Source organism: Chenopodium quinoa, unplaced genomic scaffold (genome assembly GCF_001683475.1).
Source record: "Chenopodium quinoa cultivar QQ74 unplaced genomic scaffold, ASM168347v1, whole genome shotgun sequence".
Classification (NCBI taxonomy): Eukaryota; Viridiplantae; Streptophyta; class Magnoliopsida; order Caryophyllales; family Amaranthaceae; genus Chenopodium; species Chenopodium quinoa.
In genome coordinates this window covers 843,491-972,417 of record NW_018742903.1, presented here as the reverse complement: position 1 = coordinate 972,417, position 128,927 = coordinate 843,491, and the positions used below count along the sequence as shown (strand labels likewise).

Below are 128,927 nucleotides of genomic sequence, written 5' to 3'. Positions count from 1 at the left end.
ATAGTGCGACTGGTGCTGCTATGTGCGAGGCACTAGCATGCTAGCACGTCTAGCGTGCCAGCAATGCTGGCTATGCCGCACCAGCTAGCTAGCCAGCGCTGCTAGCTTGCGATGCTAGCACGCATGCGCTGCTAGCTAGCTCGACATGGTGCGGTTGCCTTGGCTAGCTATATTTCCCATGGCTCTCGGATTTCTCGGGGCATTCCGAGTCTAGGGATATATTTGTAATTTTTTGTTTTCTTGATTCCTCGTCTCGTCGAATTCTAAATTTTACTCGACTTACGACGCTCGGTTTCGACGCTCTAAGCTCGATATCCGACGTCTTTGTTCCTAATACTCTAATGACTCATCTAATCCTTCGGATTGATTTGTCGCCTCGGATCGCTTACTTGATTGGGGTGTGACACGAAGGGTTCAGTCAAGATTAAGCTGTAATATTAATTATACATTAATATTACTGATCGAAAGCGGCCTCCACCTAGACATTCCGATCACTTGACCTCACTAAATAATTAGCTTTTTAATAATCCCAAACCCTCTATCGGAATAATACACTTGTTGGAAGGACACCCTTCCTTTCAAGAGGAATTAGTCCTCCTTCCTTGTGGTCCTTACCTACTTCTTCCTTGGTTTTGTGCCAAGTGTCGTTTAATTGTTTGCTCATTGTATTTATTATATTTTAGAATTAAATTAAATACCACTTTTCTCACTTTACCACTTCTCCTTCATGGAAATATTATTATGGGAATTGAGATGCTTTGCCTATATATACCAACCTTAGGAGTTGTGAATTTATACTTTGAGTAGAACTCAAAAAAGCATCTCTCAGAAGCGTGAGAAAACCTTAGAGTTCTTAAATCTCCAAAGTTTGTTTCGATCTCGTTTAAGCTACGAGATAGGAACCTTTTTCGGGCACGTAGGTTTGCGACGTAGGAGGATCTCGTGCTTGCGGATCTAAAGCTTTTTGAAATTCGTGTTCATGTTCGGGTGAAGGACGCTTTAAGGGTAATACGGTATTTTCCTCTCTCTCTCTCTCTCCTATGTATTTATTGCTTTATAAATTGCATGTTTAGTAGTTGTATTAATTATGCATGTGGTTCGAGCGGGTTTTGGTTCTGCACGGTGCTCGGGCACCGTAAAACCCAACAATGGTATCAGAGCTAGGTTGCATTTAATTTTTACAACTAATAATTAATTAAGGTGATTAAAATAGATTTAAAAATCTGGATTAGCAACCTAATTAGATTAGGATCTCGGTTTTATTAGATAAAATCTGTTTATTGCTATATTATGACTACGAACCCAGATTTTGACTCAAAATAGTGTTTTTTGGGTGGAATCGATGTTTTAAATCGTTGCCTAGAGATGTGATTTTTTAGGGTTTTTTTGTTTCGAGCGAAAAATTTTAAATCTTTAAACCTTGATTAATTATGAAATGTAATTATTGGATCAGGTGATTTATTATGGCATTGATCTACTGCAATTATATTCCTTATTAAGCATGTTTTGGATATCATTTGGTTGCTTAATTTGGAATGCTCTAATGTTCACATAAACTTGGAAACTGTTCATTTTTGCAATTAGATTGCTTGAAATGTATGAGTTTATGTTAAATGTGATTTATGAACCCTTAAAATAGTCAAATATTGAATCTTTAATGGTTTATTGAATGAATCTTGACTTGCTAAAATCCAAAAGTGAACTTTTTTTGAGTTTTAATGATTTTAGAAAGTGTTTAAAATCATAAATGTTCACATTTATGCTTGAATATTACTCTTCTTTTAATGGTTGATATATTAAAACATGTATGAGTATTGGTTGAATAAATTATTTTTCAATTGGATGGTTAATTAATTTATTCAATTAGTTTTGTCAAATTCATAATTAATTTTAATCATTAGATGAGTTAATTTAATTATGTTGCATGCCCTTAATTTTGATAGCATCAAAGTGGCCTAAATTATTAAAGAATGGTTCTTGAAAATAATTTTTGGTAATTGCGCTAAAATGGGATTAAGTTAGTTGGACTTAAATTTAATTCAAAATTGGATTAGAATTAAAAATGGACGCAAAATTTTTTGGGATTGAAAATTCCGAATATTTCACCAAAATCGAGGCTTGGAAGCCTCGAAGAAATGCCCTCGGCTAGCAGGGTCTGCTTGCGTAGCCCACATTAATGCTGTTGTCAAGAGTAGCTCCGTTTTGTGCGGCTGTGTGCGAGTGTATGGGCGAGCAAATGTGCGGAGGGCTACTATATTGCCTGTGTGCGTGCCGCAAGGGCAGGGGCTTGCAAGGCAAGGCTGCCTAGTAGCACCTGCTGATAGCACTAGCGCGCGCAAGCACTTTGCCAGCCTAACACCACGCAAGCATGCTAGGCATGTTGTGCGGTTGTCGAGTGCTTGCTGCGCTGCTAAGCTTGTGCAACCAGCACGCAAGCCCAATGGGGCTGCTAGGCAGCACCCAGCCCAAGCGCCAGAAGGCTCTCAGCTAGGCAGCCTAGCAGCACCAAGCCTTTTTGCTTGGGAGCTTGGCCTCAGGTTAGGCTTGCGTTTTACTTTTTTGGCATAATTATGTATTTTTTAACAAAATTTCTTGACTCGATGTTCTTAATTAAGTTTAATTGGATTAATCTAATTAAGATGGATGTGGGTTTCAGTGGGAGCTTCGTTAATCGGTTTTGAGCTCATTAAGCTTTAATTATGCTTATTATTGACTAGTTTTAATTAGGCATGTTAATAGGATTAACAACCTAAGTTAGTAACTAGTGCATACTTGTTTGATACAAATTTTGTATTATTGCTCGTATTATTTGTAAAAATTGCACGGGCCATTCACTTTAGAAGTGAATGGGTGAATGGAATATTATAAATGTTCTTATGCAGGTTTTTACAAAAAGTGACTAGTATGGCCCGACTAGGATAGAAAATATGGACTGCGTTCTGTTACTTATTTTTGTAAATCTAAATACGGACTGCGTGCCGTTAAGTATTTTTGTACTTAGTTAATTTAGATTACTCCTAGTTTCTAGTTCTTGCATGCTTAATGGTGCAGTCAAGAAGACGACGTTTCTTTGAATATGAAGCCATGGACATGATTTGTGTTCTGACTATCTTTAGCAATGTCACATCGACAAGAACATACTCCATGCTCTATTAGATAGACTCTTAAAAGTTGATCGAATCATAATCGTTCTAAGACAAGGAAGTCTTACTTATTGAAACCGACAAAGAAAGGAACTATCGGGCTTGGTATAGACAATTGAATCTGAAAGCTAAAGAGGATTCCATTACTTCAACGTTTTCACAAGGATTTGAAAGAATTTGGCTATATTCATCAAATGTGAAACAAACTGGATCTTGAGTAGCTCAAAAGTTCAATAAAGTATAGAATCGACTAGGCAAGATATCACAACGTCTAGATTAGATCGAGCGATGTTTGCTTGAGCAAAGAGTGATCATCTCAAGATTATGAAATTGAAATTTCGTAATCAGCTCCATAAAAAATAGGACTTTTTCAAATTTGCTACCACTAATAGCCATGCACCTCAGTTTTGCTACCCCTTAAATTTTTTTTTTATTTTACTACCACCTAAATTAGAGTTGTCAGAATTCAGTACCATTTGACAGAAGCTGTTAAGTTTGGTGGGCCCCACTTTAATGGGACTTTTGTCAGTTTCCTGAATATAAGTAACTGCTGCTACCCCATCTTCTCCAAAGTTGTTCTCTTACAAAAAATGTAAGTTGTTAAAATCAATCTATTTTGTTGGAGAATTTGTCAAATTGGATCAATTGGGAAGAGCTGAGAAGGTGAAATTGGTTTCGCAATTTAGTGGTATTTAAGGTGAGCACTTTTTTTTTCAATTGTGTTAATTTGGTAGTTAATTTCATTCAATCGAATTAGGGTTCATAACCTAATTGAAATTGGGGGTTTTTAGCTGGGATATGCGTGGGTGAAATTGATGTTGATGTTTGTTAAACAATGATTGTATGAATGTAATTGTTGATTAATGTGGTTGAATTTCAGGCTATTATGTCGTTCATTAGGCCTTCTCCCTTCAAACAGAGGAAGTGTGACTGTGGGATTCCTATGGCTAGGCTGACTTCATGGACAAGAGAGAACCCTGGAAGGATTCAAAGCCTGCAAATTCTATGATCCTAAAACAGAAAGTAGGGGTTGTAAGTGCTTTGAGTGGGTGGATGAGGAAGAAGGCACTGACTGGCAAAGGGATGTCATCAATCAACTTCTATTGGATAAAAAATTGATGAAGGGAGAAATGAACTCACTGCAAAGAGAAATTGAAGATTTAAGTGGGAAAAGAAGGTGTTTGCTAACTGAAAATGACAACCTGCTAGTTAAGTGCAAAGCTCTAAGTTCTAAGATGAAGAAATACAACAAGAAAGGGCAGCACAGTAGTGTTGGTGGAATGATTTGTGTGTTAGCAAGTGTAATGTGTTGTGTATTTTTGATTGTTGGTGTTTTAATTGTTATGAAATGAGATTAGGGTACTGTTATTGCTTCTGTACTTAATTAGATGAAGTAGTTTTAGGAGTACAAATTGCAAATGTAAGACTTTGAAGTACTTTCAAGTAGTTTGAATAAAATGGTTCAAATAGTTTGAATAAAAATGAGCAAAAATCAATTCAACATATAAATATTTGCAATGCATATCAAGTAAGTTGGTAGAGGCAACTTGAAGTGGCAATTAACATATAAGTTCACCTAAATCATTAACATACTGCACAGCACCAAAGTGCATAGTGCCAAAGTATATAGCACCAAAGTGCATGGAAAAAATAACAGTTAAATTCAACTTCTAGTTAGTTGTTACAGACAATTTGTTCCAAAACAAATTTCACTTAAAAACACTAGTAGCATAGTTGCAGGGTACATGAAGTAGGTGGATAAAATACTAGGTACTTAAAAACCAGTACAACCTAATTCTTCTTCTTCCCTTTCCTTCTCCCCTGATTTGTTGGCTTCTGTGTTGCTGCTGTAGTTGTTGTTGATGCCTGGGATGCTTGGGTACAGGCCACATGTTGTTAGGATGGTCTCTCCTAAGGAAATTCTTGTTAGCTATGCTCCTTGGGCCAGGAGTTCCACCAGTCTGTTTTAAAAAACATAGAAAAATAAGTAGACAATCTACAGTATGTCTAAAAAGGACAATTTGTGCAGGATAAATTACACCACCTTCCAAGCAACCCTTGTCTCCTTCTTCCTTCCTTGATCCTTCACCCAGTCATTGTGCAAAACTGGCTTGCATGCTTTGGTGGCCACTGGTGGAGGTGCTGGAACTTGCACTGGTGCATTTCCACAAGTCTTGGCATAATGACCAAGCTGTCCACAGTTGCCACACCTCTTCTGTCTTTTCTATGGGTTTGGATGTCTGTTACTGCTTTCAGGTGCTCCCTCACCTCTCTCCAGCTTTCTTTTCTTTGACTTTGGCCTCCCAGGCATTACTCTGATTACTGGAGGCAGGGGCTCTATAGAATGATGCTTCTCCCAATGCTTAGGTCCAGGCATAGGCTTCACAACTTCCTCATATGCATACAAATATTTCTGCTTGGTGTAATACTCATCCACAAAGTCTTCTGGGTCCACCCTCTTATCCAATATGCATGTAAACCCATGTACACATGGAATACCAATTAACTGCCAATGGTAACATGTGCAAGTCCTATTACCTATGTCAACTAACACTGTATCCCCATTTAGCTTAACCTCATAGGAGTCTCCTCTTGAAACCTGCACTATGTAGTGCCTTTCAGCCCTCTCAATCCTCTCAAAAAGCTTAGTCACATAGGGTGTCAGCTTCCCTTCCATTTTCTTGCCAGCCTCCCATTTCTCATTATGCCTCTTCATCATATACCTTCTCAGCCACTCCATCTGAGTGAGTATTGGCTTGTCCCTTGCTTCTCTTATAACAACATTGAATGTCTCACATACATTGTTCAACAACATATTTGATTTGCAATGAGATGAAAATGCATGCCTAGACCAATGCTTAGCAAGAATGTCATCAAGAAAAACAAATGCATCTTCAGACATAAATTTTATTGATTCCATTGCCACCTCAAAGTCAGCCTACCACATCATACAAAAAAACAAAAAAATAATTTAAGCAACATAACATCTCAATTTAAGCAATCAATCAATGCCACTTAAAGCAATCAATCAAATTAAAGTTGAAGCATCTTCCAATAAATTGAATCAATCAATCAAACATAGAAGTAAGATTCACTAACTCACCAATGTTGTAGCCCTAGCAGCATCCCAGAACAGCTCTTTGAAGGTTGATCCACTGAATTAAAGCTTGAAGTTGGCCCAAATATTCCTTACACAGAACCTCTTCTCAGCAAATGGGACTTGCAATTCCAAGGCTTCAAGGAGACCCTGTATTCACAATCAACACATTAATGCATAACTTATCAAAACAATGTAGTTACTGTAAATAGTTTAAGTAGGGCAGCTCACCTTCTGTCTGTCAGACATGAATGTCCAACCACCACCTTCACACACATCACCAAGATCCTTTTTTAAACACTCCAAAAACCAGCACCAAGTGTCCTTGTTCTCCACTTCTACTGTAGCCCAGGCAAGTGGATATATGTTGTTGTTTCCATCTTTTCCAACAACCACAAGTATTTATCCTGGGTAGGCTCTCTTTAGATGACAACCATCCACACCTATCAGAGGTCTGCACCCTTTTATCATACCACTTCTCAATGGTTGAAGACATATGTACATCCTCATAAAGAGTGGTGGTTGAGGGCTACTATGCTCCCCATCTACCATTATGCACACCCCAGATCTAAGATTGTACTTGATTACAGCTTTCCCATAATAAAAAACCCTGGCATATTGCTCTATAGTTGACCCATAAATCATCAGCTTTGCCCTAGCTCTAGCAAGCCAAGCTTTGGAATAGCCTACTATAATGCCCAAGTCACTCAACACCCTAGCTCTAAAACTTTTTATATCCCAACTAGGGTTGTGCCTCCATTCCTCAACATACATCTCAGCAAGATACTCAGCATTCACCATTGAATTCTTTTTACTCCTCATACACATATGCTTTGGCCTGGAATCTATGATTTTCCATGCTTGACTATTGTACATTCTTCTAGCAGCCACCTTATATTTGCACTTTCTAACCCTTGCACTGCAGTTACAGCTCCCATTGACTTTGCTTCTTTTGAAGTTCCACTCACACAAACACCTTCTCTTACAGAATGTGGTTATCTTGTTACCACCATTGTGCAGATAGTAATACTCATATCTATTCTCTATAGAATGTGTCCTCAATGCTTTCCTTAGAATGGTGCTTTTGCAGAACTGCAATTCTTCACTAGCACCACTGGTTTTTTGAAATCAGTTTCCTCATGAATCCATGGACTGTCATCCTCTTCCTCATCTGACCCTTGCAAACTTCTAAGCTCATCTGACTCAGAACTCTCAGCATGCACATCCACTTCCTTCCAACCAATGTCCTTGCTCAGTTGTTTTAATTTCCCTTCCCTTTCAACACCAACACCCTATGAAGTTTCACCCTTATGTGGCATAACCTCCAAGCTACTGTGTACTGCAGTTAGGATGCCTTCTCCAGTCTACCTACGCCACTCATCATCATCATCAATGTTTGCTTCTTCTTCACAAGGCTCCCAATCAATGTCTATATCAGTTGTAACTAAGCTTGATGACCTACCTACATCAGTTGCATCTGAGTTTGCTGACTTATAACCTGATTCCTCCTCTTCACCCAATTTCAGAACTCTCTTTGCTTTTTCTTTCCTACTTCTCTTCCCTCTACCCTTATGTAGACTCACACCACTATCACCAATTTCTCCTGAAACCTTACCCTTCCCCTTATCAAAAAATCTAGAAAACCTAGGGCTTCTCCTCACTGTGTTCTCAACAGGTTCTGTTTCACGAACTGTATAAAGTCTAGGGCTCCTTCTCAACACAAGTTCAATGGGTTTTTGTGTTTTGTTTTTTGTTTCAAGTGGGATAGGGCTTTTCTGTGTTTGGGATGGCTGTGTTTGGGTTGGGTTGGATCTAGCAAGACTATGGGCAGACACTTGGGTTTGAAGTGGGATACAACATTGTTGTGTTTCAGAATGATGTGGTTGGGTTAGGTTGGATCCAGTAACACTTTGGGCAGACACATGGGCAACCCAGTTGGATGCACTTTCATTGAGGTTGGAATTTTCTGGGATTGTGGTGGGGTTGTTATCTTCACCTTCAATGCTTTGTGGGTTCTCACTAGGGGTGGGGTCCTCACAAGCTGTACAATACAACTCTAAATACCCATCCCTGTGCTTGGCTTCTAACAACCCTGCTACATCCTCATCAGTTTCTATCTTTCTTTTACCGGTCATCCAAGACTTACCCTTTTCTTTGAACCATAGAATGTACAGGTCAGGTACATCCCACCCCATGTCCCTAATCCCTTCAGTACATAAATACCTTAAGTATCCTACAGTCAAGTAAGTGAGAGAGACATTCATTTTCCAATAAGTGAACCCAGCTTCATACACTTGGTACTGCCCTCCTCCCTTACGGTTTTTAATCACAAAACCCCCATATATTCTTAGCTTAATGTCAACCTCATTATCAACCACAACCATTTGTTTTTATCTACAATTAAATAGCAATAAACAAATACATCAAACACTATTTTATTCTTAAACTTAACTAAATCAATGCAATACATTAACAAAAAAGGCATCTCATTATACCCCCATACCCTACCACATGACTGTGCAAGCATCAATTTTTAATCAGTCAAACCACATTGCTTAAAATAATCAAAGCTCACTAATCTAGGGTTTACTGCATATTCTTCCTAAAATACCCCAACTTCAATGAATTATTGCGAAATTAGCACCATTGTTGGACCACTATAAATAGATAGGGTTTCATACCTTCCAATGCGTTGTTGTTAGGCGAATCTTCAACTTACAACAATGGAGATGACGCTTCCTCGCAGGTGTTTGTCTTCCTCTGCTTCGTTGTTCCACTTATTGCCTTCCACGCACTAAATTATAAACTCCAATTTACAGAAAAGTAGAGATGAGAGATGCAGATGGTGACAGAGGAGAGAGAATTGTTAATAGAAAAAAAAATTAACTCAGCCTTCAATGGAGTTAAATTTGGGGGTTGTAGTATTCAATGGGTAGGCAGATGATTAGATTCTAGGAGAAAGAAGAAGTTAAGGAAGGTTAGTTAACTGACGTGGGGCCCACCAAACGGCAAACTTAACAGCTTCTGTCAAATGGTACCGAATTCTGACAACTCTGATTTAGGTGGTAGTAAAATAAAATAAAAATTTTAAGGGGTAGCAAAACTGAGGCGCATGACTTTTAGTGGTAGCAAAATTGAAAAAGTCTTAAAAAATATTGTATGTCTTGACGAAGACATCAAAGCCATTTGGAAATGACTCGAACGATGATGGATTACATCCCTTCCTATAACGTTCTTAAAGATATACACCAATGACTAATGTTACACTAAACAATATTGTCAAAGCTAAGAAAAGACACCATATTCAGTTATGGATAGAAATAGTTTCTAGCGTCTTTTCAAGTATATATATAGGGCTCTTATCCTAAGTGGGAGCTAAGTGGCTCAATAAGGGCTAAGGTAGCTCAAGTAAGAGCTAATTGTTTGTTTCGCAATGAACTTTTACCAAAATACAATATACATGTCTCTTTGTAAGCATTCAAGTGAGACTAGGGGCATTACTTCCACAATCAAATTGAGAACATAACACTTGTTGCTCTAAGTGGTGTCTTTCTGGAAAGTAACACATTTCCAAAACGACAAGTAGGAGGAAAATGAACTCGATGACCATCGAGACAAGCAACAAATGTAAACTCAATCTCGAAAGACTTTAGAAGGGCTTCATGAGAATGATTGATCAAGAATACTCAAAGGACTTTATAAGTGCCTTAAGAGAATTCATAATTCACAAAACTTCAAAAGTATTGGAGTAAGATCAAAATAATCAAAGGGCTTTAGAAGTGCCTTGAAACTCAGTGTTTGATGCAATTCCCACGTATATGTATATAATTCACCAAAAGCTTGAATTGAATCCTATAAAGTTTCTATTGAGTTAGAAATGAACCTAAAACTTGCAAGCATATTATTCACTATTGGATAGTAAGGGGAATAGTGTCTTATAAGACAGCTGCAACAAATCCAAATTCCAAAAAATGGTTAAAGGCCATAAAATCCAAAATAGACTCCATGTTTGTCAATCAGGTTTTGTACTTAATTAATTTGAATGAAGGGTAAAGACCCATTGATTACAAATAAGTTTTCATGGAGAAAACTAACTAACAAATATGGAAATGTACATACATAGCAAGATTGGTTGAAAAGGATACAATTAAATTCACGGCGTTGATTTTAATGAAACCTATTCAATAATCTTAAAGCTTAAGTCTTTTTCGTGATTATTCTAGCAATTTGCGAATATGGAATATGGAAAAATAGATATCAAAACCACCTTCCTAAATTGGGATTTTGGAAGAGACTATGGATATAGTCTAAGGGTTTTGTTAAATCTAAATAAAGCTAGATTTGAAGCTTTAGAAATCCATTGGTGGATTGAGAGAAGCATTGCATGAAGGAATTGGAAAATGTTTTCTCATAAAGTTAATAAAAGGTTGGCTTATGGAGAAACATAGAAATTCTTTTAGATAAGAAGTTTAGTGGGAGCAAAAGTTAATTTAATAAGGTCCAATCAGAAGTTTACGAACTCTACTGTAAAATGGCTATCAAATTCTAAATGCTTGGATTTGAAAGTATTTTTCAATAATGGACCGGAGCTAAAAGCAATATTTAGTACATAGTGGGAATTAAGATCTATTCGATAGACTTAATAAAATGTTTGAATGAGTAAAGGAATTTACCGTGTTAAACATGAAAGACTTTCGATCCATATGTATAAAACTAAGTAAATGTTTGAACTAAGTATAAGCTAGGCAAATACTAATTCAAACATAAAAGATTCTGATAGAGACTTTCAAATGTATCATATAGCAAACAAGTTTAGCGAGACTTAGTGAACTGGATGAGCTAAAAGTCACATGAGTGGGATCAAATTGGGAATAGTTCTGCAATTGAATCTATCATGTATGATACGATATGAGATCATCATATGACTTGCATGCTTAGAGAATGAAAAGTATAAATTACCAATCGACTTGAATCTAAGTAATGATCGCTAGATTATGATCAAGAACATCCAAAGTACTTGGTTAAGTAAGAGGATGAGATTTTGATGCATGGAAACAAGTATAATTAAGTATTAATGTTACGAGCACAACCTTAACAAGGATTAGAACCTTAATGAGGAAGTCATTTATAAGTACGAGCTTAGATGTGTCGTGGCTTGAGAATGGCAACATGGACTCATGTCCATGTGTATTGTGCGGAAATTTAAGGTAAATTTTCATGGTCACAAATGACTAGGGTATCCCAAATCATTGTGAACTGATTGGAGTAAAATCCAAGCAAAACATCATTAGAAAATCTACTAAAGTATATGTTGAGAGCATTGTTGCCTTAAAGGCAATAAAAGGGAAGTTGTTCAATGGATAGTTCGTTGTTGAACTTTGATGATTGTAGGTTGACAATGCAAGTTGAAGGTCTCAAATCATGAAAATGAGTGGGAGCAATCATTTGGGCAATAAATCCTAAATCACATGTAATCCATAGCACACTCGAATTTTATCATCTTATTATGAAAGTGTTCGATAATAAAGATGCTAAGATTTGCAAAGTAATCATAACTAAACCTACGCAATAAGTGAACCACAACATTCACAATTATATAAAAGAAATCAAGCATATTAGATATGGGTGTGATTTCTATAAATGTTTTGTAAAGAGTATTATTCTTAAAACATTTGGGAAAACCATTCGTCATAAGAAGAAACATTGAAAAGTTTCATAGTGGAATAAATTTGATTATTATTATTATTTCATGTCTATTTAATTGTGGTTTAGAATTAAATAATGAGTCTATTCGATTTGATGATATTCAAAATAGGGTATCAAGACAATGTTTTGGATAAAGAAACACCTATTAAGTGAACGTTGAATGTCATATCGAAATTGTCCCTAATCGAGGTCATTTAAAAGTGGGGCGAATAATGATCGTGTGAGATTAGTGTGTAGTATGATTTATAGCCCCGTTTCTTGTGCTATAAGGACATGAATGTCATAAATCATTTGTACGGGTATTGGTTTGGAACTATACCAGATTGACTTATGAGAATACTTTAAGAGATTTAAAAATCGTCATAAATATATTACTCATTATGGCTGTCGTTACCTCTTTCCTCAACCATGAGTATTGTAACTTGTTTGAGTATTAGTCTGTTTGATGTTGTCAAACGTCTGCCGTAAAAGGGGATTATAAACACAACACTCATGCGACTAGGCCTCTTTGTAAGGGAAGCTTAATAATGCAAGACTGGGAATGTCCTCCTATTAATGACAGGAAATATGTCTTTGTTTTTTTACAAGGCCTCTCAAAGAGCGAGACTGTGAAAATGCTTGGTCGTGCTAAGATGGATTTAAGAAATCATCTGTACTTGACAGTCGAACTCAAAATTTTGAGAAATACTTCTGGATGTAATAAGGATGACGGTGAATCTTACCTTATGGTTCATGAAGAGGCATTAAATGACATAGGAAAAGGGCAATACACATACAGCACACTTGTCCGGAGATCGAAAGGAATGATGTCCTTCGAACAAGTGTATTACTCCGATAGAGGGTTCGAAATTAATTAGGAAAGCTAATTATTCAGTGAAGTCAAGTGATCAGAATGCCTAGCTGGAGGCTGCTTCCGAACAGTAAGATTAATATAATTAATCTTACATCATGCTCTTGATTGAACCACGCGGGTCACACCTAATCGTGTAACTGAACTAAAGGCGTCGAATTAATCCAAAGGATTAAATATGTCAATAAGGATTTTATGAATTCAGTCGTCGGATTCCGAGCTTAGAGCGTCGAAGCCGAGCGTCAAGCGTCGAGTCGATTCTAGGAATCGATGAAGACAAGAAAATAAACGACACGAAGGTCTTGGCAATAGCCCCGCATCGGCCTAGCATGGTGTTATCCATGCGGGGGCTAGGCCGAGGATAGCAAGTCAATGCTACAAGCATGGCAGCTAGGCCGGCTGGTCGTGCGCGCAGCATAGCAGCCAGCCCAGCACACCATGCTGGGCATGGCTAGCAGTGCCAGGCTGGGTGTGCGTGCCAGCCCGCACGCTAGTAGCTAGCTAGCAGGTCGGTACGTACACCATCCCACCAGCCAACTATGCACGCTGGGCTAGCGATAGCTAGCCGCCCTAGCTAAGGGGCCAGGCCGCCAGCGTGGCCTGCCTTGGAGCACAAGGTTGGTGGGCTGCTAGCTGGCCGATGCTCATTAAGGGGCGGGTGGCCTTGTTAAGCAAGGGAGAGGAAGTGGTCCTCCTCCCTTGTGGTCCTTACGTACTCCCTCCTTGGTTTTATGCCAAGTGTCGTTTATTTTAGAATTAAATTAAATACCACTTTTCTCACTTTATCACTTCTACCATATGGAAATATTATTGTGGGAATTGGGATGCTTTGCCTATAAATACCAACCTTAGGAGTTGGAAATTTATACTTTGAGTAAAACTCAAAAAGGCATCTCCCATAAGCGTGAGAAAACCTTAGAGTTCTTAAAACTCCAAAGTTTGGTTCAGTCTCGTCTAAGCTACGAGATAGGAACCTTGTTCGGGCACGTGTGTGTGCGACGAGGAGGATCTCGCTCTTGCGGATCTAAATATTTTTTAGGGTCGTGCTCGTGTTCCGATGAAGCACGCTTCAAGGGTAATAAGGTCTTTTCCCTTCTCTCTCTCTCTCTCTCTCTCTCTCTCTCTCTCTCTCTCTCTCTCTCTTATGTGTTTATTGCTTTATTAATTGCATGTTTATTAGTTGTATTAATTATGTATGTGATCCGGGCGTGTTTTGGTTCCGCACGCTAAGGTCTTGCAGATTAGGGGGTGGGGGGAGTGTATTTTAATGTCTAGTACAAATTATCTCTATTGGGGTTTAATCCCACAACCTCATACCTGTGAGATGCTAACTTATTCACTATGACAAGCATTGCTTGCAGTAAATAAATTCACTATTGCTCAAATAAGAAATTGTTTTAGATTTTTTATGAGACTAATATCATGATTCATGACACTACAGAAGTATATACTTATTCTATTTCCCTAATATAGCAACAATTTATTATTTTTGGAAGTTTCACAAATATTGCAATATTTCCTATTTGCACATATTTTGTCTCTTTCTTTTTCCTCATCACACGGGTCCTTATATTTATTCCTCTTTATTTCTCACCTCTATTTAAAATTTGTGTCCTCCTCCTATGTTGCAATATTAGGTGAACGGAAGAAGTATTAAAGTAAATCTAAAGATATCATACTAAGATTGTACTAACACTTGTTTTCATATATCAACTAGTATTTGGGTTTAAGCAATGCCTTGATGCATTTTATGGAGTATACATTTGACTCGCGACTCAATATTTTTAATATTAAATTAATTATCCGAATTGCCATTCACAAGATCTTTTGTTTTAAAAAACGGACATGAAACATAACATACCTTGGTGATAAGTTCATAATGCATCTAGTGTTAAAATTGAAAACAACACGTGTCAAATCTTGCATAGACAATTTTCTCTGGCTTATTAAATGTTTAACCAAACACTTATGAATAGTGTTATGTCAATTATATCCCTTAAAATATCTATCAATATATGTACTCCTACTTATACATGCAAATCACATGTGTGACATTTTCTATCCCTTTTGTTTTTACCATTTTTTTTTTTTTTTTTTTTTTTTTTTTTTTTTTTTTTGCCTTTCCTTCCCTATCTCTTAAAAAGTTTTGAGATAACTCATGTAAATAGTGTTTGAACAATTATACCTTTTAAAACTAAAGTTATGACATAAAATCAAATTGAAAGATATTACAGAACATGACTGGGTATGTGCATGCATCGCGCGCATTAACAACCCTAGTTTTAATATAAGCTGATGACATAAATTAAGAAAGAAATGGTAAAGAATACAACCTGACACGTAAACTTTCTTTATAAAGGATAATGTAGTAATATGTAATCATTTAATGTCAATGTAATATGTCAAGAAGCTAATTACATAATCCATGTGATAAATAATTGAACTAACTATTCATGGGAGTTTTCATATACATAGAAGGGAGAAATATTATTTGTTGACTTGCTCTGATTATTATTACGAAAAATGCTATGCATAGCATATAGGGTCACATATTATGAGCTAAAAATGGGGAATATATATATATATATATATATATATATATATATATATATATATATAGCATTAATTATTTGGATTTGACGTGATTTTGTTATGCATTCCTAAATCAAACCAAATTAGAAAATATATTAAACGTTTATTTTTAGCCCTAAGTGCTACATATAACATTAAATAACCATGTCTAATATAAAAAAAATTTGAATTGTTACTTGTGATGCCTACCTTTTACGAAAGATAGCATTAAATAATCATGTCTAATATTAAAAAAGAAAAAAATAAATAAATAAAAAATAAATAAAATTCAATTTCTTTACTTATAATTAGATTTTGAGGTCAAAGGCCATTGGAGCAAAAAGATTCTATTAAGCTTCTTCATTAAAGCTTATTAAATAATGTTTTTTAAAATGTAAATAAGCATTTTTTGTTGAATTCCCTATGATTGCAAGTTAAAAGTTGGAAAATACCTACAATTAGGCCAAAACATACTTATAATTTTTTAATCTTAGTCATCAATTTTTCCAAAGTTGCCTACCTAGATTGCATATATAATTCAAGAGGTCAGTTATCACTCTACTTTGTGACTTATAAGCATATACATGGTTTCCTATCAATAAAAGGAGAAAAAATGCCGCAAGTTGAATAAATTTACTAAAAAATGACATGTTTTGGGCATAAGTTGAATAATCCGCAAACAAAATCAACTAGACATGACAATCATACTATTCCCTACCTTATTAAAAGAATAATCAAACACTTATTAATAGTTTTATGCCACTTATATCCCTAAAAATGTCTATTTACATATATAAATCCTCATTTATGTAGCGAATCACATGTGTGACATTTTTTCCTTTTTATTTTTCTTATTTTTTTACCACAACACTTATGATAGTGTTATGTCACCTATATCCCTAAACATATCTATTACATATACATCCTCATTTATGCATGCGAATCACATGTGTCATATTTTTTCCTTTTTATTTTTCTTATTTTTTACCACGTGTGGCGTAGCTTTTACACTTTTTTTTTGCCTTTTCTTCCCTACCTTTTAAAAAGTTTGATATAATTCTTATGAACCGTATTTGAACAATTATACAGTTAAAAATGTTTATCTATTTATTTGTCATTATTAGTATTAGTGACTCTTTTACTGAATTCTTAAAATAGTTAAGTTGTGTCATAAAACCAAACTGAAAAGAATTCTCGAAGATGGCTAACTATGCGCGCACATTAGCCACCAAGTATCTGACAAAGTTAAGAGCCATCTTCCACCCCCTATATAAAATTAACTATACATCAAAACCTCTAATCCCTAGACCGACCTAGAAGAAACTCTTACAACGAACAATAGTTATACGGTATCTGAGGATGTATTGGCCTTGCGAGATCTCTTCCTCTTTCGAGGCCTGCTTCTCTTTGTATCACTATCAGTCTTGTCAGCCTGTATCCAACATTCATGTATCAGTGAGAGATAATAGCTTCAATAGCCATGCTAGCAGATTAGTTTGGTCCATGAGTAGCACAAAGGCCAATGGAGGAATTTGAACCTAAGACCTCAGTCTATATCATTAAGCTAAAAAACCTCATTGGCAGGCATGCTAGACAATTTATTGTGCAGTGGTGTTTAATGCTCTCTAGAACATGAGCCTGATTAAACGACTAACACATCCTACTGCTTTAAAAAGAAGCTAAACCATAATAAACGAAGTCTGCTTCCACATGCTAATTGATGCAAAGAGCATAGAACAAAATTGTGGACAAAAAATAAAAACCCTGAGATTTCTTCATTAGGTTCAGCATCTAATGCCTATTTTAAGGTAGCAAGGAGTCTAAGAAATATGGTATAAACAAATGAATAATGAAAGAAAGTTGGGGAAGGAGAACCGCAGGTCAACCCCAGTAATCCTAGAAGACTGCTTACGAGTTCGGTAACTAGTCTGTCACTCTTTTTTTACCTTAAAATCTAGCCACTACCCAGAAAGGTCATACTTACACATATTTGCCACAATTGCCAGACTTGTACCTAAAATGACTTAACTTCAGATTATCAATGGCACCCCATTGGGAAGATAGGTGATGCTAGATCTTGAAATATAGGACTATGAAACATAAACATAAACAAGATCCTTAAAGCACTTGCTAACTGTTTCTGTTCGAATAACAGTGCAAGCAAAACCGTCAGCAGCTTTTCTTCTGTAAGACTTAACTCAGCTTAAATCAATAGCTTTATAAATGTTTGACAAAATGCAAAACTTTAATTAAAACTTCAAAAGAACTCGACAACTCCCAACCCATCCAAAGTCTTCTCTTGACCCTTCTCCCCTCGTTCACAATCCACACCCTGCTAGGAATTAGCATGAACTCAGGCAAGGAAATTTGTAATGGTAGCAATTCGAGTAAGGTTGAGGATAGTTCGTATTGAATTGATCAGGGCAATCACTCAATACACCTTTCTTTAGAGAGGAAAGGAGCTCTCCCACTAAGCAAATGCTTAACAATATTCTTTTCTTCATGCCTTCCCCTTGACCCCAAACTCCTATTAATACCCAAAAATGAAGCAAGCTAACAAACTCTAGAAGCAGCTAGCAAAAGGAATCAAAAATAACAAACTCAGTAACTAACTTATTCATGAATTACTACTTTACCCTCTCCCCAAAACTGATTTCTTAACAACTTTCCTGTCATCAATTGTTAGTATTCTTGGGCCTTCTTGCATAAGTGAAACGGATACTAGGCTTGGGCTGATCCCTTGCACACCCCTAAAACCAGGTAAAAGAGAAAATAACATAACCATCTCCATAACTATACCATTACCAGAATTTCATAGCATTCATTAGTAATTTATAGATAGCAAATGCAGAATCTGAACTGCATTGCTGCACTAAGATGTTCGAAATTTCACAATGTAATAGATAAAAGATAGCTTGAAAGGCTTACATTCCCAGCACTAGGACCCGAACTGCTAATAGTTTTCTTGTTTTTACACGACAGCGGGTTTGGACCCTGCAAGGTTGGGCGGAACAATGGAAGCTTATGAGTTAGATGACCACATAAAACAAAATGATAAAAATACAAATGATGAAACAGGAAGAAATACATCATTATCAAGTGCTTAGAAACTTTAGAATAGCCTTAATCATGAGGGGAAAAAGAAAACAGATATTAGGTATATTCCATTACTCATTAGTCCAAACATCAGTGATGGATACAGGTACATTCAGATTATGTTCTCGACTGACAGAGAAAGAGCTCTTGTTATACAAACCCTAGATCTGAAATAATTTCACTGCAGCACCTTCATAACCACTAAATACGGGTAGAAGGCCATGCTGAAGGTAAGTGTTAGTAAGTTTCCCTCTCTCCTTCCTCTCTCTACTCTATCAATCTCCATCCTGATAATACAAGTCATATTTATCTAAGATGTGTATCCCAGGAATGTCCTGCATCATGCCATATTGTGCCAACAGCCAATATCTAGGAACAAAGTATGAATCAGAGCAATTAAACTCTCAACCTTCGGAAAGGCTACAAAATGACTCAATAGTTTCCATAAATGAGACATGGTATAGCATCGACAAGTGTAATGCTTTGATAACAGTTTTAATACAAGTATATCTAACATGCCCAACACCAATATGTATCATGTGAATTACAAAAAACATGATTCCATATACCACTGTACTTAACAGTTGACGTAACTGTCAAAGTAACATAGCTGCCATTAGGTTCCTAAGTTCCATAGTTCCAGTATATAATTAGGAAGGATAAATCTTTGGTAACCTATACCATAGGACTAATAGACTAATCTTCTATTTGATTTTGGAAACAGGTTCCAGTTGTGCAGATATACTACTCAAAGCTTCGGAACTACATTAAAAACTGTCTACAAACCTTTTCATACATCAATTATACTTTAAGTGTCAATGTTCCTAAAGTAGATCTAGTCTTCATATACGATCAAAGCTAATGAGAAATGGCTCCTTTTACCAACATGTTCGACTACGAGAGAGACTAGGAAGAGGACAGGGAGAGTGGCGCGCACACACACACACACGCACACGCACACACGCACACACACTCACCCACGCACACACACATGCACACGAACACATGCAGTGAGATTAATCAAAAAAAAATACACGTATGTGTTTTCATCAGGTATAACGGACTATAACCTTTGCTCTTTTCTTCTTAAATTGAGCCTTGTCTCTTGCATGAATTGCATCTGTCTTACTAGGCACTCGACTTACTACAGGCTGACCCAGTAAATCCTCATCGTCAGTTCCTTCCTCTGCCGGGTCCTTTAATTCCTTGGTATTTAATATGCCCTTTATTCTCTTTTGTAACAACTTATATTCTGAATCGGTCATATGTAGCCTTTCTTCTTCAGCAGCCTTCACAAATTCACGCTGATATGATGAAAGTTGCTCAAGAAATATAGCATTTCGCAAACCAAACATCACTGGGAGTCCAGGTACCTGTGAAGAATTTAGAACAATGAATTAGTGATATGGCTCCAGTCAGGAACATCTTCATAAACTTAAGATTGTGTTTGGATAACAGTCACAAAAGAAAAAGGGAAGATGGGAAAAGGTAAGCTTACACTTTCCTCTGAACCTATCCAGCATTATAAAGATTTGAATAATTATTGTACTGGTTAAGGACTAAGGCTATGTTCTAACATTCAGCATTGAGCAGTTCGTAACAATAAATTTCGTTTGAATAAATATTGAATTCTCAAGTACCACTATAGAAGGATTAAAAATAATAGATACAAATGCAATAACCAAAGTTACCTTTCGGCATTTATTTCGTAACTCAATGTCTTGTGTAGCGACAAAGAAGTGTTCAGGATTATTTTCTCCAATAACTTCTACTATGCAATTTAAGGCACTTTCCTGTTCACCATGCTCACATCTGCCTAAAAGTCAGGTGTTAAAATATATCAAGGAAAGTCATTGTTTTGATCAAAGTAAATCTGCAAACAAAATTCTTTATGGTAGTATCATAAAAAAAAGTCCATGCAATCATTCAAATTTTTAACAGCCAAAAGACCCCAGCAAAATCTTTAAATATACCAAGCATAAGCCTCTTCAAGCACACAGTGACACACACAGATGACACTAAACATATTTAGCCGTACCCAATCCATCAAAGAGCCTTTTCAAAATATATCAATGTATCTCTGACTGCCTAGTCAGACAGAAACTGCAATAATGTATCATGAAACATCTTACAAGAAAAGTCGGTATACAAAGAATATGGATGCTCTCAGTTTACAATGTATCTCTAACTGCCTAAGTCAGACAGAAACTGCTACTAAGAGCAACAATAAATCATGAAGCAACTTACAAGTAAAATCAGTCTAAAATGAGAGTGTTTGGTTCAAGTAATATAGGTATAAGGTATGAATTTAAAATAGGGAAAACCTTTACCTTGTTTTTGTTTAACAAAATATCAATTTCCAAACACATACCTTAAACACACAAGGTATAGAGTTTAGAAACACAAGGGGGGAAGAGGTGGGGTATATACCTTCAGGTATTAAATAAAAAGAAAATTGTTCATTCCTGAACAAAGACAAACACATAGTATTGCGTATCAGATTTCGATCCATACCACTCTGATCTCATTTCTGATTCCAAACCCAAACCATTTTGTGAAACGAAGGCCCCCTAAAAATGGATGCTCTCACTGCCTAGTTAGACACACTGCTACTAAGAGCAATGTTATATCATAAAACATTTTACGAGAAAAATCAGTCTAAACTGAATATAGGAGGCTTGATCAGTTTATGGGGGTGTTTAATTAGGAGCTTTTTGGATAAAAAAGAGCTGTATGACCATTTCAAAAAGCTATTTGAGGTATTTGGTAAAGGACTGTTTAAAATAGCTTTTTGGATCCAAAAAACCCTTTTTCAAAAAGCTCCTCAAATGCTCCTCATATGAAGAGCTTTTAGCTTTTTGGTCATTGATACATTAAAACAACATATAACTAACAGCTATTTAACAAACACTTACACAAATAATTAATTACAGCTAGTCAAAACAGCTAGTGCAAACAACTAAACCTCTTCGCCTCACCCTTTAGTATTTCGATAATTGTTTAGATAAGTTCAAAACAAGTTCAGATTTCCAGTTTTCAATCAAGGTAATGACAAAACGAGGTGCAAAAAAGAACTAAAAAAGGGTTTCTAAATTAGAGTGAATTCACGTAAGCAACGAAGCCAAGCATGAAGCCTTGATATATTTGAATAACGTAGATCAAAAGGCCTTTCAAAGAAAAAAAAAAATACTGAGCAATTAAAATAGCCGGTGCATGAGACATCAAAGAAGGAAATCACAGAACAAGATGTTCGAGACAATCAAATCACTTAGAAATAGAAGATTTCAACGGATGCAGCTCCACTATCACCTTCCTTCCAAAACTCCCCAAATTTTTTTTTATTATTTTTTTTTTTATTTTTGCATATCGTTTTGGATTTTTTTTACTTTTACCAACAAAAAAATCACGAAATTATTTTTTACCATCAAAACTTTTTAGAGTTATATTTTACTCTTTCCGTTTCATATTAAATGCAACACTTTTCATTTTTGCCCATTTTATAGTAATTGCAACACTACTATCTTTGGCAAGGACCCTCCATTATTTTATAATTTCTCTCTTCCACTAACCCCACTTTTCACAAATATTTTATAATTTCTCTTTCCTACCAACCCTACTTATTCTACTTCTTTATTATTTCTTACTCTTACCAACAATACTTTGTATTATAAAAAAATCCTCTTTTGAGCCCCACCCTATAAATTTTCTTAAACTTTGTAAACACCCTAGTATTGCATTTAATACGAGATGGAGGGAGTACCACCAAAAAAAATTTAAAATTTGTTTTTCACCACCTGCCATCAAGAAAACCGTTAAATCTAACGGTTTAAAAAAAAATTCGATTTTCGTGTCAAAAACATGCTCTTTAGATGTTTTGGGGTCATTTTAGTTCTTTGGATCCGATTTGAGATCAGAATTAACAAAAAAATTATCGTAAATGCCTCGTTTTGCGTGTTTCACGCAAATCAAAGTTTTTTTAGTCGGCAAAATGATGCATTTACAATAATTTTTTGCCAATTCTGACCTCAAATCGGAATAAAGGGCCAAAATGACCTCAAAACCATTAAACAACAAGTCTTTGGCACAATAATCGAAATTTTTTTTAAAATTCCGTTAGATTTTATGATTATTTTTTTTACGGCATGTGGTGAAAAACAATTTTTAGAATTTTTTTTGTTGGTAAAATAAAACTTTAAATTTTGAAAAGTTTTGATGGTATAAAACAATTTCGTGATTTTCTTTTGTGGTAAAATTCAAAATTTCCTATCGTTTTGTACACACGCGATGTTAGCAGCAGATAAAGGAAACACCTCGGTAGAAACCCAAGAAATGCCCGGAAAACAAACAAGAAGTATTCTAGTTGAATTACATATCCTTACATTATAACTACACTACAAATTACATACTCCATACATGATTTCAACATTCTAGGAAGCCACATTACAAAGTAACACAACCCATTTCACAAAATGGAACATTAATTCATACTTCATATGCAAAACCCATCAAAATAGCAAAGTTATGCAAACATTAAAACAAATTCCAACCTAAATAAATCAAAAACTGCTAAAAAAAAAGGAAAAATGAAAAGCAAACCTAGCAAGCTTGTAATCTCTCCGAGCAACACGATATGATTCAACATGTGATTTTCCAAGAGACTTCAACTCTTCAATAACACATTTAATATAAAAAAACAAAAACATACCCATCAAAATTAATGCAAGAAGTTAATAAAAACACTGAAAAACAGAATAATACTAACAATATTGAAGTAGAATTTACTTGGTAGTGAAGAGCTGAACAGAAGCGGCAAGAGTGTTAGAGACGGTAGTTTCAGGAGAAAGATGATTAGAAACAAGGTGATGAACAAAGGTACCGTGGCATAGAACTTTGAATGGTTCTCGAAAACCAAAGCAAGCAGTGTAGAATCTGACGGTTTTTCTGTGACGCTTTTGCTTTTTGAATCTCATTGTATAGGAGTTACAATTGGAGGAGAAAGAGTTTAACAGAGGGTGGCTGGCGCTTGCCGATGCTTGTCGGGGAGAGGAGGATGAGACGAGTTGAGGTTTGTTTTTCAACGAGGTTTTTCGACTTTTCGGAAATCTAAACGTCGCCCTCGAATATCTAACTAATCCCGGCAAAATAAAATATATTTTACAATTTACCTTTATATTAAAAAAAAAAAATAATTACCCCCTCATACATGATTTAACCCCTTCAAACATAATTTACCCACCCTCACTCCCTCTTCTCTCTCTAAACCACCACCACCACCTCCTTTTACCACCCACCACTACCACCACCACCACCTCCTTTAACCTCGAGTTTCTCGATCTACACAGCCGCGGATATAACGAGGAAGGACAAGAAGAAGGCGGTCGTTGGAGACAAGGTTTGTTTTTTTTTTTTCCTGAAATCGAGTTCAAACATTCTGTTTTTTCGAACATCCTAGGCTCAAAAGCCTAGTTCGTTCGAACAGCCGTATGGTTGTACGAAACATCTGGGTGATTGGGATGAAACGCCTAGAAAGTTCGAACAATCGTGCGGTTGTTCGAACGAACTAGACGTTCCTGGGTTTTGAATTTTTTTTTTAATTCGTTTTTCTTAAAAAAAAATTGTTTTTTTTAAATGATTTTTACTGTTGTTGTTGTTTATTATTATTGTTATAATTATTCTTGTAGTTATTATTTAGAGTTTATTATTGTTTTATATTTGTTTGGAAAGAAACAAATTTAAGCATATTAGGTTTGTTTTGATCTAACTGTTTTTGTGAATTTGGGTGCAAAGTTTTGTTTAGAATTATGGTTTGCATTCTTGCAAATGCTGTGATTACTGTATGTTGTGGCAATACAATGTAGGATTATTTAAGTATAAAAGTTAGTCAAGAATGGGTCGTAGCTTGTTAGTTTTATATCAATGCCATTTTAAACTCATTAGATTAAAAAGCACATGTTATTATTATATCTCATTAGTTTTTATTATATCTCATTAGTTTTTATTATTAATGTTAGTTTTATATCTTTTGTTTTCAATTATTTGCATCACCTATTTTGTTTTTATTATTAATATTAAAATTTATTCTAAATTTAGAAGGTAGACGAGGGTTTTGGTCCACGACATGCTAGATCACGCGGTATTAACGCGTTGATTAGGAGAGAAAGGGGGATTAGTATACGGGACGGTAGTTCGGTACCGGAGCGCGACAGGGTAGTGGATGATTCTGGTACTCATTTGGATAAGCGAGAGGGAGCCGGTGGTTGGCCTAATGCTTTATTGAGGACTCCTGATTCGGGTTCGGGTTCGGGTTCGAGGTACGAGGATGATGGACCTGAGGACGATGAAGATGAGGGTGAGGCTGATGCTTAGGAGCAGCCGACTGTCGTGACGAGAGGTCATGATGGGAGATTTACGAGTTCATGACCACCTCGATCTGCAACGTCTTGGCTTGTTCAGGGGCCGATGGATGGTGGGCCCGTGGATCGGAGCATTATTCCTAGTTTCGGGGCTCATGTTGCTCGATATATTTGGGATGGGGAAGATCGACGATTTTTGCGGTGTCAGACTAAAGTTGGTGTGTGTAGAGAGTTGAGTGAATGGCTAGAGCGATTTACGGCTGCCACTACTACGCAGATACGGCAGACTGGGTTGTCGCACCCGCCGAGCATTACGCACGACCACCTTGATTTTCCGTTGATTTCTGCTTTTGTTGAGAGATGGTAGCCAGACACGAACACGTTCCACCTACCTTTTGGTGAGATGACCATTATGTTGCACGACGTACACCACATACTTGGTATTCGGGTTGATGGGGATATGGTTGTTGGTGATCTCCCAAGTGACCAATATTGGACATTGGTAGTTGGGTTGTTATAGTTGACTACGGAGGAGCTACAGGTCAAGACTCAGAACGCCATCTACATGAACGGTGGCGTCCACACTGACTAGATTATTGCTAGGTGTCGTAACGAGGAGTAGCTGGAGGCGGTTCAGGTCATTGGTTACATGTGGGTCCTTTTGGGTAACACGCTCTTTACTGACAAGAGCAGTACCCGTGCTCACCCTTCTATTCTTAGTGAGTTGTGTATGGAGGATAACCTGGAGAGGTTGACAAGATACTCTTGGGGTTCAGCCAAACTAGCGTACTTGTATCGTCAGCTCGGGCATGCCACCCGAAATGGATGTGATTCTATCGCGGGTTGTTTGGCTCTTCTACAGGCTTGGATATACGAGTACTTTCCATGTTTTTTGCCTCACCAAGGTATTTTGACACGAGACTTCCCTCATGCTCATGCAGGGTTATGGGATGTTGGTATGACGCGGAAGCATCAACAGCATCTCGTGTCCTTTCGTACTCGACTTGACCAGCTGGGTGACCATGAGGTATAAATAAATACTTAATTACTATTTGTTTTATATCGCTTTTATTTACAGTTGATTTACACTTGTACTAATTTGTAGGTATGCTGGTTGCCGTACGGAGCTTTTCCTGCACAACAGGTGCCTAGGACTATGTTTACGGGATGTATTCGCTATCGGGGCATCATAGATCCATATATGCTCGATCGAGTTGTTCGACAATTGGGGTTTATACAAGAGATTCCCGGTGACATGATTAGGCCTGATGATGCTCAAAGACCACTTAGTGTGAAGTCTTATAGGGTCAGTTTTTTAGCTCAGATGACCACTCTCATGTGGGATAGATTTGTCCACGATGCTGCTCTACTTGGTGGATATACTAGAATTCCACGTGGCGGACATACTTGTGCACCTAACTACCCAACATGGTTTAGGAGAGTTAGCCATCCTATCACCACTCCTAATGTTGAGGATGATCATGGTCTTCCTCAGAGGACCAACGTTGATTACGTAAGTTTTTTGTTAGTTTTTTTATTTAATTATTTTTTTCCTATTATTACTATTAATACACAGTTATAATGGTTTATGCAGTGGGTAGGGCGATTCATGGTTACGGCACAACGATCACTTAGTGAGTACCCTACGCTATCTAGGGATACCAGAGCAATGTTGGGGCAGGTGATTGCTGTTTGGGATGCAATAAATGGACTTAGAGATTAATTGTAATAATATGTATTTTAGCTTTGACTTTGTTGTTTTATTAGACTATTTTTGGATGTTGTTAGTGGACATTTATGTTTTACACATTTGTTGGGAACTATCAAGTTGACATTTATGTATTAGTTTTTTTATTTTCTAATTACGTAGTACTTCCTTAGTAGATTTTAAAAAGAATTGCTTACAAAAATTAAAAAAAAAAATTAATCATGTTTATTAATAAAGTTATATAAAATTTAATAAAAAACCTTAACAATACTCAATGGTACTCAAGAGATAACAACTAATGTATGCCACAATTTAGGCCTTCTCTCATACCTTTCCTCCCATCCGTCTACACTTACCTGACGAGCGTTAAACCACAATGGTGAAATTGGAGGAAGTGGGGTGGTCACGATCCATATGCAAACGAATGAAATGTGATCCACCAACAGTTCCAATCATGAACTCTGCACTAGGCCTGTCTTAGCGTCCACGATTATTCAACGGTAAAATAGTGGTAGATGGATAGTAGCACGATGGTCTATGTCCTACTCCATAACAAATCACTACCACATTCCATATTATGGCAATAGCAAAAAAAACCTCATATGCTACCATCCAGTGCTCTTGTCAACACGCATCACCATTCTATCTTATCCGGTCTACCTTCCTTTGCAGTCCTGAACCAACCTGTTACCCCATAGGTCGTAGTAAATCATGCTGTATAGCCAAGGTTGAGAACCAACCTTATTTGCGATTTGATGTCGAACCAATCGGCACTCCTCCTGATCTCTGTAACATAAATCTGCTAAGCAACGAAATCCGCAGTTCCCATCTCCAATTACGTCCTTAACACCTACGATGTAAGGCTAAATGATGTTGGGAATTGCGTCTGCATTGTCGTATGTGGAACCCGGTACCTACAAAAAAAAACATAATATGACATATAATTAAGTTATTACACAAAATAAATTAAAATATACGATGTATAAAAACATTATTTAATTATATCGATAATCACCTGTATCAGATGGAGGTGGTCTACTTCTAGATCGATTATCTCGCCCATTACGTTGAACATGCTCGAAAAACAAAGGATCTCGCCTGTTCCTTCTCTCGGGAGGTCGTCCCCTTACTCGGGGGTTAACTCGAGGCTCCTGAAGGTCATCGTAGCTAGGATCCATCTCACCCTCAATCACTCGAGACACATGCCTAAGCATCACAGGGTCGCTCGCAATAACTTGATCAACAAGGGTGTGGAAATGAGCTCGATCCTTATCATTTTCATCAACTATATCAGGAATGTCGACACCCGCTCCAATGACAAGGGTCCTCCAATATGGATGAATGTTCTTCGTATATAACCCCTTCCCTCGAGTCATATATTTGGCACGCACAAGGTAACCCGTGGGTAGTACGTAGAGTACACCCACAACATCGATGGACATCCGTACTCAACCCTCGCATCCTGTTCGTCTCACCGAGAAGAATAGACAGACAATGGTGGGATACCTTTCCGTTCAGCTGATGCAAAGGCTTCTGCTTGTACTTGTGACCATGAGTTGTTCTACATGCCTCCAACCCATTACGAATGGCTATGATCTGGTTCTCAATCGAGCAGTGCACCTGAGCCTAAATTGTGTCTAAAGAACCTGTTGAACTATCAATCCAACATTTCAGTGCCGAATGCTGGCTCTCAACCCTACAATTGTTAACATTGCCGAGGTGCAGCACATGGTTCGTCCAAAACATCACAAACTTCTCCTTGTGTATGAGCCTAGTGTCCACAACATAGTCAATCACTTTCGGCCATCGACCTCACTTGGTTTTCAGCTCTACAAGTTCTCTTTTATACGCCTCTTTAGATGTAGCATTAATCACATGCCTCCACCTCCCATTTTTGAACTTAGCACTAATCTACTTCTTTTTTTCAAACATGGAAGTAACCTTCGCCTCAACATCTTTGTTAATATGTGCCACACACAGCATGTGTCTTGTGTTTGGAAACACGCTCTTCAACGCTACACAAAGGCCAAGCTCCCTATCTGTCAGTAGTACCGACGGCTCTCTATGATGACCGATCAACAACCTCAAGCACTGAAGCACCCACCGATAACTTTCTTCAGACTCCGACCTCATGAATGCGTATCCAACAAGAAAGTGCTGATTAGTCGGTGTAACCCCAACAATCTCAAAGATTGGAATGCCATATCGGTTCGTCTTGTAAGTGGAATCCATACCTATCACGTACGGGTATGTGCATAGCAAATTTGTCATGATCGGGTGTGCCATGAAAGCATGTTGCAACACATTGTTGGTATCAGTCATAACCCAAGTGAGGTATTTGCTCTGTTTGGCCAAATGAAGCACCTGGTGAACCACCTCTCTTCCCTTGAATCGCTCCATTATGATGTTACTTCTGCAGTTGTAGACATGCCTAATGTTTGGATGGTCTCCGGGAAACTTTTCTACAAGAGTTCTCATGATATGCCGAGGCGGCACCTTTGCCTGAGTCATGTCACGCATTACCTGCTTAGAAGTAGGACTAAGGCCGCTGATTTGTCGATCTCCCTCGGGATACACAACCAATGAATGATTGTGAGTGTCGTTCAAGCAACTGAGCTTCCAGCCACTTACTACTCTGACATACTCAACCTTGACTTTGAAGGGACAATTGTTTTCCTTGCTTTTTGTGTCTTTGCGTATCGTGTTCATCATGTCTCTTATTATGCTCTTTTTTCCACGATCACAACTCACATATCGATACGGCCGACCACTCCGATCGGTCTTGTAAGAAGTCTTCACTAACATATATCCGAGCAGGCGACAAACATTTTGTGCCCATAAAACAGCATCCTTAAAACTCGAAAACACAGTGTCTATCAAAAAATGTCCCCTATAGTCCACACCATCACCATCCTCGGACTCAGACTCCTATATAAATATTAATAAAAGTTTAGAACCAACAAACACAGCTTATAATAATAATAATGATAATGATAATAATAATAATAATAATAATAATAATAACAACAACAACAACAACAACAACAACAACAACAACAACAACAACAACAACAACAACACCTAACTAATAATGTTAAAAATTCTAACAACACAACTAATTATAAACAATTTAATTATCTTCAACAATACCCAAAACTTTTTAACCCTATAATAATTCTAATAACAATATTCTAATATTATAATATAATTCTAATAACAACAATAATTTCGAATGCGTGAAATCCATAACAATTAAAGTATGCGTGAAATCCAAAACAATAAAAAAAAAATCAAAACCTTGGCAAACGCCTATTTTTTTCAAAACTTCCTAGCATGTTCAAAAAAACTAGGCGTTTTAGCCTAGGGTTTTTGAAAATCCTAGGCATTTGCCTGGGTTTCGAATTTAAAAAAAATTATCAGCACACATCGAGTCCATGCGGTCCGACGAGCCTTCGGCGAGCAGCATAAGTTGTGTTTCCGGTATTTCGTCGTCGTCCATAAGATCCAATAAATTTGATTTTGCAAAATTTAAAAAATTTGTTTGATTTTGAATATCACGGTGGTTGGTCCGATGATCGTTGGTGGCCGTTGACCACTGGAGAGAACGGTTAAAATTTTTGTGTACGGTAAAAGTGTGAAAATGAAGTAAAGTTAATTATTTAAATAATCGTTATTATAAGGATAAGTACGTAATTTTATGTTAATTTGCTGGTGTTAGCTAGATATTCAAGGGCAATATTTAACAACCCCTTGTTAAATCCTCCCCCCCCCCTCCTTTTTTTCCTTTCTTTTTATTGGCACAAAACTAATTTTTTATAGGTCATTTATGCGAATAATTATTTCTAAAAGTATTTGTTACAAGTTACAAGTAGCTCAAAACACACAAAATGTTCGGGTAACTTTCTACGTTTTATGTCATCCATGGATCTCACATATTTGTTTTCCCTTAACTACCTAGCTTGATTTGACTTGACATAATTGGTGCCGCTTGAAATCTAGGCTCCACCAGGAAGCACCAAGAAAATCAAGCAGTGACCACCTAGTGAAGCCACTTGATTATCTCGACTCCACTAGGGAGCACTGAGAAAATCATGCCGTGCCACTAGTACTACTTTTCTTTTCTTGTTTTTTTTTTCCCCTTTTTATGTTAATTTTTATTGTTTATTTTGAATTTTGCTTAATTGTTTAATTAATTTTTAACATTTAATGTATAATGGTTATTAAATTTAATATTGGTTCATTGCTTGTAAATATTTCAATTTTGTTTTATACTCCGTGAGTAGTTTAATTTCGCTCAAATATCACTAGTAGAAAATGACACAAAGGCACTGGTTCAAAATGACACAAAGGACCGATTTTGAACCGGTGTAGTTGTACTTGATGTTGTTACCATGTGTTAAAGGCAACGGTTCAAAGGCCAAACCGGCCGGTGCCTTTTATATCACTTTAGGGCACTGGTTTGGCCTTTGAACTAGTGCCTTGTATATTTTTTTCATTTTTTTTTGTCTAGCTTATTTTGACAGTCTTGAACTTGTAATTAACTTGCATTAAGCGTTATTATATATGGCAAGGGAACGTGTGTAAGATGGAGGGGCACAAGAGTCCTTTAATTACTAAATGCGAGCATTAGTAAGTTAAGTGAAGACGTTGTTTAGCTCTCCACAAAATTAGGATTCTAAGTAATATAATATGAGAGTATTAAGCGAAAAAGATTTCGTTAGTTTAATAATAAGGCTTTACAAGAAGTACTTATAGCCCAAGGCTTAAAGAAATCAAAAAGTAGAAAATTGACTCCGCAAAAATTTGCACGATTGGGTGCAAGAAGAAATTTGGAACTTGCTCCTTTTGTGAAGACGAATGAGCTAAAAAAACCTTGTTCGCCCGGTCAGTCCAAACAACTCCGCATGGTTGGGTGGGAAAAGGACGTGGGTTATATCCATTTTGCAGTGCATATCAATGCCTCAGCTTGCTCACACTAGGAAATCCCGCTCGGTCGGGCGATTGGGGGGGGGAGGGGGTATGAAAGTAATACTCCTTTGTGCTACTTTGTTGACCTTGCATAATCTAACTGAGCAACTTTACCTAGTCGGGCGACCAAGGAAGCTTGCTCACGAACTTTAATCTCCTGTGGCTTCTTGTAGGCGTCAATCTTAGCATACGTAAATATGCGTGACTAATCATAGGATGGAAGTCTTCACCCAAAAAAAAAAAAAAAAAAATCATAGGATGGAAGTGGTGAATGAATTTGACATTATAACGATAGGGACAAGAGATAAATTAGTAGGGAGTCGTCATGGACTTGATCCATGAAGGTTACACTCCATTCACAATCCATGAGATTGCTAACTTCATCCGATCACGAAACACGATAGGAGGAGTCGGGGATGATGGTATGAAATTGCATCGATCAAGAAGACAATTTCGCCCGTATTGGCCTCTACTCAATTCTTATAACGACATGTATATTTGAAATCCAAAAAAATACAACAAAGATTCAATTTGTTCCAAAACTAGATTATGATAAATTAGTTAAATATTTAATGCACATGAATTACTAAATCGTGATCACTTTATTTAAGCAACAAGATTAATAGGATTCTTAACTGGTCGTTCAAATTATCTTATTAATCTTGATTTTTAATTACAAGTCTTGATTAAACATGCAAGTGATGAACAAAAAAATTAAACATATACGCATAAAAATATTGGAATCAACTTAGCCAAATCTAGACATCAGGTCGTCCTAAATATGATACTAACAACTATTAATAAAATCCTAGGCATAATACTAACAAGATTAATATATATAATGCCTAAACACGATATTAATAATTAGACGACCCTAAACATGATATTAAGCATTGTAACATGTATAATAATCAAACTAATAAAACCATTATTAAACTACGTACTTATTTTGATTGCGTAACCTTACACCTACATATATCATGAATAGAATGTTAGTAAATTTCATTATATTAAAAATCAAAATAAATTAATCAAATCAAATTGAATTAAGGATTTAAACCCTCTTTTTCCCAAATAAAAAAAAAAAAGATTTAAACCCTCATAAATTATTACACATTCACGCCGTGGTCTAAAGATGGAACTTCGAGTGTTGTAAAGGCTCTTCGAACTGCTCGAGGGAGGAATCGTGATTACTTAAGAACTCCTAAGGCTTTATATATAGCTCGTACGTGAATGAAAATCGGTGCCCGGAACGGCGGACCTAGAAAAGGCCTTGATATTAATAGGCCAAGGTGTGGCAAATGGTAGAAAAGTTTGGAAATTATCGCGACACGACAAATATTGTAGTGACATGCAAAACTGTTGCATGATGCAACAAAATTTTGCCCGTCACGTGCGATTTTGGGGTATTTCCGAATCTATGTGGTGAACGCAGGATTTATAGGATAAGCAATGAAAAGAATAGAGACACGTACAACTAATTCTCGCCTGTTTGTCGCAAGTCGGCAAACTGTGTGTGGCGTGAAAACTTGGAATTTCTAGAAGAATTGAATTAGGTCATTATCTTTGAGGAATTTTTATTTGTTTTATAGATCGGAATAGCTGATTTTAATTCGAATTGAATTTATTTCTAAAATATTTTGAATGGGCTCGGATTAAGTTGCTGGTTGAAAATAAATTAATTGGGCTTGGTTAAAAACAAGGAGTAATTATTTATGCCTACATTATACCCCCTCTTAAATGGTACCGTTTAATCCCACTACCCCCACTATTAATTTGCACAGTAACTAGGGGTGTCCATCATAATTTGGATTAAAACCGAAATCCAATCCAATCAAAACCGAATTATCAATTCGGATCGGATTCGAATTTTAAATCGGATTGGATCAGATTGAGATTTTTTGAAAATTCGGATTTTCGGATTGGATCGTATTGGCCCTACTTGGATCCAAATCAAACCGAAAACCAAATTGTAAAATTAAATATTTATGAATCTGCTGCCTTAATGATTTAATTAAGTCGTTGCTGTTGAATGCTACTATAATATTTGGTGATGCATGGTGATGCCTTAGTAGTTTGCTGCTCATATTTGGTGCATGGTGTTAATTGTTTTGATGGTGCTTCCTTGTATCTGTTCTAGCTTAGTATTAATCAATATTGACTTGATGTTGAACAATCATAACTATTTTTAAGACTTGTATTAATATTAAGGCTTGGACAAATGTTATTTTTATAATTGATTTTTTTAAAAAAAAAATTATAGTATTAGACGCTAAACGTATTTTAATTCAGATTTTCGGATTGGATCCAAATAACTGAATTTTAATTCGGATCAGATTGGCTTAGATTGAGAGAGTAATTCGAATCGGATCGGATTGAAAAATTGAAAACCGAATGCTATTTCGGATTGGATTGGATTTAGCCTAAATCCAAACCGAAAACCAAACGGACACCCTTGACAGTAACTACTACCCCCGCATATACATAAAAAAATAAATAAAAATTAAATAAAAAAAAATTACAAAACTATCCTTTGCTTTCATCTTTCTTCAAACTCTCTCCATTTTCTCTCTCATCTAAAGTTTCAAAATCTGAAAACTAAGCCAAAAAATCAATTTTATGTACATTAATTATATACAATGTCGGATCTAAAAGATGAAATTACTCAATTTGTAATACCCAAGATTTTAAAACATGATTTAATACTCTAATCTATATTGTAAGCTTAATTAAATTTTAATCTCTATTTTAACAAGTACGAAAGTTTTAATCTTAAATTTATTTTAAGATTATATTATTCTCGGAAGCTAAATTTATGAAGAAAAGTAATTTATTTTAAAAATTTACTTTGGGTCAAGTAATATTTTTATGTTCTGTTACATGTTTAAAGATTTATATCAAAATCTGTATTTTTACCCGAAAGAGTGAAATTACCAAAATGCCCTTGCTCACACAAAATGACAAAATTGCACTTCTCACACAAGAGGACAAAGCCCACCTCTTAATTTCTTCTTCCTTCACGGTTAAGAATTGAGAAAAATGAGCAAAGTCAGAATTTGCTTCTTTCCCATTTGTTGCTCAATTGTTTCACTAATCTTCACATCTTCTAACAAGTTTATGTTTATCAATCCACATGACAATCTTTCTTCTTCTTTCAAGTTCTAGCAGCAACTCAGCAAGTAAGTTAGTAAGTACAACCATAAAGTTCGACCGCTAAAGAAACACCACCACCGTACCACCACTACAGAAAACACCTCTACCGTCTTTCGTGGTTTTTGTTCTTGCCGAAACCGCATAAGACCAAACTCTTGAAACTTGCTTTCGCGAATACCCAAAGTAAGATTACTTCCCTTGTTTTCCTCTAATATATTGTAACTTCCTTGTTTTGAAAAGTAATTATTTTCATTTTAGTTAATGAATAAGTTGTGTATGATTTCTTTATACCCAAAAGCTACGTAGGGTATTTCTTTTGTTTAGAAATAGAAATATTTGTTTTCTTAACAATGAATAGTAATAGTCGTATCTATTTTCTTAGTTTGGGCTTGCTTTACTTTTAATGCAGTACTTGTTAATTTTGTATAAAAATCAATTTGCATAAGAAATGATGTTACTGTATTCCTTATTATAAATTCTCTAAAATGAGTTTTATTGTTGTCTTCACACTTAAATTATTAAAGTGATTATAGTTTTAATCCTTTTAGTCTACTAAATATGATTAGTAGTAGTACCTATTTTTAAAGTAGTGCTTGTTTTACTCTAAATGAGGTAATACTTGTTTTGTTTACTAAAAGTAAGTTTATATTTGTTTTTATCAAAGGTTTTGAATTGAGAAGTTACTAATGAGTATTTATTATAATTGGGTATATGATCGAATGAGTCGTAGCAATGAAGGTCGATCTAATGACGGAGGCTAAGAGTTCGAATGATGATTATTGGAGAATGAGTGAGATGATTTGATTATGGATGATCCAATGAGGTAATATTTATGTCTAGCAACTGTATTTAGTCTCGTATGAGTGACAATTATGTCTGGTAATTATGAGTGCACGTATGTAATTTTAATGTCATGTTATTGTATCATATGTATGTTCGTATAATATGTTTGACATTTTATGATTTAAAAGCATGTTATGTGCAAAAGACATGATATACGATCCCTTTTAAATAAACGTAAACATAATCTGATATGAAATCATATTTATGGACTAATGCTATTGCTAATATAGGTAGTCCCCTTCAAAATGCATTTATGAATGTATGATTGTCTCATTTCGACGATATGTATATATATGTGTGTGTGTTTCAATCATATGATTTTATATGAATGATTTTGTGAATATACGATGTTTATTAATCTTTGGATCTCATGAAAGTATATTATTAATCTATGAATAAATTATGTAAAAGCTACACAACATAATAAATAAAAGTGAAAGACCTAGTTTGTGTGGCAGTATATGTTATGTTTTGATCATGCAATGCATGTACCCATGGGGCACGGCCCAATTATGTCAAGCACCTGCTCTATGTTATGGGCACCTGCCCATCGCGGAAGACGTTCCGCAATGTCATACTATCCAGCGACTAGCATGTTAATCAAAAGGTTATAAATACATGAATTCTATTAAAGGATTTTATGAGAACTCATAAAGATATTGTATTGATGAGTTCTATGATATAATAAAATGTATGATTGATTGTAAAATGTCTTACCATTTTACAAGATACTATGAATGATTGTTGTTCTTGCTTCTCTTTTAACTTATAAGAAATGTAAACATGATCTGTTATGACTGTGCAATGGCTCTCTCCTGAGGGCACTGGCCCATTCCTGATTGGAGCAATGGCTCCTCCTGACATGTAAGGAGCACTGGCTTCCCCCCTGTAAGGAGCACTAGCTCCCCCCGATAGTAGGAGACCTGTTAAATGTTTAACGAATCTGATGATTTTATTTATTTAAGTGTTATGAATGAATGATTATGAAATGTGCCAATGTACTATGAATTTGTATGAGGTATAAAGTTGTTCGGAAATGATTTAATATGATACGATGCTACTTTTGTCGGCATTGGAAAATGAATTGAACTAGGTAAATGAGTAAGTCATAGGTGGAGGAAAGTATGTTAATGAAATGGGGAACTGTAACCCCACACAAATGAAAGTTATATTATGTCAAAAACCTGTACTTACCGATGGTCCTAAGTAAAGGGAATGATCCTTGCCGACACAAGTTTAAAGATAATGATACTAAATTATTTCTAAGCAATTATGTATATATGATATGTGCTTAAATGATTTTGAAAGAAAAACTGTTTTGCGGGCTAGAGTAATGTTACTGAGTTTTCCACTCATTTTTGGAATTTTTCCTATGTTTTCTCTGTTTTCTATTTATGGATATTTACAGAAATGATGATGACAGAGCTAAGTTAGTCAAAGGTAAAGTGATTTATGGAATTTGTATTATTGAGGAATTATAGAATCAGAGCCAAGAGTTTATGTATTATAGATTATGATTTATCGAGAGACGGATTATTATTTTTATTTCTTGAAGTTGTATTATTATTTTAAGGGAATGTTTATTATTTAGGAGTATGTTTATTTGTGGGCTAATAACTCACAAGAGGTTATGAGATTTATCTATGATTGTTTCTGCTGCGTATGACGAGTTATGTATGGTTTAGTAATGTCAATTAAGGTTACGAGAAGTTGAGGGCGTTACACAATTACTGGAAAAATCACCAAAATAGCTCCGAAACTCGAAATTGTAAGTTTTTTTGTTCATTTTTTGGAATGAAAAATAAATATGAACCCTAACTTTTACTAGTTATTCGAAAAAAAAAATCAAAATTAAATCTGTTGTTGTTCTAAGCATTTGTGCAGTTGAATATCTCTTTGTTGCAAGTGTATGATGAGAGCTTAAAATATAGAATATATTTAACGAAATTTCCATTTTTATAGATGAATTTGTGGTTCTAACTTCTAATAATTTGTATAATTGTATCTCTTTTTTGTTGCTGACTTATGAGTACTTGATGTATCAACATAAGTATTATAATAAAATTTATTATTAGATAAGAAATTGTTGGACACAAAAAATTAAAAACAGAGTTTAATTGTCGCAATTTCCTGGAAATTTTGATCAGTTTCGCATTGATATAGAAATGTAAATTTAGTTCGTAGTGGAAAGTTCTGTTTTATAAATGTTCATTTTCAATTTGATAAATGTTCATTTATATATTAGTAGAAGGTCATTGACATGTTAATAAATGATTAACATAAATGTTCATTTATATAGTAGTACATGGTTCATTCACGTATTAATGTTCATTTTTTATTTATAGTTACTTAGAGTGGAAAATTCTTTTAATGAGTGGTCAATATTATTTTGGTAGATGTTCAATTATATAATAGTTTATGGTCGTTTTGATAAATGATGTTTGGTATGCTTGTTGAATTAATTTTTGGTCTGTAATTAGATTAATTAGATTACAAAATTACTGGACATAAAAAATTAAAAGTAGAGTTTAATTGGCTTAATTTTCTGAATAATTTGTCTTATTTCGTAGGATTATAAAAATATATATTAAGTTCGTAGTGATCTTTTTTTTTTGTGATTTTTTTTTAATCAATGTTCATTTCTATTTTGATAAATATTCATTTATATATTAGAATACGATCATCCACATATTGATAGATCATTAATATAAATGTTCGTTTATATATTAGTACATAGTCATTCACGTATTAATGTTTATTATTCTTTCTCATAGTTTGGAGTGGAATTTTTTTTTGATGAATTTTCATTTTTATTTTGGTAGATGTTCAATCACATATTTGTATATGGTCATTCATATATTAACATACAATTATTAAAATTTTGATAAATTTTGTCATCTTCCTCGAATATTTCATGTTCATTTCAATTTTGAATTTCAATAAATGTCTTTTCTCATATGGGTATATGGGCAATCACACATTGATATATCAAAAGTTTATTTACGTATAAAGTTCATGTTCATCAATCGTTATCTTTCATGGTCACTTTCAAACTAATATATATGTTCATTCATATATTAATAGATGTTCATTTGTATATATAAAAAAAAATTCATTTCCATATTAATAGATGGTCATATCCAAACTAATACGTATTCATTTATATATTAATATATGTTCATTTATTTCCACATCGATCATGTAAATTATTATACTCAACCATTATGCATATTCATATTCATGTGAAAATTGGTTCATTTCAATACTTATTCTTGTTTAGATCCAATAATTTATATATATTTTTTTCAATTAGTTAAAAAAAATCAAGGATATAGATAGTGAGTTAGACCATACAATAGCAAGGAAAAAAGGAAAACGACAAAAAGAAGGAAACCAAGAAGGCATAGATCGGAGTCGCAACCAGGCTAATAACACGAGCTTGAAATTTTCAAATTTGGATTGAGAAGTTTATTGTATTTGATAATATGTGTGGAATTGTATTGTATATTTTAATAATCAATAATTCAATTTTTGCTGATATACGTTTTCATTTTGATTTTATTGAGAAGGAAATGAACATTTTCTTTTTCCTTGCTCGAGTACTACTATAAATCACATCCTTCAAAAGCAAACATATAGACAGTATATATATAATGTTTATACTAGGAAAGTAACATGTTCATAAACAAAAAATTATATTTTTCATAACAACTTGAATTGGTGGTTGAGAGACAAATGTCAATTTTGAACCTTCACTAATTATATTAAAATATTTGACAAACAAGTTATACTTCGTATGTCACAATTTATACAATAGTAGGTCTTGTTTATTAATCATTATCAACATAATAAATGTTCATTTAATTATTACTAAACAGATAAAAGAATACAACATAAGCAATAAAATAAATATCTTGATCAACAAATATGTTGGGTTCGAGAGTGCTTTCACTGGAATCCCTTAAAAATTATATTAAAAACGTTGTTATACCATGATTACATGAAATGTAAAATACCAATTAGAGTAAAAATCAATTGCACAAAAATACCTTCTAGACGCAATATCTTCTACGAAATACAAGAAGTGGTTTTGCACGATTCTTTAATAAAAGAAATGATAATAATTTATATAAATGCTCAACATAATCATACGCCTCTAGAACAAACAAAGTTTTTAATATGTAATGAATTATCTCTTCGTCTCTTACAAAGCCTCTATCTTTTTCAATCTTAAACTCTTTCTCTACTAATTCAAACTTACTTGACTCTTGACAAGAAATGATGTTTTGCTTTGTTATCCACTGCATACATTATAAATGATCAATATATATATGAACACAATAAGCAATAACACATATGATCAACCTTTAAAAGATAAAATGTTCATTTACCAAAAAAACACATGATCAATTACAGAAAATCAAATACATAATATATACTTAAACAAAACTATATACAAAAATGTTCATTTATTATTACATCCTACGCCTCTTACTATTTCCAACTCCAATTCCAAAACCTTTCATAATTAAAAGCATATTCATGATACATTTCAAAAGCTTCTGCTTCAGCTTTAAACTGTTTCCCTGCTAAATCAAACTTACTTGCTTCTTCAAAATCAATATCTATCATCTTTTTTCCCACTGCATAAATTACAAATAAAACATGTTATAAATGAACAAATCTAGTAACAAAATGTTCAACTATAAAAAAGCATTTAATTAATTACAATAAATTAGCCAAATAATATATTTAAAAAAACACAAGTATACATACGAATGATCATTTATGTTTACATAACTGAACATGTTTCTAACACAACAAAGTAAAATATAATAAAATATGCCCATTAATAATAATAAAAATAAATAAATAAAGCATATGAACAATTACAAAACAATGAAAATCAATATAATTCACATGTAAAACATATATATTCAAATACAACTACAACGAACATATAATTTATTACAGAACACAAATATAAAACATAAATGATCTACCATTACATATTTGAGCATCATAATAACTATAAGTGTTCATATATAACACACAAAATTGGCAAAACACAAGCGAATAGTAAACTTAAAACAGTTGTAAGTATTCATGTAAGACGCTCATAACTAGAAAAAAAAAACTATAATATTAAAATTGAAATTAAATAAGAGCAATAATTGGAATAGAACAATCCAATAATAAAATTACAATCAAAACTATGAAATAAGAATAATAACAATATATTAAATCAATAATCAAATTACAACCAAAACTATGAAATCAGAGGATTATATAGTCAAACAATAACCATACAAAAAACAGAATATCATCAAAATTAAAAATGTAAACGAATATGAATTGATTAATTAGCATTAACAATACAAAAATACTCACATTGATCCTTAAAGGAATTGAGTAATCCAATTTCGGGTTCAGAAAAATAGATTCACAATTATGCTCAAATGCAACACATGAACAAAGAGAGGAAAAAAATTGAAAAACGATTTAAAAAAATAAAAATAGGAGAGAGAAAATAAATTCACTAAAAATATAAGAGAGAGAAAACAAAAAGGATAAAAAAAGAGGAGAGAGAAATTAAAAAAAAAAATAGATCTGTTAAATTATTTGTAGAATAGCTTGGGTAGAAAGTATTTAAAAAAAGAAAAAAAGAAAAGGAAAAAAAAAAGAACAAACATGAAAAATGAATGAAGAGAGAAATACATACCCTAGAATCTAGGTAAAAATTTGTAAACAAGGAGAGGTATTTAAAAAGTTTTGGGCTTAAAATGAAATAGCTATCAAGCTAGAACATGAAAATGGATTGGGTGAATAACTAAAAGGAAAATTTGACAGTTAGTATTGGCTGGACTCGCGTCTAGCTAGAGCTGGGTAAGACCAGAAATGAACATTTATTATAAAAAAAAAATGAATATATTCTAACTGAACATATATTACAATTTTGTTCATTATAAAGTCAATATATGTTCATTCTCATATGTTTTATGTTCACTTGTGAATAATTTACTATTGAAGAGTGTATTAATGATGTTCAGGTTAATATTAGTAAAATGTTCATAATAATAAAACTGTATGTTTATTTGTATATCACGTTAATAAAAAAATTATTTATTTATTTCAATTTTCAAAAATATGAAATTAGATGTTCATTTGTATTACGTATGTTTTGTATTTCTCAATAATTACATGTTCATTTTCATACAGTATGATAATCATTCTTATAAAACAAATGTTCATTTTCATGCAGTATGATGTTCATTCTTATAAAATAAATGTTCATTTTCATGCAGTATGATTTCACTTGAAGCTTAAAAAAATGTTGATGAATGAGCAACAACATTATATGTTCATTTTTATTTACAACTGTAATGTTAAATTACATAATATTAGATGTACAATTTTTATTTATTTATTTATTTATTTCAGTTACATAGTCTCTTTATTTTACTCTTATGTTATAAATGTTCATTTTTATACATTGCAATTTTAATTTCAAGTTTTAGATATTTCTTTCTTTTGATTTGGAATTCATTTTTATTAAAAAATAAAGTGTTCATTGTTATTTAACGAATTACTCATCTCAATTTTCTGATATACATTTGTAGTTTTAATGTTACTTTTCAAATATGTTCAATTACTAAACTGAACTGCTATTCGTCGTTCGCAAATTACTGGGTGACGTTCACATTTTTAATTGAAATGACATTTTTGCCCTTGTGGGTAATTTATCTATTTAAGGGTCCACCATGGGTAAATTTAGTTACCGACAACATTAAAAACATTACCGAGCCCACCACTTGTGTTAAAAAAATCCCCAGCTTTAAAAAATCCCGGTTCCACCATTGTACGGTAATCCCGAGGAATTTAAAAATCCCGGGCCAGAAAAGAAAAGTGTACGGAGTGATGTTTTACGATGGACGACGACAACTTTCACACGCCGGAGGGTTCGACGGAAGAATCTGTAAGTATTTCGGAATTTTTTTTTTTTTGTAAATAGGATATCCGCTTGATTTTTCCGGAAATCTGGGGGAGATCCGCCCAAAATTTTCGGATGTCCCCCATAACATCCGGAAATTTCAGGCGGATGTACACATCCGGATGAAATTTCCGGATGTAATTAGGGACATCCGGAAATTTTGGGCGGATCTCCCCCAGATTTCCGGAAAAAACAAGCGGATGTCCTTTTTATTTTTTTTTTGTTTTTTTTTTTACGTAATTGTTATTGTTATTATTATTATTATTATTATTATTATTATTATTATGGTTATTAATATTAGTTTTGTTAATTTTGTAAATTTCTGTTATGATTATGATTATTATTAATATTATTACTACTATTATTATTATTGTTGTTGTTGTTGTTATTATTATTATATTAGTTATTATTTGTTAATGTTACATAGTTATTGTTGTAATTATTATTAGTATTATTATTGTTATTGTTATTATTATTATCATTAGTATTATTATTGTTATTATTATTATCATTAGTATTATTATTTTTATTGTTATTGTTATTATTATTATTATTATTATTATTACTATTAATACTATTAATATTATTATTGTTATTATTGTTATTTTTATTATTATTATGATTATTTGTATTATTATTGTTATTATTATTGTTAAATTTAAAATAGTAATCCTTGCGTGTTTTATTTGTTTGTTTTGTTATTTTGATAGGATTCGGAGGTTGAAGACGACGGCGACGTTGTGAATTACAGTGCACATTTTGTGACAGACACGGTTTTTCTAACGTTTGACGATGCAGTTACATGGGCGGATGTTGTTGCAATAAATCTGGGATTTATTTTGGTGAAATCGTCTTTCAACAAACAGAGGGATGGTCGACCAGTTCGATATTTAAGATGTGAGCGGGGACGCAGGAGTAAGCCGAGAGATCTTGAGAACGCAATTCGGAAGGACACCAAAACCAAGGGCATTGGTTGTCCTTTCTACATCAAGATATGTTACGAGTTCGTCACCAATACTTGGTTTATCCGGGCGAAAGATGATGTAACTGGGACCCACAACCATCCAATGATTGCGTATCCAGAGGGTCATCGTAAAATTAGTGGGTTGAGCCCGAATGCGAAGCAGGATGTGCGTGACATGACGAAGTCTAAGGTTGCACCGCGTAACATCATGGCGACTATTGCGGAGCAATTTCCTGATGATCATCCAAACATCAGACACATCTACAACTGCCGGAATGAATTCAGAAAGGAGATGTCTGATGGGAGAGGAGTTGTTCAGCAATTTCTACATTTGGCGAGACAGAGTCAGTATGTTTACTGGGTCATGTCCGATGATGAAGGCGTTTTACAGCACGCCTTTATGGTGCATCCAGTCATGGTAGACATCCTACGGACGTACCCCTATGTGATCGGTATGGATTCCACTTACAAGACTAACCAATACGGGATGCCGTTCTTTGAGATAGTTAGCGTGACACCGACAAATCAGAATTTTCTTGTCGCTTACGTGTTCATGCGCAACGAGAGCACGGCAAGCTATCAATGGGTTTTGCAGAGCTTGAGAGACGTGATTGGGTATGATAAAGAGCCGTCGGTTTTCTTGACAGACCGTGAGCTTGGGTTATGTGCTGCATTGAGGGAAGTGTTTCCAGGAACCTCGCACTTACTTTGTCGATGGCACATTAACAAAGATGTGGAGGCTCGGGTCACTGCTATGTTCAAAAGCAAGAAAATCGGTGCGTCTTTCAAAAACGGAAAATGGAAACGTATCATGGACGCTGCAACCGAGGAAGATTATGAGGCGGCTGTAGAAAACATGAAAGATAAGTGGGCAAGTTTTCCAACAGTGATACAATATGTAGAGAACACATGGCTTTGTCATAAAACGAAGTTCGTGACATTTTGGACAAACCAAGTTCTACATTATGGCAACACCAGCACTTGCAGAGTTGAGAGCCAACATTCGGCCGTGAAGATGTGGTTTGATTCCTCGACAGGTTTGGTGTTTGCTTATTGTACTTCGTGCATGTACTTTTATTTAGGAATTTCAGTTACAAATCATAACGGTTTTTCTTTGTAATGTGCAGGTTCTTTGGATACCGTATGGGCTCGAGTTCATAGCCACATTGGTAATCAAATCATCGCAATTCGTAATGGTTTGGAGGCTTCTAGGTCGAAGATAGGTCAAAAGTACCGACAGTTGCCACTGTCACGTATAAACAGGAAGGTGTCTCAGCATTGTTTGAAGGTTCTCGATGAGGAGACAAGGAGGATGAGGGAGATGAGTTATCAAGTGCACGAACGATGTGGATGTGCAATGCGTGTGACCCACGGGTTTCCCTGTGCATGCCAGATACATGATTCGCTAGCTGCTGGGACAGGATTGTACATAAGGAAAATTCACCCGTTTTGGAGGACCTTGGTTATTGGTTCTGGAGATGGTGGGACGGTGCATGGCAATGACTCGACCGAGGATGCCGCACATTTTTGTTCTCTGATGGAGGAGGTGTTCGATAGTGATCCTGCTATTCTTCGAAACGTGTCTCGCATCATTTAAGAGGAGCTGCATCCGGATCATTCTGATCTCAAAGAGCCTGCTGTAAACCACCGGGTTCGTGGTCGACCAAGAAACAATGATACAAGACGTGATCGTTCTTATTTTGAACATGTAAACCGCCAACACACTGAACGCGGCGCACGACAAACAGGTACGATTGAGTGTTGTGTTTTTCACATAAATCAGCGTTCACTAAACTATTAACTGAAACCTACATTTGTGCAGGAGATGTAAACGACATTAGCCAAAGCCGTTATCGACACTCGCTTCCAGGGCCGATGTTGCCTTACATCACCGGATGGAAGGATGTCATTGGCGATGGGAACTGTGGGTTTCGTTGTGTGGCCGAGTTCTTCTTTGGTGATCAAGGCCGATGGTATGACGCTCGAGAGACAATAGCGAATGAGGTCCTCGGTTATCAAGCCCTATATGAGAGGATTTATGGGCTTGGAAGACTTGAGATCAATGTGCAGCGTATTCGATGGGACGGTGGGGCGGTTGATTCCCGTCATTGGATGGTTGCAATACAAGATTTATTTCCTATTGCGACTTGGTTCAACGCAGCGGTTACTATTCTTGGTGTAGGCCAAACACCAACTTGCTACTACCCATGCCTCACGATATTGCCGTTGCGGGCAAGAAGGGGGGTCACAGCACCGGAGCGAGAGTTTGTCATCGCTACAGTTGGGGCCTCACATTTTATTTGTATTGAACTTGCACCAGATTCGCCACTTCCCCCGATTGCAGGTTGGTGGACCGAGCACCACGACCCAAGTGTTGACGGTTGGAATTGGCGTTACGAAGCTAGAAGGAACATGTGGGATGCCTTAATTAGATAGTGAACATGTTGTTGTACTTTCATTTATGTTAAACAGTTGTCCTTATGTAATTTGCAACGAATTGAACTTAATTAAACAAAATTTCTACAAAACCACCAAAACAGCTGTTCAATACTTAAAGTACATGACGAATATATAGTACATAAACGAAATGCGTACAAGGGAAATAAAAATAAAAAACAGGACGCTCACAACCCCATCATCGCCCTCCAATCAGCTCGTAGCGCCTCAGCCATTGCTCTTGTATCACGCGATAGGCTCGGATACTCCTCCAGGGTCCTGTTGATGACCTCCATAGACCGACCCATCCACTTCAATAAAAAAAACAACATATTAAATAAATCACAAGTATTTTGTAAAAAAAAAAACATATTAAAAACAACATATTAAAACCAACATATTAAAAAAACAACATATTAAAAACAACATATTAAAATAATAACTTATTAAATTATACCAAAAAATACAACTACTTACGTAATCCGTGTTAGTTCTCTCTGGCAGTGTGCGCCTCTCATGTGATGACGCAACTGGAGAAACACGTGGATGAGAAAATCGGTACACCCACTGCATGTAACCAGGACCGACCGTAGGAGCACCACCACCAAGTCTACTGACGGCACCAACCACGACACTAAAAGACATACCAGGGACAAACCGAGTCCACATCACAGATGTCATCTCTGGCGGAAAGTCAACCCGATACATCTTCAAGTTCGTCGGTCTCTTAGCCTTCTCAGGCCTGATAATGGCTGGTGGAATGCCCTGGACGTATCCAAGTTGCCGAACCACTCGATCAGGCATGTATGGCTCAATGATGCTACGATACTGGATGCAGCCAATGAAAAGAGTAGCAGGCACGCGTCGTGCTGGATCAACTCCGTACGGTAGCCAGTTAACTTCATTGTCAGTCAAATGATCCAGCCTAGCCCGAAAAGCGAGAAGGCGCTCCATGCTCTTGTTAGGGCACCCCGATCCAACATCCCAGGCGGACGCACGAGGAATAGCAAGCTCTCTGGTCAAGGTCCCCTGCTGAGGCCGGAAACACGGAAAGTACTCGTAGATCCACGCCTGCAGAAGCGTAAGGCAGCCAGCGATAGAATCAGCATCTCTTCGTGATGCTGTACCCAACTGCCGGTACATGTATGCAAGCACAGCAGAACCCTAGGAGTACTCACTAATCTGAACATCCTCAACAAACAGCTCGTTGAGGAAGGAAGGATGAGTACGGTTTCCACTCTTGTCCAAAAACAAACAACCGCCGAGTACTAACCACAGGTACGCCCTGTAATGGAAACTGAAGGGCCTCTGTGCCTCCAAGGTCGAATCCACTATTCTCTCAGTCAGGACCCCACTACCCTGCCATACGGTTTTGGTACCGCACTTCTCATTCAGCTCTTCCTCAGTCATATCCAAGGTAACCGAGCACGCATCCCGTAAAACGTCCGTGCTAGGAGTAGTGGAAACCATGGAACCGTCAACACGAGCCCTAGAATATGATACACATCATGCAGCATGATCGTGATCTCCCCAAAAGGCATGTGAAACGTGTTCATGTCTGGCTGCCATCTCTAAACAAAAGCAGAAATTAAGGGCCAGTCAAATCGCCGGAACATGATCCCGGGTAAATGAGATAGACCACTGCCATCAATCGGTTCCAGGTGCTCCTGCGGAAGACGAGCGCGCCAGTTAACCAATTCAGAACACAACTTTGTCCTGCTCAAACACCGCATCACGTTTCGCTCCTGCCCACCCCATATGTAGGCAGACACGTGACCCCCAAAACTAGGAATAACGGTACCATCCTCAGGCCCACCTGGCATCGGCTCCTGCACCACCCATGACTCTGACGAGCTGGTAGAAGCTTGACCTGGTTCACTACTACTAACATATCTCCCATGGTCACCCCTATATACAGTACGGTAATCCTGAGGGTCGTACTGTGCATCTCCAGCAGATTGACTTCCTCGATCTTCATCCTCGTCTGATGAAGGCACTCCAGTAGACGAATACATGGGGGCGCTCCCCTGTGACTGGTGCTCCCCCGACCAAGCACCAGCAGTCCCATACTGCTGCTCATGCTGAAACGGTGCATGTGAAGGTCCTGCACCACCTAACTCCCTCCTAACAGACGCATTCAAACGTCTTGATCTTACATGACGAGGACCAGAACCCTCAATCTGCATTAAATAAATAAGTACAGAATCATATTTCAATAATAATTCATAGTAAAAAAAATCAAATCAAAACTATAATAAATCAAATCAAATAAACAATAATAACAACATTACTAATAATAACAATAATATTATTCTTACAATACTAATACACTACTAACAATAACAACACACTAACACACTACAAATAATTTCAACACAATAACAGACCAAATCAAAACTATAATTAACCACAAAATTGCCAAAATTAAAACGCAACAACTACAACCCAATAAAAAAAACAATTACAATAACAATAACAACAATTTAAGTAAACAACCATAATACATAACAACAACAGCAGCAAAAACCAATACAAACCAAACAAAATTAACATAACAATAACAATACATAGCAACAACAAACTTATTAAAATAAAATCAAGAATTAATGCTAAACTATAATTATTGTAAAACTAAATTAACAAAAATTACATAACAATAACTATTGCAAAACTAAATCAAGAAAAAAATTATTTTAATGCCACAAATGAAGGACACAAATATTTTCAAATTAAAACATGCACCAAATCAACAAAATCGAGGAAAAAAAAATTAACAAAAACATAAATTAAAAAACAAAGGAAAAACAGAAAACAAAAAAAATAAGGGGAAAAACAGAAAAAAAAAAAAAAAAAAAAAAAAAAAAAAAAAAAAAAAAACACAATAAGAGGAAAAAAAACACAAAAACCAAAAAAAAAAAGGGAAAAACAGAAAAAAAAAATAAAAAAAAAAGGAAATAACAGAAAAAAAACACAAAAACCAAAAACCAAAAAAAAATTTGGGAAAAACAGAAAAAAAAAAGAAAAAAAAAGGAAATAACAGAAAAAAAAAAAAAAAAAAACCTGGAAACAACACTTCCGCCCAGAAAATTCGGAAGTCCAGGGGAACTTCCGGAAATTTCAGGCTGAAACCCCACTTCCGCCTGAAATTTCCGGATGTTCCTCTCGACTTCCGGAATTTCTGGGCGGAAGTCCTCTTGTCCAGATTTTTTTTTTTTCAAAATTCAAAATTTTAAAACAAAAAAAAAACTCACCGGCTCGCCGCCGCTAACGCCGCCACCACGACCACCAAACGTCAACCTAATTCTCCGTCGGTCTGCCATTGTCGGATTCAACATTTGATTGCTAGATTTGCTTGAGTTTGAGTAACCTTCAACTATTTTGGTTTTTTTTAAACAAAAAAATTCTGTTTTTTTTTTTCAAAAATTCAGATTTTTTGGAAGGTTTTAGAGAGAGAAAGTGTCAAAGAGTGATTTTGTGAGATGAGAAATGTCTCGTAAAGGCCTAACTTACTTTATCGAGTATTTATATACAGAGGGCAATTTAGGAAATTCATGTAAAAAATGTGACCGTTGATTAGGGGATTTTTATCCACCAATCACCGTCTGACAAGTGGACCAACCAGGTTCCGCCACGTGTCCTTCACGAAGGCCAACAGGAGCTTGCCACGTGTCAGTCACAGATACGTCCTCCACGGACCACTTAAGACACGCCACGTGTCCACCCATGCCAAGTGGGACAACCGGCCATCAAGGCCCATTTCAGTCTAGAGGCCCGATCAGCCCTAGGTTTACCTTAAACCTAGAGAGTTGCACGCTTCCCAAGGCTATAAATACTCGATTAATCCTCATTAATCAAAAAACAACAAAAAAACAACCGAATAATTAAGAGATCAAGCAGAGAAGAACAGACTTATTAACAACCGGCTAATCTCGCTAACGACGCAGATTACCAACACTAAGCACTCTCACCTAGAGAGATCTCATTACTTTACTTTCTGTATTGATTACTCCTTAATCAGGTACTAACTTGACCGTTGGAGGCGGAGCTCTCAGGAGTCTCCGTTATTTTGCAGGTACAGACGTCCGGTTCCAGTCTCGGAATTGTAACTCTCCCGCAGGACATCAGAAAACCCCGAAACATTTGGCGCCGTCTGTGGGGAGAGTACTTCAGAGATGGCATCCAAGTCTGTACCGACTCCAGAAGAGAGGCGTCCCCTAGACGACCCTCAAGTTCAGTCGGACCATGATACCGAAAGTGAATTTGAAGTTGAAACTCATACAGCTCCAGACGGGACCCTAAGGGCCCGCCGTACCCGTCATACTGAAATAAGGGAACGGGAGTATCTTCAAACAGGAAGCGAGCCAGCAGGCGCACCGCTTGCTCGGCAACAGCCGACTGATGGGTCTGCTCCCATCACAAGGAACGAACTCATGACCTTCATGAGGGACTTCAAGGGAGAGATCCAAGAGTTGATCAACAAAAAACCGCCTGCTTCAGTCAAAGAGCAGTCGGCCAAGAAACCTTCCACTTCACTGAGGAGGAAGCCAGTTCAAGGGCGAGAGGCGACTCCCCATCCTAAATCCAAGAAGCGGGAACCGTCTGCTCTTGATTTCACAAAATTCCGTTACCCTACGGGAAATAGGAAACCGGTTCGTCATATTCAGGCGGACGGGTCAAAGCAAACGTTCACAGATGCTCGGCACCTGCTAGAGCAGAAGAAGAGTGACCGATTATCAGAGTCGGCTTCTACTTCAAATTTTCAGGACAGTTTGCGAAACGCCTCGATGAGGCCAACTCAGTCGTACCATGAGAGTCAGTCAGGCGGCACCTCCCGTCAGTCCGACTTTCATAGTGCCCAGGCGGTACCAAACTTACCATTTGTGCCGCAACAACAGTATTTTATGCAGCCACCTCCATTTGGTGGACCTGCAGCAAAAAACGTCCAACCTATGGACTGGCAGCTACGGCTGCTTAGACTTGGTGAACAGCCGTCGGCCTTCTCCAAGGAAATTACTGAAGCCGCTCAGCCGGCCAAAGTAAAAAATGTTTTAGTAGGCGCCTATGATGGCACTACTAACCCGGAAGACCATCTGATGGCATTCACCAACCTGATGTACCTTCAAGGGTTGGATGATCCCACTTGGTGCAAGTGTTTCCCAGCGACTCTCAAGGGAATTGCACAGCAATGGTTCGGCAACCTGCCGACTGGTTGTGTAAACAGCTTCAGGACGCTTGCTTACTTATTTGCCTCCAACTTCGCAATGAACATCCCTGCGAAGAAAACGACCCTTGATTTGGGAACAATTCAGCAGGGTGAAAAGGAGGGGCTTCGTTCCTACATCAGGCGGTTCAACCTGATGAGAATACAGATTCAAGGGTTACCGGATGAGGTAGCTTATACTGACTTTTTTAGAGGTCTCAAAGACGGGTCTACCTTCAAATTTGATTTAGTTCGAAAAAGGGTGGCGACTCTTCAAGAGGCCTTGATTGAAGCAGAAGCCTATATACAGGCGACTGATCTGTGTACGATGAAACAGTCGGACGGGAAGAGGTTCGACAATAGAGAGGGACGACAGAAACAGTCGTCCAACAAGGATGAAAAAAGAAAAGGGGTCTGGGCGGCTGATTCCTCTAAACAGCCGGCCCAGAAAAAGAAAAAAGAATTCAAACCATACTCCCCAAAATATGTGTTTAACAAGGATAACCAGTTTATCCTAAAAGAAATAAAGGGACGGCTCTCAATTGAGAAGCCGCTCCCCATGAAGGGTTCTGCGAGCAACCGGAACCAAGACAAAATCTGTGCTTATCATGATGACATTGGTCATCACACCAATGACTGCATCAGTCTCATGCGGTACCTAGACCGATTGGCTGATCAAGGTGATCTTGACACTTATGTCAAGAAATCTGCGGGAAACACTTCCTCAAAAAAGCAGTCGGCCAAAAAGAATCAGCAGGCCCACAGTTCTGATACAGATGATGCAGTCGTCTACACCATTGCAGGCGGCTTCTCAGGAGGCGGCCCCTCTATTAGGGGCAACAAAGATAATATAAGGCGGTTAGATGTAAATTCCGTTCACCAAGAACGACCGTCCAAATATACATTTCCTGAGATTGTCATCACTGAAGAGGATCTAGGAGGAATAAGGGGGCCGCATGACGACCCTCTCGTTATTGAATGTAAAGTGGCCAACCAGAGAGTTGGTCGAATCCTCATAGATACCGGGAGCTCTTCAGATCTCATCAGCAGCAAATGTCTATCAAAACTGAAATATCAGACGGACTGCATACATCCGGCCTCCCACCCTTTAATAGGGTTTGGGGGAGGAGTCGTCCACCCACTGGGACGAGTAGATCTACCCATCCGCCTGGGCGAAAAAGGGGAAGGACGACACATGGTAGTCCGGTTCCTAGTGGTAGAGGAACTCTCTGCCTACAACATGATTCTGGGTCGACCAACCCTGAATAATTCCAAGGCTGTTATAATCCCGTCACTTATGCTGCTTAAGTTTGAAAGGGACAATGGAACAGTCGGCTCCCTTAGGGGAGATCAGAGGATGGCCCGAGAGTGCTATCTCTCGGATGTCAAGCCCACTGTTATGGCCACTGGGTCAAGTGGAGAAAAAACAGACCTTGACAATGTCAAGGAAAGTGCGCCTGTTCAAGAAACAGGCGACAAAAAGAGAAAGGCACTCCAGACTGAGTCCGCAAGAAAAGCAAGAAAATAGCAATCATTGGCAGAGGACCGGCCGGATGAGTTCCGCCCTCAGCCGGCTGGTGAGCATGCGGACCTGATATTAGACGACTCCCATCCTGACCGAACAGTCAAAGTAGGGACGGCTGCTCTAAGAAACCTTGGTGCCGACTTTCACAACTTGTTGAAAGAATACAAGGACATCTTTGCATTTGAAGTCCATGAAATGCCAGGCATTAGTCCTGATCTGGCAGTACACAAACTCGCTGTGGATCCGAAAAAGAAGCCGGTACGGCAAAAGAAGCGGAACCATGGTGAAGAGAGAGGTCAGACGGCAGCCGCCGAAGTCAAAAAATTACTTGATGCAGGGTTCATTCGGCAATGTTACTTCCCAGATTGGGTTGCAAATGTGGTACTTGTTAAAAAGCCGAATGGCACCTGGCGAATGTGTGTAGACTACACAGACTTGAACAAGGCGTGCCCCAAAGACAGTTACCCTCTGCCTAAAATTGATAACCTGGTCGACTCAACAGCCGGCCATGCCTTGATGAGTTTTATGGACGCCTATTCTGGTTTTCATCAAATTCCTTTGTGGAAGAAAGATCAGGAGAAGACGGCCTTCGTCACTGATCAGGGATTATACTGTTACACGGTCATGCCGTTTGGTCTTAAGAATGCTCCGGCTACCTTCCAACGAATGATAAACACAGTGTTCTTTGATCAGATTGGGAGAAACGTCGAGGCATACATTGATGATATGATTGTCAAGACTAAACTTCAGAAAGATCATCTGACGGACCTCCGAGAGACTTTCGCCACACTCAGGCGGCACCATGTCATGCTCAATCCCAAGAAATGTGTATTTGGAGTTGAGTCTGGGAAATTTCTCGGATTCCTTATCAACCAGAGAGGAATAGAGGCGAACCCCGAGAAGGTACAGGCGGTCATTGACATGCAGTCGCCTCGTACCGTTCGAGAGGTTCAGAAGTTAACAGGTTGTCTGGCGGCCTTGGGAAGATTCCTAAGCCGATCAGGCGACAAATGCCTATACTTTTTCCAGGCAATTAAGAAGAAGGCAAGGTTTGAATGGGGGCCGGATGCTGAGGCCGCCTTCCAGAAATTAAAGGTTCACTTGCATTCCTTGCCGAGGCTGGTTAGCCCTTTGCCCAAAGAAAATCTCTACATGTACCTGGCCGTCTCTGATCATGCGTTAAGCGCGGTGCTCCTTGCTGAAAGGGACGGCTGTCAACTCCCGGTCTACTTTGTCAGTCACGTACTGAAAAATGCCGAGTTGAGGTATCCCCTAGTGGAGAAATTTGGTCTTGCACTCTTCATGGCTGTTAAAAAATTGAAGCCCTACTTTCTGGCACATGCAGTCGTCGTGTATACCGACCAACCGATCAAGCGGCCCCTTACCACCATGGAGTCCTCCGGACGAATGATCAAATGGGCCATAGAAATGCAGAGTCTCGAAGTTACTTTCGAGCCTAGAAAAGCAGTGAAGGGGCAAGCCTTTGCTGACTTTATCGTAGAGATGACTCGTCCTCCTGACTCTCAAGTTCCAGACCAAGTCTGGAAGGTATATGTGGACGGAAGCTCTACTTCAAACGGTTGTGGAGCAGGCGTCGTATGTCAATCTCCAGAGGGCGACAGGTTCGAGTATGCTCTACGCTTCAGTTTCCAGGCTTCAAACAATGAGGCAGAATATGAAGCTTTACTAGCCGGGATCCGCATGTGTAAGGCGGCAGGGGCAAGGAAAATAGACGCCTGTTCTGATTCACAACTGATAGTGAGTCAGTACAATGGCGAATACGAAGCAACACATCCGGCCATGATCAAGTATTTACAGGCGGTCCGACAAGCAGTCGGCTCCCTTGAGGATTTCCATCTGATCCAAGTGCCGAGATCAGAAAACAACCAGGCAGATGCACTTTCGAAATTAGCATCATCCGCCTCCTCCGATACTCCTCGGACTGTGTTTTGGGAAGTAATGGAGAAGAGAAGCATCGAGGAAAATCCTATTGGAATTCTAGACAGAAGCTCAACCTGGATGGATTCAATCAGGGCATATCTGACAAACGGTACACTGCCGGATGATCCTCAACAGGCGGCAGCACTGAAAAAACGAGCCTCCTGTTTTGAAATTATACAGGGAGAACTTCACAAGAGGGGGCACCTTCAACCCTTCTTAAAGTGTGTTACTCCTGAAAAGGGACGAGAGATACTAGATGATCTTCACTCTGGTTTCTGTGCTTCCCACATAGGTGGTAGGATGCTTGCTCAAAGGACAAGGCGGCAGGGTTACTTTTGGCCTACTTTGGAAGCAGATGCAATGGAGATGGTGAAAAAATGTGACAAGTGCCAAAGGTTTGGCAAATTAATTCACCGTCCGGCTACTGACCTCACTACCATTCACAGCCCACTACCGTTTGCTAAGTGGGGCATGGACATTCTGGGGCCATATACGCCTGCTACAGGCGGCAGAAGGTACATACTTGTTGCCGTTGACTACTTCACTAAATGGGTAGAGGCGGAGGCTGTAAAGGGAATCAAGACGAAAGATGTAATTTCATTCATTTGGAAAAACGTCATCACTCGGTTCGGGGTCCCCATGTCTATGGTTTTTGATAATGGCCCCCAATTTGAGACGCCTGTTCTCAAAAGCTGGTTGGGAGACCAAGGAATTGCACATTACTTTGCATCTGTCGGCCGTCCACAAGCAAACGGCCAGGTAGAAGCCTTTAATAAAATCATCTCAGACGGTCTCAAGAAAAAGATTGAACGAGCAGGCGGCCTATGGGCAGATGAACTACCACATGTTCTTTGGGCCATTAGGACGACTGAAAAAGGGGCGACTGGAGAAACTCCCTTCCTCCTAACTTATGGTGCAGAAGCTGTTCTTCCAATAGAACACTACGAGCCGACTCTTCGAGTAATGCTATATGATGAAGAGGCAAACTGGGAAGCTATGCGCCTGGCATTAGACTCACTTCCTGAAAAAAGGGGCAATGCTGTTTTGCGCCATGAGATCTATCGCCTAAGAATGACTAGATCATACAACAAGAAAGTACACAGGCGTCCACTCAAAGTAGGGGACTTTGTACTTAGAAAAATGGAAGCAGTTGGTAGGGCCAATAAGTCTGGAAAACTAACTCCCAACTGGGAAGGACCCTACCGAATCTATGCGGAAGTCAGGGACGGTACCTACCGTCTGGAAACACCAGACGGACAACCGTTGCCTCGAACCTGGAATGTAGATAACCTTAAAAAATATTTCTTCTGAATGATGTAAAGTAAAGAGCTACTTAATAAAGTTTGCACTTACTATTCAATATTGTATTACGAGGGGCATGCCGTCTGTACCTTTACAGTCGGCTACTCTCCATTGAGTTTCACTATCTTTAGAGGGGCATGCCGTCTGTTCCTTTACAGTCGGCTACTCTCCATCGAGTATTTTACTCACAATACTTAGCTAAAAAGATAAGGGCCTGGCCGATCCTGTACCTTACAGGCGGCTACCCTTCTTTTACTTAGCACCTACGTTCACCAAGAACTTACCAAGGCCATCGGCCGAATGATCAGACCAGGCGCCAATCCACCTGATCAAAACTAAAAAACTAATTCGACCTGTCCCAACATCATAGCAGGCGTCCGACGGCATCCCTCCGGATGAAATTCGTCGCAGAGAGCAGCTCCCTTTTGGGTGGAACATTGTTCTATAAACTAATTACACGGCACCTATACGACTGTCCCAAAGGGCAACCACGTAGCCGTTTTTGAGACAAGGATAACTCTATCACTAACCAAACCAGTGGTAGCAGTTGACATCTGAGTCAGATGACCGCCTGTATTACTTGGGATAAATGCAGGGGGTACCTATTGAGTTAATAGCCAACAAACATTGGCGAATCAAGGGGTCTAGCCGGCCTACGCCGCCTGGTACCTCTACTTCTCAAACAAAGTGACGGCGACTGAGTAACTCCAAAGTTAACTCATAGTCACTCCTTCAAATTTGGTATGGAACCTAAAAGGTTTGAGTCGTCCGCCTGTTTTAAACAAACAAGGGCAATCGAACCCCTATTCCTACTGGATAACCTATTAAGTTAATAGCTTACATTGGTGAATCAAGGGGTCTAGCCGGCCTACGCCGCCTGATACCTCTACTACTCAATCAAGATTGTGACAAAGACTAAGTAACTCCTATGTTACCTTAATAGTCACTCAAACTTAGTATGAAGCCTAAAAGGTATGAGTCGTCCACTTGTTTTTAATAAACAAAGGCTCTCAACCAATACTCTTGCTAGGTTAAAAAATAACGAGTTTAAAGCCAACATTGGCAATAAAGGGAAACAACCGGTACCCGCCGCTTGTTTTCCTACTTAAATTCCTTGGCTACTAGGTAATTCTATTTACTTGGTCAAATTGAATAAAGAGTTCGAATACCGATTGATTAAATGGCCGACTGATCATCTATCCTGGAAACAGACAACCAGTCGTCCAGGGGCATAGGCGGCATACTTACCTGTCTAAACGTTTGGCCATACACAACAGTCGGTCAAGTGAGCAAACTTCAAATACTTAGACAAATTTGAACAAAAACAAAATATTTGATTAAAATGAGCCGGCCATAAAAGACCAGCAGAATATTCAAAACCCCGGCCCCCTGGCCGGGTAATTACAAAGCAAACGGCACGCAGGCCGTGAAAAGAAAAAAATATACTTAAAGCTTAAGAAGGGGGCAGTTCAGTATCAGCAGCAGCCGCCTGGTCAGCACTCTTCTTGCTGGACTCGGCCTTAGCTGCATCATTTTTTGATGCCTTACCCCCAAGTGGCACAAGCGCCACAACCGGCTCTTCCTCCTCCAACGCAACGTCCATCGCCTCTTCTTCAGCAGCCGCCAGGATCTGTTGATTATATATTTCCGAACACTGGCGGTACGTTCTTTCCCATGAGGCAAAGTCGGCACTGGGGAACAGTCGTTCCCAGGTCATGCGTTGGATTTGGGCGGAGTCTTCCACCATCTCCCGGACGAGCTCTTGTTTCTCTTGCTCGGCCTTGTCCGAGAGCTCTTGGGTAAGACTCTTCTCCTGGTTCACCAGGCGTTCTTTTACGTTAGCCAAAGATTTCTCCATGGCTTCGTAAGAGTGCATTTTTTGGCGAAGGGGTTTCAGCTCGGTTTTAAGTTTGGTGACGGTCCCCTCCAGCTCGTCAACCTTCTTTTGGGCCGTCTCTAGCTGAGCCCGAACAGCGGCGGTCGCCTGCGCCTGATAATAAAGAAGATCAAGGGTCAGTACTTCATTTTGGGCAATTTGAAACATTGCCTTATCACAGCTGGAGGCGGCCATAGCCTTTGCGGCCTTTACCTCTTTGTTTTTCCGATCAATCGGCTTGCGAAGGCTGTTGACTCGGAGCAGGGCCTAAGTACAAAGAAAAACAGGCGTCAGTTTCCAATCAAAAGAGTTAACAGGCGTCCTGGAACTCAAAAGCTCAAAAAGGTGCTAAGTATACCTCAGCTAGGATCCCCGAAATTCCATCGAGGTCAAGGGTGCCGGCACCCTTGACCGCCTCCCTGTCAGATGGAGGAACTATTTTAACCATTGACTTGGCTACCTCAACCAAGTCAAGTCCCTGGGGGCCGGCTGCATTAAGCGAAAGGAAAAAACAAGTTAGACCTAATCAAGAAGGAAGCAAGGGTGAGTTTTTACAAGCAAGTGTCCATACATCTAGGCGGCCCCGCCTGGGTTTTTGAAGAAGTGGCCGGCTGCTTCTCAGCCGCCACTGTTTTCCTGGAAGACCCAGGAGAGCTTGCAACAGTCGTCCTCCGGGCCTTGGGGTCCGGCTGTTGCGAGGAAGAAGCCCTTGGAGTGCCAGACTGAAAACAAAAAGAGTTAGTATATGCATAATACAACTAAAAGGAGGAGTTTTCAAAGCTTACCAAGGGTGCCTCCTTGCTGGGGGAGTCGACATACGACTGCTTCATTAGTGAGACCCGCAGCATGGCCGCCGCAGTCTTAGATGCTGTTATTTTACTCATGGCGTCGGCTGAAAGAAATAAACAGCAAAGTTAGTAAAAATTCCAAGTAAACAAGGCGTGAAAAAACAGAGTATTCGTCAGGCCGGCTACCTCTAGAGCACCGACTGCCGAGGCCACAGGCGGCCAAGAAGTACTCGTCATAGAGCCACTTGAAGCTCGGGACGCAATTTAGGGGTACTTGCTCTCGTACCCCTGAAGTAGAGTTCACCCTAGTCTCTACTTTGAAGAGTCCTTTGTCTAGGATCTCTTTTTTAGCCTTTGGGGGAACAGGCGGCATGCTGCGGCCGCCTGCGAGAAGAGGTGGATCCCTGTTCCACTTATTAAAACGTTTGTTCAGCTCCGTGTCTGAACTCTCGATAATAAGGAAGGTGTTCCGCCAATCCTTCCATTTGTTTGCCTTACCTCTCGTCATGAGGTAACCCCTATGGCTTGTCAATTGATACCAGCCGGTACCTCCCGACTTGGGGGTCCGGCTGAGATAGTTCATGTGGGCGAAAGCCTCAAAACTTGGCTCCACCCCGTTCAGTTCGCACCCGGCCACATAGCCGAGTACGTTTACCCAAGAGTTGGGGGCTAACTGCCATAACCCCAGATCATACCCATCTAAAATCCGCTGAACAGCCGGATGTAATGGGAAGCGCAGTCCAGCTTTGATGGCCGCCACATAGCAGCCAAAGCAGCCGTCACCATAGCTGGTACCAGCCGGCCAGACGACAGTATCTTCTGGATCCGGCACAAACAGTAAATACTCCGGGCCCATTTTGTGGTTAGCAATAAAGCTCGCCACGTTGTCTCGCATGGTTGCAATCCGGCCCCGGGGCACCCTGCAGTAGTAGGGGGCGTTTTCCTCTCTGTAAGAGGCGGACGGCTCTGCCCAATTATCCCCCTTCTCCACTGCATGAGAACTTCTCGCCTCTTGTAGGCGGCTATGTTTTTCTTCTGAGCCAGAAGAACTATGGTCAGAAGAGCTGGATTCGGACTCGTCCCCTGACGAGTCCGAAGAGGACGACTCCTCCCCTCTCCTAGAGGGGCCCGCCTCCTCTCCCTTAGAAGGAGCAGAAGGAAAATTAGACATGTCCACGGTTAGATGAGAAGGGAACACCTTGGTCCCTCTCTCAGCACTGTCAGCTTGACAGTCGCCTCGTTCTACATCTGGCGCCTGGTCAGATGTTTCGCTAAGGAGCACCCTTTGGGAGGAGCCGTCTGAGTTTGATATCATAGCAGTCTTTTTTGTTCTGGCCATCACGTTCTGCATAGACACAGATTCAGTCGGACTTTGTATAAAGGGCAAAGATGGGTCCAGAAAAGGGCAGGCGGCACTCCTAGTCCTAGATTCAGCCGTCCCCGGTGACCGGCTGATCACTAACTTAGGGCGTGTCGTGTGCTTCCATGGTGCCATTTCAAAAAATAAAAAGAAAATTAAGAGTAAGAGAACTGAGTTACCTGAACGGGTGACGGTTGATGAAGTCCTGGAAGTTCGGGTCAGTCGGCTTGTCAGAACAGGCGGTAGGCAGAAAAAGTCCGAAAATGTCAGAGCAAGTTCAGGGGTCCGAATGTTCTCGCAAAAGTTCTCAAATGTGAAAATGACCGAAGTCAGCACTTCCTTTTATAGGCAAAATGAGAAGGCGAAGGGTCGCTTCCAAATTCAAATTTGGGCGGGAAAATCTCTCGGCCGTCTGCAAGGTGACACCTGTAACGGGCCGTCGCCTGTCACCGTGCGACACCTGTCACAGGCGACACGTGACCAGTCGCGTGCCACCTGTGAGGGGCAAATGATTAGGGGATTTTTATCCACCAATCACCGTCTGACAAGTGGACCAACCAGGTTCCGCCACGTGTCCTTCACGAAGGCCAACAGGAGCTTGCCACGTGTCAGTCACAGATACGTCCTCCACGGACCACTTAAGACACGCCACGTGTCCACCCATGCCAAGTGGGACAACCGGCCATCAAGGCCCATTTCAGTCTAGAGGCCCGATCAGCCCTAGGTTTACCTTAAACCTAGAGAGTTGCACGCTTCCCAAGGCTATAAATACTCGATTAATCCTCATTAATCAAAAAACAACAAAAAAACAACAAAAAAACAACCGAATAATTAAGAGATCAAGCAGAGAAGAACAGACTTATTAACAACCGGCTAATCTCGCTAACGACGCAGATTACCAACACTAAGCACTCTCACCTAGAGAGATCTCATTACTTTACTTTCTGTATTGATTACTCCTTAATCAGGTACTAACTTGACCGTTGGAGGCGGAGCTCTCAGGAGTCTCCGTTATTTTGCAGGTACAGACGTCCGGTTCCAGTCTCGGAATTGTAACTCTCCCGCAGGACATCAGAAAACCCCGAAACAACCGTCAACTAGTAAAATGCGAACGACGTTTAACAACACCCTTACTGAATGTTTTTTTTTTTTCTTTTTTTTTTTCTAGTAAATGTTCATTTTTGTTGAGGAGGACCAGCCACTTTTCAAACATGTTTAATTACTAAATGTTCACTTTTGTTATAGTAAATGTACGTTTCTGGTCGTAAGACCAACCTGCTCTGGCTGGAAGCGAGTCCAGCTTAAAATTTGCGAAAATTTGAATCTAATAATCCAACCTTTGCCCAGTCTTTTTTTTTTATTAATCCAACCTTTCGATTATTCACAAAAATCCAAGCTTTGGGGGGTTTTATTTTATTAGGCCAAAGTGACTGGTAACCTTTTCTTCAGGTAATTTTTTTTATATATTTTTCTTTTATGATTTTTTACCCAAAAAAAAAAAAAAAAAATTCACCTGCCAACCCTCTTTACCCCCCCAACGGAAGGCCGGCAGCCACCCCCTCTTATTTTCTGGTTTTCAGGAGGTGGGGGGTTTCGCGGTGCCGGATTTCTCAATTTCAAGGGGTTTTGTGGTGCTGTAGTTCTCAATTTCAAGGAGGTAGGGAGTTTCTGGGTTAAGGATCGGGTTGGGGGTTTATCTGGGTTATGGGTTTGGGTTTCGGTTATTTGGGGTTTTCGGGTTGGGGATTCAAGAAGAGGGAGGGTGGTCGGAAAATCGATCTAATGGAGGGGAATGGGAAGGGAGGTCGGATAAGGTTGGGGATTGGACGGCCAGACGGGTCGGAAAATCGATCTACGTCTCATAGTTGTTGGGAGTTGTGGTGGTGATTGCTGGCGTTGTGGGTTGTGTGAAGTGGCTGGTGCGTGTGTTGGTAGTTATTGGTGGAGTTGTGTGGGTGAAGGTTAGTGATTTGAGGTGGTGGAGGTTAAGAGGGCTGCCGGGAAAGGGAAGGAAGGGGAAGGATGGAGGGGCTGCCGGGAGAAGGGAGGGAAGAGGGAGGAGGGGCTGCCGGAAAAAGGGAGGGAAGGGGGAGGATGGAGGTGGAGGGGAAGTGGGCAGCCATTTATGAAGGTGAAGGAAAATAAAATATTTTTATTAATTAAATAATTTAAAAAAAATTTAACTTTTGTTTTATATTTGGCCTAAGAAAATAGAATGGGGTATAAAGCTTGGATTATTGGTAAATAATCAAAAGGTTGGATTAATAAAGAAAGACCGGGCAAAAGTTAGATTATTGGAATCAAATTTTCCTAACTAAAACTCTAGCGATCCTTGGATCTGATTAGAACTGGGCCGGGTCGGCCCGCGAGCGGCACGGTAGCGGCACACGTCACGAGCTCGTTATCGGCACGAGGAACGAGGGTTGGACTGTGGGCCGTGCCGTGAACAAAAAAAAAATTCGGCACAAACCCAGCATGAGCCCGCGGGCGGCACGAACTTTTGGCCCACCAGCACGGCCCGCGACTCGGCCTTCCAGCACGACCCATAATAATAAAAATAATTAATAAACTATAAATAATAAAAATAAAAACAATTAAAGAAATATTATAAAAATAAAAATAATAAAAAGAACGATAATAATAAAAAGAATTATAAATAATAATAATAAAAATAATATAATAAAAATTAATTCATTAATATTAAAGTTATTTAATTAATAATAAAAATAATGGGCTGGTCCGTGGTCCGACACGACCCGGCCCGCCAGGCATGTGGGCTGGGGTGTGCCATTTGGTGGCCTGGCACGGCACGACCCACCATCACCCAGGCCTGACACGACCTTCCTCCTGGTAGCCCGTGGCGGCCCAGCACAACATGATGCCCAGCTCTAGATCTGATATGCAACCTGGATCAAATGACGGTGAAAAATTATTCAGCATCGGGTTTTGTTCGGACACATGCATCTAGATGTCTACATTTCCAAAAGGGGTAGAACCGTAGAAATCATCCGACAACTTCCAAATTCCTAAAATAATCAATCGAAGGTCCAAACTACACTAGAGAAGAGATTGTTAGTGAAAAATGCTTCGAAGATCTCACAAAAGCGCAAGTGTTTAGCTAGAAATCAAGAATAAATGAAAGTGAGTGTATCAATTTGGATCCCTGCTGGATACATCTATAAAGTTGGACATAAATTTCAACATAATTTGTTTCATCAAATTCTTTGAAATACATCAATTTGGTATTCTGTAGTAGTGAAAAACAATGAGGTACATGTAACTTAGCACATGGGACTGATGGGAGTCTTCAGAAGCTAGACATTATGTTCCAAGGAAGGTGTTTTTGATCGTGAAATTTGTCATTGGCCTTCAATGAATGTTTCCTTGAGAAGAATGTCTTGTAAAGCTGTCAAATTTCCTCCACAAATTGTTTGTCCAAATTATATGCTTCATTTTCCTCCATACAATTAGATGAAAGAAAACTGAAGTATCACATAATTATGAAAATACTACCTTCGTTTCGTATGGATACCAAGAAAACCGAAACATACAAAGTATATCAGCAAGTATGAACAAAATCACATCAAACCTATATATATTAACAAACAAATAATTGTTTAGAATAAGGTCCTTTGATGGGATACATACATAAAATTGAAGGGAAAAAAATCAAAAAAAAAAAAAAAAAAAAAAAAGAAATGTTACAGCTGTTCTTTATACAATTATCAAACAGCTGCTTGTCCCTTTGACAACCTTTTTTTTCCTTGAATAAATAAAGATATAGAGTAAAAGATGGACAAGATGAATGAAGAAATATTTAACAAGAATCACACTAGAAATAGTCTTGATGCCTTTTTTATTTCAAAGCCCTAAAAAGCTGGCTTCCGAGTGTAACTGTTGGGGTTCCTTCCCCCATGCCTGTTGTTAAGTTCATTTCTTTCTCCAATATCTGATCAAGTTCTGTAACCACATAACTAATCCCAGGTCTGAGTTCACTAGAGGGGTCTATACAACGGACGATCAGCTGTACAAACTCTTCCATCCCTTCCACCGTGAATTTGTTCCCCATTCTTGGATCAACCATGGTAGAGACAGTACTGAAGTCATGGTAATTTAGCACCTAATCACTCAAAAAAGAAAGAAGTTGCCATCAAGAAAAATATCATCTTGACAATAAGTCAGCGTTTTTCTAAACAAATCCAACAAAAAAATATATGTAATTGTCACTTGTATGCTCACATGCACCACCAATCATATACATCAATCAATAAGATGGCCCTAGTGTCGATGTTTTCGTATTTTTTTCACAGTTCTAGTACCTAACTCAATAGAATGACAGTGTAGTAAGCATGACGAGGATGTCGGTTAAGATGATATTGACATTGCAACGAGATTGTCTTTTAGCAGATGAAATGACAATTGAATCTTCAGGAAGTCAAGAAAAGGAGACATTTAATACAGAGTATACTGGCATAAAAATGAAAGATCCTTACTCGTTCTACCAAAGTTTGGTTGGAGTCTGGAGAGTATGATTCTCTTGCTTCCTGTCCACAGACCAATTTCAAGAGAAAAACCCCAAAACTGTACACGTCACTTTTTTCAGAAAATTGTCTGAATTCTTTCACCCTTCAAGGACAGAAAACAACAGTAGATGATATTGCTGTCAAGCTGTCGTACTTTTAAGGATTTGTTAAACGAAATGTAGGAATCATACTCTGGAGCAAGAAAAATTTCATCGGCTTCCACTTGAGAAGATGTACCAGCTGCATCTGATCTTCCAAGAAAATTCCGGATTCCTGCATCTGCAACTTTCGCGACAAAATTTTCATCAACAAGCACATTCGAGGTCTTGAAGTCCTTGTGCAACAAGCGTGGGCTAAGGGAATGAAGATGAGCCAAACCTGCAGGGTGTTAGCGGCAATTAAGGCCTCTCTGTTTATTAATATTAACTGCAGCACTCTATATTCAGAGAATCATTGTAAAACAACAAATAATCCTCACATAAGCTTTTTACAGAATATTGCTTTAAATACCTCTCCTCACTCAAAAGAAAACCCTGCCTTCAACGTTTGTTTTCAAAAGAGATGCAATCAACGTTTGATCATCAATAATTTGCAAATCTCTTAATTTACTATGTTTCAATTAGATTATCAGAAATTTCTATATTCATTTAATTTTCCAAGTGCAAGTCTCATTTGTCTTCTCTTTCAGTGCTTGCTGTTAAAACATATTGAAAGTTATATTAGAATACAAGTATTAGATGGTGTTCTTCCTCGAGGACGATCATATTGGTTTGTAATAACTGTTTTGGACCTATTTCTTCAAGTAAATTTTACTATTTCATATTAAGTTAATTACCAAGAAAGCTACGGGTACAGTTTAGTGTTTTGTGAAGACCCATCAAAAGAGAAACAACTAAATAATTGAACTTATCAATGTATCACTAGTTATTGTAATAAATAATTTCAGGAGATGTGTAGGGATGTCAATTAACTATATGAAAACCTTTTTTTCTATATACTTTCAGAAAATTTGTAGAGTGAAGTTGCTGAGATTCCTTCACTTTCTGTTTCTCTTATACGAAGTACATCAAAGTTTTGGCTTGTTTGCTCAGTTTTATGTTCCTTTTATCTTGCTTAATAGGGGAACAAGGGAAAGAAAAACTAATACCAGTAAAGCCACAAATGCTCACGGAGTTGGCAGAGGATCACCTTTAGCTGCCCCAAGAGCTATTGACAACCGGTGTTTGAATTCCAACTTCTCTCGTGAAACATGAGCAGCCCCTGTAAAATCCCTTACTAATTAAGCCATGAAGCGCATGGAACAAACTATGATAAATATAAACACACAGAAAGTTACCATATAAATGACTGGAAACACTTCCATTAGGTATGTACTCATAAACAAGAATTTGTTGATGATTATCTTGACAGTAACCCAAGAGTGTCACAATGTTCCGATGCTGAATAGATGAAAGATAGCGTACCTGAATGGAAATAATTGATTTTATGGAGTTAGACATCAAGAGAAATGCAGATGACTATGACAATTGAAGCAAGCTTGCTAGCAAGAGTAGGAATTAAACACTTTGCATTACAATATAGCCTTTGATGTGAACCTGTCAGTTTGACCTCCGTCATCCCATTCCCATATGTTAGCATGACTTACGACAATGTGCTCAAAACAGTAATAAAATGTTACTTAATGCATGAGAACAAATGTAGATATCGACATTAAATGCTCAGAAAATTTAGCTAAAACAAGAATAGAAAAGTAACAATTGAGGTTTGAGAAATGGATACTGGGACTACTTAACCTGGTTGTTTTATTCTGGATAAATTTGTTTCATGGTTACGTTTACACACACATGAGGGAGGAAAAAAAAAAGGTAATTCATCTAAGATGGACCTGGGCAACTTAATCCTATATTTGGACGAATCATAATAAATGTGATTGCATGTCAATACATGTTGCTATAATAGATTAAAGGGAAACCAATACACACACTCATGTCAAAGTAGGATCCTGAAAGTCAAACAATCAGCAACACAAAAAGAAAACAGGCCAAGATAAATAGCATGGGATCGTACTGCATATAGTCGATAAAGTCCCTTAATAACACATCCAGAAGAAGTTGAAGAAACACAAAATCTCAAATGAAGTTCACGGTAAAGAAATCGCCCTGAAACATTTTGTCGCTTCTCATATGAGCCAAAACATAGTAAATAAGATTTGGATCATAGTAGATTGCTCCACATTTCCTTTTAAACAAAACAAATGTCTATAAAGCCATGCCATTGAGATATCTGTACCCTGAAAAACTTAGTTTGGAATGAATACTGATAAATACAAAGTCTAATGCATATGGGCAATTAAGCATCACCAAGCTTTCAGATATTGAGTAAAACAAAAAAATTCACTGGTTCCCTCTAGCATTACGTGATCTATTGCTAATAATCATCAAATTTGGAATGTAAAGGTGCATGTTAAGAAAAATAGATCCCAATAGGCATAATCAATTGTTTCTGGTAAGAAATACCTATCACTATCTGACATTGATGCATAGAGCTGAACAAGATGTTAGGCATAAATTGCAGTACAGAGGCATTACTGCATCGTGTTTCTCTCAATTAAATGACAAAAAGAATGTAGACCGAGTATCTCAAACATTTTAGACAAACAAAGTGACCATCTGTGATACCGGCAGTAGAATGAGCTAAACAGTTTGACATAAAGCGCAGCTGATCCCAGTCAAATGATGATCATTACCTCTTCAACAAACTCCTGAGTGGGTGCAACAGACCGCTTTTTAATGGCGACTAGCACACCATCTGTAAGCAGACCCTTGTAAACCTCTCCAAACTTTCCTACTCCAATCAGACCTTGTTCGCTGAAATTTTTTGTAGCAGCACAAAGTTCTTGCCAGTCAAAGCGCCTTGCTTCTCGAAAAGACATCTCAATGCCACCAGATTTTCCTACTAAATTTGAAAGAGGCAAGAAAGGAATGAACTTAGTGGAGATTAATCGCCTACAGTACATAACAATTAGTGATTCACAAACGCTGAGTTACCTTGATAAGAAGGCTCAGAAGAACCAGTCTCAGAAGTTCTCGAAGCTCTACGACTATGGAAGCAGCAAAACCATATAAGCAACCCAACTATTATCAAAAACGCCACAGCTCCTGCAGCAACTCCTACTATAACTACAAGTTGCCTTGACATTTGGCACTCAAGCCAATTCAGCTACAAATGATAGTAGAAGCTATCATTCATCTAAGCCTGAAATGACAATTCAATAATTAAAGATGTATACATATAAATGCTGATAAAAAAAATCCCCAAAAAAAGTATTCATAAAGAACCTCCAACATGAAGTCAAACATTCAATCTCTGAGGCTAACAATGACATAGAATAACAAATGCAAAACCACAACTTTTCAATAATAGTGACACAAACAAGTTGGACACTTGATAAGTTGATATAGCTTATACTGGAATATATAGTGGCACTTTTAATCACTAAACTTAATGTCCATTCTTTATTCTACTCTCAGCATATAATGTGATCATCATGCACACTAATTTTTAATACATTCATGTTCGAAAACCTCGAGTTTTCGATTAGCAGGGCAAGGTTGAGAAATTGAAGGTCGCATCCACAGCTTTACTTATGAACAAACACAACATACAACAACAATGTCAAAGTCTTAATCCCAAATGGCTATATTGCTCGAAACACAAAAGCTAGAAAATTCCAATGTCAATGCATGCAATTCAAATTATTGAACTAAATAACTGATGAAGAACAAAATAATGCATGAAAGATAAAACATTACAGCAAAGCATATATACACACAAAATTTGTAAATAGAAAAACATATAATAAAAGCATAACAAGCAATAATCAATAGAATTTAATTAAATTCAGCTACCTGAAATGGCAGAAAATAATCAAATTTGGGAAAAATCTCAGCTGCATTTGCAAAACCCACCAAATTTACATTTGATCTTCAAATTCTAAACAACACCAACTTCAAAATTCACCAAAAATTCATGAATTGGGCAGGCCATTGACAAAAGGGTGTTCTTATTAAACTCCAAAAATCACCAAAAAATATATAAAAACAAAAAAGAAAATAAAAAAATACAGCAGAATCAAACCAAGCGCCGAATGAACCCCAAAAAAAAAGTAGAAAAAATAAAATGGGTACTTTGGAATGACAATGGGCAGCTAATCAATCCACTTCATCAAAGTTGAAAACTTTGGAATAAATAAAAGTTTAATGAAAGAGGTTAAGGTATAAGAAGATGGAGGAGAGAGAAAATAAGAATGCGCCTCCTTCTTGTTGTTGGATATACAAGACAATGTTGACAGAAAGTGACCCAGCGCCGACACACTCACACAACCACAAAACCACTCTCTTACAACAAAAACAATAAAGTTTCTCTCTTTTTTTCTCATTCAATTCAATTCAATTCATTCTTGGGTGCTTTTGAGCTTTGATTTTGTGAAATTGTAACAGTATCCCCGAATTTTGTCGAAGTTGCACCTAATAAGACAGTCGTGAAACTTCAAATGTTACAGCAACTAATGTGAAATCGAGAAAGAAAGCATTTAAGTCATTGTTTTAAACCCACTTAACTAATTATCCTAGAAAATATTGAAGACCTTGAAAAAACAAATTGTCACCCACCAAACCAAACTACAAGTGTTGGGTCGAATTTAAAATACGTTATAAGAAAATATCGAAAATTTCCTTTTTATGATTGATTATTGATGAAAGTAACAACCCAAGAAATAAAAATCTCGCTAAAATTACAAAGAAAAAAAATAAAAATTATAGACAAAGAAGAGAGAAAAAAGGGAGAGTATAAATTTATGTGACTGTATAATTATGTGTGCTGTAAAGCAGTACAAGAGAGGGACTTGTCTGGTGTTGCAAGTTGGAAGATTTTATGTTTATGTCCAGGGCATCTTGGTTGTAACTTGTAAATTGTAATACTTGTTGTATGCTGTTACAAAAAAAAAAAAAAAAAAAACTGTGATTGCTCTACTATTTTATTTGTCTTTTTATCATTTTTTAAATACTTTGTATTAAAATGTTTTATTTTTGACCGTTTAATATTTATTATTTTATATTATTTCTTTCTAGGATCTTTTTTTAATAGTCTCACCAAACACCTAAAATTATTTAAGTTCATCATTTGTACTTATACTGTCATAAGGCTAATTATTTTGAAGAATATAGTACACAGTATTACAATTATATACTTGTATACAAGAATAACAATCAATTTTTTTGAGGTTACATTGTGTGTTTTATTCCTAAGGAGGGTTTATTAGTATTTTTTGTGTTTTTTTTTATCTTATTTAAAAGTATTTGTATATTGTATAAAGATTGTTGGTATACTATTGTCTACCAAGAGATCCTAAATTTGCATTTTGGTTAATAATTTTAGTTTTACATGTTTGGATTCTATTTCATAATATAAATTTTCAAGCATGTCATAAAATAAGAGTTTAGAACTTGTTTTTTATTTTTTGAAGAAGAAGAGTTTAAAACTTTTAAATTTTGTTCAGTGATAATAATAGTATATTTAAGTAATTTCAATTTATTCTTACTACTAATTGTATGTTACTCGTTTCAAATTATTTGCAAATTTAGGCATGGGTGTGTTTAGTAGATTAGTAGTTTGTAGTCACAGAGAAATCATGTAGTAAAATGATGTAAACACATACACCTCAATTTTTAGAATTTGATATTACTTTTCATGATCGTAATAACTAGAACTATATCTAAGGGTGCATTCATTCACTTCAAAAAAAATAAGTTTCTTGGTTATTCATGTCTAACAAGGATGAGATTAATAAGGCCGATTAGGTATAAACCTAAGGTGATATCAATGTAAATCAGATCAAAAATCTTATAAAGTTCAAATAAAAAGAACGCATTAAATATCTAAAAGTGATATTCAACATCTTAAATTGAATTTCGTCTACTCATCTGCCCTACAACAGCTAAATAATTAATCAAATAAAAACTTATACTTCCTAAGAGAAGAGTGTAAGATGAGGTTTCTATGTGGGTTTTCCTTGAATTTTTTTCCATACAAAAGGTATGGGGTTGTTATCCCCACCGGCCAGCTATGTTGACAAAGCTCCTACTCAGCATTATAGGACTAATTTAATTTAATTTAATTTTAAAATTATTCAGTTTAATTATATATGACGAAATATGTGTTTGATTTAATTAATGAATAACAATTAAGGAAGTATCTAACTTTCATGGCTTTTTCATTATTTTAGTGTCAAATTTTCACATGAAAAAGCTTTCAAATAATGGGTTTGTCAATCAGATTTTGGCAGTAGAATTGATTAGAAGAAGGTAAGTTATACGAAGTATTATGCTTTACTTTGTTCTTATTTGTTCAGCATATGCTGCAATGATAAGTTTTTTCTTTTGGCATTTAATTATTGGTCTTATAATAATATAGTTGGTTGCATAAAGACGTTTTTCTTCTATTGACTTCTTGTCATAACAGCTAATCTCACTTTTTTAAATTTTTTAAAAATTTTGTGTTCACTTTGAAGATGTTATAATTTAAGTTCACTTTGAAGATTTTATGATTGTAGTTCACTTTCAAATCTAAAAGGGTTTACATGGTAGGGGATTGAGGTTTAATAATTTAAAGAGTTCACTTTTTGTTTCAGGATGGTCTTTATTTCAAACTATCTCTGATAAATATTAGTTGCAACTAGAACTGTCACTTTAGGTAAATAAGTCAGGTTTGGATCGGCTTAGTGTGGGTCAGGTCAACTCGGGTCGGGTCAATTTTAGTTAATGACGTAACCTATGCGGGTCGAGTTCGGGTTGGATCATGCTTGAGTCGGTCACGCCGGGTCATACATTTTATCGGGTTTGGGTTGAGTTTAGGTCGGGTTAATAACAGGTCGGGTTACATTCGGGTCGGGTGGATAATAAGTCAGGTTTAATTCGGGTTTTAAAGGGTTAAAACAAGTTAGAGTCATTCTCTGGTTCGAGTCGGGTTTGGTTCAAGTCAATAATTTGCAGGTTATAATCAGGTCAGGTCATTTCCAGGTCGGGTCATGTTCGGGTTTGGGTCTTAAATATTGGGTTAATCTGGGTTTCGGGTTGATATCAGATCGGGTCATATCAAGTTCGGGTACATTTTTCGAGTCGGTTTGTTAAGAGTTCATGTATTGACGTTCAAGTTTAATCATTATCAATTTTTTTCATTTATTGTAAGAGAAATAATTTCAGATAAGTTTATATTCGAGCTAATAAGTTTAAACTCCATTTTTTTTTTCACTTATTTTAGGATAAATAATTTCAAATAAGTTTACATTCGAACAAATGAGTTTATATAAATTTAAGATAAGATTTAATAAGTTGATATTAATTTTGGTAAGATAGGTTTAGTTAACATTTGTTTGTGCCAATTTAATACTCCATTCTTTACTATAAGTTTTGTGATTCGGATTACAATCTTTCTCAATTAACTAGCTTCATTGAGTGAAACATTTTAAAGCATTAATGTGCTAAACTAGATTACTAGCTATATGAGATAAGAATATAAGAGTTAGGATATGTGTGTGGTGTGGGAAAGTTGATTTAAGGAAACAATGTGTAAGCAATGTTAAAGGCAGATTTGTCAATTTGAGTGTTCGGGTCGAGTTAGCTCGGTTCGGGTCAATTTGAGTTAATTGCATTACTATTCGGGTTGGGTTACATCAGGTTTGGGTCGGGTTAAAAACAAATCGGATTGAATTCGAGTCGTATTAGTAATAGGTCGAGTTGAATCTAGGTTGGGTTGAATTCAGGTCGGGTTAGTAACAGGTTGGGTTGATTTCGGGTTTCAACGAGTCAAAACGGATTTGGGTCAATCTTGGGTTCAGGTTGGGTTTGGTTCAAGTCAATAATTGACGGGTTATGTTTGGGTCAGGTCATCTCTGGTCGGGTCATCTTCGAGTTTAGGTTACGAATCCTAAGGTTAACTCGGGTCTCGGGTTGGTTTCAAGTCGGGTCATATCGGGTTCGAGTCACCAATTTTTCAGGTTCAAAATAGGTTAGGTTATGATCGGGTTTGGGTAAAATTTTCGGGTTGTGTCAGCTTTTGACAGCTTTAGTTAGGAGAGAGATATAGAGAAAGAAATGACAAAAATAAAAAGTATTTCAACTTACAAGTACTTAACAATTTCCAAAATAGAAAAATGTTACAACTAAAAAGAAACGGAAGAAGTATTTGCACGTTGTATTAAATGACCAACTATATATACTTCGTATGATATATCTATTTATTAGTCTACTCTATATCTATCTACTTGTATTACTCCAAAGAGTCCAAGCCTTTTTTTTTGTCAATTGCATAGGAAAATACGAATGAAGTGCTACATAATAACACTTATCAGATAACTCTTTCTTTTGGAATTATATCCAAAGTTTTATTACAGCTGTATTGACTTGCACCAAAGTTTTTGTAATTTAGTACTCCCTCCGTTCCTTATCTACATGCCTACTTTTCTTTTTAGAGGTTTCAAAACTACATGCCTATTTCTATTTAAAGAACGTACTTTTTGACAATATTTCTCTTTTTGATGGGTTGTCATCAATTTTTTTTTTGTACTTTTGACATTATTTTCCAACAAATTTTCTCTCTATCTCTTCAATAAAGAAAATTTGTCAATTACTGCCCCAAAAAGAGTGTCTTTGTGAATTACTACTCCTAAAAAAAAGTTGTTAATTACTACCCCTAATTAAGATAAATTCTACCAATTACTACCTAATTGCATTTTTCGGGAATTTAAGGCATAAATGACGTCACTTTTCTGGTTAAACCATAGTTAATTCAATTCTAACCTAATTATTCTATTTTAATTACAACATTAAATATAAAAATTACCCTAACTAATTTTAACTTTAATTAGTTCATTTACTACATGCTCTTACCTAACAATCAGTAAATAAAAACTAAATAAATAAATAAATAAACCTCTCTCTCTCTCTCACCTGTGTTCATCTTCCTCAATACCCAAACCCAAATTAAAACCCTGATGACTTCCATCTAATTCAACACCCTTCTCTGCAATGCAATTGAATTTTCGTAAATTGCGGCCATTTACAATCAATCGTTGAGGCATACGTACACTTGATTCGTTTTTAAATGAGGCAAAAATGGGGAAGAACAGAGGTATCACCATTGAAGGAGAATCTAGAAAGACCCAGTAATTGTTGGTTTCAAATGCTAAATTCTCTGTACTGGAGAATTTAATTTACTTAATTGTTCAAGTTTGCGAAAACCCTAAATTTTGAATAAACTCTAAAAATTAGAGAAATTTATAGCAACATTATCGCAAATTTAAGAATTACCTTACATAGATTAAACCTTTTGATTGCTATGATGTATGAGATGTCACAAGAAATGGAAGATTTGAAGTTGAAAGAATTGGTGTTGATAATGGGGAATTAGTTGTTAGAGGGGGTTGATTGGGGATAAGGGATTATATAGGAAAATTAGTTAGATTAATTTTTTTTTATTTTTTTTTTGATAGTATAATTAAAATAGATTAATTAGGTTATGATGTATGCGTTTTATACCATGATTTACCTCGGTTTTATTGTGTATATTTGCATGGTTTTGAGATTTACGGAGCCATTTCTTGCTAACAATCTCTTCTCTAGCATGTTTGATCTATCTTATTGAGTTTCACAGGAATACAGAGATTTCTTAGATGAATTAGACTTTTTTTTTATGATTATAGAAGAATTGTTGAGTGAAGAATGAAGATTTCCCCAATGCCCTATCGAGCATCCCATGCCCTGGCTGCTAGGGCGAAGAAAGGAAGAGCTAACTACGAGGAATAATCATTTGATCCCACGTGCCCTATCGGGCATGTCATGCCCTAGCAGACCGGGCAATGAAGCGTTATTTTTAGAGCATCATTCTTGAAGTTGTTACGCGCGCCCGACCGGGCGTGAGTTGCGCTGGCTGACCGGGCAGAAGGAGAAGGACGCAGAAGAAGGTAGTAACTTTGTCCGCCCGATCGGGCAGGCTTCGCCCGGTCTGTCTGGGCACTATTGTGCGATGACCGTCATTAATTGTTTACGGAATTTTATCTTTTTTTCAGGGGTATAAATACCCATTGTAATCATAATGAGAAGACATCTTATTATTTCCCTAGTATTAGAACTACTTTTAAACCCTAGTTTACTCTCCTTAAGCAATTAATTTCTACTCCTTAGTGAGGATTATTGTTCGTCAACAATTCAAGTTCTTTCAATTGAAGTAATTGGTATTCATCTACTTTATCTCTGTTTTACTTTTCATTGCTCATTAATTATGTTTTCTTCATTGAATCTTGTTTTTGCTTTCGTTAATATGTGTGAGTAGATCCTTAATCCGGGATCTTGCAAAGCCCGAATATGATTGATATATGAATTGAATCTTTAATTTCTCCGATAATAATCTCAATTGACATGCTTAATTGATTGTGTTCATGCCAATGCTAGATTAGGAATAATTAGTATTGTTATCATCCCCTTGTTCTTATTGTAACGGAAGTTGGGTATTAACGGGATTTGGGTATTTCAATTAAGGGTTTGAAGATCATCACGGAAGTAGGTGATTGGATGATTAGAAAGTTAAGTATTGTGTTTAATGTACCTTATTGCTTGATTCCATGGAAATAGGCTTGATATTTGATATGGGAAGCCATTGATAACTCGGAAGAGACCTTTGGTATTGATTAGGGAATGCTTTTCCTCTTGTAAATTGACTTGTTATTAGGGGTAGATTTATTAGTGTATCGATTATATTCGTGGTAATGCTTGATCTTAGATACTTTAGTTTGTTGACTATCATTTTCTCTAGATTAATTGTGCTATTTAATATATTAGTCATTAGTGTTAGTCATTATTGATTGGTTACTTGCTTGGTGATTGCTTGAGTCTGATTAATTAGGTGGACCTTAGTCTCTTGGGATTCGACCCTTACTTGCCCGACTACATAGTTAGGAGGAATAGTTAGGTTTATTTTTGTTAGGTACGCGACACGTCTATCAAACTTTGGCGCCGTTTCCGGGGACTAACGGTTTCATTTTAATTATTCATGATTCGTTTTTACTAAGCTTTATTTGTTGCTTCGGCTATTGTTTCTTGTGTTTTTGATACTCTTCTTTTAGTTCTTTGTTGCATGCAAACACGACGTTCAGGATCAGACGATTTAGCACCTTTTGATTCTGAAATCGAAGCAACTGTAAGGAGACGAAGAGGTAAGAGGGAGAAATCGAAACAATAGAAACATGGAAGAAGGCACGAAATCTCTTTTGGAGTATGGTATTCCTGATACAACAACCGAACTCCTCTCAAGCATTGTTAGACCACTTGTCACTGCTCAGAACTTCGAATTGATACCACAATTCATTCAATTCATCTCCAATGATTCGTTTGCAGGCACATCTCATGATTGCCTAGTGAGTCACATTGATAGTTTCTTGGAGAAATGCGATACTATGAAGTTAAATGGTGTTACGGATGATGCTCTTAGACTTCGCCTTTTTCCTTTTTCATTACGGGATAGGGCGAAGGAATGGTTGAGAGATGAAGGTTCTGGCTCATTTGACACATGGGATAAACTGGTGAAGGCTTTTCTAGTCAAGTTCTTGGGACAGGAAAAGACTGCAAGGTTGAGAAATGAGTTATCTACTTTTCAAGCAATCAGATGATGAGTCCTTATATGACGCATGGAGGAGATTCAAGCGATTGCAGAGATAATGCCCTCACCATGGTATTCCTGAATGGATGTTGATCCAAACCTTCTATAATGGTCTAACTCATGTGTTCCGAATCTATATTGACGCTGCATCTGGGGGTTCTCTCTTGACTAAGAACCCAACTTAGGCGAAGGAACTAGTTGAGAAGATGGCTGTCAATGATAACTATCACCTAGGAGGCTGAAATAGTGGAAGAAGGGAGGTAAATTAGATGTTGATGCTCTAACTCTTTTGACTAGCTCTGTGCAGGCATTTTCAAGCAAGTTTGACAGACTCTAAGCTGGATCATCCACTAGCTTACTTGAGACTTGTCAAATGTGTAATGTGCAAGGTCACATCGCACCTAATTGCCCACAAAATTCAAATAAGATATCAATCGAGGAAGCTAATGCATTCTACACTTCTAACCCCAAAAGGTCATATGACCCCCACTCTAACACATATAATGAAGGTTGGAAGAATCACCCAAAATTTTCCTACAAGAACACCCAAGCCCAACAAAACCCACCTCCACCACCACCTCGAAACAACAATTATAATGCACCACCTGGTTTCCAACTAAGACCACCTCTAGTCCAACAACCCATGCAACCTATGCAACCACCTCCTCAAAAATCTAACCTTGAGCTAATGATGGAGAACTTTATCACCACAACAAACAATTCCATCCAACAGTTGGCCAATCAGATAAGTCAACTTGCTCATCAAGTTGGCCAATCTTTAAAGACACCGGGTACCTTTCCGGGTCAAACAGTGCAACCACAAAAGGGGCATATGAATGCCGTGACCTTGAGGGGTGGAAAGCAATTGGAAAATCCTCCTATAAGGGAGCCATCAAAGGAGGTTGTTGAAGGAGTAGGCGCAAATGAAAAGGTGGTCGAAAGTACTATAATTGAGGAAGAGCCAAAGGAAACGACTCCACCACCACTTGCTCCATATGTGCCAAAGGTTACTTTTCCACAGAGGTTAGCCCAAGCTAAGTTAGAGATGAAGTATGGAAAATTTCTCGATATTTTGAAAAAGCTTCACATCAACATTCCATTCATAGATGCAATATCCGAGATGCCATATTATGCAAAGTTTTTAAAAGATATGCTCTCTAACAAGAAGAAGCTAGAGGAGAATGCTATAGTTGCATTGACTACAGAGTGTAGTGCAATTTTGCAAAATACACTTCCTAAGAAATTAGGCGATACGGGTAACTACTCAATTCAAGTGAAGCTTGGAGACATAGAAATCAACAGAGAATTATATGATCTTGGTGCAAGTGTGAGTCTTATGCCTCTCTTTATCTGCAAGAAATTTCAAATGGGTGAACTAAAGCCTACACGTATATCTCTACAACTTGCGGATCGATCAGTCAAGTTTCCTTTTGGTGTACTTGAAGATGTTCCTCTACACGTGGGAAAATTCTTTATTCCATGTGATTTTGTTGTGATGGAAATGGAGGAGGATGCACATGTTCCTATCATTCTTGGTAGACCATTCTTAGCTACTGCAGGAGCAATCATTGATATGAAGAATGGAAAGATCACTTTTGAAGTAGGGGATGAGAAAATGGGGTATTCACTCTTGAATGCTATGGGAACTCCTTCCATGGGAGAGACTATTTGTCAAGTGGATGTCCTTGATGATTTACAACGTGAGCAACTTCCCTTGATTAAAACGGAAGATGCACTTGAAATGGGTGTTAATAGGGAGTGTCAATGATGAAGATTGGGAAACAAGGGAGTACACAAGGTTACTAGAGGAAGCAAAAGCCAATCCAATCACCGCTCCAATCAAAGAAGTCCTTAGTGTATCGAGTGTTAGGGAGAGTACTACGCCTCCTGAGGTAGAGTTGAAACCCCTTTCCCTCTACTCTTAAATATGCATATCTTGGTCCTAATAATACATACCCTGTTATTGTTAATGCTTAGCTTAATGACACATAATTGGAGCAAATGCTCACTGTTTTGAGAAAATATAAAATGTTATTGGGTACACCATTGATGATATTAAGGGTATTAATCCCTCCTTTTGTATGCATAAAATCATTCTTGAGTAAGATCATGCCTCCTCTATAGAACCTCAAAGAAGGCTTAATCCAAACATGATAGAGGTAGTTAAAAAAGAGGTTCTTAAATTGCTTGCTGCAGGAATAATTTACCATATCTCAGATAGTAAGTGGGTTTTCCCTGTACAAGTAGTACCTAAAAAAGGAGGTATGACCGTTGTTAAGAATGACAAAGGTGAGCCAGTCGCCACTAGGATTGTGACAGGGTGGCGAATGTGTATTGACTATAGAAAGTTGAATAAGGCTACCCGGAAGGACCATTTCCCTCTCCCCTTTATTGATCATATGCTTGAACGTTTGGCTAAGCATTCCTTTTTCTATTATTTGGATTGATATTCTGGTTTCTTTCAAATCCTATTCATCCTTGTGATCAGGAAAAGACCACATTCACATGTCCATATGGAACTTTTGCATATCGAAGGATGCCATTTGGATTATGTAATGCTCCGGCCACGTTTCAACGTTGTATGATGGTAATTTTTTTAGGTCTCATAGAGAATTCTATGGAAGTATTTATGGATGTTTTTTCTGTTTATGGAACATCTTTCGATATATGTCTTAAAAATCTGAAAAAGGTGCTTCATAGATGTCAAGAATTCAACCTAATTTTAAACTTGGAAAAGTGTCATTTTATGGTACAACAGGGAATCGTTTTAGGTCATGTCGTGTCAAATAAGGGTATAGAGGTCGATAAGGCCAAAATAGAGGTCATTGAGCGATTACCCCCTGCGAACTCTGTAAAAGGAGTTCGAAGTTTCCTTGGTCATGCAGGTTTTTACCGTCGCTTCATTAAGGATTTTTCAAAAATTGCTCGACCTGTAACTGAGATTTTAGCCAAGGATGCTCCATTTATTTTTACTGATGCTTGTCTTGAAGCTTTTAACAGGTTGAAGAAAGCTTTGATCTCTGCTCCTATTATGCAACCCCCGGATTGAACCCTACCTTTTAAAATTATGTGCGATGCTAGTGACTATGCGGTAGGAGCCGTTTTGGGGCAACGAAAGGACAAAAAACTTCTTGCTATTTATTACTCTAGTAAAACTCTTAGCCCTGCTTAAATGAATTATGCCACAACTGAAAAAGAGATGCTAGCAGTAATTTATGCAATAGACAAGTTTCATTCTTACTTAGTTGGTTCGAAAGTAATAATTCATACAGATCATGCGGCATTGAGATATTTAATAAGTAAAAGTCACGCCAAGCCGCGGTTGATTCGTTGGATCCTTTAGTTGCAGGATTATGACATCGAGATAAAGGACACGAAGGGGACTGAGAATGTCGTCGCAGACTATCTCTCTCGCCTCCTCCTCGATAATGGGGATGGAGATGACCTCCCTTTTGATGATTATTTCCCTGCTGAACATTTATTAGGTCTTTCGAAAATTGAATCACCTTGGTATGCTGATTTAGCTAATTTTTTGTCCACAGGTACAATGCCTCATGGCTACTCGTCTTAACAACGAAAGAAATTCCTCTATGAGGCAAGGAGACACTTCTGGGAGGTTCCTTTCTTGTATAAGCTATGTGCGGATGCAGTGATCAGAAGATGCATCCCAAAGAGTGAGGTAAATAATGTCATTTCTCATTGCCATGACTTACCATGTGGTGGACATGCAGGTCCCTCGAAGACAATCGCGAAGATTTTGCAGTGCGGTTTTTATTGGCCAACCTTGTTCAAAGATGTATATTCCTATGTCAAGGCCTGTGATCATTGTCAATGGACGAGTAATATTTCTAGGAAGAATGAGATGCTACTCAACAACATACTCGAGGTCGAGTTGTTTGACGTGTAGGGTATAAACTTTATGGGTCTGTTTCCTTCTTCTCAAGGGAACTGATACATCCTAGTAGCCATTGACTATGTGTCAAAGTGGGTTGAGGCTATTGCTACTCCAACCAATGATGCCCGTGTGGTAAGCAAATTTTTCAAAAAAATTATTTTTCCCCGATTTGGTATCCCACGTGTGTTGATTAGTGACAGGGGAACACACTTCTTGGAGCATCGGTTCAAAGCGATGTTGAAGAAATATGGAGTACAACACAGGCTTGGCATTGGCTATCACCCACAAACCAGTGGTCAAGTTGAAGTGTCCAACCGAGAAATTAAGTCTATCTTAGAGAAAACGGTTGCAAGGACAAGAAAAGATTGGTCAGCTAAGATTGATGATGCGCTATGGGCATACCGAACGGCTTTTAAAATGCCAATTGGTACGACCCCATATAGACTTGTCTATGGGAAGGCATGCCACCTACCTGTTGAGCTAGAACACCGAGCATTTTGGGCCATTAAGAGCCTAAATTTTGATGCTAAAGCATCGGGAGAGAAGAGGTTGCTACAATTAAATGAACTAGATGAGCTCCGCCTCAAAGCTTCTGAAAGTTCAAAATTATACAAGGAGAGAACTAAAAAGTGGCATGACAAGGGCCTTGTGATAAGGGAATTCAAGGAAGGAGATTAAGTTCTTCTATTCAACTCACGACTAAAATTGTTTCCCGGAAAGCTTCGGTCTAGGTGGTCGGGTCCTTTCACCGTATTTAAGGCCTACCCCTACGGCACTATTGAACTATGGAACAAGACTGGAGGTACTTTCAAGGTCAACGGACAAAGGGTGAAGCATTACCGAGTCGGGGATCCTATCGAAGAGAAGGTGGACATCGCACTCTCTTCCCCATCGCTAACTCAGTGAGCACTAATGTGGTTGAGCGAGAGGCCTTATAAACAAGCGCTTGCGGGAGGCAACCCGTTTTCTTACTTTCTCTTATTTTCTTTTTCTTTCTTTTCTCCTTTTTAGTTTTGTGTTTGTTTTGTTTTGTTTTTGTTTTGTTTTTTTTTTTCAGAGAGCACCGAGTTATGCAAGAAGTGGGATGATACGTGTCGTTTACCGTATAAAATTAAATATTTATTTTCCTAACTTAACCTTCAAAAATATTAACAACTAGTAAAAGGGTAAGCAAAGGTCGATCCCACGAGGAGATTTTTAACTCTTATCAACGTTTAACTAAATTACACTACATTACTGAAATTTACATAGTATACACTTATTCACACATGTACATAAAATGGGGGGTTTGTTTAAGATAGTACTAAACTAATAAAACTGATACGGAACTAAACTAATAAACTACTATTGACGACACAACTAACCAATTCCACTTCGGCTCTACTCATACTAAACTATTGATAACAATAATTGACCGACTCTGCAAAATACTCAATTTAACGATTAGATTAATCGTAGAGACTATAGTAACAAAGACTCCCTATCTCCCTTACTTGAAACCAAATTTGGACTAAGCCGAAATTGACTCTAAACCGATCTAATTAACACAAATATTTCGCAACTTGCATGAGTTAGATACGGAAGCATTAAAAACTAGGAGACCTCATTAGTCCTAATTAAACTAATCACATAAATGCTTAAAATAATTAGATTGAAAATGCCCTCTGATTTAAACCAAACCATAATCGCAGACTTGATAAAAATTAGATACTATTTCACTATATAATTCAAACTAAGCCAAATCATATAGATAGCAATAATTCACAACTAATAACATGATAGATAACAATCAATGTCAAATTGCAAATTTAATAATCAAGAACGAGCAAATTTCAAATACCCATTAAATCGAAAAAATAATACTATCAAGAATCAATTATAATATCAATAATCCAATAAAAGTACTTCATCAATTTAGCAAAGAACATCAAATAAATCAGTAGTATTGAACAAATAAGTTCAGAAGAAGACTTATAAAATATACTCTGAAGAACACCCGAATAAACCCGGCTTCAACCCCTCGATTCACCTTCGTTCTTGTTCTACCTTGGATTCGAGACTAAGCTGCCCTCCAATGGCTATCTTCTCTTCACCAATTGACCAATTACGGACTCACTCGAACTCTCATACTCTTTGTATAATTATTGGCTAAGTTGTGTGTGTTTTGAGAAGAAATAATTGGGGATTTTTATAACCCAAAACAGCTTCTGAATTTTGGATATGAGATATATTCTTGAAATAAGATAAACATTCATCTTTTCCTTGAATTTCGGAGGGAATAAGTTGAAGATAAACATATGGTATATGGTGGTTTTTGAGCATTGGTTTTCACGCCACTTCATCTTCTTGTACCTTGCTGGTTGTAGTTGTAGCTTGCTGCTTTCTTCAGGAGACACGTGCTTCTTCTTTTTTTTTTTTACTGTTTTTCTTTTTATTTTGCAAGTATCTTGCTTCCTTCATATAGTTTGATGATAGCAATTAGCAACGTAAATGGGCTTTATTTTCCTCTTGCTTTCCTACCAAAAATACACAACATACAATTAAGTATCAATTATTATAAAAATAACTATAAAATAAAATAATGAATAAAATAAAACCTAAAATAATAAAAGTAAATAAAATCATAAAATAACCAATATAAAGCGGTCACTGGACTAATATTAGGGACTAAAAATATAATATATTATGCACTTATCATGGGATGTCAAGAGGGCTGTCAAAGGTCGAAAAACGAGAAACTTACTCGTCACCCTGGTAGACCGGGCATGCAATGCCCGACCGGGCACGAGAAGCACTGACCAGAAGAGAAAAAGGGAGGAAGAAAACGTAAAACTTTTTTTTTCTAACCCTTACCGCCCTGGCAGACAGGGCAAGGCCAGCCGACCAAGCGCGAGAGGCAAGAGGAAGACAGAAGATTAAGGCGACAGTTAACCTTCATCGCTGGTCAGACCAGGCATACAATGCCCGATCAGGCGCGAAAGCAAAAAAAAAAAAAAAAAAAAGACTTAAGGCTGAAATTCAACTCCCACCGCCCGGTCAGACCGGGCATGAGCTGCCCGATCGGGCGCGAGAGTCAACAGCTAGAAGAAGCATGCGAACATTTCCAGACTTTCACCGCCCGGTCAGACCGGGCATGGTCAGCCCGATCGGGCGTGAAAGAAAATGAAGGGTAGCAACGATTTTTATTTCAGAAAAAAACGCCTCTCTTTTCACCATTCTAATCCTTCATCTTCATTATTCCCACATTCTCTCTCTCAAAACTCCCCCAAATAAAAAAAACCCTAACTCTCTTCATCTCCTCTAATTCCCACAAACTTCCCTTAAATCCTTTCAATTTCTTCATCCTTCATAACTTTAATCCCATATCCAACCTCCTTTACTATTCCTCTCCCTCCAAACACTCATCTCACCCAAATTCCAATTTTCTTTTCTAAAGATAGAAAGCTTGAGGAGCAACAATGGATACAAGGAAGATAACAAGAGGCGCCCCGCAAGAACCCCAACATGATTTGGAGAGTATCCCAGGGTTCCCACACATCAAGTTCATGCCCGAATTTCTGAATCAAAAGAAGCGTTTCATAGAGCTCCAACATCAGAAGGTAATTCCTACCCGCTTTATAGATCGCTCTTTGCTTGCAAAACTAGGAATTGATTCTGAATGTAGAACTTTATTTGCTAAACTTGGCATGTCTCAAATGTTCAACATGATTCATTATACCTATGAGGATATCACTCTTGAATTTTTGAGCTCCTTTGATGTGGTAAAGGGTAGAGACGGGTTAGTAACGCATGTGGTGTATAGGTTGTTGAACAAATCCCACCGCCTTACACTAGATGGGTTTGCTAGGAAATTTGGTCTCCTATCCACAAGACTAACTATGCAACCAAACAATTTCATTTCTGGGGAATTGTGGTTTGCCATGACAGGTGAAAACATTGAATCTATGCAACATGCTCATGCAAATAAAATACATCAACCCGTTCTTAGACTTTGGACCCGCTTTACCGGGTGGACTATTTTTGGACGCATAGAACCCAATAAATTTAGGGCTGATGATGTTGCGATCTTGGGTAGTTATCTAAGACATGGGGATGATGATGAGGATTTCCAGATGAACATTGCTCACCTATTTGCCCTTCATCTTAGGAAACAGGGTCTTAGCTTCACCACTGTCAAACCTAATGGCAACCGCTGTAACATCCCTATAGTTTTAGGCGGCTTGGTGACCCATTTGGCACTTAAGGAGGGCTTTGATGAAGCTCACCACACACCAGTGCCAGGTCCTATTACCCTAGACTAGCATTACTTCACCACTACCAGTTGGCTGTCTGTTGAATTTGGCAATTTTAGTTGGCTCATTGGGAAGAGCCATAGGCGTTCCATCTCTCTACCCTCTCTTGACCTTACTAAGATTCACCCTCATCAACCTTCTTATCTTTTAGAGATTCCTAGCGGTTCACCTCCCCCAACTGCCCCTACGAGGACCTATTATAGGCGAGAGTCTGCTAGACCCTCTTCCTCTTCCACTGCTCCACCTGTCCCCTATGATAATGAGGCCATCATGGCCGGCATTCAGGAACTTCAGTTAGGCCAGCAAGGCCTATACTCCCGTATCCAGACTCTTGAGACCGATTCTCGCTTATCTATGTATCCTGTCTATGATTATTTTTGCAGGCAAGGTCATATGCCGAGGGATGCTTCCCATCCTTCGTGGTATACCTTTCCCGATATGGGAGATATTGCAGGTAGTAGCAGGGCAGCTGATGATGATGATGATGGTGACGATGATGACGGCAATGATGATGAGTTCGAGTGAGGACTCATGAGTGTTTTTCCCACCTCCCATACGTTGCAATGAGGCCATTGCCGAGTGTAGCTTGGGGGAGGATTGTGTATATGTATATATCTCTCGGTACGTGACAAGGGTTAAATCGGTCGCTACAATCTAACTCTCAATCAAACAATACTTATACGAACACCCTATAACCAAGTACAATGGCAAATAAAGGTTCGGTCCACGAGGAACGAGAGTAATTGCAAATCAATCTTAAACCTAAGCTAGTTCGAAATCAATGGAAAATGGTGTTCTAAAATAATACTAATAAGATGGAATAAATCAATAAACTAAGACACTAGGGAGAACGGGAATCCGCCTAACCATTGGTAACTAAGCAACAAGGAATCACAGAGACAAACGGGATATGAAAAGACTATAAGTCTGATCAATATCATGTGATAGGAAGACAACGGGCAATACTAAGCTTGGATTTCTCATGCACTTAACATTACTCGATACATAATCAAACCACATTCAATAATGAAATACTCAATAGGGGTGAAAGTTCGGTATTCGGTTTGGATTTTGAACCAAACCGAATCCAAACCGAATTAATTCGGTTTTGAAATTTTCAAACCGAATCCAAACCGAACTAGATTTGAAACCGATCCAATCCAAACCGAATTTTAAAAACCTAATTCGGTTCCAAACCGAAAATCGAACTTTTAAGGGGATTTTTCCAGATTGTTGAAGAAAATTTTTTTTTTAAAAAAAAAGTCAAATTTACAATGAATAGATCTAAAAAAATAATAATAATAAAAAGAAGTAATACACTAACACAACTATAATAATTTTATAAATTGTATTGATTACAAGACTAACATCTACAACTATAGATTATATAAAGGATAATTAAAAAAATCAAGGATAACCCAGAAAATTTATGGTGGTGGTGATTGATGAGCGACGATGAACACAAGCGGCGACGAACACGAATAGCGGTGGAATAAGGTGACAAATCGTGACTGAAGGAGTGATGGAGGTGGTGACCGGACTGAGGAAGGTGGTATCGTGGTGATGACAAACACCGGAACACAAGCTGCTTTTAGAAATCGTGACTAGATCGAGGGAGCACAAACACGAACTGTCGAACTGATGAAGGTGGTTGTGAGATACGTACTGAGGAAGGTAGTTTTCGGAGTTAGTGAGGAGGTGGCCGGAGTGAGTGAGGTGTTGAGAGAGGAATGGAGGATAAGGGTTTTGGCGAGGAATAGTGGAAGGCCGCAGAAATGAGAACTGACTAACTGAGAAGAGTGAAAGAAGGGAAGTAAAAAATTAGGGTTTTGCTTTATATATGTAGGGGATATCCGGATATATGGGCTGAGAATCTTTGGGCTTTAAAACTTCGGTTTGGATTTCGGTTTTCGGTTTTTGAAAGCCCCAAACCGAAATATTTCGGTTTCAATTTTTTGAAACCGATCCAAACCGAAAACCGAAAAAAACCAAATCGAATTTCTAATTCGGTTTGGTTTGGTTCGGTTTTCGGTTTTTGTCCATATCACTTTCACCCCTAATACTCAATTCACAATCTCTTGTTCAAATCAAGAATATCATGCAATCAAATTCAAGATTCTAGGTTAGCTACTCCTATTATAATGAATTAACATGCAATCGCATATAATCAATTTAATCACAATCCGTTTATCAAAATCAATCCTCAATTACATAGATTACCTAGGTCGGGTTTCATCCCGAAACCCTAGCTAGGAGACTACTCACACATATTCATAATCAAAGCAATAATGAATTCCAAAAGCATAATAGATATAAACATGAATTCTGATTAAGGAATAATAAAGCTTGATTAATAAACGAGAATGAATAATACCAATTGTATTGATGCGAATCAATGGAAAAGTTCAGAACTTTGATATCCGTCGTCAATGAATAATACAAAGAATCTTCGCAAATCTTGCTTCAAATCAATCCAAGAAAACTAAAATCTCTAGAAATATCTCTAAGAAAACTAATGAATCTCTAATACTAAGAACGTTCTCCAATAACTCTCTACAAAGGCTCTCAAAACTATCTCTAAAACTGTCTGAGGAATCCTCTTAAAGTTGGGCCTTATATACGTCTTCTAATGCGGAGAAGTCAAGCGCGCAGTTAACCCTGGATCAGCACGGCCGTGTTGTATTTGGCACGGCCGTGCTAGCTTGTCAGTAAGTAAACCGGATTTCTTCTTCAAATTGGCACGGCCGTGCTATATATGGCACGACCGTGCAGCTTCCTGGCACGGCCGTGCTAAAAATGGCACGACCGTGCTGAATATGCTCTAGCACGGGGCTCATACTGAAGCTGACACGGGCACGTGCAACATCTGGCACGGCCGTGCTAATGGCCTGCACGGCCGTGCGGGTGCGTGGATACTGACACGGCCGTGCTATTGGCTTGCACGGCCGTGCTGCCTTGCCTGGGGTTGCTTGCTTATAGGCCAGCACGGGTGTGCCTATGGTAACACGGTCGTGCTGCCTGTGCTATGTAATCAATGCACGGCACTTGAACTTCCTTAACTCCTCGGACTCCGGTCAAGGCTAGCTCGGTTACGCATCAAGGGCTCGGGATCCGATTAAACTCGGTTGATATTACCTGAAAACACATCAAAAACAAACCGAAAACCCGTGAAGCACGTAATATGGGGAACGTAAGCATAACAAGGTAATAATCGGCCAAAGCGGCCCCAAATACATCCAAAATCATCCTAAAATATGCTCTAAAGCGCGCCCTAAAGTGCGCTTGTCAAAACCCCCCAAGCTACACTTTTGCTAGTCCTCGAGCAAAAACCAAGGGAAACACACACAAGATCAAATAAACTATGCCATTGCGAACAAATCAAATTAAGCACGGAATGAAATCAATGGATCCTACTTAGAACAACCATGCTTGGAAGGAAAACTCACTCAAACAAGCAACGAGACACACAATCCAAGATATCGTTGATCAAATGCGAACAAGACCTAAACCAAGCATAGAGAACAAAGAAATCATGCTTCCCTCTAAACCCGACCAAACCGGCCACGTCCTCCCCTTTTTCTTCAAATCACCACCCTAATTGGCCCCTCGTGATTCCTCGAAGGAACCGGAAGAAGTGATGTTTTGAGGAAATAACAAAGGTATCCCGACATCTCGATTACGCATAATCTTTCCATAGGGTTGAAAGGTATCTCCCTCCACCGTTAGAGAACCGAACACCTCTAAAGTCTAAGGGTCTTAAAAGGGTTGTACTGTATTGGCAATGGGTAAGGTAGGTGAAAACAATTTAAAAAAGTGGGGTTAATTCCTAAATGAAGCGCAAGAATCACAATTCTCAAAAACAATAGTTCAAAAGATGTAATTTACTTTCCACAATCTCATTGATTCACATTCTTACACATCCCAAATTATCCATATAATACACACTCAAATGACCTCTTTCAAACTTCAAAACTTTATTTATGTGTCCTTGCCTTTTTCACAATTCGGACGGCTTTTCTCTTCTTCTTTTTTTTTTCTTTTTTTTTTATTGATGGCAAAAATGACTTTCACATTACATATTTACAATTAGGCTCACTTTCACACCTGCTCAAACCAACTATCAAACTTTATTTCTTGATTAGTAAACAATAAGCTCAACAAACCTATCTAGGTAAACGCTTCACAACTAAGGGTTGGTAAAACATTGGCCATCGGGTTTGTAACACGGTTAACCAAGAATTGAATTAAAGCTCAACATGGTTAGCAAGTAAGATGATGTAAAAAGAAAATCAATTTGTAACAAAACAAAAGGAACAAAATAAGAAAAATGAAAAAGGTGCCCTCTTCCTCCCTTAAAAGTGTCAAGTCGGTCTCGGGAGCTACTAGTCAACACAAAGATCGAAAAATGCGTAATCAAGGATCCAAATATGCCACTCAACAAGAATGATGAAGGCTAGAGCAAATAAACCTCACGGGATCTAACAAATAAAGCAACTACCAATCAAGGGGGTCAAATCCACAACCGGGAAGCGACTCAATCTTACCACAACCCAAAGGCATAGAGTTTCACATGACAAAAGTGTTCTATTTCTACCCTTCGCCTAGACTCGTCCACATTGATCAACAATAGACTCGAACTGTGTATTCATCACTGGCTTAAGTGGAAATAGACATTCCATACACATTCATTCACATTTCGAATCCAACATGAACAATATTCCAAAATTTTGCAATTAGACAAGTTTATTATGATCCAAAAAAACATAGGAAAAGACTACGAGGCATATCATATAAGCTAAACCACACATCCTCATAGCAGAAGCTTTTCCTATCTAACACAAACATATGTACAACTAAGCCAACTGAATAAGTTGAAAGGCACATAACGAGGCATAAAAATCACATAAAATCCCAATCGACAAACAAGTGATCGAATGATATCAACATCAACGATCCCAGGTTCCTTAGAACCGATCAAACATCCTCGAACCATTCAACTTCTTCCTAAACTAAACTATCCTAAGCACACAAAAAAAAGAAAAGATCTCACCAAATTTGCTTCCCGGGAGCTCCAATTAACGGCCATAGCATCGTTCTTCAAAATCATGCCGCGTCTCGAATGTTCTCAATCTGCAAAAAGGAAAGACATACTAGCAAACAAGTTAAGGTTAGTCTAGGAAAGCAGTAAATCCTTTTTTTTTTTTTTTTGTTTTTTTTTTTGTTTTAGAATGAATACAAGTAAGACCCCCCCCCCAAGCTAGAATCAAACATTGTCCTCAATGTTTATACATCAAGGACTTACAATAGTAAGGAGAGGGAGGTAACTAAAGGGAAAGGGAAAGGGATCACGAGCTAGGCCCGCCAGGGCCATAAGGGAAACGGGAGGCCATATCATCAACACTCCTCTTCAGGTCTCTGAAGGCGGAGGTCATATCCTCTTTCGACCGGCGCAAATCCGTTACCTTGAGCTTCAAATCTTCCATTCCTTGGCGGAGCCAGGCGAAGTCTTGCGCCGGGATCTGCTGGGCCGCATCCGGGCCACCCTCCTCGTCATCATCATCATCATCAGCATCGTCACCTCCTTGGCCCCCGTGGGCCTGCTCATCCCCCTGGTGAGGCTGGGGATTGCGGTCTACATACTCCGTGCCTCCGTCCTCGTGCCAGGCGAAGTCGGGGTCGAAGATCCAGTTGTCTTTGTTGTAAACCACCGTCCTCTCCGGATCGGGCAAGTAGGCGTATGGCTTGCCTGCTACAAGCCACAAATAGCAATCCGGCTGGGATGTCCCTTTAAGCCACTGCATGGCTCTCAAGGTGCGCATATCAAGCCTCGTAGTGCCTGGGATAGCCTGCAATTCAGAAAAATCAATCCCATTATATTGCGCAAGAATGGTGATCATGCCACCGATAGTAATATCACCCCTACCCCGGGCTACACCGTCGAGGTGGTCTAGTAACCACGCTCCCATGTCTAGACGCCCGTCCCCACGGGTGAGGTGCCAAATAAACTGTAACTCCCTAATGGAGACTACACCCAAACTATCTCCTCTAGCAAAGATAGTAGAGGAGAAGGTCCTGTGGGACAACCGAAAGGCGGGATTGACGATGGAAGTCGCCTTATCCCTACGGGGATCTCTATCCATTTTCCCCGTGATTTGCCGCCAAAAAAACCCGGAGTTGTAGTGTTTTGAGTGGCCATCCTTAGGAACATATTTCAGGTCGGATGTCCACCCAACGGCGGCATTAACTTGGGCCACCGACATTTGAATGGTGCCCGAGTTCATTAGTTGAAAGGACAAGTACCGGGGTGAGTTATTCTCATCCCGATGCACGTACAAAGAAGACAAAAATTCGAGGGTAAGCCTCTTGTAAGTGAGAGCATGCATGGTAAGGAAAGAATCAAAGTTGGTAAATGAAAATAGTTGAACCATGTCGCTTTCGATCCCTAGAGCCCTAGCGGCTAAAGGGTCGTAGAACTTGGTAGGCCAGATCAGTCGGTGGGATAATCCTACAAATTTGTCCAAAAAGGACGGGTTATTAAAAACAATACCCATGGTGTCCACCGTGGGTGGAACCATGGATGAGGATGCATCGTCCCGACCCGGTCTCCTAGTCGATGTCTTTGTTCTAGGCATGTTTGATTCAAGAAATTAAGCACAATATACCAATTAACAATCAAGAAACTATCCTAGCATGCAATGTACTACCCTAACACTACTAGTTCACCCAAACTTGCAACAATAAAGCACAATTCAACAACAAATATTCAATAAAACTAATGAAATTGGACAAAAATTGCGAAAATCAATGAGTTTAAAAACGAATTCACCGAGGACTCCACGAAGTGGAGTTGTGGCGAGCTCAAAGAGGGCCGAATTTTGCGTCCAATCACTTGAAAAATGCTCCAATGCAAGGAGGGTGCCGAGATCTTGAAAGAAGAATATGGGGAATTAGGGTTTGATTTGAGGAATTGAGGGAGGAGGTTGGGGGTTTGGGTTAGTTTAGAGAGAAAAAGGGTAGGAAAGAGTGTTAGAGAGTTGGGGAATAATGAGAGAGTTTGAGTGAAATCGTGTTTAAAAAACACAAAAAACTATCCGGAACCTGCGCTGCACGGCCGTGCTGAGGTTTGGCACGGCCGTGCCGAATTTGGCACGGCCGTGTTGGCTTGGCAGGCTTTTTGCGAAATTGAATTTCAGATGGCACGGCCGTGCTAAAATTGGCACGGCCGTGCTAAAATTGGCACGGCCGTGCTATTACTTGACACGGCCGTGCTGAAAATGGCACGACCGTGCTAGAATGTCAGTGGGCTTTTGAGGTTTGGCACGGCCGTGCAGATTCTGGCACGGCCGTGCTGGATTCTGGCACGGCCGTGCTATTTGATGGCACGGCCGTGCTGTCTGCTGCAGTCTGCAGGTTTTCTTTTCCTTCAAGGCACGCATCACTCTCTTCATTCCGACTTCTAACCAATCTTCTACCTGCACAAAAACACACAAGAGCACACAAAACTCACACAAATTAGGAGCTAAACCAACTACAAAACAAAAGAAACTACTCTAGTAAAAGCAAGAAAATCGGGTTGCCTCCTGGAAGCGCTAAGTTTAACGTCGATAGCTTGACGTGGTCACATTCAACTCTTGTGACCGCATTCGAACACATCTATCACACCAACATGGGCTCCCTCATAGTATGTCTTCAACCTTTGCCCATTAACCACGAAGGATTGCAACCCACTAGAATCATAAAGCTCAACCGCACCGGAAGGGAAAACATCTTTGACAGTGAATGGACCCCTCCATCTTGACATCAACTTACCGGGGAAGAGCTTCATCCTAGAGTTATATAAGAGGACTTTGTCACCAACATTGAACACCTTCCGCTCTATCTTCCGGTCATGGAACTCCTTAGATCGGGACTTGTATAGGTTCGCACTGTCATATGCGTCCATCCGAAGCTCCTCCAATTCATGAAGGTCCAACATCCGTTGCTCTCCCGCGCTTGCTAGATCAAAATTTAACTTCTTGATAGCCCATTGAGCGCGGTGCTCTAGTTCGACCGGGAGGTACATGCTTTCCCGTAGATCAAGCGGTATGGGGTGGTGCCTATTGGGGTCTTGAAAGCAGTCCGGTATGCCCAAAGTGCATCATCAAGCTTATCGGACCAATCTTTCCTATTCTTCGCCACTGTCTTCTCAAGGATGGACTTTATCTGTCGATTGGAGACTTCCGCTTGCCCACTAGATTGAGGGTGATAGGTTGTCCCGAACCTTTGATGTACTCTATTCTTCCGAAGCATCCTTTGAAAGGCCCAATGCACAAAGTGTGACCCGTTGTCACTTATAACCGCTCTAGGAACCCCGAACCTTGGAAATATAATCTTCTTGAAGAGTTTCACCACCACCTTGTGATCATTTGTAGGGGAGGCAATTGCTTCCACCCACTTAGACACGTAATCCACAGCCACAAGTATGTATTGGTTCCCACGGGAGGAAGGGAAGGGTCCCATAAAGTCAATGCCCCACACATCAAAGATCTCAAGTTCAAGTATGGGTTTTTGAGGCATTTCATTCTTCTTGGAAATGTTTCCACTCCGTTGGCAAGCATCGCAAGTCTTCACAAATGCCCACGCGTCCCTAAAGATATGGGGCCACCATAGCCCACATTGCAAAACCTTTTGGGCTGTCTTATTAGCCCCCATGTGACCTCCGCAAGGGTCGGAGTGGCACATTTTCAGCACACTATGAACTTCTTCCTCCGGAACGCACCTTCTTAGGAGACCATCTACACCTCTCTTGAACAAAATTGGATCATCCCATATGTAATGCCTTGCATCTCTCCTAATCTTCTTCCGTTGGTTCTTGGAGTAATCGGGGGGAAACTCCTCACAAGCCAAGTAGTTTACCAAATCCGCAAACCATGGTAGAATCTTCTCCTTGAGGAGGTATAAAACATCATCCTTCAACTCATCACAAATGGGCAGCCCATCATCTTCTTGTTGCTCCCTCTCCATGCGCGAAAGGTGATCCGCAACCACATTCTCGGCTCCCTTCTTGTCCCGGATCTCCACATGAAATTGTTGTAAAGAGAGGACCCATCGGAGGAGGCGTGGTTTGGATTCCTTCTTCGAAATTAGGTACTTGATGGCAGCATGGTCGGTATAAACAATCGTTTTGGAACCAATGAGGTAGTCCCAAAATTTCTCAAATGCATGAACAATGGCTAGGAACTCTTTCTCTGTAGTGGTGTAGTTCCTTTGTGCTTCATTTAAGGTCTTGGACATGTAATAGATCACGTGAACCCTCTTCTCAACTCGTTGCCCAAGAACATCTCCAATAGTCGTATCACTAGCATCGCACATCAACTCAAAAGGTAGATCCCACCGTGGTCCTTGCACAATCGGTGCCGATATCAAAGCTTTCTTAAGTGTGTTAAAAGCTTGTAGGCACTCTTTGTCGAACTTGAAGTCGACTTCCTTTTGCAATAAGGCAGTCAAAGGCTTGGCTATAAGAGAGAAATCTTTTATGAATCGCCTATAGAACCCCGCATGCCCTAGGAATTGTCTTACCCCTTTTGCATTGACCGGTGGTGGTAGCTTTGCTATAACTTCAACCTTTGCTTTGTCCACCTCTATGCCTGCATTTGAGATCTTGTGACCGAGGACAATACCTTCTTCAACCATGAAGTGACACTTCTCCCAGTTCAGGACTAAATTCACTCTCTCACACCGTTGTAGGCACTTCCCCAAGTTCACTAGGCAATCATCAAAGGAGGCTCCCCCAACAGAAAAATCGTCCATGAAAACCTCCATCTCGGCCTCCAACATGTCCCCAAAAATGCTCATCATACACCGTTGAAAGGTGCCCGGTGCATTGCAAAGTCCAAAAGGCATTCTCCTGTAGGCAAAAGTACCATATGGACAAGTAAAAGTCGTCTTCTCTTGGTCATCCGGGTTTATAGGTATTTGGAAAAACCCCGAATAACCGTCAAGAAAGCAATAATACTTGTGCCTAGTTAGTCTTTCGAGCATTTGATCAATAAAAGGGAGGGGAAAATGGTCCTTTTTGGTAGATGCGTTTAGACGTCTATAGTCTATGCACATCCGCCAGCCGGTCACCGTTCTAGTTGAGATGAGCTCACCATTTTCATTCTCAACTACAGTCATTCCCCCCTTCTTAGGGACAACATGCACAGGGGAAACCCATCTAGAGCTTGAAATGGGGAAGATGATACCTGCATCAAGAAGTTTGGTGATCTCTTTCTTCACCACCTCCCCCATTTGAGGATTGAGTTTCCTCTGCCTCTCAATAGAAGGCCTCGCACCATCCTCGAGAGTTATGTGATGCATACATATAGCGGGGCTAATACCCTTGAGGTTATCAATGGTATAGCCTATGGCACTTTGATGCTCTCTCAATACATCACACAACTTCCGAGTTTGGTCCGCATCTAAAGAAGAATTCACAATGACAGGATAAGTTGAATCAGGGCCAAGAAATTCGTACCTTAGATGTAATGGTAGAGGTTTCAATTCTACCTTAGGGGCCTCGTTTACCTCTTTTGTGGTGGCCTTAGCAAGTGCATACATGGGTGTAATTTCCTTGAAACCGTTATCACCATCATCTTCCTCTAGCATTTGCTCATCTATGTACCTGCTCTCATCGGTATCACTTGGCTCAAGATCATGGTTAGTAGAAAGCAATAGTGTATGCATACTAGAGACAATCGAATCAATAGTGTCAATCATCATGCAGTTTTCGGAAGTAGACAAAGGATATTGCATGCTTTTGTTCAGATCAAATTCAAGGACCTCCTCTCCTACCTTTAAAGAAATCTTGGCACTCTTCACATCAATGAGAGCACCAGAGGTAGCTAGGAAAGGTCGCCCAAGAATAATAGGTATATGATTATCTTCATCCATTTCCAAAACTACAAAATCCACATGTATCACAAATTTCCCAACTCGTAGGGGAACATCTTCTACCTTACCCTTAGGAAATTTGATCGAACGATCAGCTAACTGTAGGGTAATGTTGGTAGGAAGAAGTTCTCCTACCCCTAATCTTTGATATACAGAATATGGCATAAGACTAACACTAGCCCCAAGATCACATAATGCATTATCAATTTTCATTTTATTAATAGCACAAGGGATTGAGAAATTACCTGGGTCTCCCAATTTGGGAGGCATCTTGTTCATGATGATATGCACTACAATTCGCGGTGAGGTTAACAGTTTCCACCCCATCACAATTCCTCCCGCCACTCAAAATATCTTTCAAAAACCTAGCATAGTTAGGCATTTGTTTTATAGCGTCGGTGAATGGTATGGAAAGGTGAATTTGCTTCAAAGTATCTAAAAACTTACCGAATTGAACATCCAACTTATATCTCACAAACTTATGGGGGTAAGGAAGTTTTTGCAATAGATTGGGTTCTTTGACTTGTGTTACTTCCTTTTCATTTAAGACCTCTACAGTTTTATCATTCTCTCCGGTCCTCTCCTCCTCACTCTCTATAACAGTATCAGTGGTAGGTGTAGTCACAGATTGACTCCTAGGGGGTACTACTTCATCGCTCCCCCTCAATGTCTTTCCACTCCTAGTGGTGATAGCATTTTCAGAGTTTTTAGGGTCAATACCTTGAGGTGGGAGTTTTGACACTCCAACCCCATCCTTTATAGCACTAGCCAACTGAGAAATCTGGGTTTCAAGCATTTTATTATGTGTCATCACTTCATTAAACTTTTTGTCACTGGTGGCCATGAAAGTGTTGAACATTTTGGTATGTGCTTCCATCATCTCCTCCAAACTAGTCCTTTGCGATGGTCCTTGAGCATTGTAGTTGTCATTAGAGGCTCGGGAGCCACGCGCATTAGACTGTTGGGGATTTTGATTTTGGATGTTGTTCCTGTTACCATTGTTATTCCAATTTCCCCTGTTATTGGCATTCATGTTCTGATTGTATTGCCCTTGATTACCTGCATTTTGTTGGTAATTATTCTGATTACCAAAATTACCATGTTGATTATAAGACCCTTGGGGATTTTGGTCCCTTTGGTTCCTGTTTTCCCACTGGTTTTGCTGTTGGTAGTCAGAATTATTACCCTGTTGATTATAATTGTTCCCTCTTTGATTAGGTGGTAAATATCTGTTATTGTCATTCCTAGGTCTATTATCATAAGACAAGGCATTGACTTGTTCATTATCACACTCATTACCATCATTATAGTTGGATTGAAATTGGGAATCTACGTTACAGGCAGAGGTATCATGGTCATAAGACCCACAGTTTTCACAGAATATACATCCAGCAGGCATATTATTAGAGTTAGAGTGCATACCTGCTCCCTTAGAATAGGATGGAAGATTTTGATGCGGTGGAGCGTTGAGCTTCTCTTTGATAATTGACATTTCCTTACCTAGATTTACAATTTGCGATGTCAAATTCCCGATTGCATTAAGATGGTCTACCGAATAGACCGCTCCTCCACTCTTGCTCATGGCCTCTCGCTCTCCATCTTGCCAATCCATGTGGTGTCGTACCACATCTTCTATGATATTAATGACTTCTTCTTCGGTTTTGTTCATAATGGGGCCACCTGCTCCCGCATCCAAACTGGTCTTCCCTTGAGGACTCAATCCTCCATAGAAAATCTGTAAAACTTGATATGTTGGGATTCCGTGGTGTGGGCACTCTCTTTGATACTCCTTGTACCTTTCCCATGCTTCGTAGATTGACTCCCCACTCCTTTGCCGAAATTCCTGGATCAAAGCTCTAGCATCGGCCGTCTTCTTTTGGGAATAAAATCTTCCCAAGAATGATGTCGTGACATCATCCCAAGTGTGTAGAGAGTTCGGCTTCACCTCCTTCTCTAACCATTCGAGAGCTCTCCCAATAAGTGAAAAGGGGAAAAGCTTCAATCTCACGAACTCTTGATTCACCCCATTAACCTTGATGGTATTGCAGTACTTCTCAAATTCGTTCAAATTAGCCAAAGGGCTCTCATGCTTGGCACCACTAAACTGCCTTCTCTCGATGAGGGTGATCATAGCCGGCCGGATCTCGAAATCATTGGCCTCATTAGTGGGTGGAGCAATCCCACTTGAAGCTCTATACGCCCCAGGAGTTCCCAACTCCTTAAGGGGTCGTGGTGCTGGCCGATTGGGTTGGCGCGGTATGTCTGCCATTGGAACCTGTTGTGTGTTGTGTTCCTTTCCTTGAGAGTTTGATGACGTCAATCAAGATTTACGATTGCTCTTCAAAGTTCTTTCAATTTCTAGATCGAAGGGTATTAATTCTCTCTGTTTAGACCTGCGCATACACACTAACCAAACCAATTAAATAGCAGGGCTACAAGTGTATCCAAAAAGGAAAAATCTTTTTGTGCTTTTTTATGATGAACTAGACTCAAGAAATCAAAAAGCAATTAACAAACACCGTTCCCCGGCAACGGCGCCATTTTGACAAGGGTTAAATCGGTCGCTACAATCTAACTCTCAATCAAACAATACTTATACGAACACCCTATAACCAAGTACAATGGCAAATAAAGGTTAGGTCCACGAGGAACGAGAGTAATTGCAAATCAATCTTAAACCTAAGCTAGTTCGAAATCAATGGAAAATGGTGTTCTAAAATAATACTAATAAGATGGAATAAATCAATAAACTAAGACACTAGGGAGAACGGGAATCCGCCTAACCATTGGTAACTAAGCAACAAGGAATCACAGAGACAAACGGGATATGAAAAGACTATAAGTCTGATCAATATCATGTGATAGGAAGACAACGGGCAATACTAAGCTTGGATTTCTCATGCACTTAACATTACTCGATACATAATCAAACCACATTCAATAATGAAATACTCAATTCACAATCTCTTGTTCAAATCAAGAATATCATGCAATCAAATTCAAGATTCTAGGTTAGCTACTCCTATTATAATGAATTAACATGCAATCGCATATAATCAATTTAATCACAATCCGTTTATCAAAATCAATCCTCAATTACATAGATTACCTAGGTCGGGTTTCATCCCGAAACCCTAGCTAGGAGACTACTCACACATATTCATAATCAAAGCAATAATGAATTCCAAAAGCATAATAGATATAAACATGAATTCTGATTAAGGAATAATAAAGCTTGATTAATAAACGAGAATGAATAATACCAATTGTATTGATGCGAATCAATGGAAAAGTTCAGAACTTTGATATCCGTCGTCAATGAATAATACAAAGAATCTTCGCAAATCTTGCTTCAAATCAATCCAAGAAAACTAAAATCTCTAGAAATATCTCTAAGAAAACTAATGAATCTCTAATACTAAGAACGTTCTCCAATAACTCTCTACAAAGGCTCTCAAAACTATCTCTAAAACTGTCTGAGGAATCCTCTTAAAGTTGGGCCTTATATACGTCTTCTAATGCGGAGAAGTCAAGCGCGCAGTTAACCCTGGATCAGCACGGCCGTGCTGTATTTGGCACGGCCGTGCTAGCTTGTCAGTAAGTAAACCGGATTTCTTCTTCAAATTGGCACGGCCGTGCTATATATGGCACGACCGTGCAGCTTCCTGGCACGGCCGTGCTAAAAATGGCACGGCCGTGCTGAATATGCTCTAGCACGGGGCTCATACTGAAGCTGACACGGGCACGTGCAACATCTGGCACGGCCGTGCGGGTGCGTGGATACTGACACGGCCGTGCTATTGGCTTGCACGGCCGTGCTGCCTTGCCTGGGGTTGCTTGCTTATAGGCCAGCACGGGTGTGCCTATGGTAACACGGTCGTGCTGCCTGTGCTATGTAATCAATGCACGGCACTTGAACTTCCTTAACTCCTCGGACTCCGGTCAAGGCTAGCTCGGTTACGCATCAAGGGCTCGGGATCCGATTAAACTCGGTTGATATTACCTGAAAACACATCAAAAACAAACCGAAAACCCGTGAAGCACGTAATATGGGGAACGTAAGCATAACAAGGTAATAATCGGCCAAAGAGGCCCCAAATACATCCAAAATCATCCTAAAATATGCTCTAAAGCGCGCCCTAAAGTGCGCTTGTTAGTACGTTCTCTTGCTTTGATTGGTTTGTTTTTATTGCTTTGGGTGCTCTAAAAAAATACAAAATAAAAATAAAAAAATACGAGAATCATGATAATGAATGGCCAGTGAACTACTTCCCTATGCCCCTATCCTTAGTGCCAAAAGGTTTTTGACTTGATCTTGATTGAAAGGCTTGCATTACGAATTAAATGATCATGATTTGACCTTGAATTGTTTTGATCCCTAGTAGAAGTCAACTTTATTAACCATGTATGAGTCTGGAGCTTAACTGTGTTAACTATGAGGCTTGAGCCTTAATTATTTATTCATGTGTGTCTAGTTCCTAGTGTGATATTGATCTTAGTTTTGATTTTAGACTCTTAGTAGTGTGTCATAGTACATTGCATGTGCACGTTGAGAAGGACGAAGGCCATGTTCTTTAGGCGACCTCCAGATGAATTTAGAAACGTTTGTTCCCTTCTTGCTCACCCATGTTGTAGTCTTGTCCATAATTTTCGTGAAAGTCACAAAATCAACCCCTTGGTCCCAATTGGTTACTTTTCCCAAGTCTAGCTTGGGGGAGCTTTATATCATGGTGTTTGTTTAATTTTGTGATGAAATTGGCGTCCAATGTGGAGCTCTAAAAAAAAGAGAAGAAGGAATCACAAGCATGGAGGTTTTATCCTTGGAAGGAAAAAAAAAAGAAAAAAAAAAGAAGTAAAATGAAGAAAAAAATTAGAAGAATGAAAAAAATAAGGGTAGTAGTGTATGTTCACGATGAAATTGGGGTATGTGCTCTTGCTAGTGAGAATGATGGATCAAGGATGTTTATTGATTGTGTTCGATTAGCTCCCCGGTTAGACTTTAATTGCCTACATTTCCCATATTTACTTCCTACCCACTTTTACCCGGCCTACATTACAAGCTTGAAAAGACCTTCTGACCTTCGTGCATGATATTGTGTTCATGTGAAATGAGTCTTCTATCAAAATGCTGGAGTATATGTCACATTTCGAGTTGACAATTGATTAGGTTGAGCAATAATATAACCCTTTAAGCACGCGAGTGTTGTGAGATGGGGGGTTTTTCATTATTAGTGGGGATGGAGAGAGATTGAGCTCATTTTCAGCTTGCAAATTAAATGTTGTGTAGAGTGACCACCAAGTGAGATATTCTGGTCATCGATTCCCGAGTTATACATGGTTGGTTTCGCTTGACGACTACTTAGGTTGATTGATGGTTTGAGTGATCCGATTGGTTGGCTAAGATGCGTGCTTGTCTGATTTCGATTTTGAGTCTATTATTTTCAATTTCATTATGGGGTGAAGTATGTTTGCTTAGTTACTCGTTATTTTTTATTGTCTTGCTTGAGGACAAGCAAGAGGTTCGCTTAGGGGAATTTGATGTATGCGTTTTATAACATGATTTACCCCCGTTTTGTAGTGTATATTTGCATGGTTTTGAGCTCTACGGAGCCATTTCTCGCTAACAATCTCTTCTCTAGTGTGTTCGATCTATTTTATTGAGTTTCATAGGAATACAGAGATTTCTTAGATGAATCAAATATGCTTTGGATGATTATAGAAGAATTGTTGAGTGAAGAATGAAGATTTCCCCAATGCCTTATCGGGCATCCCATACCCTGGCTGCTAGGGCGAAGAAAGGAAGAGCTAACTACAAGGAATAGTCATTTGATTCCACGTGCCCTATCGGGCATGTCATGCCCTGGCAGACCGGGCAGTGAAGAGTTATTTTTAGAGCATCATTCTTGAAGCTGTTACGCGCGCCCGATCGGGCGTGAGTTGCCCTGGCTGACCGGGCAGAAGGAGAAGGACGCAGAAGAAGGCAGTAACTTTGTCCGCCCGATCGGACAGGCTTCGCCCGGTCTGACCGGACACTTTTGCGCGATGACCGTCATTAATTGTTTACGGAATTTTATCTTTTTTTCAAGGGTATAAATACCCATTGTAATCATAAAGAGAAGACATCTTATTATTTCCCTAGTATTAGAACTACTTTTAAACCCTAGTTTACTCTCCTTAAGCAATTAATTTCTACTCCTTAGTGAGGATTATTGTTCATCAACAATTCAAGTTCTTTCAATTGAAGTAATTGGTATTCATCTACTTTATCTCTCTTTTATTTTTCATTGCTCATTAATTATGTTTTCTTCATTGAATCTTGTTTTTGCTTTGGTTAATATGTGTTAGCAGATCCTTAATCCGGGATCTTGCAAAGCCCGAATATAATTGATATATGAAATGAATCTTTAATTTCTCCAATAATAATCCCAATTGACATGCTTAATTGATTGTGTTTATGCCAATGCTAGATTAGGAATAATTAGTATGTTATCATCCCCTTGTTCTTATTGCAACGAAAGTTGGGTATTAACAGGATTTGGGTATTTCAATTAAGGGTTTGAAGATCATCACGGAAGAAGGTGATTGGATGATTAGGAAGTTAAGTATTGTGTTTAATATCCCTTATTGCTTGATTCCATGAAAATAGGCTTGATAGTTGATATGGGAAGCCATTGATAACTCGGAAGAGACCTTTGGTATTGATTTGGGAATGCTATTCCTCTTGTAAATTGACTTGTTATTGGTGGTAGATTTATTAGTGTATTGATTATATTCGTGGTAATGCTTGATCTTGGATACTTTAGTTTACTGACTATCATTTTCTCTAGATTAATTGTGCTATTTAATATATTAGTTATTAGTGTTAGTCATTATTGATTGGTTACTTGCTTTTGATTACTTGAGTCTGATTAATTAGGTGGACCTTAGTCTCTTGGGATTTGACCCTTACTTGCCCGACTACATAGTTAGGAGGAATAGTTAGGTTTATTTTTGTTAGGTACGCGACACACATATCAGGTTAAATTTGATTTAATGAGGGATTAACCAGAAAAGTGATGTCATTTATATCTTAAGTTCCCGAAAAATGCAATTAGGTAGTAATCGGTAGAATTTATCTGAATTAGGGGTAGTAATTAACAACCTTTTTTTTAGGTGTAGTAATTCACAAAGCCAGTCTTTCTGAGGTAGTAATTAACAAAATTTTCCTTCAATAATTACCAACTACCTTTTCTTTCTCTTTATCTCTCTCTAACCCCACATACACATTTGTACTTCTCAATCATGAGTTTTAAGGAATCTCTAAGTTCCTTACTTGTCGTGAAAAATGGGAAATAGGCATGTAGATAAGAGAAGGAGGGAGTACTTTGTATTGTAATTTTTTTTTTAAGGAAAAAAAAAACTAGAATGGCTCGGGATCTATCGGAGTAGTATTTTCTTCATTTTTGTAGAGGCATCACTTGCCTTTTTAACTAATAAGTTCTCTCTATCTCTTTCATATCATATGGACCCCATTTTTTTTCCTCTACCTTTTGCTACTCCGTAAACTGCCTAGAAATCCGTGAAAATCAAAATGATGCAATTAAAAAAATCGGAGGCATTACTATTTTATAAAACACTACTCCCTTTAATTTGTTCATAAATAATTAACAAACTTTCTTTTATCGTCCGTACTTGAATAATTGACACATTACTAAATTTGGCAAGGATCTGCTAATTTTTGTAACTGTTTTTTTAAAATCTTAAACAATTAGGTTTATATTAAAATATTCCCATCTAGCACTCAAAAATTCCACTAATTTCACTTTATATTGACGGATGTTTCTACTATGGTCATCTTTATTTTGACCATGACTATACTTAATTATGATTGGCTGATTTTTGCTTTATTTTTAAATCTTGGTCAAACCTATTTTTTTAATTTTTTCCATTTTTAATTCATTTTCTTATTTTCAAAAATTAATTATTGATTTTTCGAATTTTTTTTTATTTTCGAAATTATTTTATTAAAATCTAGTTTTAATAAAATACAAAATAAGATTAAATAAAAAAAATCAAAATAAAACATTTGTTCTTCATAGTTCATCAATGTTCTTCACCGTTCTTCAAAGTTCTTCAAGTTGGTTCATCCAATAATGTAATTAACCACAAATTTATAATCCATGTCCCTTAAATTCAATTGCGCATCAATGGAGACAAAAAAATAAGGCCCGATTTATATAGCCCTTTTGAAATTTTATTAGATCCAATATCGGGGTTCTAACGCATCCGGGTGGGTTTTTAATCCTTGCAAAATAGATTTTAATTGTACAATATTAATCACCGGATGCGAAAATAGCGAATTATGTAATCGAAATAAATTTTTTTTTTTAAGTTTTTCGGTAATCTATGTTCGTCAGGAAATCTGAGAAGAAACCGTAACATAGTTTCTTCGAAACCCTATTTGATCCAAAAAAACGAAGATCGAATTATAAAACTTGTTTTTATATAAGGAATTAACCCAAATACGGATAGGACATTACCTTATTGAAACATCTTATTATTAAATGCTTATGTCCATATGTTATTTTGGACTTTACCAATTATTAGAATAGAATGTACTTTGATTACAATTTATTTTACGCTGAACCTAGACATAAATTTGAATTAATCTTATATATGATTTGAAAAAAAATTATGGAATCAATATCTTTTCACTTTAGAAATTTTATTTAAATTTTAGAAATCACTTATTATAATTAGGATCTTTTCCTAATTTATTATCTTTTAAATTTTGAAAAGTTTATTTACAAATTTTAAAAATCTTTTGAAACATCAGCGATAGGGTTTGCGCTGCACTTCCTTATCATTCTGGCACACTCTTTTCAACCGAATTTGTTTCACATTTGCATAATCACTTTTGGAACTCAAATCATGGTTAAAAACGCAAAAGTAGATGTAAGTATACTCGAAATTGATTTGAATTTTTGTTATGTATTTTTACGAATAATTGAAATATAATTCAATTTTTAATTTTATGTATATGTAATTGGATCTATGAACAACTTTTTATTTTTTGAAGGAAGTATTTATGAACATTAATTTCATCTATATAGGGATTATGTTGTAATTGAACTTAAATTCATTGAGAATGGTTTAATTCCATATTCAAATCACTCATGATCTCTATAGGGATGATTATATTGCTTTTTCCTTGTAGAAAAGTAAGGCAACGGAGAAAGAAATTACAGATATTCACTACAACGTGTCAAACATGGAGTTATCATTGGTTAAACTCATTGCCGATGTTGCTAATATATCAGAGAGTATATCCAAGGTTCCAGAATCAAGTGGTTGTAGGAGTGACAAAGAAGGTGATACCGTTGGTAAAACTCCGCATTGAAAACGTTCGTATTCTCCTTTCATAGGCCTTAATTGCGAGTTGATAGTTAGCTCACATGTCTCAACCACTAAGCGGAAGCTAGAAGTGAATGACACTAGCGATGAAGGCGAAGAAGAAGAAAAGCACTTTGCAGGCTTCGATGTTGACTCATTTGACATTAGAAATACCCGTTTCACTGAGCCTCAATTTCCTCCGGGTCTGGAAACACTCAAGGACCTTAATGAGGATGAAGAAATAGTGAAGGACAAAAAAACAACAGATAAAGTGAAAATCCCTAACATCAAAGTGAAAACTCCAAAGTCAAAAGCAATAACAAAGACTGATAAAGGTGAATCAGAGTCAAATTCGGAGAAGAGGCCACTTAGGAGGCTAAGGCAAACACAATTGAGTTAGATTGGTGATAACACTGTGAATTTGGAAAAGGTTAATATGTAATCCCTCAATCTATTGTTCCTCATTACATTATAAAAATTTAACAATTGACCTATCAACTATTCCTCCTCATTTACCGACACAAGCATCATCACCATCAAAGCTAAAAAACGGGAAGAAAACCAATACAAAAGCACAAAATGCACATGTAATTTTCATCAATATTTACGCGCAACTTTATTTATGTACCGACTACAAACCTTTTACATACAATAATAGTAATTGTATTTAAAATGGTATTCATTAATAGTGTTAATTGTAATTACATATTCAATTATTACTAATACCATAGCACTTGCTTAACGTGTACTAAAACAACCTGTTCATCAAAAAGCACTAACATGCTCGGCTGAGAAGGTAAACCAAACTATATCTAAATTGGTAAGAAATTTTCCAAAACCTTACTTATTTACTCATTGTGGCCAGTGGCGGATCCAGGATTTCCGAGATAGTGTGTCACCATCAATTATTGATCATTTGTGAAAGTACAATTTTTTTTCCATGTCTTGTTCATAAGTAATTTCAATCCAAAACTTATATATATATAATATATATATATATATATATATATATATATATATATATATGTATATATACATACATATATATGTACATATACATATACCAAATTGATTTCAATTCAAAAATAGGACACAAAAATTCATATCACAACCAAATACAGTACTTAAGAATTCAATTTTACAAGTCGAAAATACTACAAATAACATGTTATAAACCAATGGTACAATAAAATTATTATATTGAATTAACTTTATGATTTTTTAGTTAATTGATAAGCTTTATGGGGAAATATTAAAATTGGTTGTACAAATATAAGATATAAAAAGGGAAAAAAAATTATTAAAAAATTATACAAAAAAAAGTGAGATAACTTAAAAGACCAGTTATTAAATATAACTGGTCTCTTTAATGAAAAAGAAAGTAACGCAAAAAAAATTGTGAAATGCAATAGCAGCATCAAAGAGACCTCTTATATAAATAACATGTCTCTTTAATATATAAAAAAAAACACACTAAGTCTTTTGTAGCAATAGCAGCATTAAAGAGATCTCCTATCTTTAATAAGGGGTTTCTTTGATATTTTATTTTTTAAAAAAAATACTGTGTCACCGGACCCACTATGACTAAAGGTGGGTCCGCCCCTGATTGTGGCTTGCGAGTGACAACATTTACCAATAACATTTGTAGGCCCAATTATCAAAATCAAAGAGGCAGAAGAAATGCAATCACTGAAGAGGTGATATGTAGTTACATTATTATTATTAGGCAAAGACATTACGTCTTATTGGTCATTGCCTAACTATTGTTGTGCTACTATATGTGTCTTTTTTAGTTGTTTGTGTTCTGAGCTTTTATGCGTAAACCGCAGGGACCAAGCAGTACGATTGAAGTACACAGTTGTAATGATGATAATGGGGATGTGTTTCGGTTTTAGGAAGAGCATTCACCACAACCTTTATTTCTTGAATATGTATCACAACTGTCATTCTTGGAGAAATAAATATGTATGAAGGTTCACAAAGAAGAAAATTGTGATGAATTTTATTGTGCAAAAATTAAATCAATTATCAGGCTGACTGTGGGTGAAGCTTGGTGTTTGTATCCAGATAGGTGGATAACTAATCAGGTTTACTATTATTACAAATTTCACATCGAATTTTTTTTGTGGAACATGACATTTTTATTTTATCTATTTCAATTGCAGCTTATAAATGTCTATTTGTATGATATACAAATGGGGTTAAATGACACAACTAAGCTCATATTGTCGGCAGCATTCCAGGTATTTTTAGTGGCTTTTACTATGTGTGTGTGTTTTTTACTCTTGATATGAATTCGGATTATACATGTTGTGTGTAGACATTATTACTGAAGTCAGATCCACGGTGCTCGCATTACATAACTCCATCTATCCTCGGTTACTTTTCAAAGATTTTTGATCCATTTATGCCGTGTGGGGATCCCACCAAAATTGATCGGGTTTGAGATAAGCAAGTTTTGTTCAATATAAAATTTCAATGTCTTTGATGATAAGTGAGTCACAAAATGTTTTTTTTTGTTCATTAGATCTTCATACCCGTTATGGAAACAAAATCAAAGCATTGGTTCCTATTGCTATATCATGTCTCTATAAAAAAAGGTGTACATCGTTGATTCGCTACAGCTACTGACAACCGATATCTTCTTGCTATGGATATGGTAATTACTTGACTCTATGGTTTATGATTATGGTAACTATAACTGACAACCGATACCTGTCTTTATACTGATTGTGTGATTAACATGGTTTCTAAAATTGTGATTTGATAAACTTTTCTAAAATTGTGGAGAAATCCCTTGGGTCGATTTTTGAAAAGAATTCAAAAATCTTACATTTGAAGTTTTAGAAGTTCATAAACAACCAAACGGGTATAGCTAACATCATTCCATTTTTCCATTTACCAAATGTTTTCATTATTTTAATCTTTTGCTAATTTAAATATTTTTTGTTATTCAGTCATGATTGTGGAATGTATGTTTTGAAATACATCGAGTAGAGCTGGGCATCGTGCCATGCCGAGCTGCCGCGGGCCGTGCTTTGCCATGCTAGGAGGTGGGTTGTGTCGTGCCATGTCGGGTCTGGGTAATGGCGGGTCGTGCCGTGCTGGGCCACTAAATGGCACACCCTAGCCCATGGCACGGGCCACGTGCCTGGTGGGTCGAGCTGCGGGCCAGCCTATTATTTTTATTATTAATTAATTCTTTTTATTATTTATAGTTCTTTATATTATTATGGTTCTTTATATTATTTTTGTTTTTATTATTTCTGGTTTTTTAAAAATATTTTTATTGTTATGGATCGTGCTGGCGGGCCATGCTAGCAAGCCAAAAGTTCGTGCCGTTCGCGGGCTTGTGCCAGCTTCGTGCCAAATTTTTTATTTTTTTGTTCACGGCACGGCCCACCCCTCGTCCCTTGTGCCGTGCCGTACCGCTAGCGGGCTCGTATCGTGTCGGGTCGCTACCGCGCTGTGCCCGTGCAGCCCGCGACCCGGCCCATGCCCAACTCTAACATCGAGTGTGGTGATATCAAAGCCACGAAGGACATTACCTACACAGTATGGATGAAATTTTATTACTTGTGAAACTTATCATTTGTCATTATCGCACAATCAATAACTCCCTTTTTATTTGAGTCATTGGCCAGACAATTGACATAAGTGTTGAACAATTAAATTACTTGGCAAGGCTTCTTCTTAGCAAGAATAATATTGAAAGTAACATCGAGAGGTTGATTGGTGCTACATCCAGCTGAATTTCTCACCATGTAAACAAACTTTAGTCTTGGGATAGTTTTGCAAGTATTGACCTATTGTAACTATGGACAACATAAATAAAAGTCAGTACTTGCAAAAGTTCAATAAGAGTATTTACCTTTTTTGTTTTTTTTGCTATTCATATGCAACTTATAAAAAATAGTGTTTTAAATCCATCTGTCATGTCTTCATAGTACTGTGCAAATTTGTGACATATAAGTTTTGTAAACTACTTCTATCTTTCTTTAAAATAATATGTTGTGTCATATGTTAACTATACACATTACTCAAAATATAATGAAAACTTGCAATACTTATTTTTAATATAAGTTTGAATTTTCTAATATTGTATTTAGCAGCGACATGAACATACCGTAGCCCAATGCACTTCCGCATTTGGAAAGTTTAATTAAAACTAGTATCGCATGATTTTTTGTAAACAACTTTATATCTCATTAGTAGCCTGTACAGCTTTCTTTCAAATAATAGGTTGTTGTCTATTGTAACTATTTTTTTTTTAAAACTAGTGAAATTATAATAAAAATTAGTATCCTAGATCAGTCACATATGTAATGGCCAATTTTTATTCTGGCCAAAACATGTGCTCTTTTTTTTTCCAACAAATTTTTAACCATTCGTTAGCCAAGTTCTTTCAATTTTTTTTTTTTTTTTTTTTTTTCATTTTTTTGGAACGAAGTCCATTCAAATTATAAAATTAGTATCACAGCATTTTTGTATAAAACTTCATATCTCAGTAGTAGCATAGCTTTCTTTCAATTAATAGGTTGTGCCTTATTGTAACTATTGATAATGCCAAAAAAAAAAAAATAACATCAATGAACACGTACTTATTTATTTATTTATTTATTTATTTATTTTCCTTTTAAAGTGAAATTATTTAAAAATTAGAATTGTAGATCAGTCACATATGTAATGGTCAAATTTTATTCTGGCCAAAACATGTGCTCTTTTTTTTTTTTTTTTTTTTTCCAACAAATTTTAAACCATTTGTTAGCCAAGTTCTTTCAATTTTTTTTTCATTTTTTTGGAACGAAGTCCATTCAAATTATAAAATTAGTATCGCAGCATTTTTGTATAAAACTGCATATCTCAGTAGTAGCATAGCTTTCTTTCAATTAATAGGTTGTGCCTTATTGTAACTATTAATAATGCCAAAAAAAAAAAAAAACATTAATGAACACGTACTTATCTTTTTTTTTTTTCTTTTCTCTTTTTAAATGAAATTATTTAAAAATTAGAATCGTAGATCAATCACATATGTAATGGCCAATTTTTATTCTTGCCAAAACATGTGCTCTTTTTTTTCCAACAAATTTTTAACCATTATTTAGCCGAATTCATTCAATCTTTTTATTTTTTTTTTATTTAAATTTTTTTGGAACAAAGTTCATTTAAATTAATTTAATCAAAGTTCCCAAATAACTACCATTAAAACATATATAAAACACCATCTAATATAATTCTAATACAAATACTAAATGCTTATAAATTTATAAACCAAGTACTACCAATTTGTCCATGTCAGCACAAGAAACAACAAAAACTTGTCCATAATATTAAGCGAAATCATCAGATATACTAAATAGGTATTGGTTAGAATTAGGATATGTTAAAGCCATCACAAAATAAAAAAATCACCATATTCTTCTTCATTGTTCAACAACCTAATTGACTTTGTTTGTTGTGGTTGAAGACCCAACATCAGGCTCCTCACAATCGCCACTTTTCACTACGATAAGGTCTTCAGGCAAAACCTCATTTGCAGTGCCTATCTTGTCAGCGGCATCCGCACCACTTTGCACATCATCTTTAACTTGACGATACAAAATTTCAAGAGAATTAGTCAATTACACTTACAATGTAGGTTGTAGTTGTTTTAATGCCTTTGCCGTTGCAAACGCTGCCTCCGTCGCGTCATTTTGCACTGTCTTGAGAGTGATGTGGTTTATTTCTAGAAGGAAACAAGAGAGAGAAATCTAGAACTATAGAGAGAAAGTTTGAAAAGTGAATAGTAACCGGTTTTATTTGGTAAAAAATAAATGAAAGAATTTTTAAACAAGAATTAAAATAAGGATTTTTTTAACATAAACAGACAAATTTTTGGCCGCTTCTCCCATATTGGACAAATCTAAAAATTTGCCCATATTAGACAGAAGTTTGCATTTTTTCTCCCAAAATGGACCAAGCAGGTCACCCTACCTGTTATACCAGGTAAAAGTCCACTTGTCATTAAATTATTGGTCAAGTTTTTTATTTTTTTTATTTTTCAATTTTGATAATTTTTACAAAAAAAAAAAACCAAAACCACCCCACTACCAGCCCCCCTCCTGTCATCCCACTACCAGCCACCCCCCACAACATAAAGAACAACCACAACATCACCACCAAACGCCAGCAACACCTCTAAGCACAGCACCACCACCGCAAGCAACCCGCAACCCCTGTTCTTTTGTGCCCACCATCACCGAGCTAATCTCAGCCATCGTTCCACCTTCACCAACAACAATCGCACACAATCAGCAGCGGTGAAAACTCCGGCCACTACCAAACCGCACCAACGGAGCAACTCACAGCAATTTAGGCCCCAAAAACAGAGCAAATCGCAGGTTCTGCTTATTCCCCTCCAACATCTGACCACCGCACCCCCTTCCCTTTCCAATTCTGGCAGCCTCGTCCATCTCTGCCAAGACCCGATACCCACCTAACAACCACCACTTGATCCCCACCTAACCTCCACCACGAACTGCCAACCCTACCCCCTCCCACCAGACCACTTGGCCACTACTTGACCCCATACACCGAACACCAACTGACCCACCATATAACCCCCCTGAGCACTTTAAAACAACCAAAACAGGAATTTGAACATTGAAATTCGAACACAAATGAGATTAATCTTCATTGAGGGGTGAATTGTGGTGTAGGAGGGTGGTTTCGAGAAGGTGGTTAAGGGTTCGAGGGTGGGGTCGCCGGCGCCAGAGGTGGGTTGGGCGTTGGCAGCCGCCAGACGGAGGGAGGAAGGGTGGCTGGCAATGGGATCAGGGAAGGAGGGGTTGGCAGTGGATTGGGGGTTTGAGTTTTTTTTTTTAATATTTTTTTTAGAGGTCAACATGACTTGTATAACTGGTTGCCTGTAAACCCAGTCCATTATGGGCGAAAAATGGCAAACTTCTGTCCAATATGGGCAGATTTATAGGTTTGTCCATTTTGGGAGAACCGGCCAAAGGTTAGTCTATTTACGTTAAAAAATCTTTAAAATAAATGACATCAAGTAGAGGTAACACAAGCGGTTTTCCTCAAATAAAAAAAAAAAAAAAGTAAAACAAGCGACTGTGATAGAATCTGGTTTAAATTATAATTTTTTTAAAAAAATAATCCAAAACACAAATCCCTAAAACACGAAAAAAAAACCCTGTCATTCGCTTACTATTTTTTTAAAAAAGAAAGAATATGTTATGAAATATTGTGTGGATTTCCATTATCCTCTTTATATCATTCTGGAATATTCTAGATCTAGGGTTTATTGTTATCTAAGCAAACCCTTGTTATATTGTATGTATATATATATCCTCCACTCTATGGAATAAGATAGACTGATTTATTCTCTCCCCAATTTCTCTCATATCTCTCTTTATTTCTCTTCCATATTTAACACGTTATTAACACCATCGCCGACTAATAAGCAGACATATGAAAAAATTAAGTTATATTAAGATTAGCAACTTTACGATTTTCTCTACCAGAAAAGGTACCTATATTCCTTTTTCTCTTTCTCGTAATTAAATTATGAATTTTAAAGCTTTAATTAAAAATATTATTGCCGCATGATTTTCGTCCGATTGTTATTGTTCCTGGTGATACATACTCCATAATTGAGTTTCTCAACTTAAAGATATCATTTAATTTTATTTATTTATTTTTCTTTAAGGTGTAATCATATACTGCCTTCGTTTATTGTTTTGTGCAATAAAACTAGAGTTTGTGGTAGCCAATGCAAAAGATAAGGGGCAAAGTTTAGGGAAAGTTAATGCACTTGTGATACGTAATTAAGGTGGAGAGAGATTAATCAATCAAAACCCACTGCCACCACCAAGACCAGGCAAAATCACCCAAACCGCCTTCAACAACACCACTGCCGCCTTCACCACCACCACTAACACCCCCACGAAACCACCACCACTACCAACCCCACGAAACCACTACCACCCCCACGAAACCACCACCACCCACCACCCCACCCACCCCCTATACCCACCCACCACCGTAGCAACCCAGAAAATAATCATTACCTAGAAAATTGAAATCAAAACCCATAAAATCAAAACCTATAAAATCAAAATCCATAAAATCAATACCCTGTAAATAAAAACCCATAAAATCGAAAAAAACCCAGAAAACCCAAAAAATTCGAAGAGAGAGACAGCGGTGGTGGGAGCTAAGGGTCGTGGTCATAGGGAGGAGAAAGACGGTGGTGGGATGGAAGGTGGTCGTGAAGGAGGAGAGAGAATGGTGGTGGGAGGGGCGGTGGTCGTGAAGGAGAAGAGAGAATGGTGGTGGGAGAGGCGGTGGTCGTGAAGGAGGAGAGAGAATGGTGATGGGAGGGGCCGTGGTCGTGGAGGAGGGGAGAGAATGGTGGTGGGAGGGGCGGTGACTCGTGAAGGAGGAGAGAGAATGGTGGTGGGAGGGGCAGTGGTCGTGAAGGAGGAGAATGGTGGTGGGAGAGGGTGAAGGTGAAAGAGATGAAAGAGATGAAGAGGTGGTGGGTAAACTAGGAGATGAGTAAATGGGGGTGGGTAGAATTAGGTTCATGATTTTAGAATAGATTAAAAAAGGTTATTGTGATTAAAATAAGATAAAGGTAAAATTAAGAAAATTAAATTTTTTAAGTAAGGGTAAATATGTAATTTTAAGGGGTTTTTTTTTTTACTAAAATTGGAAAAAAATAGAGAGTTGCACATAACTCTAATTATCCCAAAATGGCAAAAGTTACACAAAACAATAAACGGAGGTTATATTTGAATACAATATGCTTTGATGGATTATATTTGATGCATAAATAATAGTAGTTCACCGTAAGTTGTCATTGAATTGTTTATCGTAGTACTACTACTTTATCATAGTAATTGTGTTGAGGTAAACTTTATTTTTGTTTTACTCGTTTCCAATTTCATCCTAATATTCTGACCTGCCTATGTATTTGATATGATTGCTTAAATTTTATTATGCCTTGTTTACTATGCATGTGGCTTTGTATTGGAATATCTAAAAAAAAAATTGTAATTCTGTTTGGTGAAATTCTGATGATCATAATGATAAAAATTTATTAGCTACGTAGCACAACATGTCACTTTGTTAGTTGCGTTTAGGATTTATGTGTTTGAATTCGATTATTATATAATATGCCTATATGAAGTTGAGTTATAAGAATGATGTATAAATTGTTTGTTCCTATCTCTTGCTTAGTTGCTTGTGTATGTCTTAGACTCTTAATATAGTTGCTTTCTTCAAGATATATAAAGTTAAAATATTTCAGTAAATAAATTTTTCTAGCTTATTGTATGTTATACTTCATCCGTTTTAAATTAGATGACATGTTTCTTTTATCACGCTTGCCAATGTATAAATTCAACCGTAAATATCTCTAATTCTCGATAAGTAAAAATTATAAAAAAAAAATGATATTTGAAAGTACACATTAAGAGGACTGTAACAAGATCCCATATGACTATGTTATTTCTTATTTATAAATCACAAAAAGCTTGTCAAAGTTACATTGTAAATAGTGTCAAAAATTAAAATGTGTTATTAAATTAGAAATAGAGGAAGTATATTATAGAGCATATATGCTTTTATATCTAGAGGATAGGTAGTTATGTATTCTCTCTCTCTATAATCAACTATAGGTTCATTATATATTTTTATTTATAAGACATATAACGGAGAGGATACATGCCTTCAGCCTTACCTCAGTTTACAAATTATAATGTCAACTGTAAAAGGAATTTGTTTCGAAAATAAATTGTTGTGTGTGTTGACCGTGTCATCCACATGCATGTGTTAGTGGCTTAGTGCGTAGACTACCTTCGTTTCTCCGACTCTTGCAACCTTACATCACATGTGTTAATCCTTATATCACATGCCAAATATTACATGTTTTTTCTTGTCTATGCGATCATATTTAGTTGGTACAACAATAATACTAATTATAAATCATTCGAACTCAACTAATGCACCACAAAATTATATGTGTACATTAACCTCTTTTAAATCCTAATTTTTAATATTGTTTTTATATTATTGAATCATGTCAAACCTTGTAAAACTCAAATTTGCTGCTCTTGATATTATTAGAAACAACTAATTATCTTGGGTATTAGATGTTGAAATACACTTAGATGCAAAAGGACTTGGTGATACTATCAAAGAAAATAATAAAGCAACAAGCCAAGACAAGGCTAAGCTATGATATTCTTTCGCCATCACCTTTATAAAGGCCTTAAGACTGAGTATTTGACTATTAAAGACTCACAAGTCATTTGGAGTAATCTAAAGGAGATGTATGATTACCATATTACTGTGATATTTAACACGTTTAAGATTGCATGAAACCTGTTTAACCTTCTCATTACTTGTTATTTAAATGCTATCGTCATAACTTGTTTGATGCTCATCCATTCATTTGGTTTGATTTTATAAATGAGATGAGAGTCTATACATATGAGCAAGAATATTATTATAATTAGTTTATTCTCTCCTTAACTCCATGAGAAAGAATATATAAAAGGCTAAACTTTAAATAATATTCTAGACGACACCGAACCCTGGGTGGATGTGAGTTGGTAAATCATAAATTACTAGATTTAATCACTCCCTGAAGCAAATGAGAAATTGGGATTGAAAGGATAACAAACATGTTTGCATGACGTTTTTCTTAATTATGATTCATTAAATAAGAATTGCAAAAAACAAGAAGTGCGGACATGAAGTTCCCTAGATTTATAAAGAGTACTCACACAAGTAGATTTAAAGTTTCTTGAATTTATAAAGCCCAAAACCCTTAAGAATAATACAAAAGTTTAGAAAAGTTGACTGAGTATTAATGATTCATAGATTACTAGATTCTTGATTAAGATGATACATGCATGTTTTCGTGATGAATATAATTCATGCAAAATTATACGATCTGCAAATTAAACATGATTGCACAATATTTATTTGAGCAAGAGATAGATGGCATTGTGGAAAACTTGTAAAAATATATTTATTATTCCCATTCTTATAGAGATTATATAATTGGGCAAGAGTTACGGGTTAGAGTTTATAAGGATAATTTTATTATGCTTGATACATGCATTGCTAAAAAAATTTATGCCTTAAAGGTGAAAGAGATTTAAAGGTTGTTGGATTCATTTCATGCCCCACATGCAAGGATTAGGGGGAGATTGTATTTATTTCATTATTTTATGTAATCCTTGTACATAAATAATAAAATATATTGATGGTAAGTTTGGTTCATACATTAACTTAAATATTAACGTTTTATTTAATAAAAGTGGCCACATGTTAATTAATATATTTCAAAATGATACCGTCCTGAAGATGGATATGAATAGATGTCATTAGCTATATACCAACTGTAAATGCTCTAATTAAAATTGATGTTCCAAAAGGACAACATTAGTTGCTAATGAACCTAAAGCACGCTTGAAGCATGGTAGCCGTAGCCAAGCCCAATAGATTCCAAAGATAAGAATATTCAAACAGGAAAAGAGCAATTATTGACAATAGCAAATTTGAGGAAGTGATACATTTTGATAAACCTTTATAAGAGATTATATTTAGTAAAATGGATATGTACCATGATTACATAGAGTACTCTAAAAGAGTACAGAATGTCCAACAAGCTTAGCATGTATCAAGATTATAGTCAACGCTCCAGCAGAGTATAAAATTTTGGATCAAGTTTTAGTTGATTGTCTTGCCAATTATATAATGAAACACATGTTGGTGTTCTAATATCACATCATATTCATGGCCATGCGTAAATTAAGTTTAATAAAGTGATCACTAGTGTTGGAAAACTGACTAGAGTTCAATTTCAGAGATGTGATTGGATGTGATGATTAAATTAGGCCATTCGGGTTCAATAAATACCCATTATGGAAACCTGAAGTTTCATTTGATAATGTGCTGACACTCTCTCAATGTTAGATATATGAAATGAATTGAATGGCAAGACATAACATTGAGATTGAGCTATAATAATTTGTGTTGATGAAAATTTCAAGAGTTAATAGGTTTTGATTTTCATATATACGAAAGAGCAATAGGTGACTAGAAGTTCACCAGAATAACTTATATATTATTGTCAAGTATTAGGTGACCAGAAGCTCACCAAATACACTATTTAAGTCTTCAAAGATCTAGAAGATCACCACCTAGTAGAATTACAAGCAAGTGATTTACGCTTGTATACCAATTCTTTTGTGATTGTGGCCATTATATGTCAGCACATAAGAAATTGAAAAGGAAGGAAAAACGTACAACTGCACAACACATGTCTCCCCATTGACATTGATCTCCAGAAGAGTAAATATTATGGAAAATGTAATAATAAATACACATGATATGTAAAGTTAATGAATAATTGATTATTCATTGAAATTGTTCTCTAGAAGTGATAAATCTTGTTTAGTACAAATCTTCTGAGAGTTGTCAAAAAAAAAAGTTGTCAAAAAAAAACAAAACAAATCTTCTGAGAGATAAATTTTGATTGTGATCCTCCCAATGAAATGAATTTTAATGCAAATTTATATACTAAGTTGGTATAGAATTAGGCGCCCCTATAAAAGTGATATTTTACCAACTTAGGGGGAGAAGAAACAACAAAAGTTGGAAAAAATTCGAATCAAAAGAAATTTTTTTTTATGGTCCCTATAATGGTAGTTTGAAATATTATATGCCAACTTTTGTCTATATACTATCAAGATATGTTGCACATATATGATTTGATTTGTATTCAGTTATGACTCATGTTGCATAGCGTTGCAGATAAATTTTGGTCATATTATGTGTATACATTGAGATAAAATCTTGCCAATTATACTTGAATCACTACACCTGAAGTGTAGGTTGTATGATCGGTTCTAAAATAAAGATATGTCTAATAGATATAATATATGGCAAGATAGCGCAGTTAACACTAATAGCGTAATAGTATATAAGCACCATAGTGTATGAAATACCCTAAAAGTGGTATAAATATCTGAATTATTATAATAGATGGCCTTTGACGTAAGAAAATTATGATGGTACCAATAAGAAATATATTCAGATATTATAGTAAAATAGTATGCAAAATGTACGTTACAGGAATTTTTATAATACCGGTATACTATGGAACCGATAAATAATATGCATATGCATGATAGAATGGACTAGTGAATAAGGGATCTGAAATATATATTTCTATTTTAATGTCGACATAATGATAATAATTAAAAGTTTATCATGGACCAGAAATCCAATGAAATATGGATTTTTAAATCCACACTGTACAGTGTCTTGCATTATTTTGAATCCTATGTATGTTCATATGCATGTATGAGTCATAGATTAATGGATTGTTCATTGCATATGTTATTAGTTGTTAGATGTATTGTATATTTTTCTTAATATGTTATCATGTTTTATATATCTCATATTGCATGCATTAGTTTCTATACAATAATTGTGGTGTATGTGAATGTTCATTCAAAGTATAGCTTAGTAAGACATATTTACAACTTTGATGGAAAATTAAAAGGAGATATTTATATTCCAATGGGCTTATAATTATGATGAAATTATATATGATGTTGATTTAATATTATTTATGAATCATGTAAGAAAAGTTTCCGAAGAACTTATTATATGCAACGTATTTATAGCCCTACAAATTTTATATTTTGAATATTATAATTCATATGAGATTGAAGAACAACATTAATAATATCATGTGTTGCCTTACAATTATTAAAGAATGATTGATCAAATATTGATCATCAATTTCTATTATTCACGACCTCTAGAAGAAGATATAAGTATAATGGTTAAGGCAACTTTAAACAGAGATTTCGAATGAAATGTGGAAAAACACATGTATTATTGTTATAGGTATGGTGAGATGAAGACACTTCACATGTTCACGTGAAGACTTGAAGATGCAATTTCAGTTTAGGAGGATCGAAGATCAACGAATGATATTTTACTACATATGAGAAGATATCCAACCATATTGGATTTATTGTTGCGGCACTAGAAGATCTCAAGTTATGTATTTAACGGGGGAGAAAATATGCGCTGCACTCTTTTTCCCTTAACCATGGTTTTGTCCTACATTGGGTTTTCTTGGTAAGGTTTTTAATGAGGCGGCATTTCAAGCGTATGACGAAGAACGTTGTACTCTTTTTCCTTCATTAGGTTTTCATCCCACTAGGTTTTTCTAATAAGGTTTTAACGAGGCACACTCTTCGATAATGGACATCCAAGGGGGAGTGATATGAAATATTGTGTGGATATCCATTATCCTCCTTTTATCATTTTGGAATATTCTAGATCTAGGGTTTATTTTTATCTAAGCAAACCCTTATTATATTGTATGTATGTATATATTTATATCCTCCACTCTATGGAATAAGATAGACTGATTTATTCTCTTCCCAATTTCTCTCATATCTCTCTTTATTTCTCTTCCATATTTAACAGAATACTTTTATTTTTATTTTATTTATTTTTATTTTTTATTTTTGAAGAAAAAAAACAGATTCTCTACAATCTTATGATATAAGTAAACAATATAAAAGATTCTTTTTAAAATTTGTTTTAATTTAATTATATTTAGCCCCCTCGAAAAGGTAATTATAGTTAGTAGTGTACTTTTTTTTCTTTTTTGGTAAAAAAAAAAAAGAGGATTTACTATAATTATAATTTGATATACATTAATGGCTCTTTTAATATAAAATAATGACACAATATATATTCACAACATGAATAGTGAACAAGCAAATACCGTAGGCAATAATACATTCAGAGTTTATTATATAAAGAAGTAGGTAATCATCAAATACAGAAAAGGTCAATGCCATATAAAACCAAATAAAACAAAAAAATAACTCCAGTACTTGTATAAAAACTCTAAGCATTTTCAAAGTCTAATATGAGGATTCATATTAAATCTAAAAATCCGTGTTCAGATCCCAATCGAAGATGGTTGGCATTTTCTCGAATATGCTGACTTCAAAACAGTCCGTAGCATCTGTCGCATCTTCATTGTTGTATGTCCTTGGCATGAAGTTTATCAAGAGGTCAACAAAACCACCACGTTTGATGACTGGTGTCGCGGTTGCTTGAGTTCCGGCATGGATATCAAGACCCTGTTAACTTATGTCATGAACCTCCTGCCCAATATTATGAACCCATGTGTCGATACTTTCATTCCCAATGGTCTCAACATCCTTTTTGGGTTTACCCTTGCCTTTTATTTTCTTTTGTTCTCTTATAATGTCCTTTTTCTTGGGATTTATTTTTGTCTTCTCTGTTTCCAGGATCATTTTTGCTAATTAGTCTCTGAACCAAATAGATCGGTCGTACGATATAGACACCATTCTGCAAAGTTGTGTACTTAAACCACCGAGGAAAGTAAAACACCCATTTGCTAATGCCTGATAGTTTCTCTTTTGAAGATCTTGCTGCTTGAATGATTTTGAGAGATGCATCTTTGCTTTTATTGTCTACCTTCAAAGAATGCAACTTTCTGGTAGCACAACCATTCCTCTATATTTCATGACCGCAAACATATGTTGACATGGTATACCAATGGAGTTGTATTTCATACAACAGCAAACCATTTGTTTTAACTTGTCATTTTAGCACACAATGTAATTACAATCTTTCATCACACAATCGTTTAACTAATAGGTAGTAGACGTCCCGTTACGATGCCCATTGTCTTCTTTTACCTTTCGTCACAATGTGCCTTGATCCAAAATCGAGTACTTTACAAAACAGATTGAAAACATTCCTTGTATATCGTGGTGCTTGTGTTTATATTTCAGTCAAAACACCGGTTATAACGGGAAATTTGTGTGTGGAGATGTAATCATCTTTGTCTTCTTCAAATCGGATATGTTCAATAACTTGGTCATACAGCTCCACAAAACGATACAACATTATTTTAGATGTTATAACCGCTTTTAGTGTGGTATTCATTGACTCAAATCTTTGAGTGCTTCTCATTCCTGAATATATATATATATAAAAAGGTAATGATCAATACATACATTAACTGAATACATATACAATAAAAAAATCTGTCACTGAATCAGGAAAAAAAAATTTGTTATTGATTTAGGTAATGATGTATATAAATGTGTAGCATTACACATAAAATTACATAGTTATGTCAATAATATAGATAACGATCAGTTCATAGCTAATGATTGTCTTTAATATAGGTAATCATCTATATATATATATATATATAGTTATGTCAATAATATAGATAACGATCAGTTCATAGCTAATGATTGTCTTTAATATAGGTAATCATCTATATATATATAAAATTACAAATACATTAAAATAGTTATGTCAACATCATAGGTAACCACCAATATATAGTTAATGATTCTGTAAATAATAAAGGTAATGATTAATATCAATGTGACGAATTGCCTATTAAAACAATGTTGTTCTTACCTGCACAGAATTGTCCAACCATGAAAGCCCTCGCCCATATTTCTTTGTCATTGTAGAGATCTTGTGCCCATTTTTTATCTCTCACTCCATCAAATGCTTTCATTAAGTCTTCCCATGCCTGTTCAAACTCAGACGGTGTCCGAGCGCCGTCTACACATTTTATAAATCCACTACAAAAGTGTCTGTTTGTGTAGCTCTTGATGTTGCGAATAAGATGCCATGGACATAGCCTATGGTGAGCCTGTGGAAACTGACCTTAATAGCGTTTTCCATGGCCTTGTCCCCATCAGTGACAACAGTATATGGAGCAACGTTGCCTTCAGTTTCAAGTAACTGTTGTAGCACCCATATATACGTCTCTGTTTTTTCATTTGTAAACCAAAGCAACACCTAACGACACTGTCTTCCTATGGTGGTTTATTCCCACAATGACTACGAATGGTTTATGATACGCGTTGACTTTATAAGTCGTGTCAAACGCAATAACCGATCCGAAAGCCTTGTAATCTCCTTAGCATATCCCATCACACCAAAACATTTTGTCTATCCCATTATATTCATCTCGTGTGTACCTTACAAAAAAAGAAGGGTCAGACGCTGTTTTTCCAAGTAAGTATGCCAACACAGTTTTTGTGTCTCCGTCTTTATCTCTTTCCTTTTGAACTTCTCACATGTGTTATACCAGTCTTTTTTTAAGAATCCTACTTCATGTATTCCCGCTGCACTTTGTGCCAAATTTCTCATAGTGATGGATGGTTTCACTCCAAAATCAATTAAGGACTTAATTCGAAGCTTATCGGCTTCGCTAACTTCTCTATGGCTCCTGTCATGTATTTAAGTAATATAATGTTAAATAACGAATGTATAGACTTAATTATCTAATTATTTATGATATGACATAAAATGAAAAACCAACTTTTGAAGGTAACTTGGTTCATGGGAACTAAGTCATGGCCATTGTGCTCACCTATAAAATCTTTCACGTACCATGAATCGGATCGGTGATCCCACTTGTAATTGATTAATGCTTTGCAACCACATCGTGTTATGGGCTTTTCTCTACGCTTTCTATCAAGTTTTCGTAAGTGTTTTACTTCTCGAAAACCTTCCCTGTTACACCAAATCTTTTGTAAAGTCGGATAGCCATCAATTTTGCTCTTCGTTGTATGCTTGAGACGGATTCCAAAACCTTTAACCTTGGCGTACATCCTATAGAATCTAATGCATGTATGATGGGTTTTGAAAGACAATTGTTGCATATCTTCTAATGTAAAAGTCTTCTATCTTCTTGCCAATTTTTTCCCAAATGTCAGCAAACGAATCAAAAATCTCATCATCGTCGGTGTCTGATTCTTTTTCACTCTCATCTCCTTTGTCAATGTCCTGCATAATTATGGGACAAGTAACGTAGTTAGGATTTTGCTACATTTTTAACAAATCTTTTTTTTTTTTTTTGCAAAGAAGCTTCTACGACTGGCTCTCCTCTTTTCTTCTCTCTTCCTCTCTTCTAGGGTTTCTCCAAAAATCTTGGACATTTAGGCCGGAAATAGTCTAATTTCTTCGGAAGAAATTAGACTATTTCCGACCCTTTTCCCTTAATTTTCTTTAGTTTTGCAATTTAGATTTCAATAAATCTACACGAGTAATGTAGATATTCGTCCGTCTCCCTATGGTGGAGTCGTTAATTTTTGTTAGTTTAGTTGATTGTTTATGTTTAGGGTTTGTTCGTGTGTTAGGGTTAATAAAAAAGGTAATCATCTTTTGGCCTATTGTCAGTTCGTTGGTAAAGATTTGTTCGGGATCGCGACGGTTGTTAAGTTTTCAAATGCGTTCAAACGAATCAGATGAAAATTATCCTTACGGCTACAACAAATTGTTAGATCGTCTCTCCGAAAAGACTGTATATTCCAGCGATGTATGCGAGAGATGTACCACAGTGCAAGATCTTTTCAACGATCGTAGCTTTGATGAAGGAAATCCTAATTTGATTCAATTTTATGTATTTGTTAATTTAGATTTCATTTGTAGATGCGAATGGCTTTTTATTAATGAATTGATTTGTTTAAGAAAGAAAAAAAAACTTTTTTTTTGCAATGTATGTAAAATGATTTTCCATATCACCCTCAATTTGATATTGATTTTTAAACTTGTCGTATGAGCCATGTTCAAACACATTATAAATGAGACACAATATTAAATATTCATATAAAATAAATTTAGTATTCATAAAGTATTTTTATAAAAAATAAGCAACAATCAAAACATTTTAATGTCACCTACCTCAATTTCCAGACCATTAGTTTGGTTGGTATTATTAGCATGCATATCAGAAACATCTTCTCCTCCCAAATCCATTTTCACCTAAACACACCCTTTTTTTTTTAACCCAAGCTGCAAATAATCTAAACACACCCTTGTTGACTTTAAATTTGAATATTTGAAAAAGAATATATTATTCTCTGTTAACCAAAATTATAAAGCAAATTTTGAATATAAATATTGACTACCATGTAACAAAAGATAATAAAGAATCTTTTTTTGTTTTCTATAAAAAATAATTAAAAATCTCTTATATTATTTTTTTATTTTAATAATATTGTAAAGAATATTTTACCATTTTTATATTTTTGGTAACATATCTTTATACATATATATGGTATACAAATTTCCAAAAATTCAAATACACTAATATAACCGTTGTATAATATATTTAACTTATTTATAGGAAAATAAAAATTTAAATAATGTATTATACATAACGTGATTATCACCTTAATGACTCCTTAAATATCGCTTAACTTGCTTATCATGGTGGGTGTCAGTATTTTTTTTTAATTTTATTTTTTAGAAAAATCATGGTGGGTGTCAGTTATTCTTCTGTGATGTAAATATTTTTACCCTTATATATAATACAAAAGGTATTACCTCCTCTCCCTTATCATCTTCCTCGACCTCGGAGTCAGAGGAAGTCTCAATAAACTCGGGAGGAGGCTTGCGGATAGCTTTGGCCTCTTCCTTAAGGTAGACGTGCTCGAGACGGCGAGTGAAGCGCTCCTAATAATAAGCCGTCTCGCCTTCATCAACCATCATGGAGAAGGCCTCGTACAATCGGCTCTTCAGCTTCTCTCCAACCTTATGTTCAATTCGGATGGCCTCTTCATGATCAATTGGTCGAGGAGCCTTCAGTTGCTCAGATAAGTCCGCAATGGACATGTTCAAGCGCTCAACCTTAAGCCAAAGGGAGGATACTTCGTCAAAGGCTGTCTGGAGAGCTTCTTGGGAGGAGGACAGCTCGTTCCTCAGTTTTTCGGAGGCATCAAAGCCCTCCTTCCACCAAGAGGCGTTCGCAACCGCCTCATTCCTTTCCACCTAAAACGCCTCCCAAGCCAGCTGCTCCCGTATCGCCAATTTTGACGATCTCTCCAGCCTGCTTAGTCGATTTCTCTAATAGCGCAATCATGGCCGCCTTGTGTCGGATCTCTTACATGGAAATTGTTCCGGTGTTTTCGTCGGAGATCCGTCTTATATCACCCTAGTTCGTCTTATCTTCTCTTTTTCTTTGACCTTCCATTCCAGGAAGGCACCGAGCCTGAGGAATATCTGCATTCGGACGGAAACAAGTTAATAAGACCTAAATGTGAAAATAAACTAAGTATTGAGGCTTTGGCAAAGTGTGGTTGTAGGACTTTAGATACTATAAGCAGAATTGCATGAATCATATTCATAAGCATCTAATAACCAAGATCATTGCATAACACATAAAGAACATATACTTATACCTTTGAAGTATGATTTCACAAGTGATCGAGCAAGAACAATACGGAGAACTAGAACCCCAAACGTGATTCCTCTACTTGGTCCATGGGCAAGAATTGAACCTCCACTAATGCTAGTTAGTTGTGATTGGAACCTTTCAATCAACCTTCTAGGAAGGGGAGAGGAACGAACAAGCCATGAACCACCACACCACCAGCGAGCACCACCTTGGCCGGCGTCTGTACTGTACGGACAGGGAGGAGGAGAGAGAGAGGGGCGTGCGTGAGAGAAAGATTAAGGTTAGGGAGTTTGGTCGCTTGCTTCATAATTCACTGTATGGGTAAATTATAACTTGTCATCAAAACCTAGGCAAGGACTCTATTTATCTATCCCATACATAACTAGAGTCCATGTGAAGCCCAATCTCTTAATCCAATCTAATCTAATCTAGCCTTCCTATTCACATGGCTTGTCATTACCTCATGAGCCCCATTAATGGGCTTCATACTTGTTCAATCCAATACCCTTGTGTGTAACCTCATATGATCCATTCTATTGGGGTTTGGACTATTTGACTAGCCCAAAGCTCGTTTATCATATCTAGCAACAGACAATGACGACCCAAAAGAATGAACTAATTATTTTCATAATAGTGATCGTTGATATATCTAGTGATTGCACTTGACGAAGACATAAATCCTTCAATCTCCCACCTGTCTGAGACAAGTATACAATATTCAAATTCCTTAAGTCAATGTGTGTCGATTTGGTAATATGATTTCATCTCATGTCGTGATCATATAAATCTACAAATCCATTTGAGCAAGGCCATGCGTTTTCTGAATTCTCCCTCTTCAAGAGGCCATGACACATTCCTAATTAAATAGGTAGACTCAATCCAATCTTGAGGCAACCAAAGCTCCTGTTGATGAGTCTATTTTATATACATTTTTGGTGGGTTGGGTAGTATTACTAGTGTATAAAGCCTATTAGTAGGCTGACATTGGGGAGGTTAATTAGATTATTTTACTTTTCCATTAATCTTAGTTAATGGTTTCGGTAGTATAGACTATAGAGCACTTATTTCTCTACTTTTCAGTATTAGATTCCTTCCTATGTTTTAAGGAGGATTTTTAGTTAGTTTGGAGTTTTTCATTAGTAATTCCGTATCTTTAGTTATTTACGATCTCGTAGTTCCATCACTTTGTTTTATTATTATTCATTGTTCCTGCCGTTAGTTTAGTCCTTTTTGCTTTCTTATTTTATTATTAGTTTTCATTATTATTGTTTTCAATAATGTTTAATTTAATTACTTTGATTAATTTAATTTTAAATAGGAAAAATTGCATTTATTAATCCCAACTTTGCACAATTTCATTTTATTAATCCCAACTTTGGAATATTCTGCAATAATCCCAACTTGAGGTGTGTTTTCATTCTTCATACCCAAACCGGTCAATAAAAGTCAACAACCTTCTATTGTAGGTTGCTGGACACGTGTCGCCACGTGTGTGGTCCATTTTTTTTTACTTAACCAAATTATTTTTTTTTAAAAAAAAAACAGAAAATTAATTTTTTTTTATTTTTTATTTCCCATCGCCACCAATTCGCATCACAGCCACCCTCACCGCCAAGGCTTGCACCGGCAGGCGTGCCAGCTCAGTGAGGGGGGTCAGAACTCAGGGGTGGCTAAGGATTTGGGGTCGGAATTCAATGGGGCTAGGGATTTTTGGGTCGAAATACAGTGGGGGCTGGGGATTCACCGGTGGGTCGCGACGGGAAAGGGGAGGGGAAGGGGAGGGGGCTGCGACGGGGGGAGGGGAAGGGTAGGGGGGATGTGACGGGAAAGGGGAGGGGAAGGGGCTGCGATGGGGGGATGCAAAGGGGAGGGGGGCTGTGACGGGAAAGGGAAGGGGAAAGGGAGGGGGCTGCGACGGGAAAGGGGAGGGGAAGGGGTTGCGATGGGTTAGGGGAGGGGTGCTGCGGTGGGGTGATGGTGAGGGGAGGTAGGTTGATTGGTGGTGGTTGCCATGGCAGCTAATAGCCATGGATGAAAAACAAAGAGGAGGAGAGAGAAAATGGGTCTTTGGGTTTTTTTTCTTTTTTTTTTAATTTTATTTTAATTAATTTATTTTTATTTTGATAAACCAATTAGCATGCAACATGTGTCAAATAAATGGTTTTAAATTTTTTTTAACCCTTTCTTCAAGTAACCGGTAATCCGGACCGAAGAATGAAAACACACCTCAAAGTTGGGATTATTGCAGAATATTCCAAAGTTGGGATTAATAAAATAAAATTGTGCAAAGTTGGGATTAATAAATGCAATTTTTCCTTTTAAATATATGTGAGTAGATTTATTTCTAGGGTTGTGAGGATCCATAAATAATATGAAGGGGTGAATTATTATTGTTGATTTTCAATGCTTTGATTCATTTCCTATTGATTGATTTAATGATATGCAATTAGATTAGGCCTGGTTTAATTTTATGAGTTTTGCAATATTGATTCGAGATTCGAGAGATGAGAATTAATGTTTAGGCTTAGTTTCAATAGGCAGGTTAATTCATAAATGGTTAAGTCGGGATTCGAGAGATGCGATGTAATACCGATAGATTAATTCTCTGATTATAATGCGTAGCGAAAGCCCTTTATAATCTGGTTAATTTATGCATTGATAATTGATTGTTACGTTTTATCATGGAGTATTAATTACTGGTGAACCTATGACCCTAGATCTTTTTGTTATTGCTTATTCCCTTATTTTATTTATTGTCATAGTATAATTCTCACAATTCTTCCTTGTTTCTTGATAATTTTGATAAAAATAATTTATTAAGAATAAAATAACACTGTTTCCCTGTGGATTCGACCCTACTTCCCTATCTATGTTAGTTAGTGGTTTTAGGAATTACTTTTGATTAGGTGATACGACTTTATCTTGTCACCTACTCAAGTTTTGAAGTAACCAGGAAACACCTTTTATAGTTCCCTTTTACGGACTAACATTGGGTGTACCACAATTAAATCAATCATTGAATGAAATCAATGTTCTACTCATGTCAAAAGAATCCACTAATATATATACTTGAACTTCAAAGTAGGTCAATAGTTGGATCATGCATCATTCATGCATACCCATGTGATTGACCGAGCATCTATATGCCCCTATAGCCCATGAAACTGCGCTATCCAATCAATCTTACATGCTAGTCCATTAATTGGAATCATTTATGTCCAATTATAATGATTTCGAACTAGAACTTAAATTATTTATGAATTTAGGTCACCTATTGGGTTTCATTCACCAAATCATTGATTTGATGAACCCATCAATTCATAATTATTTTGGACATTTTATTTAACATCAAAAACCATAGTTAAATAAGAGAAATAATAAATTTCTAATTAAGCATAATTCTGCAAGTAAATGTATTACATATGTAATAAGTTTTCTCAAAACAAATTCAACTTAAATTATATTACTTGCTTCAATCCAGTTGCCCTAGTATGAGCCTCATGCTTAAGCTGTGGAAGGGGTTTAGTAAGCTGATCAGCGATATTCTCATCCGTATGAACTTTGCTCATCTTGACGTCTCGCCTGCCAACGATCTCTTGAATGAGGTGATACTTCCTCTCAACATGTTTGGATTTGATATGTGACCTTGGCTCCTTTGATTGAGCAATGGCGCCAATGTTGTCACATAACAACTTGATTCCTTCTTGAACACTAGGTATAATGTCTAGCTCTATAAGGAACTTCTTAATCTAAACTGCTTCCTTAGCTGCTTTTACAGCAGCCAAACACTCAGATTATGTCGTAGAGTTTGCGACAGTTCTTTGCTTCAAACTCTTCTAGCTCACTACTCCTCCATTCAGACAGAAAATGTACCCAGGCTAGGAATTGAAATCATCTCTGTCTGTTTGGAAACTAGCATCCGTATCAAAAGGAATAGTGTCCTTCAAACAAGTGTATTATTCCAATAGAGGGTTCGGAATTCATTAGGAAAGCTAATTATTTAGTGAGGTCAAGTGATCGGAATGCCTAGCTGGAGGCCGCTTCCGATCAGTAATATTAATGTATAA

The 128,927-nt window shown here is 37.3% G+C and overlaps 7 protein-coding genes and 1 long non-coding RNA gene across 9 annotated transcripts; 4 read left to right on the top strand and 4 right to left on the bottom strand.

Moving 5' to 3' along the window:
• Nucleotides 1–16,709: 16,709 nt before the first annotated feature.
• On the bottom strand, nucleotides 16,710–23,807 carry LOC110727256 (rRNA-processing protein UTP23 homolog). Its single transcript, XM_021906823.1, has 6 exons — nucleotides 23,249–23,807; nucleotides 23,060–23,146; nucleotides 20,155–20,275; nucleotides 19,534–19,836; nucleotides 18,296–18,361; nucleotides 16,710–16,799 (listed from the first exon to the last, which is right to left on the bottom strand). The coding sequence occupies exons 1-6, from the start codon at nucleotides 23,431–23,433 to the stop codon at nucleotides 16,710–16,712; spliced, it is 852 nt and encodes a 283-aa protein (XP_021762515.1). The 5' UTR covers nucleotides 23,434–23,807.
• Nucleotides 23,808–25,465: 1,658 nt separating this feature from the next.
• LOC110727255 (protein MAINTENANCE OF MERISTEMS-like) lies at nucleotides 25,466–26,539 on the top strand. The gene is made up of 3 exons (XM_021906822.1): nucleotides 25,466–25,843; nucleotides 25,922–26,329; nucleotides 26,411–26,539. Exons 1-3 carry the CDS (start codon nucleotides 25,466–25,468, stop codon nucleotides 26,537–26,539), a joined length of 915 nt encoding a protein of 304 aa, XP_021762514.1.
• Nucleotides 26,540–28,435: 1,896 nt separating this feature from the next.
• LOC110727254 (protein FAR1-RELATED SEQUENCE 5-like) lies at nucleotides 28,436–30,447 on the bottom strand. The gene is made up of 2 exons (XM_021906820.1): nucleotides 30,391–30,447; nucleotides 28,436–29,452 (listed from the first exon to the last, which is right to left on the bottom strand). The coding sequence occupies exons 1-2, from the start codon at nucleotides 30,445–30,447 to the stop codon at nucleotides 28,436–28,438; spliced, it is 1,074 nt and encodes a 357-aa protein (XP_021762512.1).
• A 4,083-nt stretch (nucleotides 30,448–34,530) lies between these two features.
• Nucleotides 34,531–37,316, top strand: LOC110727193. The gene is made up of 2 exons (XR_002512502.1): nucleotides 34,531–34,828; nucleotides 35,376–37,316. It is a non-coding gene; the product is annotated as an uncharacterized LOC110727193 (long non-coding RNA).
• An 8,117-nt stretch (nucleotides 37,317–45,433) lies between these two features.
• On the bottom strand, nucleotides 45,434–47,304 carry LOC110727164 (protein MAIN-LIKE 1-like). Its single transcript, XM_021906721.1, has 2 exons — nucleotides 46,357–47,304; nucleotides 45,434–46,190 (listed from the first exon to the last, which is right to left on the bottom strand). The coding sequence occupies exons 1-2, from the start codon at nucleotides 47,020–47,022 to the stop codon at nucleotides 46,068–46,070; spliced, it is 789 nt and encodes a 262-aa protein (XP_021762413.1). The 5' UTR covers nucleotides 47,023–47,304; the 3' UTR covers nucleotides 45,434–46,067.
• Nucleotides 47,305–63,440: 16,136 nt separating this feature from the next.
• LOC110727192 (probable leucine-rich repeat receptor-like protein kinase At5g49770) lies at nucleotides 63,441–69,323 on the bottom strand. Of its 2 annotated transcripts, none has more exons than XM_021906748.1 (8): nucleotides 68,303–69,323; nucleotides 67,442–67,649; nucleotides 67,141–67,349; nucleotides 65,731–65,857; nucleotides 65,583–65,654; nucleotides 64,586–64,772; nucleotides 64,365–64,497; nucleotides 63,441–63,991 (listed from the first exon to the last, which is right to left on the bottom strand). In XM_021906748.1, the coding sequence occupies exons 2-8, from the start codon at nucleotides 67,590–67,592 to the stop codon at nucleotides 63,728–63,730; spliced, it is 1,143 nt and encodes a 380-aa protein (XP_021762440.1). In that variant the 5' UTR covers nucleotides 67,593–67,649; nucleotides 68,303–69,323; the 3' UTR covers nucleotides 63,441–63,727. The 2 variants fall into 2 exon arrangements, with proteins under 2 accessions (XP_021762440.1, XP_021762441.1); XM_021906749.1 differs by having other exon boundaries at nucleotides 67,141–67,346.
• A 7,153-nt stretch (nucleotides 69,324–76,476) lies between these two features.
• LOC110727253 lies at nucleotides 76,477–77,871 on the top strand. Its single transcript, XM_021906819.1, has one exon. It carries the CDS (start codon nucleotides 76,477–76,479, stop codon nucleotides 77,869–77,871), a length of 1,395 nt encoding a protein of 464 aa, XP_021762511.1.
• A 2,361-nt stretch (nucleotides 77,872–80,232) lies between these two features.
• LOC110727252 lies at nucleotides 80,233–80,676 on the top strand. The gene has a single exon (XM_021906818.1). It carries the CDS (start codon nucleotides 80,233–80,235, stop codon nucleotides 80,674–80,676), a length of 444 nt encoding a protein of 147 aa, XP_021762510.1.
• The last annotated feature ends 48,251 nt before the right edge of the window (nucleotides 80,677–128,927 follow it).

Excerpts from the sequence above, each read along its gene's own strand:
- LOC110727256 (XM_021906823.1), bottom strand. The coding sequence starts at position 23,433 with ATGAGATTCAAAAAGCAAAAGCGTCACAGAAAAACCGTCAGATTCTAC. Across the intron at positions 23,147-23,248 it reads TCTGTTCAGCTCTTCACTAC|TAAATGTGTTATTGAAGAGT; the intron begins CAAGTAAATTCT and ends GTTTTTTTATAT. Across the intron at positions 19,837-20,154 it reads TACGAAATAAATGCCGAAAG|GTACCTGGACTCCCAGTGAT; the intron begins GTAACTTTGGTT and ends AATTCTTCACAG.
- LOC110727164 (XM_021906721.1), bottom strand. The coding sequence starts at position 47,022 with ATGTACCGGCAGTTGGGTACAGCATCACGAAGAGATGCTGATTCTATC. Across the intron at positions 46,191-46,356 it reads AGAGAACTAACACGGATTAC|TGGATGGGTCGGTCTATGGA; the intron begins GTAAGTAGTTGT and ends TTTTTATTGAAG.
- LOC110727252 (XM_021906818.1), top strand. The coding sequence starts at position 80,233 with ATGTTGAAGAAATATGGAGTACAACACAGGCTTGGCATTGGCTATCAC.
- LOC110727253 (XM_021906819.1), top strand. The coding sequence starts at position 76,477 with ATGTGTAATGTGCAAGGTCACATCGCACCTAATTGCCCACAAAATTCA.
- LOC110727192 (XM_021906748.1), bottom strand. The coding sequence starts at position 67,592 with ATGTCAAGGCAACTTGTAGTTATAGTAGGAGTTGCTGCAGGAGCTGTG. Across the intron at positions 65,655-65,730 it reads TGTTTCCAGTCATTTATATG|GGGCTGCTCATGTTTCACGA; the intron begins GTAACTTTCTGT and ends GGGATTTTACAG. Across the intron at positions 64,498-64,585 it reads GAAATTTTTCTTGCTCCAGA|GGTGAAAGAATTCAGACAAT; the intron begins GTATGATTCCTA and ends CTGTCCTTGAAG.
- LOC110727254 (XM_021906820.1), bottom strand. The coding sequence starts at position 30,447 with ATGGATGACATAAAACGTAGAAAGTTACCCGAACATTTTGTGTGTTTT. Across the intron at positions 29,453-30,390 it reads TTGTGTGTTTTGAGCTACTT|GAGTCTGAGTCCGAGGATGG; the intron begins GTAACTTGTAAC and ends ATATTTATATAG.
- LOC110727255 (XM_021906822.1), top strand. The coding sequence starts at position 25,466 with ATGTGGGTCCTTTTGGGTAACACGCTCTTTACTGACAAGAGCAGTACC. Across the intron at positions 25,844-25,921 it reads ACCAGCTGGGTGACCATGAG|GTATGCTGGTTGCCGTACGG; the intron begins GTATAAATAAAT and ends ACTAATTTGTAG. Across the intron at positions 26,330-26,410 it reads AGAGGACCAACGTTGATTAC|TGGGTAGGGCGATTCATGGT; the intron begins GTAAGTTTTTTG and ends TGGTTTATGCAG.